Below are 102,140 nucleotides of genomic sequence, written 5' to 3' on the forward strand. Positions count from 1 at the left end.
CCAAACCGAAACACCCTCCAAAAAAACAAAAAAAACCCCACCCCACGCCACGCTGGTGTGGTTGAAATCTGGAGGTGATTTTTTGCCGGTTGCCTATTTGCCAGCCAGCTAACGGGCTACTGCAGCGGCCGGGTGCATCCCGGCTCTCGCACATGGCGCCGCGCTCACTGCTCCGGGGGGCAGGCGTGGGGAGGAGGAAATAACCCCGGTGCAAACCACCCCTGCAGCGGAGGGGCCCGGACTGCGGGCGCTCGGTGATTTCCAGCCCCCGCGAGCGGCACGGGGAGCCCTGTGCCTTTAAAGCGAGTCCCCGCCCAGCAGGCTTTGGCGTCGTGCTCGCGGGCGATGGCAGGGAGACGCCCCAAAGGCGGCGGCGGCGGCATGGAGGGGGAGCGCCCCGAGGAGCACCAGGCGTTCGTGGCCCTGCACGGAGCGGCGCTGGGCGCCTCGGGGGTGCCCCCGCTCTACTGGGAGCGCCTGCGGCACAAGCTGGAGAACGAGGTGGGCGGGTGGGCGCCGTGCATGGCCGGGGCCGGGGCCGGGGCCGGGGCCGGGGCGTGGAGGGGGGGTCCCCCGGGAACATCCCTGGCAGGCGCCGGAGCCGCCTGCACGGTGTCCCCGAGGGTGGTACTTTCCTGCCGGTGTTCGGTTAAAGGATCTCCTGGCTGGAAGGGCTTTTCTCCCCGCTTTGTTTCCCAGGGAGCCCGCTGAACCGCTCCGCTCTCTTCTTCAGGCTGGCTTGGAAACGAAACTCGGCTCGCTTGGGCGCTCTGAAGTCGTGCGCGGTTGGCCTTACATCCTAGGGGAGGAACGGGAAGTGTGTGGAGAGCTTTTCTCTGGATCTTTCTACAAGTGTCTGAAGCTAATGATGATATTTGGCATCATCACAGTCTGTAGGTCTGGGTATCTTTAAAATGCTGCACAAATACTAATTAAACCTCTCTAGCACGTGACATGCAGCTGAAGTTATTCTTCCTTCCTCAGTATAGTTTGGCTTTCGGTGGGGGAGGGCCGTGACAAAGGGAAAAACTCCAAAAATATTAAACCACGCGGCAAATGCTCCTAGAACCCATAACAAAATAATAGTATTTTCTCTATATTCGCAAAAAGAAAAGGAGGACTTGTGGCACCTTAGAGACTAAGCAATTTATTTGAGCACAAGCTTTCGTGAGCTACAGCTCACTTCATCGGATGCATACTGTAGAAAATGTAGAAGATCTCTTTATACACAAAGCATGAAAAAATATCTCCCCCCACCCCACTCTCCTGCTGGTAATAGCTTATCTAAAGTGACCACTCTCCTTACAAAGTGTATGATACTCAAGTTGGGCCATTTCCAGCAGGTGAGAGAACCTGGATTTGTGCTGTGGTGGGGGGAGGTATTTTTTCATGCTTTGTGTGTATGGAAAGTGTAGAAGATCTTTTTACAGTATGCATCTGATGAAGTGAGCTGTAGCTCACAAAAGCTTATGCTCAAATAAATTGGTTAGTCTCTAAGGTGCCACAAGTCCTCCTTTTCTTTTTGCGAATACAGACTAACACGGCTGTTACTCTAAAACCTTTCTCTATATTATTAGTTTATATTGCAGTTGTGTGTAGAGGCCCGAGTAAGGATCGTGGCCCCCAATGTGCTAGGTACTGTACGAACACCCAAAGACAATGTCCTTGGAAAGCTTAAAATATAGACCTGTGCAGAGGAGGTTTCCTGGCAGTTTTGAAAAAAGGTATGAATCGATTTATTGCTCCATAGCGCAGGAGAGAGTGAAATTTTTTGTCAGCTGTGTTTTGTGAATCTAAAATAGTAAGCTATAACTAGGAAATATATCCCTAACATCGTGTAATCATTGATAGAAGGCTTTAGGGGTTTTGGAAGCTGACGGGTGGTGCTATGCAATAAGTGAGATCTAAAGAACATTGGGGAGAGGGCCTTGCTATATCATGTAGCCCCCAGCACTTGGCACTAAAGGGGACATTAAAAAACCAAAAGGAGTACTTGTGGCACCTTAGAGACTAACCAATTTATTTGAGCATGAGCTTTCGTGAGCTACAGCTCACTTCATTGGATGCGGCTGTTACTCTGAAACCTGTCATTAAAAAACCAGTGAGCTGTTTTATCTAAATATTGGTGTTTTCAGTAACCTTAACGTATCATGGGTTGGTGTGGTTTTTTTTTTTAAAACAAACAAAAAAACTCTCTTTATCAACCCATTTGACTTCCAGATTTGCCCACTTGGCTTTCTGGTTAAGAACAGCTCCATCCAGCTCTCTTGAGAGCCTGTAAGTGCCATCCTTTGAATTGGCTCTAGCTCTGGAGATTAGAGTACTATACCGAACTCTATGGGAACATGTACTGCCACTGCACCAGTGGACTTTCCCCCTTCATGTTTTCTTACTACAGACTGGCAGTAGCCACTTCAAAGTTACAACAGGAAACTAGCTTAAACTTTTTATGCTTAACTTGACTTTTTAAAACAAACCGGGAGGGGTGGGAGATCCACCTCATCTTCATTTACACAATTTCCCCCAAAATAATTTAGTGCCTGATAGCTCATCTGCACATCTTATCCTTGGGTACTAAATTCCTATGAAGTTCAAAAAATACAAAGAAAAAAGAGGTTCTAAAATGATGCAATTTAAATAATTTCTTGTTGATGACTTTCTTAAAATGTCACTTTTTTTTTTTTGTTTTGTTTTTATCATATGTCCAAAATGGTTTGGCCTAAAAACTCAAAATTCTGTCCCAGTCCTGAAACGACTTTCACATGAGTGACTTCATACACAACACATATGCTTAGGAGTCCCATTTGCAAGTTTTGTTGGCTTTGCTGGGGAGAAATTTATTTACATGTTTTAGGGGGAATTAATGGGGGGGAAATTGTGATCATATTATAGGCAAGCCTGATAACACTGCTGCTGTTAAGGTTGCCACAGAGGTCTCATTATAAGACCCTGTTTCAAATTGCTTAAGACTTTGCCAAACTTTAAACATTTGGGCTGAAATCTTCCATGCTGGTATCTGCCTCATGCTAAATTTTGTGGAAAATTTTAGTCAAACTGTTCATCTGTTTCAAAGAACTATTATTATTATTTTATTTTGGCCCATGTTAAAAACAACAAAAAGGTGACTTTTCCGTGATTGGAGCATGATTTGGAGCAGGGATGTGAGGGATGGGCCTTCATGATGGGGATGTGCCTGTGGAAAATCTGCCCCAAAATGGCATTTCACCCACGCTCATCAGCCACTTGTAAGAATTTAACATCTAAATCCCTAAAGATTCTGTCTCTACTGGGCCCACTTGAGCATCTCATACCTCCTAGTGCAGACTTGCCTTTGCATGTGCCATCTGAGCATGCTCCCTCCAGCCCAGGGCTATAGGGCTGAAGCTGGAATTTCCTGGTAGTGGCTGCTATGGTCTGAGGTGGGGCTGGATACCAGAACTGAGATCAGGGAGTGAGTCTGTCCTGTGCTCTAGATGACGCCCTTACTGGGACCCAGACAGAATGGAGGAGGAAGCTGTCTGTCTGATTCTAATGCAGAGGGGACAAAAGCCACACCTGAGGAGTGAAAGGAGTAGATTGAGACAAGGAGTCTGAGTCTGGAAGTGGTGGGGGGAGGAGGGAGAAACTGCCTGGGGAGTTAGAGAGACAGACTAGCTTGGCAAGGAGGCTGGGAGCTGGGTGGAGAGGCTGGGAGTTGAGGTCGGGAGGGCAAGCGGAGGAGGGTAGGCTGTGAGTGGGAGTGCTTGAGGGAAAGAGCACTTGGGGCTGGGGGGCAGTTGTTGGCCTTATTGAATTCCGGGAGGCAACACGGAGACTGGACAAGGGAGACCAGGACTGACTGGATAAGCTAGGAACCAGTGGGTGGGACAGGTGAGGAGAGGTGACAAGGAGATGCAGTGGAAGGGGAGACTGGGATTGGCTGGACAAGGAGAGTGGGATGGGGAGGGTCGGGAGAGAGATAGATCGGATGCGGGACTGGGAGGAGGAACTAGGACTGCTGGGCTAGAAGATTGGGACTGAGACAAGGAGCCAGGGGTGGGAAAGAGAGAGAACTGGGACCGGGACAGAGCAAAAGGTCAAGCAGGAGTGTCAGCGCGGCCCCGACCCAGCACCCTAGCCGGAGCGCTGGAGCTGGGCTGAGCCGCGTGGTGTGGCTCACGGGCTGTAGTTTGCACACCCCTGCGTAGCCCCTGCACAGCTGCCCGCTTCAGGCGGTGTGGAAACTCAGATACCCATTTTGTCAACAACAAAAAAACTTCAAAACCAGACTCCAGCGAGAGACTGTTGAATTGGAATTCATTTGCAAATTGGATACAATTAACTTAGGCTTGAATAGAGACTGGGAGTGGCTAAGTCATTATGCAAGGTAGCCTATTTACCCTTGTTTTTTCCTCCCCCTCCCCCCCCTACGTTCTTGTTAAACCTTGGATTTGTGCTGGAAATGGCCCACCTTGATTATCATACACATTGTAAGGAGAGAGATCACTTTAGATAAGCTATTACAAGCAGGAGAGTGGGGTGGGGGGAGGTATTTTTTCATGCTTTGTGTGTATAAAAAGATCTTCTACATTTTCCACAGTATGCATCCGATGAAGTGAGCTGTAAGCTCACGAAAGCTTGTGCTCAAATAAATTGGTTAGTCTCTAAGGTGCCACAAGTACTCCTTTTCATTTTTGTCATGGATATTTTTAGTAAAACTCATGGACAAGTCATGGCTTCTGTGAATTTTAATTTTTTTGCCCCGAATTGTCCATAAGTTTTACTAAAAATATCAGTCACAAAATCTTAGCCTTAATTATGATTCAGTCTTTGTGATCACATTCTATCTCTCACCCCCACCACGCTCCCAGACCCCTGCCTCATTCAGTACAGAGTCTTGAGGGGGGAAATTTTATGTGCTCATGTGATTAAAGACTGTATCCTAATAAATGTGCACAATGGGACTGAATTAAGTTTGCAAAGGCAGCCTTAATTCTGGCATCTCCTAACTTTTGAGTGCTTGATTTTGCAGCCTTAATAATATTCTTTTATCATATTCACTCCTATCGCAAACTGTTCCTGTACAAAAATGCATATATGGATGTAAAAGAGTGTGGAAAGAATAATAAAAATAGCTTGGAATAGGACTTACCTACTCTCACACCAAGATAGGAAGGCCGAGGAATGAGTTAAGTAGGAGTTTATTAGAGGAAGGATGTAAACAGGAGGCAGTTAAAAAAACAAACAAAAAAAACTGGTGAAGAGGCTCTGAGTGCTAAATGGTTGCCTTGTCGGGAAGCTAAGAGGAACTCATAAACTGTCAGACTGGTCTGTTAAAATCAGACTGTGGCTTTTTGGTTTTGTTTTGCTAAAGAATGTCTGGTCCTGACTCCTTGTCTATTAGGGCAGGGCAGAGAAATGCTTTGTGCAGAGAGCTGCCATATGGTAGCAGGATGCTGTACTTGTTTCTCTGTTCCTTTTGCTCATGGTTGTAGTCCAAGTTACTCTGTTTGCTTGTACACCGAGCAATGTTCAACATTTTTAATAAATGTATATAGAGAAATTGGCCTGCTGCTGACACCAGGATCTACTGCTAAAGATGCTATTGCTCCCATAGAACTAGAGCGAAGGTCATCTGGGGGAGGGCTAGAAATTCAGAAGGAATTATGGTGAAGAGGCAGTGGACTGGGATAGACATGTAGGGAAAAGAGCGACACTGAGCTATGTTTCCTTACATAGAATGGGGAGCTCTCAGAGAGGCAGGAGTAGGAGGGGCAGGAGAAATGGCAGGCATGGGAAGGGTGGTTGAAAGGGATTGTGGGGTCTTCATGGAGTAGAAGTTAAAGAAAACCAGTGAGTCATGGAGTGGAAGAGGGGAAAGTCCCCTGTGTTTGGTTGGGTGGAAGGAATCTTTTCTCTATGTTAACTTAAGCAAGGCCTAAAATTTTCTAGCAATATAGAATTTTGAGTGTTTTAATGTAGATAAAAGTTCCCCTCTCCCCGTCAGTACCTCTACAATTCATACAAATAGAGCTCTTTCCCAACACAACCCTCAAACACATGTGCACATGCACACATTCCTATCTTTGTTGGATGTGCCGAAACATGCAGGAGGTCTGTTTTAATGGTCTTCATAAGATGTTTTTGGAGCAGGTTTCCTCTCCTGTGAGTCATCTATGTCGTTTGGACTTAAGTTGTTGGTTTTCTCATTTAAAAAAAAACTGAAATCTCCCAAACAAACAAAAGAACTTTAAAAAGAGTTTAGAAGTGTTCCTGTGGGCTCTGCCAACAGCTAAAAATCATGTCACGTTTAATTCCAAAAATTCTACACTTCAAAACATTGTTCCCTGAAAAGGTAAGAGTGTCTCTTGGAAATAAACCATTTTCCCATCCCCATGTGGGAGACTGCCAGTTCCCTCCTGCCATATAATACTTCATCCTTTCCCCTCCTAAAATTTGCATCTTATATACATCTGTAACAAATTACTAGGACATCATAAAATCCCATTTCTAGTATATTGTAATGCACAGTATTTTTGTACTGCAAAAAAGTTAAACGTGTAGTTGTTACACCGTATAGTTCAGTACAGACTTGCACGACTTACGTAAGCTTATGAACCCCAACAGAGCAATCCAATTGTATTTATAATCATTTCGCTGTTCTATCCACCCGCTACCCTGTGAAGAAGTCCTGTGTGTTCTATAGCAAGGTGAACTTCGGTTCTGTGATACGGCCTCTAGATTTTGGGGCATTCATTTGTGGCAAACAGAATCTTTGCAGTCGTTTCATTTCAGCTGGAAATTGAGGCTATGATGAAGCAGGAAAAAGAACAATACAGCCAGTACTAACAGGCTTCGTCACTGAGATATTATTGAATGTATTGTGCAGTGCTCCTGCACTTTCAGTATGCTGAAGATTTCTGCGTTGGTTGACAGCACAGCTACATTATGGAAATTGTCAGGGGTGCTGGAAGCTTTGGCAGCTGGATAAAGGACAGTTAGGGGGCATGCTTACGTGAGGAAGTAGGCTGGAATTGTGGGATAAGTATGTTAACTAGATGTTTCTGCCAAGGTAATATTCAATTAAATGCTTAAAAGTGTCACCTTTAGTTTTCTGAGGTTAAAAACCCAATTGTGATGAATGCAGATTACCTTGAAAATATGAACGAGGTCGAGTTTGGCTGTCCTCACTTGGGAGCAATTCACACATCTCAGAACCATGTTCAAGGCTATCTTCACAAATATGGAGACTTCAACGGGTCATACTGAAAGGTGAACAGTCAGGCTGGAGGGAAGTTACGAGTGGAGTTCCTCCAGGATCCATCTCGGGGCCAATCTTATTTAACATCTTTATTAATGGTGACGCAAAAAGTGGGATTGTGGTAATAAATTTACAGAGCACATAAAGTTGGAAGGTATTACGAAAATGGAGGAGGACTGGAATATCCTACAAAAGCATTTGGATGACCTTGAAAACTGGAGTAATAGAAACGGAATGAAATCTAATAGTGCAAAGTCATGTACTTGGGGACTAACAACAAGGATTTTTGCTATAAACTGCAGACTTCTTAGTTGGAAACAACAGTGAAGGGGAGAGACCTGGGCATATTGGTTGATCACAGCATGACTGGGCTGCCAATGTGATGCAGCCTTGGGGAAAAAAAACCTAATACAGTCCTAGGATGTTTCAGGCGAGGCACTTCCAGTAGAGACGGAGAAGTGTTAGCTCTGTTATATAAGGCACTGGTCAGACCTCATCTGGAATACTGTGTTCAGCTCTGGTCTCCCATGTTTAAGAAAGATGAATCCAGACTGAACAGGTGCAGAGAAGGGCTAATAAGATGATCAGAGGAATTGAGAACCTGCCTTATGAGAGGAGACTTAAGAAGCTAGGCTTGTTTAGCCTAACCAAACAAAGACTGAGGAGAGAGGCGATTATTCTGCATGAATACATCAGAGAGATAAATACTTGGGAGTGAGAGGAGTTATTTGAGTTGAGGGCCAATGCTGGCACAAGAACAAATAGATATAAACTGGCCATCAGCAAATTTAGGCTTGTAATTAGATGATGGTTTCCAACCATCCGAGGAGTGAAGTTCTGGAACAGCCTTCCAAGGAGAGTAGTCGAGGCTGTTATAAACATAAAGATAAGCGTAGCATAAAATCCTTTCCTGATTTTTTTGTGTAAATCACTTGGTGGTGGCAGCAGTACCGTCCAAGAACAAGGAAAGGAATTTGTGCCTTGGGGAAGTTTTTAACCTCAGCTGGTAGAATATAAGCTTAGAGGGTCTTTCATGCAGGTCCCCACATCTGTACCCCAGAGTTCAGAGTGGGGCAGGAACCCTGGAAATAAACTGGCCATCAACAAGTTTAGGCTTGAAATTAGATGATGGTTTCTAACTGTCCGATGAGTGAAGTTCTGGAACAGCCTTCCAAGGAGAACAGTTGTCATAAATATAAAGGGAAGGGTAAACCCCTTTGAAATCCCTCCTGGCCAGGGGAAAGCTCCTCTCACCTGTAAAGGGTTAAGAAGCTAAAGGTAACCTCGCTGGCACCTGACCAAAATGACCAATGAGGAGACAAGATACTTTCAAAAGCTGGGAGGAGGGAGAGAAACAAAGGGTCTGTGTCTCTCGGTATGCTGCTCTTGCCAGGGACAGAACAGGAATGGAGTCTTAGAACTTTTAGTAAGTAATCTAGCTAGGTATGTGTTAGATTATGATTTCTTTAAATGGCTGAGAAAAGAATTGTGCTGAATAGAATAACTATTTCTGTCTGTGTACTTTTTTTGTAACTTAAGGTTTTGCCTAGAGGGGTTCTCTATGTTTTGAATCTAATTACCCTGTAAGATATCTACCATCCTGATTTTACAGGGGGGATTTCTTTATTTCTATTTACTGCTATTTTTTATTAAAAGTCTTCTTGTAAGAAAACTGAATGCTTTTTCATTGTTCTCAGATCCAAGGGTTTGGGTCTGTGGTCACCTATGCAAATTGGTGAGGCTTTTTATCCAACATTTCCCAGGAAAGGGGGGGTGCAAGTGTTGGGAGGATTGTTCATTGTTCTTAAGATCCAAGGGTCTGGGTCTGTAGTCACCTAGGCAAATTGGTGAGGCTTTTTACCAAACCTTGTCCAGGAAGTGGGGTGCAGGGTTTTGGGAAGTATTTTGGGGGGAAGGACGCGTCCAAACAGCTCTTCCCCAGTAACCAGTATTAGTTTGGTGGTGGTAGCGGCCAGGCCAAGGACAACGGGGGGAATATTTTGTACCTTGGGGAAGTTTTGACCTAAGCTGGTAAAGATAAGCTTAGGAGGTTTTTCATGCAGGTCCCCACATCTGTACCCTAGAGTTCAGAGTGGGGGAGGAACCTTGACAACAGTCAAGGCAAAAAAACCTAACTGGTTTGAGAGCTGAGCTTGATAAGTTTATGGAGGGGAGGATGGTATGATAGGCCAAATGCTATTGTAGGCAATCTGCGACTGCTAGTAGCAAATATATCTGTTGGCCAAAGAGGGGACACTAGATGGAAGGGCTCTGAGTTACTGCAGTGAATTCTTTCCCAGGTGTTTGGGTGGTGGGATTTGCTGACATCCTCAATGTCCAACTGATCACCATATCTGGGATTGGGAAGGAATTTTCCCCCAGCTCATATTGGCAGAGACCCTGGGATATTTTTTTTTTTTTTTTGCCTTCCTGGCATTGGCCACTATTGGAAGACAGCATACTGAATTAGATGCACCATTGGTCTGACTCGTATTGCCATTCTTATGTTCTCTGCAGCATGGGGCACATGTCCTTTGCTGGTTTTAACTGAAGTAAGTGGTGGATTCTCTAACTTTAAATCATGATTAGAGGACTTCCATATCTCAGCCAGAGGTTATGCATCTGTAATACAGGATTAGGTGGGTCAAGTTCTGTGGCCTGTGATGTGCAGGAGGCCAGACTAGGTAATCAAGATGATCTCTGCTGGCCTTAAAGTCTGTGAGGGATAGGAACTTTTTTTCAATGCAAAAAGCTTAGATTTTTTTGTGGCAGACTTCAGTGGCCAAAGGTGTGCAAGGGTTGGCTTCCATGGCAACATCCATTGCCACAGAATCTCGGTTACATGGGGCCTCAACTATGTAAGAACCTAAATGTTTATATTGCTTAATGTACCATGGGGTTATTTTCCTTTTTGATATTTAAGAAACAAAGTAGAACATTAACAGCTTCTATTAATCGTAGAACAAAAAGCAGATGTAAAATTAACTGTGAGTGGGTTGGTGATAGCAAGTGATGAGGGATAATACTGCGGCGGGGAAATGGATGGATCCCTTAACTGTTCACTTCCAGGCATCTTAATATCTTGTAATTTTTAAAAAATATGTAAAGAAAGTTGTTTTGGGTGTTAGCTGGTTTCATTCTTAATTCACAATGAGTTTACAGTGTGTGAGTTTATTGAGCTGGGGAGTAAGCTAGTGAGCAGATCAGGAAAATGCTGGTCTAAGGAAAACTGCAGCAGGAGGAACAAAGCTTTAGTTAAGTGAAATGTAATCCCTTCTCAGTTACAAGTAACACAGTGAACTACAAAATATTGGCCTATACATACACACACAAAGTTGGTATGTTGGGGGTTTCTGTTATTTTATTAATACTGGTCAAACAAGGTTACAACCTTTTGCTAAACAACTGTATTTTCCATCGCTATCCAAACTCCAACAGTGATTATCTGCATTAAAGGGAAACTGAAATTACTAGCTCTCTGGTCCTGGTGTCCACTGGAATGTGTAACAGCAAATATATTCCTAATTAAAATATAACTTCAGTAATATTGCTTTAAAAACTCTAGTCGTCTTTATTCCAGCAGTATGTATGTAAATTCTAGCCAACACATCACTAACACCATATCCCTCAACCCTACCCCAAGCAGAGTTCTGACCCCATAAAGCGGAAGTGCTGGAGACTCCATGAAATCCATTAGGGACTTTGGTGTTCCTATTGATTTTTGCATGGATGGTGCTCAGATACTCCAGTGACGGGCTATACTATAAAACCCTTAGATATTTTTCCATCTTTCCTCCGTAGCAGCCCACCCACTATTCCTTCTGCTGTAAACTTGATGCTACAGTAGGTTACCCTAGAATGTAGAAGTATGGTTCCTGACTAGTTTTGCTTCACAGATGCTTAGTTGATTTTCCACAGTTCTCCTGCTAGGAGGATTAATAAAAATAATTATCTTGAAGCAACACTGGTTTGTGAGGTGCAGAGAAAAACTGATTACTTAAAGTGAATTCACTCAGGTAGGAAGCTGTTAGTGCTTAGAATTAGTGAGACTTTTAGGGGCTTGGTATTGTTTCCAGACTTGACATGTTAAACCAATAATTCTTCAGTATTTTTCCACATTTTTTTTTCTCAATCAGATTAGCTTTGTGCAAGTAATTCTAATGCCTTCTTAAACAATGTGGAGAGAACTAACGATCTGCCTGATCCTGTCTGGTCACATTGTGGACCTAAGTGGCTTAGAGAAGTAGCAGCTTTTGTACTAAGTTTCTGTCCGATTTGAAATCTCTTATGTTTTTTGTTTTTAAAAGTAGATGTTGGACTTGGAAACTATAAAAGCAGATATAGTTGAGACATTTCATGGTTGTGCAACAGACGTACAAGTTCACATCAGCTAGGATCTCAGAAAAGACTTCTCGTAACCTATGTAATTAGTCTAGACTCTAGATCATGATCCTGCAGCTGTGATAGGAAGGACTGAAAACAAACCCCAGAGAAACTCTGATGATAGTAATAGAGGTAAGTGCATAGAAATTAACTAGCAGCACTGCATGAAATCATTCTGAATGCCCAAGGGTGAGTAAACTTGTGCATTTCATCGTTAAACTACAATGTAAAATACATTTTTCTTTAATATAACTTGTAAAAAGAAACCAAGCTGAAAACTTTCTTACCACTTGAGAGCTGATTGTAAAGGCAGATTTCCTCTTGGACTAAATCAGGATCCCTAATATGCATCAACACAATCAAGAGCTAGGGAACAAATTGCATTGATTGGTCTTGTATCCTATACCCAAACAGTTTAAGGCTAGGTTCTTGCCAGATTTAAATCTGTTGAGTTTAGTGAAGTTAAAGCACAAGTGAATTTGGTCCTGTATTTTCAGCTTCTAAAAAGACTTTTTGTGACATAAGTAAACAAAGGGACAGAACTACTAATGACTGTGGAACAAAAACTTCCTGTCTCTGGCCATGTCCACACTAAAAACTTTGGTCAACGCAAGTTACTTTGGCTTTATGTAGTGCTTGAGTGTGCGTGCACTTGGCTCCTTTTGTCGGTGTTGTGCATAATCCTCAGGAGTGCCTGCATCAATGCACAGTGCAGTGCACCATGGGTAGATATCCCACTGTCCAACCTGCCATTGTACAATGCACTGTCTTTAGGGAAGTTTTGGCAATGCATGGTGGGACAAACGAGTAGCGCAGCCATGACTGGGAGCCAGGGGTCAACTTCTAAGCACGCAACTGCCTCCATCCCATACTGTCATTTATATTCCATAACTTTTGCACCTTTAAAAAAAATCCGATGAACGTATGCAGCCCTCCTCGTTGGCCACCATCTCTGACAGAGGCACGAAGCCTGCACGGCTTTGCACTCTTCTCATAAGCTTTTCAAGCACAGGATGCACAATCCTACTGTGTTTGCTGAGCCAAGAAGAACCAAATCAGTGCGGAACGCAGTAAGAACCAATTCAAGGTGGTTGGTGGTATTCATGGAGAAGTTGCAGATGGTGGAGTGCTGCTTCTGGGCCCAAAAAATGAGCACTGACTGGAGGGATCGCATCGTGCTGCAGGCTTGGGAGGACGAGCAGTAGCTGCAGAACTTTCAGATGTGCAAGGCACGTTCCTGGAGCTGTGTGCCGAGCTCACCCCGGCCTTCCGGTGCAGGGACATCAAAATGAGAGACGCACTCACAGTGGAGAAGTGTGACGATAGCACTGTGGAAACTTGCAATGCCAGATTGCTCCCAGTCAGTGGGAAATCATTTTGAAGTTGAAAAATTCACTGTGGGGGGGGCGTTGTCATGGAATTGTGCAGGGCTATTAATCGTCTCCCGCTGTCTAGAGATGTGATTCTCGCAATATGCAGGCCCGAGTGGATGGATTTGCAGAAGTGGGGTTCTGAACTGTGGTGGGGCAATAGATGGTACACATCTCTATTTTAGCCCCAGACGACCTTGCTACAAAGTACATCAACAGAAGGGGCTACTTTTCTGTGGTTATGGAGGCATTGATGGATTACTGGGCACACTTCACTGACATCAATGTGGGCTGGTAAGAGAAGGTGGGTGACGCTCGCCTCTTTAAGAAAACAGGACTGTTCAGAAAGCTACAAGCAGGGGCTTTCTTTCCCAAGCAGCAGATCACCATTGGTGGTGATCAAATGCCAGTAATGATCCTGGGAGACCTAGCCTTCCCGTGGCTCTTGAAGCCATATACTGGCCACCTCGACAGCGCCAAGGAAAGATTCAACTACCTGCTCAGCAGGTGCAGAATGACAGTTGAATGCGCTTTTGGTAGATCGATGGGATGCTGACGTTTATTTACTCACAAGATTAGATCTCAGTGGGGAAAAACTTTCCAATGGTTGTAGTCCCCTGCTGTGTCCTGCATAATATCTGAAGCAAAGGTGGAAAAATTGCTGCCGGTGTGGAGGGCGGAGGTGGAGCAGGTGTCTGCTGAGTTTGAACAGGTTGACGCAAAGGCTATTAGAAAAGCTCGACGCAGATCTACGTAGACCAGGGAGGCATTGAAAGAGAACTTTTAACAGTGAACCACAGTAATGCATTGTGGCATACTGTGCTCAACCTGGCCTGGCTGCTTGGGGGCCTGTTAAGAGTTGTGTGGTGCTTGGTGTATATCTGAGAATATAACACTGTCTATCCACCTATTTTGCGGTGTTTGTTGTACACTTATGATTATTTTACTGTCCCTGATTGTATGAGTTGTTACACTGTAACAAGTGTTCTTTCAGAACTGCTAGGCACTCCGCAGCATATATTGTAAACTAATAAAGAAGTATTTATTTTAAAAAATATAATTTTATTCGGTAACTGACATACCCAGGGTACAGTCTGGACTGTTGAACAGCTATGTCTCCTCAGCTCTCTAACCCGGGGTGCCTCTTACACTGCTTTGCTATGAGAGCTGCCACTTCTGGTCTGCACACACAGCCTCCAGCATGTAAGTTACTCCCAGTTATAGTGTGTGAGTGCTGTAGCCAGCTGCCCTTGAATTACACTGCAGAGCAAAGTCCCAGACTTTCCCCAGAAATGTACGTCTTGTACTGCACAGCTCTATCCTGGACAATACTAGCTCATATAAAGTCCATTATTTTATTAATAGAAAATGAGATGCACAAATCCTGTTATTCCAGATGGGGTTTCCCAAACACTTCAATTCAAACACATTGGTTTAGATCAAACAAGTTTATTAGGTACAAAAGGATAGATTTTTTTTTAAATGAATATAAGTAATGAGGCATAAAAGTCAGAATTGGTTACACGAAAAATAAAACTCAACTAATGCCTCACTTAAACTAGAATAAATTCAAAGCCAAGTCTCTCTCTCCATGTGTTTCAGCAGCTCTACTGGTTGAACTTCTTTCAGTCAGGATCCCTCCCCCAGTGCAATGCTGCTGCCTTTTGTTCTTCAGGTCTCATGGATGCTGTAGGTAGAGAGAAAGGAAGGAATGATTTGGGGCGTCTGCCCTCCCTTCTTACAGTTTTGTCCCTTGTTCGAGAAGCATCTCCAGCTGAGGTTCAAGAGATAAAATGTCCGTGTGGACGAGAACACCAAGCTCTTTTTTAATATATAGATTTTTTTTATCTATGTCCCTTTTCTTGCCATTGAATACCCACTTAAGCATGTATTGGTCCATTTGACTTGCTTATGGCTGGCTGAGGCATCAGCTTGTCTTGTCTCTGAAGAATTGGTTTGGCCACTCCCCAGACGCGGAATATGTCTTAGTAACACAATACAGTGGAATCTGATAACTTACAATGTTGCCCACACATTTTAACAGGACAGTATTGACCAGTGAGTTATGAGTTTTCAAATGATACCTCAAAGGCATACTTGTACAAAGATTATCATAATAGTATGCATGGGCTGAATACATGGATATAGACCATCACAGCAATAAAACCAGTACAAAGAAAAATCTGTGCAATTTAAAAGCAAAAAAAAAAAAAACTTAATGGAACAGACTTTAACAAGGGGAAAGAACTTTCATGTCCATTTTACCTACACATACACTGACCTGTGAGAGTCATGGTTGCTGTATGTGAAGCTGTGATGGTCCTTAATGCTCCCCGGGCGGGAGTGGTTGAGGTAGGGATATGACCCCTGATGCCAGGTGGAATATTGAGGGTAGGTGTAAGGAGGTGCCATAATGGAGTTCACCATTTACTGCAAAGGGAGGCAAGCCCATGATTGTTGAACCTGTAGGTCCAGAAGAGTTCGCAGCATCCATGTTTGCTGCTGCTGAAGCCCATTTGTGTCCTGGTGCATCTCCTTCTCTTTTCCTGCTGGGACCCCCAGGCCTTTCTCCTGTCTCCTTTCTTCCGGCTATCTGGAGGTTAGGTTCATCCTCCAGGTCCTCTGCTAACAGTCTGATGCAGCACTGTCTTGCAGTATCTCATTGAACATGTCATCCTGAAGCCTCTTCATTCTCCTCCTGATCTGGCTCAGGCATTCCATGGGTGTGAAGGGAAAGACCCTCAAGTCCGCAGTGGCAGCAGCTGCAGATAAAACATTGTCGTGGAATGCTATGGAAAGCAAAACTTAAGATTCAGAACTCCCTTCCTTAGCTCCCACAAAGTTTTAAACAAGACATGCTCATTGACATGTCTGCTTTGGAGTGCTTGTGTATGGCACCACTCACAGCTCCAGCCATGGTGAGTACAGCCCACCAAGGGTGAGGGAAATGAGGGAATTTCTCGGTTGCATGAAACTATAAGTCTAGGGCAATAGCACTGAATATTGGCACCCTTTTCCACAGTGGGGGTGATTTTAGCTGATGTCCCTCTCTAGAGGGAAACAAAGGCACAAGAGAGCACAGCTGCTGCTGATGTCCCAAAGTCACCTGGGCCCATGTGCTGCTAGCCTTCTTACTGCAATGGTGCCTGCTGAAGTTATCATATACAGAAAGTGTCCTGCTGTGGAGGAAGAAATAAGGCAGCCCTCCCTAGAAACCTTTGGGGGAAGTTTGCAGTGTGCATCCATGAAAATTGCATCAAGATATCTCAGGAGGATTCAAGGGATATAAACAAACTGCTCCCCGTGGTGTCCCCCCACCCTCCTGCCTATCTCTACAGAGAATGAAAAGCAGATAACTGTGCTCTCTCTTTTTGTTGTATCACTTCCTCTTCTGGTACGAGAAAATTAATGCAAGTCGATAGCTATGTCCTATTAAGTTGGGATTGCCATCACTTTAATGGGAAATAAATTTACACACTTATCCGAGGTTCCTTCCTCTGGAGTGGGCTCGCTGATGCTTGACTAGACTGCAGTGGAGTCTCAAACAGATCCTGGTTCATGACCTAGCTGGACCACCTAGTTGCATGTCCCGCATCCTCCTCCTTGTGCTCATTGTTCATACCAGGGGCCTGTGACCTGGGCTTCCTGGAGTGGTCTGTGGGATGGTAGTGGGGTCTCCACAAAATACGGCATACAGCTCTTTGTAAAAGCAGCTGGTCTGCAGCTCAGCATCAGATTGACTGTTGGCCTTCCTGACCTTCTGATACACCTGGTGCAATTCCTTTGCTTTCATGTGGCACTGCTGCTCGTGCCTGTCATACCCCTTTCTCCTGCATTCCCCTGTGCAATCTGCTCATAGATGTCCATGTTTCTATGGCTGGTCAGTAGCTGTTTGCACAGCCTCTTCTCCCCACAGACCCAGGAGATCCAATGTCTACTCCACGCTGGAGTGCATTGGGAACATGGAGCTGGCACAGTCAGTTGGGCAGTTGCACACAACAGTGGAGATCTGCTAGTTGTGGTCGTCAAGCTGGACAATCAAGGAAAAGGCAAGGGTCTTTAAAGGGGAGTGCAGTCTTCTGATTTCCATGACCCTTGGGCAGTGGAGTTCACAACCGTAACTGGAACACTCAGCTCCTGGCATTGTGGGACAGCTGCTAGAGGGCTGTTAAGGTTGACATAAATAATGAAGTGTCTATCCTGAGGTCAGTGCAGCACAAGTACATCGACCATGGCTCAATGCTGGTTGGAGAGATGGTGTTACTGTAATGGGGCAGTTACATCGGTGGGAGGCATGCACGGTTATGTTGACGCAAAGCTGCTTACGTTGACCTAACTTTGTAGTGTAGACCAGGCCAATGTAAACGAAGGAATCTTTTTAATAACCCCTTCCCCCCCCACCCAAAAATGGGAAAGAATAAGTTGTGCAATAGACTTTCCACCTCTTCTTTTCCAAACGCAAAATGTTTATTGAATCACAGGCCAAACTTGACTGGCCAGAACCTCTAAACGTTGGACTGTGTATGTCGGGTAACTTCAGGATAGATTGTAGTGCTACCACTTCAACTGAATGCTTCTAGTTATATGGTGCTTTCATTCTCAGGTGTTTGATGCTGGTGAGTTTTTTGGAATAATGCAAGTAGAGGAGGTGGAGGAAGAAGAAGATGATAATGAAGAAATTGAAGGCGAATTGAAAAAGAAACCAAATCCTGGAAACGAACTCTGTTACAAAGTTATCGTAACAAATGAGAATGGGCTACAAGCAGCAAATCCCAATAGGTAGGTTCTAGTCTTCGGATTTATGCCAAATCTCCTTATTTGAGAGAGTTTGAATAACCTTCACTCCTGAAGTGATTGAGTAAGTGTCACTTGTTCTGAAACTTGTTGGTTTAACTGCCTTCCCATAATTATTCTTTACTGAAGAATTTAATTCTCAGAAAGATGGACTGTCTGCATCTTGTAAAATGAGCCTCACAAATGGTATTTGATTGTGTGATCCTAGACACCCCTGTTTTCATACCTTACATACTACTTGAATGATATCTGGACAATATAAGCCTTGTGAGGTATCCTTTAATAACCCACGGGTCAGTAACATCACTGTGAAATGTATGTGCGAATGCTATATGTGGAATTACATATAGTCACGGATATTACCCTTTAAAGTCTGTGACCAAAAGATGTTTAAACCAGGAATGTCAGGAGGAGTTGATAAATAACCTCTTCCTTTTTTTTTTTTTTTTTGAGAAATCCTAACCTCTCATGCCAGGGTGTGGCCAAATTTGGTGTGCTATTCATCTGTATCAAAGATTGCAGAAAGAAACCATTGCATTGTAAAAATCATTGGTGGGGGATGGGGGAGACAGCATGAAGTCTACACCAGACCGCATGGTGCCCACACCCAGCAGGGACAAGCAACTTCATCTTGGGATGCATTTCAAAGGTTTACTGGACTATACGCAGAGGGGAACAAATCCTTAAGTTATCCTTCACCCGAGGAGACCAGGAAAGCCAGCATCTTGGACTGTGTGAGGATCCTGGCTAAGAGCTAGTCAGCTGTTTCTTCACAGTCTTCCTTTTCAAGCAACTACCTCGAATAAAGACTAACTTATTAATGTAGGTCTTAGCTATTGGAAAAAGCATTTTCACTTGTTTGTAACCCTTTCTGTCTTAACTCCCTATACTTGTGTGACAGGCGTCGGTCGGTCCTCCGAGCCCCTAGGGGCGATGGAGAGCAATGGTCTCCGTAGCAGGCCTCAGCCCCACCTCCCGGGCGTTGGGGAATTAGCGGGAAGGTGTGCCAGCCGGAGTCAGTAGCCGGCACTCCCCTGCCTGAGGGGAACGCAAGAGTCAGTAGCGTGCCCCTCAGGCAGGGGAGCGCCGGCAAGAGTCAGTAGTGCGCCCCTCAGGCAGGGGAGCGCCGGGGTAGGGGAACGCAGGCCCACCCAACTCCACTGCGTTCCAGCCCAGGGCCCTGACAGTGGCGGGAGGCGAAGGTCCCGCCGCTGGGTCAGTGGGGCAATCCGCACCCGCTGACCAAACACACCCACCCCCCAGTGTAGTTGGGCCCCTGGGCTACTTCCTACCCGGTCTCTCTCAGGCGGGCAGCTCCGGATCCTCCCTCTCCTCCGGGTAATCCACTGCGGGCAGCTCCGGTTCCTCCGGGTATTCGGCTGCGGGCCACCCCCGCTCCCCCTCGGTATTGGACTCACGCTGGCCCGGGCTGCAGTCAGGCCCCTCCAGGTCCTCTGGGTATTCAGCGGCCGGCAGCCCTGGTTGCCACAGGCCTTCCCCCCCGGTCAGGCTCCTCCTTGCCCAGGGCTTCGCCTGGTTCAGTAGCAGGATCGCGAGGGAGCAGCCTGTGTCTGTCTCCCTCCCTGGTGCTCTCCTCACTGGGCAGAGGGCCCCGCCCTTTGTACTTCCTGTCCCAACCTTCCCCTTCCGGCGATTGGCGGAAACTTGGCCTGGCCCCGCCCACTCAGGCTCAGAGGGTGGCTCTTTACCCTCTGATTCGGAGGGGAGCCACCCTGGTTCCCTACATACCCCACCCCTCAAATCCAGCTCCCGATCTTCGGAGCTGGCGTCCCCACCTTCTCCAAGGTGGGATAGGAAATCCGCATTGCCGTTGTCTCGTCCCGCCCGATGGTGGATCGTGAAGGCATAGGGTTGCAGAGTGAGATACCATCGCATCAGCCTGGCATTATTGTCCTTCATCTTATTGAGCCATTTCAGGGGTGCGTGGTCCATAACCAGTATAAAGGGGGCCCCAAGGAAGTAGTAGCGGAGAGCATCGACTGCCCACTTAACGGCTAGGGCCTCTTTCTCCACGATGGAGTAGTTCCGTTCTCTGGGGAACAGCTTCCGACTGAGGTAAACAATCGGGTGTTCCTCCCCGTCCACCTCCTGTGAGAGGACCGCCCCAAGCCCAACGCCTGAGGCATCTGTCTGGACAATAAAGTCACGATGAAAGTCGGGGCTGAAGAGTATTGGATCGCTACACAGCCATTCTTTGATGGTTCGAAAGGCCGTCTCGCATTCGTTGGACCAATGCACCCGGCGGGGACTGTCCTTGGTCAAGAGCTCCGTTTGCGGGGCTGTAATGCTTGCGAAGTGGGGCACAAACCGCCAGTAATAACCAGCTAAGCCCAAAAATTGACGTACTTGCCTCTTCGTGGTCGGCACCAGACATTCCTGAAGTGCTTGGACCTTCCCGATGAGGGGGCGGACCTGTCCCCGGCCCAAGGTGTACCCCAGGTAAGTGGTTTCCTCCCGCCCTGTCAAGGTTCCTCCCCCACTCTGAACTCTAGAGTACAGATGTGGGGACCTGCATGAAAAAAACCTCCTAAGCTTATCTTTACCAGCTTAGGTCAAAACTTCCCCAAGGTACAAAATATTCCCCCCCGTTGTCCTTGGCCTGGCCGCTACCACCACCAAACTAATACTGGTTACTGGGGAAGAGCTGTTTGGACGCGTCCTTCCCCCCAAAATACTTCCCAAAACCCTGCACCCCACTTCCTGGACAAGGTTTGGTAAAAAGCCTCACCAATTTGCCTAGGTGACTACAGACCCAGACCCTTGGATCTTAAGAACAATGAACAATCCTCCCAACACTTGCACCCCCCCTTTCCTGGGAAATGTTGGATAAAAAGCCTCACCAATTTGCATAGGTGACCACAGACCCAAACCCTTGGATCTGAGAACAATGAAAAAGCATTCAGTTTTCTTACAAGAAGACTTTTAATAAAAAATAGCAGTAAATAGAAATAAAGAAATCCCCCCTGTAAAATCAGGATGGTAGATATCTTACAGGGTAATTAGATTCAAAAACATAGAGAACCCCTCTAGGCAAAACCTTAAGTTACAAAAAAGATACACAGACAGAAATAGTTATTCTATTCAGCACAATTCTTTTCTCAGCCATTTAAAGAAATCATAATCTAACACATACCTAGCTAGATTACTTACTAAAAGTTCTAAGACTCCATTCCTGTTCTGTCCCTGGCAAAAGCAGCATACAGACAGACACAGACCCTTTGTTTCTCTCCCTCCTCCCAGCTTTTGAAAGTATCTTGTCTCCTCGTTGGTCATTTTGGTCAGGTGCCAGCGAGGTTACCTTTAGCTTCTTAACCCTTTACAGGTGAGAGGAGCTTTCCCCTGGCCAGGAGGGATTTCAAAGGGGTTTACCCTTCCCTTTATATTTATGACACGCCCAATTCGGCATTTTTTCGGGTTGGCTGTCAGCCCGGCTGCGCGGAGGTCCCAGAGGACTGCCGCTAGTTGGTTAAGATGCTCCTCCCAGTTATTGCCATAGGTGACCACATTGTCCAGGTAGGCCGCCGCGTATTTCGTGTGTGGTTGGAACACCCGGTCTATCAAACGCTGGAAGGTTGCCGGGGCCCCATGTAGGCCGAAAGGCATCTGGGTGAAATGGTATAACCCGGAAGGGGTGGCAAACGCGGTCTTCTCTTTGGACCTGGGATCCAAGGGTATCTGCCAGTACCCTTTGGTGAGGTCTAAAGTGGTGATAAACAGGCCTTCCCGAGCCGGTCGAGGAGCTCGTTGATGCGGGGCATCAGATAGACGTAAAATTTTGAGATGGCGTTGACCCTCTGGAAGTCAATGCAAAACGGCCGGCTCCCATCGGGCTTCGGTACGAGGACAACAGGGCTTTGGTACGAGGACGACGGGGCTCCGCCACTCGCTCTGGGAGGGCTCAATAACACCCAGCTCCAACATCGCCTGGACTTCCTCCTCTACGGCCTCCCACATTTGCCTCAGCAATGGCCGGGTTGTCTCTCGAACCACCACCCTGGGCTTCGTCTGGATCACATGGTAGGTGAGCGTAGTCCGCCCAGGTTTCGTGGTGAACGTCTTGGGGAACGCCCTCACTAAGCAGAGTGCCTGTTCTTGCTGCTCGACGGTGAGTGTCTGCTAGCTGGGGTTCACCATTATCCGACTCCTCAGGTGGTTGGGGCCCCAGTTCCGGTTCGGGGGGATATGGGGCCACTATGAGCCCTTCCCAGTCCTGCCAAGGTTTTAAGAGGTTCACATGATAAATCTGCTTTTCCTTACGGCGACCAGGTTGCCGAATCTCATAAGTTACCGGCCCTACCTGGCGGAGGACCTCATACAGACCCTGCCAGCGGGCAAAAAGCTTTGATTCCTCCGAGGGGAGCAGGAGGAGTACTCAGTCCCCTGGCCTGAATGATCGAGCCTGGGCGCTCCGATTGTAGTGTTGCTCCTGGGCTCTTTGGGCGGTGTTTAAGTTCTCCCTCGCAAGCTCACCCGCCCGCGCCAGCCGCCCCTGCAGTTGTAAGACATATTGCGAGAGACCCTGTGTTGCGGACGGGTTGTGTTCCCAAGTCTCCCTCAAGAGGTCCAACACCCCGCGGGGTCGCCGCCCATAGAGGAGCTCAAATGGGGAGAACTTCGTGGACGCCTGTGGGACTTCTCAAATAGCCAGTAGTAAAGGAGGGAGCAACTGGTCCCACTGGCAGAGATCCTGGGTGGGGAAACACTGCAACATCCCCTTCAGGGTCCGGTTGAACCGCTCAACCAATCCGTCAGTCTGGGGATGGTAGACCGAGGTCTGCAATTTCTTAATCCCCAATAGGGCACATACCTGGCGGAACAGCTTAGATGTGAAATTGGTCTCTTAATCAGTGAGTATCTCCCGTGGGAGGCCCACCCTTGCGAAGATCTTCACGAGCTCCGCAGCGATAGTGCGGGCAGTGATACTTCTTAAGGGGATGGCCTCCGGGAAGCGGGTGGCATAGTCCATCAGGACGAGGATGTATTGATGGCCTGCCATGCTTTTTGGGAAAGGCCCGACCAGGTCCATTGCTATCCGCTCAAATGGTACACCTACGACTGGTAACGGGACCAGGGGGGCCTTCCGTACCCCGGCCGGGGCTGCATGTTGGCAGTCCGGGCACGACGCACAATACTCCTTCACCTCACGGTGGACACTGGGCCAGAAGTACCTGGCCAGGACCCTGGCCACAGTTTTTTCCTGCCCTAAATGGCCGGCAGCCGGGATGTCATGTGCAAGCTTCAGGACACCCCGACGATGGATGCGGGGGACCACGAGTTGGGTCCGGACCTCTTGGGTCTGGGGGTCTCGGTCAAGGCGGTAGAGCCGATCGTGGTTGAGTTCAAACCTGGGCCACTGGGTGGTACGCTGCGTCTCCACGACCTCACCATCCACCCGGGCCAGCTGCTCGTAGGCAAACCGGAGTGTAGGATCCTCCCTTTGATCTTGGCTAAAGTCCACCAGGTCAGGAGGGGGACCCGCTATTTCCAGGCCCTCCTGCCCGGGGGTGGGGCCTGGTTCCGCTCCAGGGTCGGAGCTCGAGTCAGGTCCTGTCCTCTTCTCAGGCGGGGCTCCCTCGAACGCCTCTTTGGTGGGTAGGGATTGGAGCATCTCGACGAAGTCTGGCCAGTCCCGGCCCAGGATCACTGGATAGGCGAGAGATGATGCCACCGCCACATTCATTAACTGCGTTACTCCATGCACCGTAATGGGGACCCGCACCGTGGGGTACGATTTTACATCTCCGTGGATGCATTGAATCCGTACTTCCCCGACGGTCCGCTGGGGGTCCAAGAAGAGCGCCTGGCGGACAAGGGTCTGCCCACAGCCCGAATCGACTAGACCCACCACGGGGACCCCGGCGACTTCCATGGGAGCTGTCAGTTTGGCCACAGAGGGCAGACGGGCCCGTCGCTCCCCGGCGCACACCAGGCCAAAGTTGCAGTCCATTGCCGGACAGCCCCGTTGCAGATGCCCATACTCACCACATCGGAAACAAGTTCCTATTTCTGGGCACGCCGGCCGCGTGGGGGCACCAGTGGGGCCACAGAGTGGGCTGGGGCCTGGTGGTCGGGTTAAGCGTCCAGGGCCGGAGAGTGGTGTTGACTCGGGCCGTCGGGAAAACTCGGCCCTGCCGCCTTCTGGTCGTCGGGTATGGTGGGGTGCATTGGTTTGGGAGGTGGGCCCCCTCCGTTCAAGTTTCTGTGCATTGGGTCCAGGGTTTGGGGGGCGGGTGGCTGGTCCTATCGGGGCCTCAGCCTCGAGAAAGTCCTCCATATGCGCGACAGCTGAGCTCATACTTTGTGGCCGGTGCCTTAACACCCAAGCCCTCCCGTGGGGTGGGAGGATGTGCACGAATTGCTCGAGGATGACCTGTTCTGTCACCTCAGCTGCGGTTCGACGCTCAGGTTGGAGCCATCGGGTACCCGCGTCCTTCAGTTCCTGGGCCACCGCCCGGGGTCTGGCGCCCGATGGGTAGACCTTTTCCCGAAACAGTCGCCAAAAGGTTTCCGGAGTAATGTCAAAGGCATCCAAGATAGCCGCTTTCACACAAGCATAAATGCGGTCCTTATCATCTGGGAGCCCACGATAAGCCTTCTGGGCTAGCCCTGTCAGATATGGGGCGAGGAGTGTCGCCCATTGGTCAGGCGCCCAACCAGCCACTGAGGCCACCCGCTCGAAGATCACTAGGTAGGCTTCTGGGTCATCCTCAGGCCCCATCTTGGCCAGACGGCTCGGTGGGACGGGAGGGGTCGGGGTGGCTGCCCGCTCTGGTTGAGCGCCACCATGGCCCAACCACAGGGTTGCAAGCTGCTGGAAGCACTGGGTTTGTTGTTCCTGGTGCTGGGCCCCCAGGGTTTGGAGCAACTGCTGCTGGTGGGTGCCCAGCTGTTGCACGAGTTGGTGCTGTTGCTGGCTCTCAGCCAGGAACTTGATGATAAGCCTTTCCATCTCCATCTTTCCAATAGGGGAGCTTCAGAGGCGCCCTCGGACTCACCCCTTTCAGCAGGGGTTGGGATCTCCTGCCCGCATTCTCCACCACTTGTGACGGGCGTCGGTCGGTCCTCCGAGCCCCTGGGGCGGTGGAGAGCAGTGGTCTCCATGGCAGGCCTCAGCCCCACCTCCCGGGCGTTGGGGAATTAGCGGGAAGGTGTGCCGGCCGGAGTCAGTAGCGCACCCCTCAGGCAGGGGAGCGCTGGGTAGGGGAACGCAGGCCCACCCAACTCGACTGCGTTCCAGCCCAGGGCCCTGACAGTGGCGGGAGGCGAAGGTCCCGCCACTGGGTCAGTGGGGCAATCCGCACCCGCTGACCAAACACACCCACCCCCCAGTGTAGTTGGGCCCCTGGGCTACTTCCTACCCGGTCTCTCTCAGGCAGGTCGCTCCGGTCCCTCCATCTCCTCCGGGTAATCCACTGCGGGCAGCTCCGGCTCCTCCGGGTAATCCACTGCGGGCAGCTCCGGTTCCTCCGGGTATTCGGCTGCGGGCCACCCCCGCTCCCCCTCGGTATTGGACTCACGCTGGCCCGGGCTGCAGTCAGGCCCCTCCAGGTCCTCTGGGTATTCAGCGGCCGGCAGCCCTGGTTGCCACAGGCCTTCCCCCCCGGTCAGGCTCCTCCTTGCCTAGGGCTTCGCCTGGGTCAGCAGTAGGATCGCAAGGGAGCAGCCTGTGTCTGTCTCCCTCCCTAGTGCTCTCCTCACTGGGCAGAGGGCCTCGCCCTTTGTACTTCCTGTCCCACCCTTCCCCTTCCGGGGATTGGTGGAAGCTTGGCCTGGCCCCGCCCACTCAGGCTCAGAGGGTGGCTCTTTACCCTCTGGTTCGGAGGGGAGCCACCGCGGCTCCCTACAACTTGGTATCACTGAAACCTATGACTTCTTGTTTAATAAGCTTGTCTAACTTTTAATATACACTAATTCAGTACTGTGATTGAAATAAATGTTTGTCAACCCCCAATTAAATTAATGAGCTGAAGTATATTGAGTCTTTAAAGGAGCAACAAACTTCATATCTTCTGGGAATGTGCAGTGATGGGGCTATGCATAGCAGAGACACATCTCTATGGAGCTCAGGGGCTGGAATTCAGTGACTGTTACTGTGAACCTAGGAAAGGTTAAGACTGGTAGAGTCTGGAGGAATTTTCTAGTGAGGAAGACTGGTGTGGGAGGGAGGTGACACACAGCTCACTCTTGCTGAGGCAGCGAGGTAGCACTGTGTCCCAAAGCTCTGGGTGTTACAGGTTGCAAGGATCACTGTTGTCTCTTTAGAATGTAGGAGGGCATGATCAGAAATCAGTATTTACAAACTGGGGAGCAGAGACTACTGGATAGCTAGTTGGTAGTCTCTGTTCTGTTATGAATAGCAGACAGTTGTCCATGATTAGTTACAGTTGTCTTAACAGCAGTTTCATCATTAGAGCCCTGCAAATCCACGGATATCCATTTTATGTCTGTGGATAGCTGCAAATGTGGATATCTGTGGGCCATTTTTGCAGCTCGTGGATTGAATATGGATGCAAATTTTGTATGGCGCAGGTCTCTAAATATAGGATCTCAAAGGCTATATTTCCCCCATGCTGACTTACGCTGCAGAAGCAGCAGCCTTCCTCTCCAATGGACCTGATAGGGCAATGAAGTCTAGAGAGGTTTCCTAAATTGCTTGGCTGCTTAAAACGCCTAGATAGGAGCATGGGGGCTTTTGCTGCCTGTCTTGAGCTATCACCTCCCCTTTCCCTGGATAGGGAGGGGAAGAGGGAATGTAGGATCTCTAAGGTGGGGAAGCAGCCTAAACTTGCCAATGCAGCCCCCCAGCAAAGCATATATTTAATTCTGTTGCCTATTTATTTCTTTAAGCCCTGTTGCTTGTTTGGGGGCTTTGGAGGGGGGAAGCTTCTGCTTTAGCAAGCCTATATTGGCTTCTTTGTGTATGTAATTGCCCATTTATTTAAATGAAGTAGCCTGTAGCTTTGTCATTGAAGTGTGTGGCTTGTTTTTGTCTTGGTGATTGGCAGTGGGCAGTGCCTCCAAAATGAGATTGGCTTGGTTTGGGCTTGCTATGAAAAGGCAGTGCAGTAGTTGTAGACCTGGGAGCATATGTGCTTCACACAACTGCTTCCTGCCTTTTTAGATCTCTAGTTCCAGAAGAGGTGGAAGTACAGCCAGTGTGGCGTAATGAGAGGTTTGTTTCTCGACAAAGCACTGCAACTGGGAACATACAACCTAGAAACCCAAACTGGACAGTCTCTACGTAAAAGAATAAATGGACACAAATCAGACGTCAAGAATTATAACATTCAAAAACCATTCAATCTCTCTGGTCACTCAATTACAGACCTAAAAGTGGCAATTCTTCAACAAAAAAAACTTCAAAAACAGACTCCGAGAGACTGCTGAATTGGAATTAATTTGCAAACTGGACACCATTAACTTAAGCTTGAATAAAGTCTGGGAGTGGATGTGTCATTACACAAAGTAAAACTATTTCCCCATGTTTATTTTTCCCCTTACTGCTCCTCAGACGTTCTTGTCAATTGCTGGAAATGGTCCACCTTGATTATCACGACAAAAGGTTTTTTTGTTTTTGTTTTTTTTTCTCTCCTCCTGGTAATAGCTCACCTTACCTGATCACTCTCGTTACAGTGTGTATGGTAACACCCATTATTTCATGTTCTCTGTGTATATAAAATCTCCCCACTGGATTTTCCATTGCATGGATCCAGTGAAGTGAGCTGTAGCTCATGGAAGCTTATGCTCAAATAAATTTGTTAGTCTCGAAGGTGCCACAAGTACTCCTTGTCTTGTTGCGGATACAGACTTTCATGGCTGCTACTCTGAAACCTGTCCTTATGCAAGGCACTGAATTTAGCCTTATGGAGTGGAAATCCATCACCTTAATGGAAAAAACTCACAGATACAGACAGACATCATCTTCCTTTCCAAATGCAAACAGGTGGACATCATACCAAAAGGACTGAAGGTAAAAAATCCATTACAATCTACAAACCACACAGACTGTGCTGACAGATTGTGCCACACGCACTCAAAGAAACTGCGGAACCGCCTGATCAACATCCTATACAGCAAATGGGAAAAATTAAGAATGAGCTCTCAAAACTGGATATTCTCCTTTAAAAAAAAAAAAAAAACCAACCCTCCGCACAAACTTTCTCGTGGCTGGACTTTACAAAAACTAGACAAGCCATTTACAACACACGCTTTGCTTCCCTACAAAAGAAAAAGGACACTAAACTACAACATGCCACAAGGGGCCACAACAGTGGTTCCCTTAACCCACCCAGCAATATTGTTAATCTATCCAGCTATACTTTTAGGACAGACGCTTCTGCTGGGCTATCTCAGGGCCTCACCTTCTGCCCTTCCACCCCCACAAACATGATACAGTTCTGGGGTGACCTAGAATCCTATTTTCAACATCTCCGACTCAAGGAATATTTCCAACACACCTCTGAACAACATACTAATCCACAGAGATTCTCTATGTAGAAGTCCAGTCTGTTGTTTTGACCTTCAGGAGGAGTCCACCCAGAATCCTTCCTACCAACACTACAAAAAGAAGGATTCTGGGTGGACTCCTCCTGAAGGTCAAAACAACAGACTGGACTTCTACATAGAGTGCTTCTGCTGACATGTACGGGCTGAAATTGTGGAAAAGCAGCATCACTTGCCCCATAACCTCAGCCGTGCAGAACACAATGCCACCCGCAGCCTCAGAAACAACTCTGACGACATAATCAAAAAGGCTGACAAAGGAGGTGCTGTCGTCATCATGAATAGGTCGGAATATGAAGAAGAGCCCGCTAGGCAGCTCTCCAACACCACGTTCTACAAGCCATTACTCTCTGATCGCACTGAGGGTTACCAAAAGAAACTACACCATCTGCTCAAGCAACTCCCTGAAAAAGTACAAGAACAAATCTGCACAGACACACCCCTAGAACCCAAGCAGGGCTATTCTGCCTGCTAACCAAGATCCGTAAAGCTGGAAATCCTGGATGCCCCATCATCTCAGGTATTGGCATACTGACAGCAGGATTGTCTGGCTATGTAGACTCCCTCCTCAGGCCCTACGCTACCAGCACTCCTAGCTGTCTTCGAGACACCACTGACTTCCTGAGGAAACTACAATCCATCGGTGATCTTCCTGAAAACACCATCCTAGCCACTATGGATGTAGAAGCCCTCTACACCAACATTCCACATAAAGATGGACTACAAGCCATCAGGAACAGTATCCCCGATAATGTCACAGCAAACCTGATGGCTGACCTTTGTGACTTCGTCCTCACCCATAACTATTTCACATTTGGGGACAATGTATACCTTCAAATCAGCGGCACTGCTATGGGTACCCGCATGGCCCCACAGTATGCCAACAATTTTATGGCGGACTTAGAACAACGCTTCCTCAGCTCTCATCCCCTAATGCCCCTACTCTACTTGCGCTACACTGATGACATCTTCGTCATCTGGACCCATGGAAAAGAAGCCCTTGAGGAATTCCACCCTCATTTCAACAACTTCCATCCCACCATCAACCTCAGCCTGGACCAATCCACACAAGAGATCCACTTCCTGGACACTACAGTGCTAATAAGCAATGGTCACATAAACACCACCCTATACCGGAAACCTTCTGACCACTATGCCTACCTACATGCCTCCAGCTTTCATCCAGACCACACCACACAATCCATTGTTTACAGCCAAGCTCTACAATACAACCACATTTGCTCCAACCCCTCAGACAGAGACAAACACCTACAAGATCTCTATCAAGCATTCTTACAACTACAATACCCACCTGCTGAAGTGAAGAAACAGATTGACAGAGCCAGAGGAGTACCCAGAAGTTACCTGCTACAGGACAGACCCAACAAAGAAAACAACAGAACGCCACTAGCCATCACCTTCAGCCCCCAACTAAAACCTCTCCAACGCATCATCCAGGATCTACAACCTATCCTGAAGGATGACCCATTACTCTCACAGATCTTGGGAGACAGGCCAGTCCTTGCTTACAGACAGCTCCCCAACCTGAAGCAAATTCTCACCAGCAACCACACAACAGAACCACTAACCCAGGTACCTATTCTTGCAAGAATTAACTTTAAGCTTGAATAAAGACTGGGAGTGGATGGGTCATTACACAAAGTAAAATTACTTCCCCATGTTTATTCGCACCCCCTCCCACCCCACTGTTCCTCACATGTTCTTGTCAACTGCTGGAAATGGCCCATCTTGATTATCACTGCAAAAGGTTTTTTCTCTCCTGCTGGTAATAGCTCACCTTACCTGATCACTCTCATTACAGTGTGTATGGTAACACCCATTGTTTCATGTTCTCTGTGTATATAAAATCTCCCCACTGTATTTTCCACTGCATGCATCCAATGAAGTGAGCTGTAGATCACAAAAGCTTGTGCTCAAATTTGTTAGTCGCTAAGGTTCCACAAGTACTCCTTTTTTTCTTTTTGCAGATACAGACTAACACGACTGCTACTCTGAAACCATTTAATGCAGCATCTACTCCACCACTTCTGCCTAAGGGAAACGAAATCCACTGACGAGAGATCTCCGTAGTACAAGAGAGATTCAGGGCTAAGTTTTTAGTCCTCACACTTATGCAAATTGTCCTATGCATCGGTGAAGGCATAATTTGAGCAAGAGCTGACTCTTGAGTTGACAGGATAGGCTCCTTTAATGATGCTTACGGGGTGCACAGCAGAATAAATAGCAAGAGGCACAGAAAGCTTATATGACTGCATGAGGCACCTTTGTACAGTAACTCCTCACTTAAAGTCGTCCCAGTTAACGTTGTGTCATTGTTACATTGCTGATTGTCAAGGTTCCTTTCCCACTCTGAACTTTCGGGTACAGATGTGGGGACCTGAATGAAAGACCCCCTAGGCTTATTCTTACCAGCTTAGGTTAAAACCTTCCCCAGGGTATGAACTTTGCCTTGTCCTTGAACCGTATGCTGCTACCACCAAGCGTTTTAAACAAAGCATAAAGAAAGAGCCCACTTGGAGCCTTCTTCCCACAAAATATCCCCCCAAGCCCTATGCCCCCTTTCCTAGGGAAGGCTTGATGATAATCCTCACCAATTGGTACAGGTGAACAGAGACCCAAGCCCTTAGATCTTAAGAACAATGAAAAATCAATCAGGTTCTTTTAAAAGAAGAATTTTAATTAAAGAAAAGGTAAAAGAATCACTTCTGTAAAATCAGGATGGTAAATACCTTACAGGGTAATCAGATTCAAAACAGAGAGAATCCCTCTAGGCAAAACTTTAAGTTACAAAAACAGGAATATACATTCCAACCAGCACAGCTTATTTTACCAGCCATTAAACAAAAGGAAATCAAACGCATTTCTAGCTAGATTACTTACTAACTAAACAGGAGTTGTGAGGCTGCATTCCTGATCTGTTCCTGGCAAAAGCATCACAGGGACACAGACCCTTTGTTCCCCCCTCCAGATTTGCAAGTATCTTGTCCTCTTATTGGTCATTTTGGGTCAGGTGCCAGCGAGGTTATCTTAGCTTCTTAACCCTTTACAGGTGAAAGGGTTTTGCCTCTGGCCAGGAGGGATTTTATAGCACTGTATACAGAAAGGTGGTTACCCTGCCCTTTATATTTGACACTGATCAATGAGGGAACATGCTCATTTAAAGTTGTGCAATGCTCCCTTATAACGTCGTTTGGCAACCGCCTGCTTTGTCCACTGCTTGCAGGAAGAGCAGCCCATTGCAGCTAGTTGGTGAGGGCTTGGAACCAGGGTGGACCAGCAGCCCCCCTAGCAGTTCCCCGCTCCCCTAAGTTCCCTGTGCGGCAGCTGCCCAGCAGGCTACCAATTGCCGGCAGTTCAGCTGTCCCTCCCCGCACTGCCATGTGCTGCTCCTGCCTTCTGCCTTGGAGTTGCTCCCGGGAGCCTCTTGCTTGCTGTGTGTGGGGGGGGGGCTAATGTCAGGGTGTCTCCCTCCCCCTGCTCCTGCACCCCGCTTACCCCATCTTCCATCGAGCGGGGGGACACAAGACAGGGCTCGGACGGAGGGAGCTTCCTGTCAGCAGCTACCGTTTCAGCTTGCTAATTAACTTAAAAAGGTAATGTACTTAAGAGTGGCGTCAACGTACTTAAAGGAGCAATGCACATCTCTCTCTCTTTCTCTCACACACACAGGGTGTGTGTCTCTGTCTGCCATGCTGTCTCCCCTCCCTCCATTCGTGCTGCCTTTTAGAGTGTGAGGCTACATTAACAACAATGGGTTAACCCTTGAGGGTTCAGCCAATTGCTAGTTCATCATTTAGCAATAAGGCGTCCCCTACGATGTATCCCATCCTCTGACTTCACCACCTCAATCAAGCTTCACAATCATCATTGCTGTGTACCAGTATTAAATTGTTTGTTTAAAACTTATACTCTGTGTGTGTGTGTAATAAAATATAGTCTTTTGTCTGGTAAAAAAAATTTCCCTGGAACCTAACCCTCCCTATTTACATTAATTCTTATGGGGAAATTGGATTCGCTTAACTTTGTTTCACTTAAAGTTGCATTTTTCAGGAACATAACTACAACGTTAAGCGAGGAGTTACTGTACTATATATACTACCTTACCTCCACAGTATTCTGTATCTTATGCAATTCACCTTGTATGCTGCACTCTGTACCATGCACTCTATGGCTTGTAACATGCAATTTGCACCCTATGTACCCCATTTATTCAGATTCAGCTAATACTGGTGAAAATTCACTTTTCTTTTCTTGTTTCTTTTTTTTTTTTTAATCATGTTGTCGGTTCGTCAGCTCAAATTGAAATTGTCACTGTTGCATCACCCCTCTGCACTTCCTTGCCAGTTGCCATCAGAAAAGTTTCCACATTCTGAATTTGAAAAGCCAGTGGTCAATGGAGAAAGAAATTGGAAAGAAATAAATTAAGTGCTGGTGCATAGAGTTTGAAGGGAAATGAGAGGCAAATCATCAATTTGGCATACATTCAGATGCCATTTTAATGAAAAGGGAGATACTGTGTCTGTATGTGTTGCATGTGTCACGCAAAATAATTTGTACTTTTAGTAGCCATAAAACCAGTACTTCAAAATTATTTAAACATAACCTGATTCTGGTCTACATTATTTATTATTTAAACATAAATAATGTAGACCATTAAACATAAATGTAGACCAGCATCAGGATCCAGTTTGCTGAAGATATTTACCAAGCAATGTGTCATTATCACATGAGACATGAAGACAAGTGTGACTCAGGAATTATTGAAGTGTGTAGCAACAGATGTAAGACCTTTCGAGGTAGTCCGTGGCAAGGGCATATTCTCAGTGTTTGATTAACATGGCTGCCAGATATGGTCAGATGGATGCATGTGTACATACCATAACGTTAGCCCTGCATGCTGCACTTTGGCATAAGAAAAAAGAAAACAAATCTGAAGCTGGAGCTGAAAAACATGCTTGGCACAGTGAGTGGAGGGGGTTACCCTCGATCTGTGGATGATTACAGAAAGGTTGCATATTTGGGAGTAACTGTTTGTTACATACAGTCACAACATGGTGGAGCGGGTGCTTTGTGTGACTCGGTTTGAGAGCAGGAAACCAAAAACTGCAGAGAACATTCGATCTGCTGTTTCTTGGGCACTCAGAAGATTTATTTTTTATATATACACAGCAGTACCAACCCAATGGTTTTCGTTATGGCCCGGGGAGCGAACATGGTTGCAGGCGTCGAGTCCTATGTGCAAATTAGCTGCTCAGTGCACATTATAAATACCATACTTGAGCAACAGAAAGAGGAAGCAGTGACCAAACTGATCCACACATGCTGAAATCACGTTACTTCAGGAGATCTGCACTTCAAAGCAGACTGTAGAAGTCTCCAAAAGGAGATATAGCAACACAATGGAACAGCAAACTACTCCTGTTTAAGATAATTGCGGTGCAGTGGAACAGCATCTATGAAATTCTGACAGAAAAGGGGGATACTCAGCTCATTGATAGCATTGACCACAAGACCTTAAGCACCTTAATAGAGTTCCTTCAGCCCTTCAAGGAACCATCGGATATGCTAGAGCAGTCATCACAGCCCAGTCTCCACATGGTGCCCATTTGGTACAAAAGGCCAAAAACTCATCTCCATCTTTCCACCACTGATGTAGATAGTCTGTCAACCCAAACCCAGCCTTGCAATGTCTCATGGAAATGGAGCCCGTGCACAGAGTAGTGGTTTTTCTGCACCCACAAATGAAGGGGCTGAAAGTTTTCACTGAAGAGGAGAGACAGGAAGTTTATCAAGAGACCAAGAAGAATGTCTCATTGCAGCAGAGAAATATTCCTGCAATTAATCTTATTCTGCTTTCATCAGCTACACAGAGGCCATCACCAAAGGAAACAAAATCGTCACCTACAGAGTTTTGAGGATTTGGATAGCGATTTGTGGAAGTGACAATGAGCAAGTGTCAGTGTATCCCCCGAAGCTGACCAAGAATGGAGATGTACAACTGCTGGATTGGTGGAGACAACACAAGCACAACTTTCCCCTTCTCAGCCGAGTTGCACGGTTTTGTGTGTTCTATCCCAGCAGCCAGTGCACCCTCCCAGAGAGCCTTCTCAGTACCTGGGCACACAATTAATGAGAATCACACTTCACTTAAGCCAGAAACTCTGGATGATTTAATGTTTTTACACAGTAACGTTTCAAAGAAAATCAGCTGTCCCAAGGAAGACCTCTAAAATGAAGTCCCGCAATTCAGGGCAAGTAGATAATTAAGCACTGCAGGGCTTGTATTGAAAAAGGTGAGCCCTGCACAAATTAAGCATTGTCTGGGCAGCCGGAGAGCACCTTCACCGCAGTCCTGCACCCATATAGGGACACTGACCTGGAGTCAGGGAACACCTGCCATTGTTGTTCCTCTAAAGTTAGTATTTATAAATCCTATTTATAAATAGTATTTATAAATTCTAACACTGGCTCAAGTAGGCAGACGCATAGTGAAGGAAGGTACTAAAAGTCCATCACATTTATAAATTTACTCAGACATCTAAATTCTGATATTCAACCCCCCCAGCTATTATAGTCTTGTGCTTCTCTTGAGTGTAAACTACCAACTTGTTGAACTGTGTGTGACTGGATTGGGACCAGAACGTTCACACATTTGTGACCTAATCAGAGTTTTGAAACTAGGTTTCCAAGGGTGAGATATTAAAGTGCCGCCTCTAACCTCTCTCTTTTTCTTTTAATTTAAAAGCTAGGGCTTTTTGTTTTTCAGGGAATATGAGACATAGAAGCCAATAATGTGCATTATATGTGAGAGTTAAATGTTTGGTTTGGTTTTCCTCAAGAATCTCTTTACTTAGTAGAACTCTGAAAGGAATCAAACCAGATCAGTGTGAGAGAGAGTGTTCTAACCAAAGGCACGTAAATATTTCCCATTTTAAAACAAGTCATTCTACTAATCCTTTGTGATGAACTTCCTGCAATCCAAAAGAGGGCACTGATGGTCAGGTGATGCCACGTTGTTTCTGAGGTGTTAGAGCAAGACTTTGAAAGCAATCAATGAGATATGGACACCTAATTTACTTGAACACTAGTGGGAATTTGATGTTCATGACTCTTGAGCGGCTTATAAAAATAGACTGAGATTTCTAGTAAGTGGGATTGAGTTGTGCTCCTGTATTTCTCTCTTTTTGTAGTGTCTGAGGTTGTTTGAGCAACGTGCTCTTACCCAGTAGTTCCATAATCAGTCAATCAAATACGTTTATTAAATAATGTGTTCCAATTGTGGGCATAGGCTTGGGAGAATTCAATTTTTTTAAAATAATTTTGAATGATAATATCAGTGTTTATTTTTAAGCATTTTTGTTCTATTTTTAGTGATTGAAATTTTCACAGTTATGGGACATTGTGGTGTGTTCCGGACAGTACGGGGTAGGCCAATATTTAATAACATTAGACACTGGGACTCAAAGTTTATAGCCGTTAAAACACAGATTGTCAGTATCACATGTCAACATATACAAAATAAATATCCTTAAATCAAACTAAGTTCTTCAGCAACATTTTTCTTTCCTTGCTTATCTGTACATTTCAGTTATTCTAGATGAAAATTTTTTATGTTGGTTTGTGTGTATATGGTGAAATTGACATTTACCAATAAAAATCTAATCCTGTCAAACCTAATATGTAACACTTTCCTTTTTCAAACATGAATTACTCTTCACAGGCTCGTTGGAAGGTGAGCACTGCTCGCTCCATTTTATAGACTGGGGGAGAGCGGGCAGGCAGGTTGGTGTATCAGAGGCCTCAGAGGAAATCCAGGATTGTAAACTGAGTTTCTCTTTCTGTACTTGAACTTTCAACCATACTTTTTATGGAAATCATAGTTACTGTAAGTACACTTAGTGCAGCTGAGGGAATACTAGGAAGATAATCCTACTTCTAGTGATGCAAAAAAACTCATTTTGGTGAAGAAATAACTTGGCTGTTAGGCTGTGCTTTCTTGCAGAAGGCTCTTCTCAACAAATGCATCTTGTTTTGTATGTGTGTAGACAAGAAGCTTATTGTTGTAACATTACTAAAATTCTATCCTTAGCATTTTCCTTATCGACCATGCCTGGACATACCGTGTTGAACATGCCCGCCAGCAGCTGTTGCACGTTCCCGGTCTGCTTCACAGAATGGCAAACCTCATGGGAATAGACTTTCATGGAGAGGTCGCGGATGAGGGAGCTATTGAGCAGGTGTTGCAAGAAATGTGGAAATACAACCAGACATACCAGCTGTCTCAAGGGGTAAGTGACTCCTTTAATCAAGAATATTGAACTGCTCTGCTGGATCCTGAATTTAATCATACCCATACATGGATAACTAATACAGATGTCTCTCTCCAATATAAAAACACTCCTTTTTGAGCCATTTAAGAATGGACTGCTGCTCAGAAGAGGGATAGCAAGTGCCTTGCAATTGTAAAAAGCAGTGACAAGCTGCCAACATTTTAACAAAGGGGTACCCATAAAGGTTTCCCTCTTAAACTATGACAAGTTTCATGTAACAAGGAAGCGCATTCAGCAAAGAAGAGGAGTTAGAAGAATGAGAAATCTGTTGGCTGTTTTTCCTTTCTTAAACATTTTCCTTTAATTTACAAGAGAATAAACTCTCTATTATAACAAAATAAGGCAACATACAGTTAAGCGAGCAAACTTGCGTTAAGTGCGTTTGTTAGCAGTCAGTAATCATACATTGTTTGTAAACTACAATGTGTGTAGGTGTTCTGATAGATACTATGGTGAAGTATGCTGACAAACAAAGCTGTGAAAGGGAATATTAGGATAACTCACTTCTTTAAGTGTTGTGTTTTTTTGTTTTTTTTTTTAAACTTACTCTTCTGGGATGCAGGGTGGCCTAGAGGATAGAGCAGGGGACTGGAACTCGGGAGATCTGGGTTTTATTCTTGGTTGGGCCACTGGCCTGCTGGGTGACCTTGTGCAAGTCACTTGACCTCTCTGTGCCTCAGTTTCCCCATCTGTAAAATGGGGATCATGATACTGACCTCTTTTGTAAAGCACTTCAAGATCAACTGATGAAAGGCACTATATGAGAGCTAGGTATTATTATTACTATTCTACACTTTCTGCTAATCCAGAATTGTCTTAACTTTCATACTATCATCAGTTCTTTTTTCACTGGAAAATCGTTAAATCTTGGTCAGTTGAAACAGAGCACAGTAGTATGGCTTTAGCGTGAGCCCCTAACCCCTTCTTTCTTGCGGCATTCTTTTAATAGCATGATGTGTAAGGGGTGTCTTTCTTCCCCGCTCCCTCCCAGACTGCAGAAGAGAAGGTTCCTGTCTGGTATATTATGGATGAATTTGGATCCCGAATTCAGCATTCAGATGAGCCTACCTTTGCAACAGCACCTTTGTTTTACATTCCTCAGCAAATTGCTTACACTGTTCTCTGGCCGTTAAGGGATCTTGAAACTGGTGGTAAGTGTCTGTACATCAAGTAAGTTATCTGTTTTTATCCAAAGTTTGGAACTCAGCTGAATTTACATACCAAACCAATTCTAGCTTACCACAATTCTGGTATAAACTTAAACCACCCCCACCCTCCCAACACCCTGCGTGTCTTTTAAAACACTAATACCTCTACCTTTTCAATGGAAAACCATATGATAGATATAACTTCTCACTCGCATCGTGACTCGCATTAAAGAGGATGCGGAGGCCCTCCTCTGCCCAGGAATAATGTTGTTGTTGTTAGAAAGAATTGGAGAGTTTCTCTTCGTTGTCCATCTGAACTGCTTTCGTTAGACAGCAGTGGATACAAAAATTACACAAACTACATTACAGGGACATTCTGTGCTTTACTTCGCAGCTTAAATAAAGTAAGGAAATGACAGATTTAAAACTGCGCATGTAGCCTTAATTTGGTGCCCGTCATCTGTCCTGTGCACTGAATGAGGCAGAGCTCCTGGGGGGAGGAAAATTAAGATTTGAACATATAGCTAACACTATCAGAATGCATACACAGGGAGCAGCCTAAGTAACATTTTAAATTACACATTTTAACAAACTACATTTTTTTTTTTTTAATCATTGCAGTTGTCACATAATTTATGGTTTAATTATGTCATTTGCGTGAACGTGGTATGGGAAGATTGTTGTTGGAAAATGACTAGCAACCCTACAATTACTTTTATATCCCATTTCCCCCCCCCCCCCCCCCCCGGTAGAGGAAGTGACTCGTGACTATGCCTATGGGGAAACTGATCGCTTAATCCGGAAGTGTATGTTGTTGCCGTGGGCGCCTACTGAGGTATTGGATGTTAACTATTCTACCCCAGAGCCATCAGAAGATCACTACCAGGTATAATTGTAATGAATCTTTGCTTTTAGGGTCTCTTTTATTAGGATGATAGCTTAAAACCTGGAATTGCTTTGGTTTTGTTTCTCTTCCTGACTGCAATATGAAGTATTAAGATTTCATAATCTAAAATATTGCCTTATATAAATTTTAAATCCTATATAAGACAAAGGAGATGTAGTGAAGCCAGAAATAAAAATATATAGCAGTTCTAAAACTAAAACATTAGTGACTTGCCACATCTTGCAGTTCCCTTTGCTATCTCCCATCCAAACAGAGGCACAGAGTAGTCTAGTTCAAAGGCTTCTGACATGCCGTAAACCAAATTATGTGAAATTCATCATGCTAATTCAGCAGTTGGAGAAATTGCTAAATAGGTTCGTCCCGATTGGATTTATTGTTACAGAATATTTGGTCAATCCCGTAATATAGGAAGATTAATCTTTGTATGCAAGGAACAAAATCTTATTTCCAGCCTCATTATTCATTTTATGTTACAATTCTAAACCAATTAAATACTACAGCAGGGACAACATTTCCAAGATGATGACTCTGCTTTTCAATGATCTTTCCCACAAATACTTCCCTTTTGAGCTTGTGTGCTGTGACAAAGAACTTGGTTATATTGTAAGGGTGTGAAGTGAATGTTCTCTTTTGGCCAATAGGGCTGCAAAAAAATGTGCCAAGACTTTCCAAAACAGGAGCCTAACTTTTATGCATCTGTGGAAACTGTTGATTGGTCAGAGGGTGGATTGATTTTAATCATGGTTTAAATCAGCTGTTGGGAAACTTTTGATTGAAATAATTTATTTTAATCATGTTTTGCATTTATACTGCTTTTAAGAAAATAACTTATCCCATTTAAGAGAGGCTGAATCTTATTGGTGAATAACAATTTAAAAATGTTAATTTGCAACTAAACATAACCTTTACACTAAATCTGGTGCTATTTTTTGCTAACCAGGAAAATATGTTATATCTATGTGTGTTTATTTAAGCAATTGTATAGTTTATCTTTTTACTAGATTAATATTTTACTTTTTCATGTTCAGTTTGGATGGAAATACTAAATCGATTAAAAATGCACAGAACAGTGTGTGTGTGTTTTGGGTTTGTGGGGTTTTTTAATTATTAAATTAAATAAAGCTACCTTAAATATGGGGGATACATAATCTCTGTGATAAGGAAAAAGAAAAGTTTATCAAAGTATGTTTTGCATTTAAAACTAATTTATTAAACAAAGGAAGTAATATTGGTAACTAGTGACCAGTCAGAAACCAGATTAGTCTGTTTCCACCCAAACAAATGAAAATACCAAAAATATTCAGTCTCTTATTACATATGTCAGGCTTTTTTGAGGGGACAGTATTTGTTTTTGGAGGGCTGTATTTTCTTGGTTTAGAGACTAGGAGCAACATTTCACTTTTAATTTTGATAATGTTTGCTTTTTTGGGCAAAAGTGCCTTGAGCTCAGTATAAGGCATTTCTGTGCACAGTTTAATTCGGTTTTATAATGATCAGGTTAAGTTAGAGAAGTAGCATTTCTTGCAACTGGTTGTCATTTTATCTGTGACAACGCAGTACATCTTTACAAGAGAGATGACCTTTAGATCCCAGTTATTCTCTTTTCCGTCTCATTCTGGTACCCACAAGAGTTGTCATGGGAACAGTTGACCGAAGCACAGGCCGCGTGAGTGCATGTTGCATTTTCATACCAATCAGTTTGATGAAATACCAGTGCAAAGTAACTCTGGGTGCTTGATGACCATCCTGTACACCAAGATAGGACACCATCCATTTTATGCAGCCAAGCAAAATTTAGAGATGAGTGCAAAATATCTGAAAACCTCCCTGAGCACATTTGCAACTCATATTTTACATAACAAAATATTTTTACAAATAACTTCACTCACAGTTTCTCCAACTTGAAAATATTTTATTTATAATATGTAACTAACCACTTACAGTTCATTAAACTTTTATGGCATCTTACTTTACTGAGGTTTCCTTCAAATTCTGCTGCATAAATTTACAATAATAATCTGTCCTGTCTTGAATCAGAAGGCCAATTTCCCCTTACATTGATCTGAAAGGCTTTAATATTTTGTATAGGAGCGTCACAGACATGATGCTTCTAACACAGAAGCATGTGGCTGGTGGATCACTAATCATCTCACTGTTACCCACTACTAACAGTACAACAAAGTAAACAAAAAAGCTATAACTTAAACTGGAATATTATTAACACTGAGTAATTTGATTTCTGTAACAGTATTTTGAAGTATTTTAAAAGCAGAAGATTACAATTTAAAGTGCAGACTTCTTTCTCACTGGGCAGTGAAAACAAGAAGTAATTTATATTCCTGCAATCCAGTCTCTTTTGGAGATAGATAGGTAGGGTTCTTGTTTAGGCTTTTTGTTTGCATCTTTTAATTATAAGTAATTGAATCCCCAGCAACAATAATTTTAAGGAATAGAATCCTGTATCTGAACTAGATTTCCTGTCCCAGCAGTGTCCTATGTTGGAACAGCATCAGTGTATAATCTCCATTTTCAAGAGCTGCTGTAACTGTATCCAAAGGAACTAATTCATAGGTGCAACTGCTCCAGTTGCATGAGAGACCCTTTGCTTCTCATCCCAGATATCCCACACAGTTCCTTTGATGCAGGTTGCTGCAATGAATGGAGTGTGGCAATTTGTATTTTACAGTCAAATATGCCAATGACATCATGGATGGGGTTTTCCAAAGCACTCCGTGTTAGTCTACCACTAATGCCTTTGAAGTCAGTGATAAAATTCCCATTTATTTTAATAGGAGCAGAGTTAGGTCAACACAGCCTTCTGATATTCTGGCTGCCTCCCCAGTTTACAGTACATTAAACCATCATTTATGCAGTTAAGCTATACCTTGGCTGTCTTTTTAAAAAAAAAAAAAAATCAATTTTTCTCAAATTCCCTTAGGACTCAAATTTATCTTTTGCTAAAAGACAATGTAATTGGCCAAGTGTGCAAGGGAACTTCTATCTAACCTGATGCTAATTTTTTATTTTTTTAATTTATTTAAATATAGGAGTGGAGAAAGGAGGAAGGATGAACTCTGAAGTGTTTGTGCTTCAGGGAAACTTCTATATGCCAACACTAATAAAACATCCAAGCACTGTTTTCCGTCCCATTGAATTTTTTACCTCTTGCATTTTTGTTAATTTTAATTATTTCTTTTTCACAGCTTCTCTGTTTCCATGCACTTTTAAAAAAAAAAAATCAATTCAATTTTGGCCTAAATTACTGTAGATGTTCCTTTAACACGTTAAGATTGTGAGGTTTGATGGAAGTTTTCTCACTCTATTTAACACAAACTTGTTTGTTTTTTCTTTTGTTTTTTAGGCTATTTTAAACAAAAACAAGGAGAAACTGCCTGTGGCTATAAATCCACCAGTTTATGACAAGAATAAAATTTTCAAGTATGTATCTACAAACAAAATGCCTTTAAAATGCTTCCTGACCAGGACAGGTGCAATGTATACAACCTGAATAGGAGGCTTATCCTTTCCGGAAGGTTGGCATAGGTGCTGGGGGTGCTGCCACAACCCCTGGCTTGAAGTGGTTTCCATCACGTACAGGGTTTGCAGTTTGGTTCAGTGGCTCTCAGCACCCCCACTATACAGATTGTTCCAGCACCCCTGCACAGGTGACATTATATACAGCTACGTGCTTGATCCACGCTTGGGATTCTGACTGCAGGACTTTCTAGTTCCTTGGTTGGAATCTGTCTAGGAGCAATGGATATTGCCACCTTTATAATTTTTACTCTGAGTTTTAGATTCTTGAAGAGATGCCACCTTCAGGATGAAGGGAATTTAGCACAACATGTTGGTGCTGGGGATCTCTATATTTTATTTATTTTAACTAGTGAATTGAATGTCCATGGGGAAAATTTTAAGTCTTCAGTCTATTCACAGAGCAAGTACAGCAGCAGTGGTACAAGTTTCCCCGTGCTGTCTCATTGGATTAGACCATGCACATTCCATTTCTGATCTCTTCAGTTGCCCCTGTTACCAAAGTGTCACATTTAAAGCTGGTCAGTTTTTATATATATATATATATATATAATATATTTTTTTTTTATTTCAACAAAATTTTGGGGAGAATACAGGTATTTTTCCCCCACCTCCCTCCCGCTTTTCCAACTGTCTTTGGGATATATTCCTTTCAGTACAACAGCGGCAGAAATGGCCCTAATCCTTCAGAGGAGGGCTGGAGGAAGGACCTGGTTGTGAAAGGTGGTTTAATAGGGTTTTAGAACAGGGTCAAAAAGTATGGTGGCATTGGGTGCTCGAGGGAATAGCTCTTAGCCATAGCCCCCACTCCAGTATAACGTGTGCTTCTGCAACGGATTTGCCATTAAACTTCTTGTATGATTTCAGTATTTGAGACCAGCCACCCAACCTCAATAGAATGAAAGGATCTTTTCAGTAAGTTATATAAGCATATCTCTTAATTATGGGCCATACAGTGGGATGCACAAACCTAAAGGACAAACATGGGAATTGTCATCTCTTCAGTTAGAAGCCCAGCCCGTTATTTGGGGGGTTTTGCTATACAGATCCATAGGCTAGCTTTTTTTTTTTTTTGCTGAGGAGAGATGATTATAGAGCGTCTATTTTTCAAGTTGGGCTTCCCCCAGTTGTTCAGTTGTCCAGACACAGTTGAACTCTCATGTTGGAAAACCTGCAGAGGTAAGCAAGAGTTTTTCTCAGTGGGATTGCTGCTGCATGTAGGCAAGTGAAAATTAGAGGGGCAGAATATGAAGTATAGCAAGGATACGGACAACAATAACATTGCTTTGTATACCAGCTGTCTTTTCCGTACTAGAACTTCCATACACCGCCTCTCTTTCCCCAAGGTAAATGTTAGTTAAATGCCATTCACAGCAGGAATCCAAAGCCTTGCAACATTTGTGGTACTCCCCTTGGTACTTCTCATTCTTAAGGAATATCACCAGTGCTTGTATCTCTCCCCCCCTCCCCCCCCCCCCAGTCCTTGGTGTGGTCTCTTCTTGACATTAGATAACATCTAAAATAACTTATAACAATCCATCAAAGGCAGAAAGTCTCTGTTCTACATTTCAATCAATTGTAGGATGCAGCTTATTTCATGGGTGGGATAGGCCTGTTGGCATGACAGGCAGCTACATGGTGTGTATGTGAGAGAACTTCCTCCGCTCTGCGAACTGCTATGTGGGCGCTCTGCTTCATGTTGTTGTGGGCAAGGGAGCCTAAGAAGGAATCAGAATCCATATCTTGTTGAGCCATTGACATTTCCCCCCCACCTCAGTGGCTTTCATACACTGTGGAGTGGGTTTATCTCGGGGCTGGAGAGCCTGCAGGCAGTGGCAGCTCTGTATCCATGTAAGCCCTGATGATTGTTGCTGGGAGGAAAATTGGGTGGGCATGCAAAAGCAGAGGGACGTGCAGAGCCCAAATTTGGAGTTTTACATTCTGTGCCCCTTTTGTACAGGGAGGGGTAAAGTTCATATCCTGAAATCTGTTTCCAATCTGAATTTCTAAAAGGTGAATCATCGTCATCTTGCCTCAAAGTAGAGGTAGGACACAGAGCATGGGGAGGTGACAAATGTACAGAACAAATTCTAAAACCGTAGAACAAAGGAAACACTTAAAGAACAGGTTTCAGAGTAGCAGCCGTGTTGTTATGTATTCGCAAAAAGAAAAGGAGTACTTGTGACACCTTAGAGACTAACATTTATTTGAGCATAAGCTTTCGTGAGCTACCGCTTGCTTCATCGGATGCATTCAAATAAATTTGTTCGTCTCTAAGGTGCCACAAGTACTTAAAGAACAAATATTTGTAAAGGGGAGGTTAGTGATTACTGTTTTATGTAGCTTGAACTATTTCTACAGGGAAAATTTTATTCATTGGTGGTTGTCAATGGTTTTTTATTTGTCAAGACAGTTACAAATTTCAGAAACAATGCTGTTGCGTAAATTTCTGGCACATAAAACACCCTTGTGTTAGGTCTGTTCTTTTTCTCTTTGTCTTAAGATCTTTTTCCAGCATTTCTCTTCAGTGCTATCAATCCTCCTTAAAGCTTCCAAAAGTGCTGAAAGAGCTGTCATCAGAAGAAATATTTTTTGTCTTGATCATTCTCTTCAGATTTGAGGTGTAGCAATTTACCCTCAGCTCCAGACCCGTTCTTGGCATCACAGACCTTCATGGAGACTATTTAATTTGCTCAGCGTCAGTGTGTTGGTCCAACATTGTTTGCACAACAACATTATATGGACCAAAACACTGACACTGAGCAAATTAAATTGTCTCCATGAAGGTCTGTGATGTGATAATAAAATGCAATCAATCTTATTCCCTACCCCCTGATTTGTGTTGTGAATATGCAGGCTTTGATATGTTTTGGTGGTGGTAAGGAGGAAATCATTCAGAAAACTCAAATCTGTGCTGCTGCTTACTTTCCTTATTGGTTTTGAAGGATAATGATAAAGCTTCTAAATCAGTCAGATGTAACTTAGAATCATCGAAATGTAGGGCTGGTAGGGACCAGTTGCAGTTAGACATGTATCATAGGCTCCAAAATGAGATTGTGCATTTTTAGTAAGAGGTTTTGCAAATCCTAATACCTACCTTCGCATGCAATTTGAATTTGAAGAAAGGACTGTCATGGAGGTCTGCCTAGTCCAGTATCCTGTTTCTAACCCTGGCCAGTTCCAGATGCTTCAGAGGGAGGCGCTAGATACCCCCTAGTGGACCTTTGTAGAAAACCTGCTCGTTGGGAAGTGTCTTGCAAGTCGCAATAATTGGTTATGCCATTAATTGTGAGGCTGTAATACTTCCTGGTGTGAGAGAGCTAGAGAATATACCAGAGGTACTGGAAGTTTGTCTCTGATGTAATATGAACTGTTTATTAGACTAATTTTTTAAAATCCTGTTACATTCTTGTCCTCAATGGTACCTTGTAGCAGAGAGCTCTATAGTTCAATTATGTATTGTGCCTATAAAAGTTTCCTTTTCAATCTTCAATGTTTTGCCTTTCGATTTCTTTGCATGTCCTCAGACTTCTAGGGAGTGGGGTGGAGCTGCAGCATCTTAAAAACCTGATCTGTTCCACATTTGAAGTGAGTGAAAAGGTCCTGCTCTTTGTGCAGAATTGTCTCCTTTGCAACTAATAGAAACAGACTCATTTGAGTTTGCTGGCTCTAGTAGGCTCCCTGCAATCATTGTCGTCAAAAGGGAGAAGTCCCCTTGAACACACTGTGGACCATTCCTTTGTGTGGCTTTAGTAGTACAGGACTTGTGGTGCTGTATGCATCTTTTAAGAACAACTTGTAATTCCTGGGTTGGATAATATATTCATGAATCTTATGGTTTAGCTCATGCCATTGCCAGAATGATAGGTTAAAGCTGCAAGAGTGAATGTGGTGGTGTATCCAACAGTGGCCCTGACTTCCACCTGCTGTCCTTTCTGCATGGTTCTGGAAAACCATGTTGACTTACGTTTGGGAAAGGAGATACTGGAAAGCTATCCTCCCTACACAGGCTAAAGATGAGGTGGTTGTGTAGTCTGTCGTCTATGGTAGTTGTAAGGTGCATACGTCTGTGGGTAATGGAGTAGAGGGTATGAACTGTTAGATGCCTGACTTTCAACTCCCTTGGTAGTATGAATGTCCTTTGGCCCAGCCCAAACTGGGGACACACTGTATTGTGCTGGGGTATGAATGTCCCTGGTGTCTTCTTAATCTTAAAAGCCCTGGCAAAGCAGAGAGTTTTTTTCGTGAATAGAAGCATCTTTGTGAAGGCACCCAGCTGGCTCAGCAGCCCTGGTGCTCACTGAAAGATACAAGAATGACTTTAAAATAAACGTTAGGTTAGTGGTATCCCTTACAGCAATATCTTCCATGTGTCTGTAAATGTAGGTCAGTGTTATGAACTGTCTTGACAGTGTTCCTTGATAGCTGGACAGTTATTTTTATTTTTATTTTTTTTTTAAAGGATATAGTTTTTGTGCTTAGAGGATTTTTTTTTTTAATCCTCCTCTTAAATTGTGTATGTGGTGGAGGAGCTTACTCTTTAAACCAGAAGTATAGAATAGCCATATTTAGATCAGTACTTGCATTTCCCTGTGATGCAGTACAGTGCGGCGCTTATGCAGACCTATGTGAATTAATGCTCATGGGAAATGGATTTATTAATAGGATACCATGCTGGGAGAAGATGACCCACTTGTCAATTGAATTAATGATTAGCAAAAAGTACATCCAGCTCCTCTGCTGAGGAGAGCAGATGTCTGATGCACAGCTAGCAGCAGAAGTCTATTAAGATTTATTGGAAATACTTTTTTTTTTTTTTTTTTTTTAGTAATGTAGAGGAGACTAGCCAGCCTGACACAATGTTGTCTAGGAGTGACGTGGAATGAAGACTTACTGAATGCATCAGCTGTCACTTGGAAGGGCCAGGCACCTGTTCCCCCTTCCCTTTGAAGTCCAAATGCCTTGTCTTTTGGCCCAGTATTAGCCACCAAATGGAGGAGGAGGAGGATGATCCAAGATGGGTTTCCATTAGGGCTCTCAAGTGATTAAAAAAGATTAATCGCATGATTAATTGTGCAGCTGATAATAGAATACCATTTATTTAAATATTTTTGGGCGTTTTCTACATTTTAAAATATATTTATTCCAGTTACAAGAAAGAATACAAAGTATTCTGGTCACTTTGTATTTTTTATTACAAATATTTGCACTGTAATACAAAAGAAATAGTATTTTTCAATTCACCTAATACAAGTACTGTAGTGCAATCTCTTTATCATGAAAGTTGAATTTACAAATGTAGAATTACAAAAAAAAAACCTCAATCCAAAAACAAAACAATGTGAAACTTTAGAGCTTACAAGTCCACTCAGTCCTACATCTCTTGTTCAGCCAGTCTTTCGGACAAACAAGTTTGTTTACATTTGCAGAAGATAATGCTGCCCGTTTCTTGTTTACAGTGTGGGAATAGGTGTTTGCATGGCACTGTTGTAGTTGGCATTACAACGTATTTACGTGTCAGATATGCTAAACATTTGTATGCCCCTTCATGCTTCAGCCACCATTCCAGAGGGCAAGCTTCCATGCTGATGAGGCTCATTTAAAAAAATAATAATTATTAAATTTGTTGCTGAACTCCTTGGGGGAGAAATGTATGTCTCCTTCTCTGTTTTACCCGCATTCTGCCATATATTTCGTGTTATAGCAATGTCAGATGATGACCCAGCATATGCGGTTCATTTTAAGAACACTTTCACTGCAGATCTGACAAAAATGCAAAGAAGGTACCAATGTGAGATTTCTAAAGATAGCTACAGCACTCAAGCTAAAGTTTAAGAATCTGAAGTGCCTTCCAAAATCTGATCGGGATGGGGTGTGGAGCATGCTTTCAGAAGTCTTAGAAAAGCAACACTCCGATGCAGAAACTACAGAACCTGAACCACCAAAAAAGAAAAATCAACCTTTTGGTGGTAGCATCTGACTCAGATGATGATGAAAATGAACATGTGTCAGTCCTCCCTGCTTTGGATCGTTATCGAGCAGAACCCATCATCAGCATGGACTCGTCCTTTGGAATGGTGGTTCAAGCATGAAGGGGCATATGAATCTTTAGCGCATCTGGTAGTGAGTTAATCACATGAGTAAACTGCTATTAATCAACAGCCCTAGTTTCTTCTTCAAGTGTTTGCTTGTGTCAATTCCATTCTAGGTGTGTGCGCAGCCACATGCACAGTCGTCAAAGTTTTTTGCCTTAGCAGTATCTCTAGGGTCAGTTGTGGTGCCCCCTTGAGTGCCCGGCACCAGAGGGGAAGGGGGCTTCAGGCGAAGGACCTCTGTCAGAGGACATGCCCGCCCCAGAGCTTCACGGGAGTACCACTGTGGTCTGACCCCCTAGCCCAGCCTGGGATCCATCTCCGACTCCTAAGAGTGGCCAGGGACCCTGGCTTCTCTTAGGGCCCTTGTTGCCCGAAGCAGCCCCGATGGCAAAAGAGCAAGCAGGTCATCTGGCACTACAGATGCAGTGGGCAGAGCAGCAGGTTCCAACAGCTAAGGAGCCATCCCCGGATGGGCAAGGGGAACCCGCCCCTTCCCTGGTGGTGCAGTCGGTTTTGTCATCTCCAAATTGGCAGTCCCCCCGATGACTTCAAGGAGCACCAGGTTCTCCTTAAAAGGGTGGCTACCAAATTGAACTTGGAGATTGAAGAGTTGGTGAAAGAGTCCAACCTCTTTAATGTTATATCCTCCACCTCCCCAGCCCAGGTCGTGTTGCCCGTCTACCCAGGGGTCCTTAAGATTGCCAAATCGCTGTTGTAGACCCCCTCTTCCATTCTCCCTACTTCTAAAAAGGTGGAAAAGAAGTACTACGTCCCTGCAAAGGGATTTGAATATCTGTACACGCACCCTCCAGTGGAGTCATGGGTCATGTCCACTGTTAATGAAAGGGACAGGCAGAGCCAAGTCAGTGGCACACTGAAAAACAAAGACACCAAGAAACTGGACTTGTTTGGCAGAAAAATTTATTCAACAGCCAACCTGCAATTTCAGGTGTCTAACCACCAGGCCCAGTTAGGCAGATACAATTTTAATCTCTGGGACTCCCTTAGTAAATTCAAGGAGACCTTCCCACACGACCAAGCCCAGGAGTTTGCCGGATTAGAGGAGGAAGACACAGTGGTGCGAGAGGGGCCTTCCAGATGGCCTGGGGTGCCACGGACTCGGCAGCCAGGGTTGTCGCCTCTGCGGTGGTCATGAGGTGCAGCTCTTGATTACAGTCCTCTGGGTTATCCCAGGAGATGCATTCAGGACCTCCCGATTGAGGGAGTGGGGCTCTTCTCCGAGCTCGTGGCTGCAAGGCTCTACGGACTTAAAGACTCCCGTGCCACCCTCCACTCCTTGGGCCTTCCTAGCCTGCTGAGGAATATGAAGCTGTTTCATCATCCTCCGCTTCCCCAGTCTAGGTCCTGAGGGACTCCCGGCTAGGATAGAGAAAAGGGGTTTAAGTGGAGACACCCGTTGTCTTCCCATTCGCCTGCTCAGCCTGGCCCTCCCAGAAACCCAGGCATTTTTGAGGGTGCGCTTGAGGACGGCACCCCAGTACCCTCCCAGGATCCACCCTGCTACTCAACCACCTGCACCCCTTCCGGTTGGCCTGGTCACAGCTGACCTCAGATTGTTGGGTGCTCAACATAAGATCTTCAGATTACACCCTGCAGTTTGTGGCCAACCCTCCCTCCCACCCCCCTTCCCTGTCCCTCTTCAGGGACCCTTCTCACGAGCAACTTCTTGTTCAAGGGGTAGAAAACCTCCTGCACCTGGGGGCAGTGGAGGAGGTCCCTTAGGACATGAAAGGGAAACGGTTCTACTCGCGCTACTTCCTAATCCTGAAAGTAAAAAGGTGCTGGACCTGAGTCGCCTCAACAAGTTGAAGTTTTACATGATCTCCCTGGTCTCCATGATCCCCACCCTGGATCTGGGAAACTGATACGCCACCTTGGACTTGAAGGACGCATATTTCCATTTTCCTGGGACACAGACACTTCCTCCAGTTTGTGTTGGGCCAGCACCATTTCCAATTCACAGTGCTGCCCTTCAGTCTCCTGTCAGCCCCGAGAGTGGTCACAAAGTGCATAGCACCAGTGGCCACTTACTTGAGGTGTCGAGGTCTTCAAATTTACCCTTATCTCGACGACTAGCTAATAAAGGGCCAGTCCTGGGATCTGGTGCAACAGCATCTCGATCTGGTTTGCTCCATCTGTCACAACTTGGGGCTGTTAATAAATGAGAAAAAGTCAACCTTGGTTCTAGTGCAGCTCATAGAGTTCATCGGCATGGTCCTCGACTCTACTCAGGCCAGACCTTCCGCCCCGAGACCTGGTTCCGAGCCATGGCAGACCTGATCTTGTGCATGGAAGCCCACTCTCTTACCACCGCTCATGCGTGCCTGCAACTGGGCCACATGGTGGCTGGCACTTACATGGGCCGGCACATGCGGCTCAATCTCAGGCCCCTGCAGGTGTGGCTAGCGTTGGTCTACATCCCCAACAGACACAGAATTGACTGTGTAGTCAGGGTCCTGGACCTCATACTGTCATCACTCATATGGTGGCAGAATTCTGCACTGGTGTTGGAGGGAGTTCACTTTGTGGCTCCATCCCCATCAGTGACCCTCGTCTCTGATGCGTCGGGCCCGGAGTGGGGTGTCCACCTGGGCGATCTCAGCACACAAGGTCATTGGTTGAGTCACGATCGCTCCTTACACATCGTCAGGGAGTTCGGAGCGGTTCGCTTGATCTGCCAAGGCTTCCTACCTCACAGAGAAAGCACGGTGGTCCAGGTCAGGAGGGACAATACAGCTGCTATGTTCTATATCAACAAGCAAGGCGGGGCCAGATCATCTGCCCTTTGCCAAGAAGTCCTCAAGCTTTTGGACTGCTGTGTATAACATGATATCCATCTCATAGCTGCACGACACCACACCACGCCCTACCCCCACCCCAGGTCCAGAAACAGTTTGGCAGATAGCCTCAGTAGGGCCTTCTCGTCTTGCCACGAGGGGCCCCTTCGTCCAGAAGTGGTCAGCCTCATCTTCCAGAGGTGAGGGACTCCCTGGGTGGACCTGTTCGCATCCAGGCAGAACAGGAAATGCCACTTTTCTGTTCGGTTCTGGGGATTCACAGAGGCTCCCTGTAGGACGCTTTTCTGCTCCCGTGGTCGGGGCTCTGATGTACGCCTTCCCTCCTGTGCCGTTAATTCACAGGGTCCTCATGAAGATCAAGCAGGACAGGGCAAACGTGATCCTCGTACTGCCGGCGTGGCCACGCCAGCACTGGTTCAGCACGGTGCTGGGCCCTCTCTGGCTGCTCCGTTACAGCTACTGCTCCAGCCAGACCTGCTGTCCCAAAACCACGGCAGGCTTCTGCATGCAAACCTGGTGGTGCTGCACCTGACGGCTTGGCTACTGCATGGTTAAATGCAGGGGAGCAGTAGTGCTCGGCCAGTGTCTAACAGGTCCTGCTGGGCAACAGAAAGTCCTTCACCAGAGTGACCTACCTGGCCAAATGGAAATGGTTCGCTTGTTGGACCTCGGATAAAGGCATTCTGCCTGAGCAGGCCTCACTGCAGTTAATCCTGGACTACCTTCTACATATCAGGCTCCCCAGCCTGTCCCTTTCATCTATTAAGGTCCACTTGGCCACTATCTCAGCCTTCTATCTGCTGCTCAAGAGTAGGTCAGTTTTTGCCTAGGACGTGACTGCCAGGTTCCTCAAGGGCCTCGAGCACCTCTATCCGCCTATCAGGGACCCCGTCCCTCTGTCAGACCTGAAACTTGTTCTGTCACAGCTTCCGGGACCCCCCTGTTAGAGCCTCTGGCTTCCTGTTCTCTCCTTCTCCTTTCCTGGAAGGTCCCATTCTTGGTTGCAATAATATCTGCCCGCAGGGTCTCTGAGATTAGGGTGCTTACCTTGAAACCACCCTATACGGTCTTTTACAAAGCCAAGGTCCAGCTGCAGCTACACCCGGCTTTCCTGCCCAGGGTAGTCTCACAGTTTCATACGGGCCAGGACATTTCCTTACCTGTCTTTTTTTTTTTTTTCCTAAATCTGCACAAGTCAGAGAAGGAGCATAGGTTGCATTCTCTAGACGTCAGGAGGGCATTAGCCTTCTAAATTGAAAGGACCAAGCCATTCTGCAAGTAGACGCAACTGTTTGTCGCAGTGATCGACAGGGTGAAAGGTCATCCAGTATCTGCTCAAAGAATTTTTTCTTGGATCACTCCCTGTATTCGCTGCTGCTCCGATCAGGCAAAGGCGCCCCTTTGGGCGATCATTACCACCCATTCAACCAGGGCACAAGCCTCTTCAGCAACTTTCCTAGCCAAGTGCCTATCCAGGAGATCTGTAGGGCGGCCACCTAGTCATCTGTCCACACATTTGCGTCCCATTACACGCTTACCCAGCAGGCCCAGGATGATGTTGGCTTCAGTAGAGCAGTGCTGCAAGCCGCAAGACAGTGAACTCTGAGCCCACCTCTGAAATTACTGCTTGTGAGTCACCTAGAATAGAATAAGCAAGCATGTGAAGAATAAATGGTTACCTACCTTTTCGTAACTGTTGTTCTTAGAGATGTGTTGCTCATGTCCATTCCATCACCTTCCTTTCTCCCTCTCTGTCGGAGTTGCCTGCAAGAAAGAACTGGGAGGGCGTAGGGCTGGCGGCGCCTAATATACCGACGCATGAGCACAGCACTCAAGGGGACGCCACAGCTGACCCTCTGGATACCGCTAAGGCAAAAATCTGCAACGACTCTGCATGTGGACGCGCACACACCTAGAATGGAATGCATGTGAGCAACACATCTCGAAGAACAACAGTTACGAAAAGGTAGGTAACCGTTTTTTCCATTCATTGGTTCTCTTCTACAGCTGCAGGAGGGATTTTATTTTGAAGAAAAACCATATCTGATATACACCCAGCTTTTAGGGCCTGTTCCTCCTGCTGGTTAGGCTAGAATTTAGCCACATGCCCATGCTGAGGCTGTGGATGGTAGTGTCATGGGTACATGCTGTGATGCCCACCATTTTGTAAAGTAAGTAGATTTAAATTAAATCTGGCAAGTGCAAGCTGTAGGAGGGGCAAAGGAAGGCAATAGCTTCCCCTAGTGGCGTCAGAAAATACTTTAGCCAATGACTTCCACTTATGACATTGGGATCTTTGTTTGCCCCTTCCAATATGTGTACTACAGGGCTGGCTTCCTTCCTTCCTTTATAAAATATATAATGAAGTTCCTAGCCCCAGCTCTTCCAGCGTCTGATGTTAATATATCCGTGCCCTAATTATGAACGAGGGCCTCATATTCCTACCCCAAGGCAGGCAACCATCATTGACCTGTCTTACAGATAACCTTGTGCAACCTGTATTACCTTATTTCAGGCAGAGCTGTGACTAGACCACAGCTATGTAATACGACAGACCCAAGTCTCAACCATGCTGCCTTTCGGAATGAATGCACCAAATTATGTGCCTGGCTATGCTGCTTATATCCATTGATCTCATCACTAAAGCACACTCTTCTCACAGAACTGGCAATGGAACCCAGGAATCCTAATACCTAATGTTCCAGTACTGTTCCACAAATAATTGTGTAACAGACTGGCAAAATGTTTCCATACTGTGCTCTAGGGGCTTATTCACATAAAGGACAATGAGCTAGTACTGCTACCGTTTACTCCTGTAGTTCAAGGAAGGGACATCTTTGCTGTGGAACTGAAGGCCCTGTTCTTGTCATGGGTCCAAACCTTGCTCATGAGCCACGTGGGGGAAAAACAATGTGTGGTCATGTAATTAAAGACTCTGTAATGGATAGGCACACGGCAGCTGAACTGAGGTTGCCTGGGCAACCTCGGTTCTGGCACTTCCTAACTTACCAAAGCTTGATTTAGGTCAGGGGTGCCCAAACTGCCGCCCATAGGCCGCACGTGTCCCACCAGAGCATTTTACAAGGCCTGTGGCCTGCTTCAACACTAATGGCAGATTGATTAATGTTTTCATGTTCACATCATTTTAGTTTACATGAGTGTGTGTAAATAGACAATACTGTACATAAATGGTCTCTATCCAAATATATACAAAACAAGCTGAATTTAAAATATAAATCAATACAGGTGACTTTAAATCTGTTTGGCGCACACAAGGTTGTGCTTAGGTTTATGTGGCCCTTTTTGTAATAAGGTTGGGCACTGCTGACTTAGGTAAAAGACTGTAAATGTCACATCACTCTTTGTATACCATGTATATATAAAAGTAGCATTTGGATGCCTCATAGCATTGCTGAAGTACTACCAAGCCTTTCAACGTTAAGCCGTCAGTCTGAATCCAGCCCAGCTCTGTAGGGAAGCAGTTCCCATCTAATGCATATTTGGTGGCCGCAATGTGAGATGAGTGTGGTACCAGCTTCCACATCAAACTTGCCACTATGCTTTGCACTGATTGGCAGACTTAGAGGAAAGGCTAAGAACTGTAAGGACCATGGGGAGAGTATTATTACAGTTACCCCTAGCTGAAGCTGCCAGATTGGGGTTGAAGCTTCTGGAAGGGGGTGGGTGGATGCATGTTTGTAAAACTTCCTCTACTTCAGCCCTGTAGACAGAGGACTTAGTTCACCAGGGATGTCAAGCTGATACCTTTCCCCTGCAGTAAATTCACACAACTTTTTAAACTGAATATTAACATTATGTACAAATACCTTATAACAACATAATTTGTATAATATGTTACACTTGGAGTTGCACAAAACTTGGCCTCAATGTGTAAACATCTGACATTTTTCTCTTCTGAAGGATGTCGTTTTCTCCCCCTTAACAGTAATGGAATATATGAGGGGTCCAGTTGCAAAAACACATCCCTTGATGTGTCCTCTAATTAGATAGCAGTAGAAAAGGTGGAACAAAATCCTATATAGCCTGACTCTGCATCACAAACCAGTAGAAATGAGGAGGAGATGAAATGTGATGGTTCTCTGACGAAGTGATTAGCTGTTGTTGACACTATTTGTCTAAACGTTTGCAAAGGCAATTTTGGACTATTTTGTTTGTCTCCTCCTTCTCTTTAATATTTTTTTCTCTACATCTTGAACTGTTAGTCTCCCTTCCAAGCCACAAAGCCACCATAAAATTCTCTCCAGATTGCATTGCTGCTGAGTTATTTGAACTTGCTAAATAGCAAGGTCGCTTGTTAAACTATCAAATAATCTTAAACTGGGATTTTGTGTTGGAAACTCTTAAAGTATCAGACTCAAAACATATCATTTAGTTTTTGTTTGCTTTGTAACTGTTTTTTGCTACATTTTAAAATAGCTTTAAATGTGAATATCTTCATTGAGGATTTGTTGTGTCCCACCCTACTTGATGCTGTAGAGCTGCTTCTGAATCTGTAAGATCAAGTTCACTTCCTCGTTAGCAGGGCTGCAATGAGGCAAACACTGGAATATGACTTTTCTGCATGTGGAAAATAAAGACCTGATGCTCTGAATAAGAACTGAGGGTGCTCAGTTCTTTCTATTTACCATCAAGTATGTTTGCATAATTAAAAAAAAATTGACGTTTTAGAGTCGATTAACAAGTGTAGTTCTTTTGTGTTGCATGTTTTCTGTTAAGATAGCCATTAGTTTTGATTTCAAGAGGAGAAACTGCTCTCTCATTGACAAAACTTGTATGTATCTTTTCCTTTCTCCCAGGGTCTATACAGACCTTCCCCAAATCCTCAACAACTTGAAACACCCACGTTTTGAGTTTACCGAATATGAGGGAGAAGCAGACATCCTCTACAACTTTTCCCACTTCAAAGATTACAGGTGACAGCTATTTCCTTGCAAGTACAAATTATCTGGCTGCCATATAAAAAGCTCTGTTCCATGGAGTGGTCTTTTTAAGTGACCTCCATCTCTTGTAGGAAACTAAGTGAAGAGAGGCCCCATGTGATGTTGAATCAGTTTCCATGTGAGCATCTCCTGACAGTCAAGGATTGTCTAGCATCCATATCTAGACGAGTTGGAGGGACGGAGGGGCCAAAATGGCTGCCTCGTACTTTTAACCTTCACACAGAATTACCCCAGTTTATCAGCTGTTTTCAGCAACGTGAGAGGAGGTAGGCCATGTTGCTGTTGCTTGTCTTGCAATTTCCTAACCAACTTTCTCCAAGTACCAGCAAGTGCATGTTTTGGGTTAATTGGATTAAACAGCTCTTCTTCTGCCATTAATTTGTACTAACTGCATTTCACTTATGTTCTAGTGGATTTTATCTGAAAAGTGTGGGCTTTACTTATTTGTTTTAACTCCAAAATATGTATTGTGACATACTGTGAAATATATAGGGTGGAATCATTGACTCCATTGAAGTCAGTGGCAAAATTCCATTTTACAAATGTACGAAGATTTACAACTTTTGTGTGGGCAGATAGCTTTCTCTGTGAGCCAATGGCAATTTAAAGCAGAGCAGTGATTGTGCCCAGTTTTCTTGGTTAAAACACATTTCCAAGCGGAAGTCAAATTTAGAATTAACCTTGGACTCCCTTAGAGAGGCTGAAAGAAAACGGACTCTGATTCTCATTAGGCGTTCTGTGTTACCTTACTCATAAGCACTTCCTGTCACAGCAATCTCCTTCGGATCCAGGAGAACTGACCGTAACAAGGAATTTGTCTGGTAGGATACGTCTACACTTACAGCCGTGTGTACAGAACAGACCATGCCCAATTGGCATGGGTAAAAATAGCAGTGTAGATGGTGAGGCATGCCTTAGGCAAGCAGAGTAGATTAGAATGCCCTAGACACCTGAACCCCAGGTTTTATACTGTACACAGGGCTCTCTACACACCAATCAGCACTTCTTTCATCTGCAATGCTATTTTTAGCAGGCTAATGTCCTGCTGGCAGAGCCTTTCCCCACCACTGTGAAAGGCTCCAGCAGCAGGGAAAGGGTCTGGCTACTAGAACCTTTCACTGGGTCATGTAGCTACACACTGCAGTGACAAATGTGGACACTTGCCTTTCACTGCAGTGTGTAGCTACACATGTCCCTGTACTCAGCATGCTGCCATAAAGCGTAGACATAGCCTTAGTGAGGGACTGGGGGCAGTTGATGTCTTGCTCTTTCACCAAAATAACCCCTATCTTGTCTCCCAGTTAGCTCCCTGATTGTCCTGGGGGTTGTGATTGATCCTGGAACCATCTAGCTGCTTCCCTCTCTTCTCAAGATACTGTTTCTTTACCTCCTGAATGGACTTAACCATGAGGGGAAATTTTAAATGTATGTTCTTAGCCTGTAGTATTCTGATTGTTGGTTAACAACAAGTATGTGCAAGAGGTGATCATGAAGCCAGAGTGTGTGTGTATGTGTGTGTGTTGGGGAGGGAGTTTCAAAATCAACTCTTTCAGTGAAAACACAGATCCTTCACTAAAACTAGTACTGCACACTGGTATTAAAACTTAACCACAGGCAGGCTTCCAGATCACCTAGAGAAACTTCTCTGCATGCCTTCACAAATTCATTGGGGAAGACGGGACCTCCAGGGTCACCTTGCTGTTGCTCAGTAGCATGAACAGACTAAAGACCTGCATATCGCTCCTACTTTGTCCAAAGCTTTTTGAAGAGTCCAGCCTCTTCAGATATCTACGTAGTGGAAAGAGAGTGAGGAGAAGGTATGCTCTCTTGAGCTTGACAGGTGCGTTTGGGCAAGGGATTCACATTGCTATGTTCAGTGTTCAGTCCCCAAAAGAATAGCTGTCTGTTATGTAACTTGGTTGGCTCAGAGGTGGCCTTGAGGAACCTAATTTACAAGTTTTAAAGCACCCACCTAGAATGTTCTCAAACTTTGTGATCACCTGGTCAGAATGGGCTCTTGACCTACAAACAAGCACTTATGATGTAGTAATGTATGTATGAAGGAAAAAGGGATTTACCAGTGGAAGTATGGTAGGCCCTTGCTGAAAAAGAAAGTGAGAGCCCCCAAAATCCTAGCTCACGTCAGCTGTGATCCAGGAGCCCTTGGTTCTTGCACCCTCCCCTGCTGCATCGAAAAGAACATTCGGATTGGTAATGCATCCGTCAGTATCAGCATGTGGTTCAGAATGGAGGTTGGCCAGTAAAACATCTAAAGATAAATGAGGTGCGCACTGACATGCTGTGGCCTTGACTGAGGTTTTTTTTTATTATTATTTTTTTTATTGTAGGGGAGAAGACAATCATTGGATATGCAAACCATGGAACTTGGCCAGAAGCCTAGACACCCACATCACCAACAATCTTCACAACATCATCAGGCACAGGGAAAGTAGCCCGAAGGTTAGAGGAAAGTAGGCTTCCCACTTGGTTTGAAGCAAGGTTTTTTTTTTAAACTTGATGCTCTTTGTAAGAATAAACAAGAGGGAAAATAATTTCCTTCTTCAAGAGGTTGTAATAGCTGGTATATGTTTCTGAGCATTTGCACATTAAAAGGGTGAACTCTTGATGAATTCATATTGAAATCTTAGCGTTGTGCGGTGTTAGAATATTTTTCTATTTGCTCGTAGTAGACCATGTCTGTCTGTTTAGGACAGAAATAAAATTTTCCCTGACCGTAATGAATGCTTAAATGTGTTGCTCCTTTTATGCTACTCAGTAAGAAATCTAGAAGATGAATTCCCACTTTCATGTAGCTTCTGTTGGCTGTAAATATAAGAAAGTTATTGCTACTTCCCTCAGGTTGATCATTTCTCTCAGTCTGACTGTTCATATGCGCAAAATGCTTCTTCCACCAATGATGGATGCATCACATGGCTTTTTATAGGAAGCCAACAGTGTGTGGTCTTACATCAGACTGTCACACAAGCTTTATGTCCCGTGACTTAATAGAATATCTGTTTTGGACTATGTGCCTTTTTTGGAATTCCAACATCAAATTAAAAATGCATGAAAGGGTGGGGAGGGATAGCTCAGTGGTTTGAGCACTGGCCTGCTAAACCCAGGGTTGTGAGTTCAATCCTTGAGGGGGCCATTTAGGGATCAGGGCAAAAATTGGGGATTGGTCCTGCTTTGAGCGGGGGGTTGGACTAGATGACCTCCTGAGGTCCCTTCCAACCCTGATATTCTATGATTCTAAGAATTACAGCATCCCTTTAGTTCAGAGAAAGCTGATAATATATAAAGTGAGACTGTTTTGTTTGGTTGTTTTTAATAGAATACTTTTAAAAAAAATCTGTTTAGTTTTTCTGTAAACTAGCCATTATTTCAAAAGCAGTTTTAGAGCTGTGTTTCTATACCAGTTAACCAAAACTAAGCTGTGTGTAGTTAAGGAGACAAAACAAAATGTTTTGTATCTTATCAAGCACCTTGTAAACAAAGGGAAAATGTGTTTTTAACAACATAATCAAGGTCCTAGGTATTATGGATCCAGTCTAATGTGCTGCAAGACATTCTTAACTTTTATGGCATCCCTTGATGGCTGCCCTTGTTCCTCACCCCATACCCCGAAGTCTCACTATCTCTCCTCCGTCCATGCTTACTTTGTTCATTGGTAGCTGTCACACACCACCTCTTCCCCTAGATCAGTGGGTCTTAAAGCCGGCCCACCACTTGTTCAGGGAAAGCCCCTGACAGGCTGGGCCGGTTTGTTTACCTGCCGCGTCCACAGGTTCAGCCGATTGCGGCTCCCACTGGCCGCAGTTTGCCGTTCCAGGACAATGGGAGCCGCAGGAAACAGCGGCCAGCACATCCCTCTGCCTGTGCCACTTCCTGCAGCCCCCATTGGCCTGGAGCGGCAAACTGCGGCCAGTGGGAGCCACGATCAGCCAAACCTGTGGACACAGCAGGTAAACAAACCAGCCCGGCCTGCCAGAGGCTTTCCCTGAACAAGCGGTGGACCAGCTTTGAGAGCCATTGCCCTAGATAAATGAACACCAGCTCGTGGGGCTGAGGGAACTGAGAAGTTGGAGTAAAGGTGACTTCAGAGTAAAAGCAATTATGCTGCCATTTGTATGGCCATATAATTGCATTGCAAGTGAGGGCCTGAATTTTTTTGGTGGTGAAAAGTGTCCCTGGACAATTGGAAGATGTCCAGTCATCTGAGGAGGACCAAATGTTGGGTTGGATTGAATCTTATGAAAAGGTTTATAATGTAAGCAGAGAATTAAATAGAAGATTTCAATGGAATGAGGAGGGTAGTACTTTAATTCTGTACGCTGACCTGATAAGAGAGCGTGCATTCAGGCTATTTGGCTACAAACAAAGGCTAAGTTGCTTATATTGAGAAACTTTTTAAAAAGGAAAACTTGGCTTAATGTGTGTTGGTAGAATATCTTGGACTGTCCGAACCCACTGATACTTGTTTCTGTCATCACCTACTGTGCATCTTCATTCCTTAGGGTTTAATTGTGTTCAATCTCTGTGTTTTTGTTTTAGGTAGTGTCTAAGTATATTGAGAGTCCAGTATTGTTTCATCGGGAAGATGTGGGGATGGTTAAATTTGACATTCGTTACGTTGTGCTTCTGCGATCCGTAAAGCCACTCAAGCTGTATGCTTATGATGTTTTTTGGCTGCGGTTCTCAAATCGGTAATAACCTTTTTTTTTTTTTTTCTCCTTTCTAGGAGTGAAGGAGTTAGCAGTATTAAATTGTGATCCCTTGCCTTTCCAAGATCTTATGTAATTAACAGTGTCTCTTTCCTTTATTTGTTAGCGCATTTTCACTTGATGACTTGGACGACTATGAGAAGCATTTTACTGTCATGAACTATGCTTCTGGTGTAACCTTAAAACAGGTAAGTAAGTGATACACGAAAAGCAAATGTCTTCAGTCAATCAAGATGCTGGTCCTTTATCTGTGACTGTCACCAGATGCCCTGATGCATATCCACCCAAACAAACTTGACAGGTTATACCTGTTCTGATGCAGCTATTTTCCCAGATTGCAGATCCAGAGCAAATAGTCATAGATTATGGCACAAATTTTACCTCTCTAATCAAATCCATGTAAAAAGTATTAAAAGGACATCTTACCACTGCCAAACTGATGGTTTAAGTGTATGTTTTCACCACATAGTAAAAAGGACTGTCTGGTAGAAAAGCTTGGAACAAATAGTTCTCATTTTTGCACTTTCTAGACAGTGAAATTCCCCAGGACCTTATTTGGATTTGTACCATGTGTGTCGATAGATTCTGCAACTCATTACTCCTTCCTTTTCCACCCTTTTAAAAAAAAAAAAAAAAAAAAAAAAAAAAATCCTAGCTCCTGGTGGGAATAATCTAGCAAACCAATCTCTAATGCCATTAAATTATTTTAGGTTCACTATGATGAATTTATTCCTCTGTTTGAGAAGCAATATCCTGAATATTCCTGGAAAACTGTGCAAGTAAGTCACCAATCCCTCTTATCCATATAAGATGTTCACTACATTTTTCTTTTAGGCACAGGTGTTTTTCAAAAGTTCAGGTGTTTTTACCAGGGTAGTGAGTAAATGTCTCTTCAGTGCAGCAAAAGCCAGTAGTCCCAGAATTTTAAAGTCTACAAATACAAAATGCTCAATCATCTGTGTTACTATTATATTACGGTTTTAAGTTTTCCTCCATGAAAAGTTGTCATGGTATACTGTGCTTGGGAACAAAATTGGTGTACTGATGGACAGACAGTGGAAGCAGAAGGCTGTATGTTTCCAAAAAGTTGCAGAGCTTGGTGGAGAACTCACCCCTAGTTGCAGAATGGCGCATAGATTCTAAGCTTTCATTTAAAACACTATTTTGTCACAATCATGAAGGCTGGCAAAACCTGGATTGTAAACAGACAGTGGCTGCAATGATATATCCACATGAATCTGCACGAAGCCTGAAACGGTACTACTTAACATCTGGACCGGTCCTTCCATTTCAGTAGGTTAACGCTGCTATTGAAAGATGACCATTTCAGTAGCAACACGGTTAACTTTTTTTCGCTGCTGAACTTTTAAGCAAAGTTATTTAGAAACTTTGCTGACCTCAGCCCCAAACTGCTTCCCCAAGATATGGAAATAATATCAAAATAAGAAAGTCTCTACTGTACTGATTGAGGTTTTGGTATTTATTTTCATATTTAGTCTCTTAACTACATAAAGCTGCTGCTTAATTTGTAATCTGCAGCACTCTAACAAAACAGCTCCAAGGACCTTGTTATAGAATTTAGGTCCTTCTTGCAGTGTAGTACACAGCAGGCTGTTCTGAAGGGTGTGAATGCACACACTAGCCATTCTGGCATAGCAGATGGAAATGAGTACTTTACCAAGTACACCTTTCTGGTTCCTGCTCTTGAGGTGGTTACGCTATAAAGTTGGCTAGCACAGAGCCTACATTTCGATGCCTTTGGGATTTTTTACTACACGAGAACAAAGGGCAAATGAATAGTTTAAAAGTGTAATGTCTCTGTTCTTATAACTCAGACCCTTAGCCAAACATATTGAACTAAAATTTTTCCTTTTAGGCTGAACTTTCAGTTGCTGTCCAAGCTAACTCTTAATCTTCATACGTTTAGAATTCCATGTTATCTGAGCTTGATATAAAAGGCAGAGACCCCTAAATGTCCTGTCACCACAAAAGTGCTTTAACATGGCCAATTCCCTAGTGCCAAGATATGTTTGAACTACAGAGCTGTGTAGAAGCTCCAAATGTGATAAGTCTACAAATGAAAATGAATAGAGGGTGGATTGTGAAACAGTCACCTTGGGTTATTTTGTGGTGGTGGGTGGCTCTCAAAAGAAGAAATTGAATGCAAAGTCAATAGTTTGTTTTCCTATTTATCAAGAGCCAGGAAGTACAGAGGTGGTTGGTTAAGCATTTGATCCTGCAGACACTTACTCATGATTTTAGTTGATTTCACTAGAACTACTCACGGAAGTAAAGCTATTCAGGGTATATGAGTAGTTGTAGGATAAGCCTTAAAATTACACAAAGGAAAACCTTTTTTTAAACAGTGGCAAAGTATCCCTCAAGGAGTATTCTGGGCAAAGTGCCAAGAATTAGACTTTTTTTATGTTTACAGGAGGTATATTTTACTCTAATGTGGCTTGGATATTAAAAACTCCATGTACCATAACTCTTTGACATCCTTTTATTTGGTCTCCATATTATATCGAGAAATGTCATCACAGTGTGTTCAGACTGGAAATTGTTCAGTTTTTTTTAAAATTTGGAATCTTCTTTGTATGTTTGTAAAACGGTGAGAGAAAAGTGGATTGATTCAACGGGATGCCAAAACTTCTGAGCTGTAACTGTTGGTATTCACAGAACAACTTTCCTTTCCTTTTTAGGTTTCAGAGTAACAGCCGTGTTAGTCTGTATTCGCAAAAAGAAAAGGAGTACTTGTGGCACCTTAGAGACTAACCAATTTATTGGAGCATGAGCTTTCGTGAGCTATAGCTCACTTCGTCGGATGCATACCGTGGAAACTGCAGAAGACATTATATACACACAGAGACCATGAAACAATACCTCCTCCCACCCCACTCTCCTGCTGGTAATAGCTTATCTAAAGTGATCATCAAGTTGGGCCATTTCCAGCACAAATCCAGGTTTTCTCACCCTCCGCCCCCCCCCCCACACACACAAACTCACTCTCCTGCTGGTAATAGCCCATCCAAAGTGACCACTCTCTTCACAATGTGTATGATGATCAAGGTGGGCCATTTCCTGCACAAATCCCGGTTCTCTCACCCCCTCACCCCCCTCCAAAAACCACACACACAAACTCACTCTCCTGCTGGTAATAGCTTATCCAAAGTGACCACTCTCCCTACAATGTGTATGATAATCAAGGTGGGCCATTTCCAGCACAAATCCAGGCTTTCTCACCCCTCTTCCCCCCCCCCCCCGCCGGAAAAACACACACACACTCTCTCTCCCTCTCCCTCCTTCTCTCTCTCTCCCCCCCTCCCCCTGCTGGCAATAGCTCATCCACAAGTTTAAATCCAAGTTTAACCAGAATGTCGGGGGGGGGGGGGGGTGTAGGAAAAAACAAGGGGAAATAGGCTACCTTGCATAATGACTTAGCCACTCCCAGTCTCTATTTAAGCCTAAATTAATAGTATCCAATTTGCAAATGAATTCCAATTCAGCAGTTTCTCGCTGGAGTCTGGATTTGAAGTTTTTTTGTTGTAAGATAGCGACCTTCATGTCTGTGATTGCGTGACCAGAGAGATTGAAGTGTTCTCCGACTGGTTTATGAATGTTATAATTCTTGACATCTGATTTGTGTCCATTTATTCTTTTACGTAGAGACTGTCCAGTTTGACCAATGTACATGGCAGAGGGGCATTGCTGGCACATGATGGCATATATCACACTGGTGGATGTTCAGGTGAACTAGCCTCTGATAGTGTGGCTGATGTGATTAGGCCCTGTGATGGTGTCCCCTGAATAGATATGTGGGCACAGTTGGCAACGGGCTTTGTTGCAAGGAGAGGTTCCTGGGTTAGTGGTTCTGTTGTGTGGTATGTGGTTGTTGGTGAGTATTTGCTTCAGGTTGCGGGGCTGTCTGTAGGCAAGGACTGGCCTGTCTCCCAAGATTTGTGAGAGTGTTGGGTCATCCTTCAGGATTGGTTGTAGATCCTTAATAATGCTTTGGAGGGGTTTTAGTTGGGGGCTGAAGGTGACGGCTAGTGGCGTTCTGTTATTTTCTTTGTTAGGCCTGTCCTGTAGTAGGTGACTTCTGGGAACTCTTCTGGCTCTATCAATCTGTTAATTTACTATTAATTTAGGCTTAAATAGAGACTGGGAGTGGCTAAGTCATTATGCAAGGTAGCCTATTTCCCCTTGTTTTTTCCTACACCCCCCGCCCCCCGACGTTCTGGTTAAACTTGGATTTAAACTTGGAGAGTGGTCAGTTTGGATGAGCTATTGCCAGCAGGAGAGTGAGTTTGTGTGTGTGGTTTTTGGAGGGGGGTGAGGGGGTGAGAGAACTGGGATTTGTGCAGGAAATGGCCCACCTTGATTATCATACACATTGTGAAGAGAGTGGTCACTTTGGATGGGCTATTACCAGCAGGAGAGTGAGTTTGTGTGGGGGGGGCGGAGGGTGAGAAAACCTGAATTTGTGCTGGAAATGGCCCAACGTGATGATCACTTTAGATAAGCTATTACCAGCAGGACAGTGGGGTGGGAGGAGGTATTGTTTCATGGTCTCTGTGTGTATATAATGTCTTCTGCAGTTTCCATGGTATGCATCCGATGAAGTGAGCTGTAGCTCACGAAAGCTCATGCTCCAATAAATTGGTTAGTCTCTAAGGTGCCACAAGTACTCCTTTTCTTTCCTTTTTAATTTGCACTCCACCTGCTGAGGTAGCTTCAGAAGTATAGTGCTGTACAAAATGACATAGACATGGATTCCATTCCAGCATTATAATACTTTTATTTGTAGGGTTTTCTGTAGTATATAGTAATGAGATAAATTCTGGGTGCTCAGCACTTAAAAAAATCAGACCAGTTATTAGGTACATTAAAATATAAATCTAGAAGCTTAATTTCAGGCCCCTATTTTTGAAAATCATGGATGTGGGTGGGTGTGAGGGAACAAATATTAAATTATTCCTGAAGAAACTTGACCCCTTTTTTTGAAAGTCTGAAGGTTCTTGTTGTCTGCAGGCTTGTCATTTGTGATGACATTTACAGTTTGAGATGACTCATAAATGAAACTTTCACCTACAAAAATCACTTTTATGGGGTTCTCGCAACTATTTGCATTTTATTCAGAAACTGACTTCTCTTTGACAATAGGCAGAGATTTTTAAGGCATTTGCTGAATTATTCCAAGCTGCTTCAGCTAAACCTGCACCATTTGGCATCTGTGATTATCCATCATCGCGAGCAGTATATGCCATTGACCTGATGCTTAAGTGGGATACTACCAGAGATGGTAAGATTGAATTTATTCTCTCTCTGTTTTTTAAATTTGGTTTTTTTGCTCAAAGTTTTTGCTGTTTTAAAAAAAAAAAAAAAAAAAAAGGTAGGGCGGGCTCCATGATGTTTATACTGAAACAGACTGTTTTGATGTCTGTGGGGTTGTATATGTGCGAGGGTGGAATCCAGTCTCCTTGTTAGTAGTAATAATGTTGGAGATACTGCCGTGCATCTGTCTAATTCTTTTTATTGGCTCTCGTCTGCCGTTGTTTCTGCTATGCTGATGTAAACATTTGAAGATAGGTGGGCATAATGCTTTACAGCAATCGGTTAATTCTAACCGCAAGCACCCTTTCCTATTGTGGTGGTGGTGGTGGTACACCTATACAAGGAGAGCAGTCTCTACTAAAAGTAATTATTATAAACCCCATGATTTAATTCCACTATAATCATACAGGTAGGAAAGAGAATCTACGTTTTTTGTCTTACTCTTCAAACATTATTGCAATTCAAAAGGGAAACACAACCTCCTGACCTTATTTTAGGGGTGAGAGGAAGTAGAGGGCTAAGTGGGGAGGTTCTGGGGCCTGTGCTGTAGAGGAGGTCAGACTAGAATCTTGATCACAATGTTCCCTTCTGACTTCGGAATCCATAAGTGGGAGGGGAGAGATTTTGTGCTGCAGCTGAGGAACCCAGCTCTGTTTCTGTAGCAGGTGAACTAGAGAGAACAATAGAGCAATACAAAGAGCAAAGGAGGCTTGTTGCCTAAAAATAAAGGGGGAAGCAGTCTTTTTTGGAAGGTGCATCTCAACGTTGTGGTTAAATAAGAAAGACGCACTAATTCTGATCTAGTTAAACCAGTGCCCCTTTTTCTCATATGGACAAGGCCTCAGATTATGGCATTTGCCCCAGGAATGGGTTTGGTGTCTCACTACCTCATACTGTAGGCCTCAAAAAAACCCTCTCTGGGTATGTAGTAAGAGTTGACCATCTTCAGCCTCTTTCTATGGTCTCTACTACAGCAAAAGGAGGTGGCTCCCAGCGTCTCATGTGTACCTGGTAGTAAAATGGAATGTTTTGTTTTCTTTTCTTTTTCAGGGAAAAGAACTATGCAGCCTCAGGTCCTGGAGGTGAACTTCAACCCTGACTGTGACAGAGCCTGCAAATACCACCCTACCTTTTTTAATGATGTCTTCAGCACCCTATTTCTGGATGAAACAAATAATTGTCATGTGACCTACGTTGTTTAGGCCTAGAAGGCTCGACCTGGTTATTTGTTTCCTTTACAGATATGCTTAACAGCAATATTTATATCTCAGTTCTATGAGCTGCTCATGCGACTATTTTCCGAAAATGGTAATGAAGGAAAACTTTTATCAGTTGAATGGGCATATACTGCACTTGTAATCAGTAGTCTGTGTTTTCTTGTCTTGTTTAGTTCTAATCATCAACTTGTGTTGACTTAAATGTCTTATTAAAGCCCAGAAAAGTATAATAGTAACTGGAGCAATCAGCTGTTGTTTCTTAGGTAGCCTAGTATACCTAATTTGCATAGCAGGAAGTGTTGTACACGTTTTCTGTGTCTGCATTAGAAAAATAATTTCCTGTATCAAAATGTCTGAGGTCATACATCATCTCTTCCTCTCTGTGGAATACCATTATCTTCCAAGCACTAAAATGCTTTATTCCCCAAATTGATGTGAATTATCTTACTTTAGGGTTGCATCTGATAACTCCAGTGAGCGAACATTTATGAAGCCTGTTTGTAATAAAGTACTGCAGCAACATGAGAGTTAGTTTTTTTTCAATGAAAGGTCACTATACTTTCTCAAAAACTAGTCAGAGCTGCTGTCATCTTTTTAAAGTTGAATGAGGTCTATGAATATATCCCAATCTAGTAGTTTTGGGCTGTTTAGCATGCATGGTAATGCTGAAATTAGATGGAAACTGTAGCTTCTCTGTCACATATCAAACAATTCATTCCTTTGCCACAGCAATTAAGATTGAATATCATCTGGCAAAATTCTCATTGAGGTCAATGGGAGACTTGCCTATCTAAGGATTTGATCTCAGATACCAAAATGAATAATTAATGAAGAACTGCACTATAATGAGCTAATTGGGACTTCAGAGGGGTGGGTTAAGGGCCATTACAATTGCCAAAGGTCTGAAAAGACCTGGAACAGTATTTTATTTTAAGTAAACAATGCAAGAACACAGTATCCTTTTAATCTTTAGCAATGTCTGTATCAAGAGTTATGGCTCAGAATTTTGCCCCTTCCTAAGTAGTACTGGCCAAATTAAACTGTTTGTGTGTGCTGAGGAACAGTTAGTTCACATTAGTATTCTGCTTTAGCCAAACACAAGTTACACTTTTCTCAAACAAGCTATTGGGCTCACTATGGAGGTAACTGGGTGAAATTTAATGACCTTCAGCCTAGATGATATAAGTGTCTCCTAACAAACTCCAACATCTTATGCTAAACCTTGGGGATGTTTTGCATCACGGATCTCAAACTCGAATCACCACAAGGGCAACATGAGGACTAGTACGTTGGCCCGAGGGCAGCATCACTGACCCTGCCCCCGGCCCCGCCCCCACTTCACCCCTCCTGAAAAGTGCTAAGCGCTGCCAAACAGCTGTTTGGCAGCGGGAAGGGCCTGCAGGTAGGCAGAGGAGCGGGGACTCGGTGCACTGGGAGGAGGGGAGCCTGGCAGGCCACAGGAAATAACTCCGGGGGTGCGAAGAGCTTGGTGGGCCGCAGGAAATAACCCCGCGGGCCGTGTGTTTGAGACCCCTGTTTTACACTGTATACATGCATTATTTATTTCTTGAAGTATTATAGCATTAAAAAGTGATATTAGTTAAGCTTTATTTTTTTGATAAACATTGTAACAAAAACTAACCAATTGCAAATTTTAAGCAAAGTGTACAAAGATACCATTTTAAACCATCTTAATCTGCAGCAATCATAGATAGCTTCTAGCCTTGCACTGATATCAAGGAAGCAAGCAATATCACCAGTTATCTTTCAGTCTTCATGTAGAAAAGGGTTGATTATGCCATAGAACTTTTTTTTTTTAAAAGCAGATCTTCCTAATGTTCAATCTGAAGAACTGTCTGCCAAGCACTACCATATAATAGTTCCGATTTCTGAGAAGCTTAGTTTAAAGTTACTTGATATACCTAGGAAACATGGCAGTAAAGGAGAGAGGCAATTTCAGGGCAAGTGAAAATTAGTCACTGCTGGAAATTGCTGTGGATCTGGGGCAGGTTAAAAGAGGAAGGTTTAAATCCTAATAGTGTAAGTGGGAACTGGGAAGCATAGTCATAAAAGTAGTAGTAATGTGCTAGCAGTAGAGAAAAGGTAAAACTTCCTGTCCCAGGTACCTTGTACAAAAAGTTCCTGTTTCTAGTTCAGCCATTTACAACTCTGTGCCTTCTGGTCTAAGACTGCAACACTAATCTTGAAACAGCAGAAACATCTTGTACCTGTCTCCAAGCAGCTAAAGGGGCACCAGCAGCCAGACATCCCTCCAGGGGAGGCAGCTTGCTCTGCTAGTAGACGAGAATACTAGCAGTCTGCTAGTGAAGCATCCAGGTTCCAAGCAGAACAAGTTAAAGGCACTAATTCATCTTTCCGTGATTTTTTTTTCCCCCCCTTCAGGTGCTCGTTGGATATACTCTTTGGGCGCTGTCATCAGTTCCTGACTGTGTGCTTTGGATTTGCTGTTGTCTATTTTTTTAGCCAAGTAAATTACACTAGTTGCAGTGGCAAGGAAATGGGGAGGGGAGGCAGCTTTCTTCTAGTTGCAGAATCCTTTTGGCTTTAGCCCTTTTAAAAAAAAAAAACATGGTGTAAGACTAGTAAGTTCCTTATTGTTTAATATGTTTGAAACCTTCCCCTACCTCTCAACTATAATGGTCCAGGCTGCAAATTATACTATGCTCTCGAAGTTTATATGCACAAGTATGGGAATTCTTCCTCCATATAAGGCCTAATCGTAAACATTTCTAGGCACAGTGCTTTGAAGACAAGACACTGAAGTCAGTACAACAGCTGACAGGAATAAGCACTATGCCAAGTGGTATAAGGCTGAAGGATCAGGCACATACTGAGTAAATTAATGTGAGGAACAATAGTCTGAAAGTCATTAATGGACTTTCATTTCTGGACATAATCAGCCCCCAATTCACATTAATTGCCAGTAATAGTTAAAAATGCTATCCATTAAATTATTTTTTATATGTAATCAACAGCAGGGGCAATAGGAGAGGGTGCAGATTAAACCACTTCATTGACTGTGCTATTAAATTCACTCATGCACACATTCCATTCGGATTGTGTAGTAAGCCAGCATTTGAATGTTGACATGAACACCACTTTGACTGTATTTAGACGAGACCTATTTTTAACTGTCTAATACAGTAAGTACTTCAAGCAATAGTAAAACAGGATTGTAATTTTATTTGGGAAATGCATAAAAAAATCTTCCACCTTGACACCTTCTACTAGAAGATTCTGTATTAAGATTGCTTCTTGTTTTTATTGTCCTTCCAGATGCGGTAATTGAGCACAGAAGCCAAAGTTAACCAAGCTAAATAAGGGAACATCAAATATGCTGCTCTCTTGTTGACATGGTACCAGGTGACAGTTGTAGCTGTTGCTGCACCACTAGTGAGTAGGAGATTGACCAACCCCTGAAACAAAATAAGGTGGTTAGTGTTATTTTACATGCTGCATTTTTGTTAAGACAGTACGTAGATATTTGCACAAATTCAGACTAAACTTTTTTATAAAGAGTTCTGAAACACAGTGGAAAGTACATGCTTAAAAAAACTTAGAATGCTTCTTGCTGATACATGAATGTGTGCAGAGTGGGGTGATCAGTTTGGAAAAGGAATCATTTGCTCTTAACAGGACTGAACTGGCTTTGGAGACATTTTCATACAAATACAGAATAAATGCAAAAAGCTAAAATTAATGCAACATGCAGCCTGAAATGTCATGTTTTAAATTCATAGCATTCACATCAATAATGCTAAATTAATAACTCCAAAAATTCCAAAAATTAAGTTTTGTGTTTGAATTTCTTTACTTCAGTATTTCAGGGATGGTGGATAGGGTGGTCTCCTGCAATTTAGGAGACTGCTTCAAATCCCTGCTGTGCTGCAGATTTCTTGTGTGACCTTACACACGTTAGTGTTCCCATTTCCCCATCGTAAAATGGGGATAATAGTGCTTCCCGACCTCACAGGGGCACTGTGCAGATAAATACATTAAAGGCTCCAAGGCACTCCATTATTATGGTAATGGGGTCATGTAAGTATCTAAGAGAGCTGTGTAGTAAAAGGACCAGCCAAGTAGTTCATAGGGTGGTTTATGTCAGAGACTAGCTTCCCCTTCCACCCCCGGACAGCAGAGAATAATTAGTACTATCTAAAATTGACACTGAATTACGAGTCATCTCATAGTAAATGAATTTTCACAAGAACTTGTCTAAAGGACCCCTAGGAACTTTACCTTGGCATAGCTGTATTTACTTTAGTCACATGAATTATAACTTCTGTTAACAAAGGGTTGGAAAAACACACAATTGAGAGCTAATAATGTAATGACATTGTAGATAAATTATGCATAATCTCGTATGACCATATGAGTAACAAGAATTTAAAAAATCTGCTACTTAAGCCAATTGTTACTTTCTATATGTACCAAAGTTCATTTTCAGAATAAAAAATTCCAAAGTCGGTACCTTGTAACTGACTATGTAAGGATACGATGAGACTTTAAATGTCAATATTACTTTACACTTACCCATCCTATTTTGTGAGCTCCAAAGAATATGGGAGTCCATGCCCAGTTTAATGCCAGCTGCCCTGCATACAGCCCAAGTGGAACCATTGACTCTTCATTGAAACCTCCCAACTCCTTCCATACCAAGTAAGAACCATATCTAAATAAAATGAAGTACTCTGGCAAATTATACAATATAATACGTAGATAATTATAAACACATACTTTGGCAAACTAGGTGACTTTCATAGGTAAGGCAAGAAAATTTTTCAAAGAAGTCTGTGACTTAGGAGTCTCCATCTTATTTTCAAAAGTCACTTAAGAGTCTAAGTGCATTCACTTGCAAGAGACTTAGGCTGCCAAGTGACTTTTGAAAATAGGATGGAGTATCATAAGTCATAGTTTTGGGCTAGAATCCAAAATTGAAGTGCTGATTTATTGTGGAACCTTCAATATGTGGTTTTCACACCCCTATGCTATTCAGGCAAAATGAGAGAGTACATGGTACTGAACCATCCAATAAAAGCAGTAAATAAAAAATTTTGCAGTGGCTACTTTCATTCTTGGATATAGGGGAGCAGATGAACTACTGCATTTTGGACAAATAGAAGTTTGAGTTGAGACCTGAAGACTATAAAGGAAGCAATTGCATTAGTCTAGGTGAACTGAATACATTAATAAGAGTTTCGGTAACTAAGTGTTCATTGTGTGGAGTACAAAGATTGTTATTTCAGAAGTTATATCGGCAAATTTTCAAAACTGGGAGATAATCTGGGGTCAAGTTGAATGAGTAGGTTCCTAACTGGAGAGTGAAGTGTTGGATTTAAATGTCACTTCACCTCCCTCTATTTAATGAAGTGCTTGTCATTTTTAAGGTATTAATTTTTTTTAAACGAGTTAACAGAAGTTAAGGCTGAAACAGGCAAAAAGTGAGGAGAGAGAGCAGTGGTGAATTTGGGTAGTGTCTGCATAGAAGTGATATTTTCATAACCACATTAGTGATTGTTTTTGACACCTCCTTTCTGAAATCAAGAGTGAAGAGAATAGGAGAGAGTAGCTTTTCTCCTGTCAGTGAAATCCTCTTGGTACTGGTTACTGGAAGATCTTCCAGAATACAGTTTTGCAATTGCAAACATACCAGAATTCTCATTGCAATCCATGCCCTTTTAATGCCATGGAATGGTGCATTCTGGGATAACTTCTTAGTTCACTGAAGGTAAGACAGGATTACTCAAGGGTGAGGGATATGAAGCTCAAGCTTATTGTGTACTGAAAGCCTCCCACACAGGGTTGCCAGGCATCTGATTTTCAACCTGAATGCCCAGTTGAAAAGGGATGCTAGCGGCTCTGGTCAGCACTGGGGAACCATGACCAATGAGCGCTGCGGGGGCAGCGTGCTGAGCCTCCCATGTGCCTAGGGGCTGCAGGGACCTGGCGACTGCTTCCTGGGAGCCGTGGTAAGTGCTGCTGGGACCCCGCTTCCACTCCCACACCCAAAGTCCCTCCTGGAGCCCACACACGGCAACACCCTGCCCCAGCCCTGAGCCCCATCCTGTACCCCGAACTCCTCATCCCTGGCCCCACCCCAAAGTCTGTATCCCCACCCAGAGCCCTCACCCCGCTTCTGCACGTGACCCCCCCTGCCCCAGCCTGGTGAAGGTGAGTGAAGATAGGGGAGAGCGAGCGATGGAGGGAGGGGGGATGGAGCAAGTGGGGAAAGGGCCTCGGGGAAGGGGTGGGGTGGGGCAGGGGTGTTTGGTTTTGTGCCATTAGAAAGTTGGCAACCCTACTCCCACAACCTGGTTAGCTGGATCATTCAGCACAGAAGTCCACTCCTTTTTTACTTTTTGCTTTGTAGTTCACTTTAAAGTGTTAGTGGGTACTCGATTTCAGGGCCAGATGAGTATGTATTCCAAAAGACAGCCTGCTCCTTTGTGGTAGTAATTTGCCAGCTGTTTCAATGCAGTTTCATACTGAGATGAAGTCTACATTATGCAAATTGAGTTGTGCACCTAGCTGGGCAATGGGGAGCTCCCTATGCAGGCTTTGCTGCATAAATATTATTTTGCACATTTTTAAGCAAGATAGATTTTTAATTGTTTAGCTGCAGATGTGCATCTAAGACATCCACATGACTTTACCAGAGTTCAAATTCACTCACATGTAGCATGAATAAGTTTATTTTTTTATGTGGAAGTAAATAACCCAAGCTTGCATGCTGGCTGTTCCTTTTCTAAGGGCACAATTTGATATGCTGTCAATTTAATCACTATCCTCCCAAACAAATGCTTTTAAAAAAAACAAAAAGGTTTCACATTTCTCCATCACTAGGAAACACCTAGACACAATTCAGCTTCCAGATGATTTGTGAAACTGTTGTTTAATAAGCAATTGCACTTGTACACAGATGTAACTTTGGCTTCTGCTCTTGATCTAGATTTTCTGGCAAATTTGTAAAGTATAGTTCAGGGCCAGCCCCTGAGTTACACAACTCTTGGGGAGTGCTAGAGCTCTGCTAGATAATACCAGTATTCCATGACACAATCCCCAGACTTTTTTGTATGTGTTAAATGCAAATAGAGGAACTGGATTTGTTGGGCACTCTGAGGAATCTCTGTGATGTTATGTATACAGAACACAGTGATCTGGTTTTGAGCATGATTGAGGCTCTGAGAAGAAACACTTAACTCCCCCTAGGATTAGGATCATTGTGATTTGTCATCAAGAATAAGTATGATTAGGACATTAACCATGGGAGGGAACAGAATAACAAAAAGATATTTTCTGTTTGCTTGGGGAGGGGGAAAGGGAAGGACACTATGTACTGAGCTGTAAAAGACTAGAAGTTTTTCACAAAAGAAGAAAAGACCAAAAGGGAGAGAAAATGGAAGGAGTGAAGGTGAGTGGAAATTAAGTGATAAGGCAAAGGCAAGAAGAGACATGATTCAGCATTTGTTTTTATGCATATTGCTTCACTACAATATTTTGCAACAGCGAACACTAAAATTAAGGAAATCTGTAGCATCCCATCATAACGACTTACTCTTAATTTTCTAAAAAGTTTTCCTATTTGGGGCTGAACTTTCCAGACTTAATAGGCAAAAAGAGCGCAAATTTGAGGAAAATCCCTTCCATTGTATTTGAGTTATAGAAGAGTTGGGCACTGTAGTAGGTTTGTGGGGAAAGAGACAACTCTGCTTCAAAGAAAAATTACTTTCTGCAGGGATCTGCGATAATGCAACTATGGCTGAACAAAAATGCATTAAACATGGCGTAGGGCTAGTCCTCCATAAAGAAGATGTGAAACAAATTGCAGGGGCTGAGTGTCACTTTGGAGCGTGTTCATTGTGCAAGTTCTCATAGCCTAATGTGGCCTCCCCTCATGTGACATCAGTTAAGGAGGCTGGGAGAAAAGCACTTTCTCTTGCTGGGCTGTTCCTGGAACAGTTTTGTGAGGGAGATCATACCTGTCTAAAACACACAAAACAGTCCAGAAAAAAATCTACTTTACAAATAGTTTAGCTATTTTTAAAATGAGATGGAGTGATTAGAATATTTTTTGTATTACGCTTCAGCTTTTCTTTTAAAGTACCAATAGGTCTGATATTTGGCCCAACACACTTGCATCATTGCATCCCTTTTCATCATTGCCCATTTATTTGACAGTAATAGCCTAAGCTGTCATCAGTATTTTAGACTAATTCAGTTAGAGGGCAGCAGACTGTACCAGATAATGTGACCCAGATTAAAAGCACAGGTTTTTATTAGTGTTTTATAAGACAAGGGTTATAGATTCCAGTAAATTTAACTTACTCTTTACTGGAACAATCCAAATCTCAATCCCTCATTTATTTACTAATACAGTTAATTTTAGCTAGAAATGTCAGAGGACACATATACGGGCGGAAATGATTAAAAAACTTTCAATTAGTCAGCACATTACTTCACAGTTCTATTTCTCTTATTGGGGCGGTCAGAAGCAAATCAAAAATTCCTGCATTTAATACACCTCCCTTGTGCATACACATAAAGGGCAGTGTTTCCTAAGCAAGTGCTTACCTGTTGAACATTGCAGAAACAACATCGTCGCTCTTATAAATTAATGTAGCATATATATATGCAATAACATAGCTAACTAATGTTATGCAATATGATTCTTTTTAACAATCCAGCTTTGCTACTGTACATTAAGCAACCATCAGACTAGTTAAGTGTATATACACAACATAAAAGACATACCCCATTGCTGTATACAGAGTTCCCCAGACAGGGCCAAACATCCAGTTAGGTGGACGCCAGGATGGCTTCTCAAGAGATTCATACCATATAGGGATCTCTCTCTTTGTTATCATGCCTCCCAAAAACCCTCCTGTATGGGGCAAGAGTGTGAAACCAACAGCCGGGGCCCACTTCGGTACCATTTCCAAGACAGACGCTGAATCTGAAACAAATCCCAAACACCTGAATGTTTGTTTGCAAAGTGAATTTTTTAGAATAAAACTCTGGCCAAACACTTTCAGATTAAACAGATTTATTTAAGAGATAATTATTGTACTACTTAACTCCTCTTCCAGGGCCTGATCTAAAGCCCATTTAAGTTAATTTAAAGACTCCAGGCTCACAGGCAAGCTGGAACACCTCAAGGATTCTTTTCAGTTTTTCTTTTATAGGCAGTTTTAATCTGATGCATTGTTTATGATTCTACCAACAAAGATTTCTTGATCAATTATTCAGTCTATCACTGCACCCAATACACCGCTTCCTTACTCATTCATATCCCCTTCCTTGAGCTTGCTTAGCAGAGGTTACAGGTTTAAAAACAAACATCCATCTTAAATAGTCTCTTCAATTTTCTGGGGCTGATCCTCAGCTAGTGTAAATTGTTTTAGCTCCATTGACACCAGCTGAGGATCTGCCCCTATATGTTTATCTCTCCAGTCAAAAGGCTTCAGTCTTGTCAGGTGCTGAACATCCACAATTCCCTTTGAGCTCAATGGGAGTTGTTGGACATTAGTGCCTTGCCTGGTAAGCCTAAAAGAGAGACTCTCAAACCCATATTTGGATGAATGTCAGTCATTCACCTCTTACCCCAATTGCTTGACACTACTAGGTTTTCTTGGCATAGCATTTTACATAGATGGACGGTTTGGTGACAAGATGTAGAACCCTTAAAAAAATTTTAAAAGTACAATTTACATAGTGCCAAACTGCATTATCCCTCAGTTTATTTATTCATGGATGAAAATATGTGTATGTGAAATTCACCCAGGTGCAGAGGGTCAGCACAAGGCTTAGGACCAATATAAGCCCTCCAACCAACAGTGGGTATAAGCATTGGGGGTGAAGCTTGCCTGGTTGCCCTAGCTACATTAGCAAAGCAAAGGTAGCATTAAGAGTAAATAAATAAGCTGGAAAAGCTCTACCCCAAGTTTTGTGGCCAAAAACCACCTGCTATATACAATCCATATATAGGTTGCCAAAATAAGGGATTAAACACATACCAAAAAGGATAAAATAGAAAAGACAGATTTTGAAAGCAGAGTAGCCAAGTGCATGCAACCCTTTACTTTTATTATTTGCATAGGACTATAATCTTGCCCAGTGCTTTATGTGACGCAGGGTAAGATATAGTCCGTTGTTGTAGCTGTGTTGGTCCCAGGATATTAGAGAGAAAGATGGGCGAGGTAATATATTTTATTGGACCAACTTCTATTGGTAAGAGAGACAAGTTTTCGAGCTTAAATAGGGTATGTCTGCACTGTAATTAAACTCCTTTGGCTGGCCTGCGCCAGCTGCCTCAGGCTCACAGGGCTCTGGCTAAGGGGCTGTTTTAATTGCAGTATAGACATTCAAGCTCGGGCTGCAGCTAGGTTTGCCAGGCATCTGGTTTTCAACCGGAATGCCCAGTCAAAAAGGGACCCTGGCAGCTCCGGCCGTTAAAAGTCCAGTTGGCTGCCCCCAGAGGGGCAGGCAGAGTGCCTATCCGGCTCCACATGGCTCTTGGGAAGCTGCCAGCATCTCCCTCTGGCCCCTAGGCGTAGGGGTGAGCACGGGGCTCCGCATGCTGCCCCTGCCGCAAGTGCCAGCTCTACATCTCCCATTGGCCAGAAACCTTTCCTACAACATGTCTTTCGAGATCCATGAGTTGTGCACATGCCTATCACGTGTGGTGTACCTCATCCAGTGCACTAAATGCCCCAGAACAACTATAAGAGTGAAACCAGACAATCAACTACACTCTCACATGAACTCGCCCAGAAAAATAAGACAAAAACACCCTATCACCTGTGGGTGAACACTTTTCACGAAACGATCGCTCTATATCTGACGTGAGTCTCAGACCTCCTTCTCAAAGGAAATCTATACAACACCTTCAAAGGATGAGCCTGGGAGCTTAAATTTGCAACTTTGCTAGACACTAATAACCATGGACTGAATACAGACACTGGATTCATGGCTTTTTACAACAATGTGTAACCCACTAACAACCCCACTCCCAGCAGCTCCCCCCCCCCCTTCTTTTTCTCACTATGACTGGAGGGGTATTAACAGGACACTTCACTTTGAATGGTCCCTTGAAATTTTGTGTTTACTACTTATGCTAAATAACGTATTCCACCTTGTATTTAGCTGTGACATTGAGTATGTTTCCCAGACCTGAAGAGGAGTTCTGTGTAAGCTCATCTCTCTCACCACAGAAATTGGTCCAATAAAAGATACTAGCTCACCCACCTTATCTCACAAAATAAGAAACTAATCCTGAAGAACGGCTACAGAGAGTGGAAGAGGGGACACAGAGGAATAACCGATACTGAAGGTCAGTGAAGTAAGAGGAAAAAAGAAGAGCTGTGAAAGTGCTAAAAAGAGAGAAAATAAAGATGCAGGGGGTGATTAGTTGTTTCAGAGGCAAGTCAAAGAAATGTGTCTCTTTGATTTGTTAGGGACCTTGGTTAGCATGATATGAATGAGTGAGAGCAGAAGCCAGATTGGAGAGGATCAAGGAAAGCCCTGGCAATAGCTGTAGGCCATACAGACAAGGATTTTAAATGCAATGGGGAGGGGGACGGATAGACTGGAAAAGCAGCTGGGATTGAGAGAAGAATTTTTTCATGAGTGGGTAAACAAGAATGTGCCATTAGCCTGAGAAAGAAGCCAGAGGGGGGAAGATGTTTTGAAGATAAAAGAGAAGATGGAGAGAGCGTGCATGCCCAGGAATGGATAAGAGACAGAAGGGAGTGGAAGGGTTGGAGGTGGAAAGAAGGAAGAAATCGGAGCCAAAGTCTGTGCACAAGAGGAGGGGAGAAGAAAACATCCTGCTGAACAGTGTCAATTAAGTCTTTGATGGAGGAGGGAAAGCTGGGAAGAGAGTTAAAAACCTGTCCTGTGTAGTTTGTTGCTACAAGTATTGCTGTTGTGCCTCTTACCTAATATATTCCATATGCAGAGTTCAAAACTTATTTTTACCAGGTCGTGTTTTAAATGCAGCACAAGAATTGCAAGTTCGCATGTTCCTACATTATTTCTTCTTAAATACCCCTGTGGGAGAAGTATCTCTGTTGAAGCACATACTACTTCTCAGGAGTATTGGCGACATGAAAGTGACACAGTGCTACTCACTTTCACTATCTAATTCTACTGGGACCCAGGGGAGTGACTATCTGCAGGACCAACAAGCTCCGCTGGGAACAGGATTTCCTAGTAGTTGTAGAGGATCATACCTCTGCTGCTTTTACAGAGTAATTTGGAAGGAGTCCACTAAGAAGGTGAAAATGATTGTGATCCTATCGCTCTGCTGTTCTTATGGTCATTGCTGGGGAAACATGGGGCTCAGTTCTCCACTGCCCTGCAGTTTGTAGTTACTTGTACAGTGGATGTAAAATGATATCAGATCAGAGCTGTAACATTTTGCACCCTCGGTAAGTGAGTACACAAAGGACAAGTTAGTGGAGAATCTGGCCCAGTATGTATAGGAGCAGCAATACAGGGATCATTGTGGAATGGGGGAGAACAGGAAATGAGGGAAGACACAAGACCAGGAAATATCCACAAAACAGGAAGAGGAAAGATGTGCACAAACAGAGGGGGAGGAGGAGAGAGAAGGAAGGGAGCGCCGCAGTAGTGGCAGGACATAATTTGGATTGATTTGGGTGCCCTGCCCTTTGGGCTAGTAATACTAATTAGTAATTATATAGCACTTTTCAAACAGAACTCAAAGCTTTTTGCAAGGGTTAGTAAGCTTCTTTATCCCTATTTTCAGAGCTGTCCCTAGGGAACGGCCAATCGGGGCAACCACCCTGGGGCCCTGCGCTTTGGGAGGCCCCACGCTTCATGAGGAGGCGGGTGGGGGGATAAAGTGATGGGGGTGAGGAGCAGTCCCCATACCAACTTCCCCCCAGCACCTCCCCATCCCTCCCAGCGCTTACTGTTGTTCAGCAGTTTTGCAGCAGCTGGAGGAACTGGAGTGGGAGGGGAGAGGAGCAAGGGCACAGTGCGCTTGGGGGAGGGGCGGAACTGCGCAAGGAAGAGGTGGTGTGCAGGTGGGGCCTTGGGGGAAGGGGGAGAGTGGGGGCCGGGCCTGGGCAGAGCCAAGGGGAGCACCCTCTGGCAGATAGAAACTCGGCGCCTATGTCCCTGGGCCCCGCACCCCCCATAGGGACAGGCTTGCCTATTTTACAGAGGGGATACTGAAGTACTGTGACTTGCTCTAAGACACACACCAAGTCAGTTGCAGGATTAAGATTAGAATTTAAGTTTCTTAACTCCCAGCTCCAGGCCCTGTCAACTACACCACAACCATCCCTAGATGTGGGAGCACTATAATTCAGGTATTCAATCCCTGGGGATTAGCAACTGGTACCAATCTCCAATGAAAATCAATGGCTGAGTGAAAGAGCAGCACTGATTGATTTAGGAAGCCATGTGCAGCCCTCCATAAATGCTCCATGTGGGCCTTTAAAACGAGAACAAGTGAGTGAAAGGAGGGAAGTGGGAGGAGAGGGATTCCCAGAGACACTGTTCCTGCAAAAAAGAGTAGAGCTGGAAACAAAATGAAAGATTTGGAAACAAACCAAGGATGAAAGAGAGGAGCAATGTACAACCAGACAGAGGTGATAAGAAAAAGAAGTAATGCATAAAATTCAAACGTGGTGATCAGAGGAGAAAAATATTAAAAGGCCCGATTCCAGAAAACCTTATTCTTAGGTGTCTTCCTTACATGAGTTTTCCAGTTGTAGGAGTTTCTGTTACACAAGAGTATAAAGAAGTAGCTGATGCTTAGACCTGAGATGTGTAAGCACTGGAATAAATTGCCGAGAGAGGTTGTGGAATCTCTATCACTGGAGGCTTTTAAGAACAGGTTAGACAAACACCTGTCAGGAATTATCTAGTTATTATGTAGTCCTGACTTGAGTGGAGAGCACTGGACTAGATGACCTATTGAGGTCTCTTCCAGACCTACACTTCTAGGCTTCTATGTTCTCCTACCACACACCCCATCTTTGCTCTAGATTTCTTAACACCATGACAAATTAAGCAAATCACATATAAAGCAGAATCTGCATTAGTTCCAAGCTTTTCTGACTTTACTTTTAGAGGAATTAAATGGCTTTCAGTTGCATTACTTTAGTTTCCCTTTATTTTCAGAGAGGAAACCAGTTATAGAGCTTACAAAATGCATTTCATAATAGCTGCTTGATAAGGAGTGTTTTCCTTTTTAAAAAAAAAAAAAGTTCAAAGTGGATTCAGGCACTAAACTTGTGTTCCGTGTTCTGGTCCATGACTAGGGCTCCTAGGTGGCTTCACAATACAAATACTAGTAACTAATAATCCACCTGCTCTTAAGTCTGCTGACCTATTTTGTGGTTAAACAATCACATTTCCTATTTTGTATGATGTTTTTCTCATCCTTATTCCTGTGCGAAAGACCCACACAAACAGGGGGAAATGACTAACAGGGTGAGTATTCTCCAGTAAATCACGTTGTTGAAAAAATAAAAAGTTAAGGCTGGAAGTGTTTCAAGGGATTCCATCCATCACCTAGAAGGTTACATTTTTCTTTACAATTTTTTTTTTTTAGTTCAAAAGCCTGGAAGTAAACAGACAGGAATCCATCCAGTTCCCACACTGCCATATAAAACTTTTAATCCCTATAACACCAACCACTCTTAACTTTACCCCATTATTTGTTCTGTACTGGAAATATGCAGTTAGATGTATAATATTTATTAAATGTGTAGGAAATATTTAAAAAGTAATATACTTGTAGAGTATATAAAACTGTCAGATCTGACCTTCTCAGAGTAGGGTAAAGTATTTTTATTAATATAATTTGAATGACTGATATTTGCTGTTTGTAGCTTTGTATCTAAACCTGGAAAGTATATACCTTTTAACTATGGTGTAGCAACTAAGTTTGTCACCTTTTTGTACTGAATAATATTGTAGAATGGGTTAGTGATTTTATAACCTCCAAGTAAATTTGTTATTTTGATCTTTATATATCTTTGCAAATGTTAGATGATAAAGCTAAGGCTCAGTGGGTGGTGTAAGTTAATTGAGGTGATATTGACGGATGAAAGATTATATATGGTAGAGAGAAACTGGCTGGATCTTTTAACTATTCATTTTCTAGACTTAATGGTTGGGGATTATTTTGTAGTTGTAGGACTTTGTAAACGATATGTGGGTGTTAAGTGAATTCTCTTGAAACACTTTAAACTTGAACAATACTCATTTTTTTGTTTGATTAGTTGTTTTTTTTGTTTGGGACTTACCCTGTTTTGAATAAGTGCCAAAAGCTTAACCTGGGATGGTATTATGTTAATAGAAGGAGAGGCCTGCTATAATGGACCCGATGAGAATCACTAAAACAGGGGTCCCTTCCTTAGACTTTAGCCAGTCTAAAGCAGATATGGGGAGCTTGGTGGGAGGAAAGGTACACCTTGGAATAGAGGACATTAGAGGGAAATACCTCTCATGGTTGCCTGTATCTCCCCTTGCATGCCTACCCTTGGTCCCCTATAGCTCTTATCCCTCATCTTCTATTCCCTACTATTATCCAGCCTCTCCCAAAGCTTCCCCATTCTGAGACCAGGAGCATGGCTCTATGTTGCCCTTTCATATCCCCTATCCCAGCCCAAAAAGGAATCCTACAAAAAGTGAAAACATGGAAAAATTGCTAAGGAGGAGTACAAAAGAATAGCACAAGCAGGTACGGACAAAATCAGAAAGGCTAAGACACAAAATGAGTTGCACCTAGCAAGGGACAGAAAAGGCAATAAGAAAAGGTTCTTTAAATACATTAGGAGCAAGAGAAAGACAAGTATAGGTTGGCTACTTAGTGAGGAAAGAGGGCTAATAACTGATGACATCAAAAAAGCTAAGGTTTTTGAATGCCTATTTTGCTTCAGGTCTTCACTAAAATGATTAATGGTGATTAGATTCTAAACACAATTGATATTAACAACAAGGGGGAAGGAATACAAGCCAAAATAGGGAAAGAGCAGATTAAAGAATATTTAGAAAAATTAGATGTATTCAAGTCACCAGGGCCTGACGAAATTAATTCTAGGGTACTTAAGGAACTAGCTGAAGCAAGCTCGGAATCATTAGCAGGTATCTTCGAGAAGTCAATGGGTGGGTCCCAAAGGACTGGAAAAGGGCAAGGATAGTACCTATCTTTACAAGGGGGAACAAAGAGGACCTGAGCAACTACTATCGGTTTGTAAGCTCCTAAAGGATAATAGGGTTATAAGGAATAGCCAGCATGGATTTGTCAAGAACAAATTATGCCAAACCAACCTAATTTCCTTCTTTGATGGGGGTATTGTCTTTGTAGATGGGGAGAAGCAGCAGAGGTGAGATATCTTGATTTTTGTAAGGCTTTTAACACAATCCCACATGACAACTTATAAGCAAAGTAGGGAAATGTAGTCTAGATGAAATTACTATAAGGCATGTGCACAACTGGTTAAAAGACTGTACTCAAAGAGTAGTTATCAGTTGTTCACTGTCAAACTGGGAGGACATATCTAGTGGGGTCCCACTATGGTCAGTCCTGGATCTGGTTCTAATCAATATTTTCTTTAATGACTTAGAGGGGAGAGCCATTATAAAATTTGTGGATGACACCAAGCTGGCAGGGGTTGCAAGCATTTTGGAGAACAGGATTAGAATTCAAAATGACCTTGGAGAATTGGTCTGGAATCAATAAGATGAAATTCAATAAAGACAAGTGCAAAATACTTCACTTAGGAGGGGAAATTCAAATGTACAACTACAAAGTAGGGAATAACTGGCTCGGGGGTAGTACTGCTGAAAAGAATCTGGGAGTTATAGGAGGTCACAAATGGAATATGAATCAATAATGTGATGCAGTTCTGAAAAAGGCTAGTATCGTTTGTAATATATAGGAGGTATGTGTCCTGCTCTACTCAGCACTGGTGAGGCCTCGGCTGGTGTAGTGTCCCATTCTGAATGCCACACTTTAGGAAAGATATGGACAAATCAGAGAGAGGCCTAAGGAGAGCAACAAAAATGATAGAAAGTTTAGAAAACCTGACTTGAGAGGAAAGGTTAAAAAACCCTGCATATTTAGTCTTAAGAAAAGAAGACTGAGCGGGGACCTGATAACAATCCTGAAATATGTTAAGGGCTGTTATAAAGAGGACTGTGATCAATTGTTCTCCATGTCCACTGAAGGTAGAACAAAAAGCAGTGGGCTAATCTGCAGCAAGGGAGATTTGGATTAGATATAAGGAAAAACTTACTAAATATAAGAGGAATAAGGTTCTGGAACAGGCTTCTGAAGAAGGTTGTGGAATCCCCATTACTGGAGGTTTTTAAGAACACAGTGGATGCGATGGTCAGGGATGGTCTAGGTTTACTTGGTCCTGCCTCAGCACAGGGGGCTGGACTTGATGACTTCTCAAGGTCTCTTTCCACCCTACATTTTTATGATTCTATGTCCCTCCCCATGTTTTCCCATCCAGCACTTCTGCTCCTCGGCATTTCTCCCAGTATCCTACTCACTCACTCATCCCCCCACCTCTGCCAGGTGCAGCAGCGCACCCTTAGGCTGCAGCAGGTCAGTTTATACTTTAAAAAACATGTTAAAATAATTAAATTTATTTTGTGTACTCATGGTAACTGCACTAGAGTGACCCCAGCCATCGCAACAGGAACCAGAAGAAATAAGGAAAAAGAAACAAAATACAACATTCTGCCACTTAAGGCAGGGTGTTTCTCCACTATGGCCCAATACATGGGAAGCTATACTCAAGATTTTCTTCAGCCTTTCCCCCTTCTCTCTGAGTAAGGGCTGCGGGGAGGACAGCAGAAAGGGAGCAAACCACAAAGGAAGGGATGGTTTGCTTCAGCCCAGAGGAAAAGTAAATAGTTCTTAACCTAGGCGCCAACTCTGCGGGTGCTCAAGGGCTGGAGCACCCATGGAAAAAAATTAGGGGGTGCTTAGCACCCACTGGCAGCCAAGCTCCTCTACTTCCTCCCCACTCCTGCCCACCTGTGGCCCCTCCCTCCCAGTGTCTCTTGCATGTCCTGGAACAGCTGTTCAGCAGCATGCAAGAGGGGCTGGAAGGAAGGAAGAGGGAAGAGGTGGGGCGGAAAGAAGTGGGGTGGGGCCTGGGGCTGAGCAGGGTTTGAGCACCCCCGGGGAAAATTAGAAGCTGGTGCCTGTGGTTCTTAACTTTAAAGTCTTTTGTAAATTGTTTAGCCTTTCTGTGAATGCAAAAGAGCCAGCTTCCCACTTCCTCTTTCTTCCTAGCTTGGGTGTTTCCTGACCCAGTTACCTTCCAGCTCAGGGAGATGAGGAAAAGAGAGAACGACTTTTGTTGCCTCCTCTTTAAATCCCTGTTTTAGAGCACTATTTACTAACCCCTTCTTTATCTGTCTTTGTGCTGGGCATGTATACCTTCTCACATCATCTTTAGATTATACATCTTTATAATTTTGCCACTGACATTACCCTCATCTAAAATTAAAAACACTAAAGTGCACTTCTTGCAGCATGGCCAACAAAACAAATGGTTTTGGTGTTTGTAGGCCTCACCATTTTGGGGATGTGAGGAGTTGGAGGGAGGAAAAAAAGGCATTAGGAATAGTTTCAGAACATCAACAGCAGGGCATATTTTGCAACAGCACAATTTCATAACTGCTTTTCTTGTTCACTCCCTCTCCAAAAAACAAGCATCCAAAAACAGAACCAGAAATTCTACCATGGAATGAGATGTGGCATGCAAAATCTCAGGGGTGAGGAGGGAGTGTTTTTTTTCTGGGGTGTTTGCTGGAAGAGTGGATGGTTAGTACTGAGAATCCCGTTTGTTTTAATTATGGAGTGGCTATTACAGCGCCATACCTCAGAAGAAACCATGACACTGACTAAACAAAGAGAAAAGGAGTACTTGTGGCACCTCAGAGACTAACCAATTTATCTGAGCATAAGCTTTCGTGAGCTACAGCTCACTTCATCGGATGCATACTGTGGAAAATACAGAAGATGTTTTTATACACACAAATCATGAAAAAATGGTGTTTATCACTACAAAAGGTTTTCTCTCCCCCCACCCCACTCTCCTGCTGGTAATAGCTTATGTAAAGTGATCACTCTCCTTACAATGTGTATGATAATTGAGGTGGGCCATTTCCAGCACAAATCCAGGTTTTCTCCCCCCCAAACACCCCCCCAAACAAACCCACTCTCCTGCTGGTAATAGCTTATGTAAAGTGATCACTCTCCTTACAAAGCTATTACCAACAGGAGAGTGGGTTGTTGGGGGCGGGTGAGGGGGGGAGAAAACCTGGATTTGTGCTGGAAATGGCCCACCTCAATTATCATACAGATTGTAAGGAGGGTGATCACTTTACATAAGCTATTACCAGCAGGACAGTGGGGTGGGGGGAGAGAAAACCTTTTGTAGTGATAAACACCATTTTTTCATGATTTGTGTGTATAAAAACATCATCTTCTGTATTTTCCACAGTATGCATCCGATGAAGTGAGCTGTAGCTCACGAAAGCTTATGCTCAAATAAATTGGTTAGTCTCTGAGGTGCCACAAGTACTCCTTTTCTTTTTGTGAATACAGACTAACAAGGCTGTTACTCTGAAACATAAACAAAGAGAGTTGTCAAAATGCACAAAGTAAAAAACAAATCTAGATAAATGTTTTTTCTCACTTATAATAACCTTAGATGTTATCTGTAACAATAGAAGGAAACAGCACTGTAAATTTAAGTTGGTGGTATTTATCTAAGGACAAAATGTGTGCAATATGATATGTAGGTTTGGAAGGATTAGATTTTTATTGGTAGTATACTAAACATCGATTTCACTGTGCACATACACACCAACAACAAAAAAATCTATCAAAATGTATAGATAAAATAAGAAAAATACTGTCTGAGAACTTTAGAGTTTGATTTAATGATATTTACTTTGTATATTTGGACATGTGATATTGACAATGTGTTAACTGTTATAATGCTTTAACTTTTTGAATCTGTCATTTCCATAGTTATCATCTGAACCCTCCCCATAATTTTCTGCAACTCTGAACATTTCAATCAATAAAAACAAAAATTCTGAAAACCCATAATTTTGCACAACAAAATGTAAATCAATAAAAATTGAAAAAAGCTTAAACATCAATATTATCAATAAATTTAAATTCTGTCAAGCCTAGACTCTCAACCTTTCCAGACGCCAGTACCCCTTTCAGGAGTCTGATTTGTCTTGAGTACCTCCAAATTTCCCCTCACTATAAATCTACAAAATCAGACATAAAAATACAAGAGAGTCACATCACACTTACTGAAAACTTGCTGACTTTCTCATTTTTACCATCTAATTATAAAATAAATCAACTGGAAGATAAATATTGTACTTAAATTTCAGTGTATAGTAGATAGAGCATTATAAACAAGTCATTGTCCGTATGAAATTGTAGTTCATACTGACTTTGCTAGTGCTTTTTATGTAGCCTGTTGTAAAACTAGGCAAATATCTAGATGAGTTGATAGACCGCTGTGTACCCCCAGGCTACACCCTGGTTGAGAACCACTGGTTTAGTAGATGTACTTCTGTGACATTTTGTACTAACCGTACACTTTCAGGACATACTTCATTCCTAGATTTGAGCTGTACTATTCATGCCTGGTAGTCATTAATATGTGAATCCCCATCACCAGAGCTGTGTCTAATTGGATGAATTATAATCTTTTGGGCAGCCACAAGCAGAAATAGGTAGCTTTTGCTGCTGTGGATATTTGGGTATTTGACAGCAGTGAGGAGTCCAAAAGGAACCCTAGGCTGCAGATTGACTTAACAACCTGAGAGCAGATGCCCTTGATAATGGGGGATGTTATAGGAGAAGCAAGTTATTCAAAGCATTTGTCTTTTCCCACCAGCATTGCTTCAGTAGGGCTTGGGTTCAGCTTTAGCCAGTTGCTCTTCATCCAATTTATCTCAACTCAGCATTGAGAAAAAGGGGAGAAGATGCTGTTTATATTTCATAAAAAAAACAAGCGTAGGGCTGGGTGGTGTCCCTATACCAGAAGTGTGCAAACTATGGCCTGCAGGCCACATTCAGCCCATGGGACTGTCCTTCCTGGCCAGGGAGGCTAGCTTCCACCCCCTCCCCCACAGCCACGCCAGGGATAGTCAGGGGACAGGGAGCGGTTGGATGGGGCAGAGGTTCTGGGGGGGGGGGGGAATGGGGAACGGGCAGGGGTAGATGGGGGGGTGCCGGGGGTGCTGGGAATGGGTGGTCAGGGGACAAGGAGCTGGGGGGGGGGGTTGGATGGGTCAGGGTTCTGAGGGGGGCAGTTAGGGGGCAGGAAGAGGGAGGGGGTATATAGGGGGCGGGGGCCAGGCTGTTTGGGGAGGCACAGCCTTCCCTACCCAGCCCTCCATACAGTTTCGCACCCTGATGTGGCCCTCGGGCCAAAAAGTTTGCCCACCCCTACCCTATACTATTGTCATTTCAGCCCATGTTGTCTCACTGACTCCTCCAATGACTTCACTTAGATGTTGAATAAGATGGAGGGGAAGACTGAGATTCCACATTATGGGATTCCATAGAGGAGGGTTCTGGGGGAAGAGTAATATTTTCCCATAATGATGACCCTTTGGTCTGAGAAGATGATCTGGCAGTATTACTTGCTATTCCGATTCATTTTCACTCCACTGAGTTAAATGACCCCATTCCTTTTATTAAACTGCTCTACGAAATGACTCACTGTTTGATGTTTCATAACACCAAACCAACGCCAAATGATTACACAAGCGCAAATGCAGGTTTGCATACTTTCACTTCTTTTTCTTGTAATATCTCCATTTGGTGCTCACTTTACTAAAGTGTGTTTCACTTTAGCCTTTCATGAATTCACTCCATTTCATGACATATAATCAGTCAAGAGAACACAAACAAGCATCCTCTTTTTTCCCCTTTAGGTAACAGGCAGAATAAGCTTGAAGTACATATACCAATTTAAGTAATGCATTTCCTCTCTAATAAAGCTCCACTAGTTTAAAATCATACTCAACCTATCTCGACCTACCTGGAAAAGCAAATATTGACAATATGAAATTCTGGATTTGAGAGGCTGGAATTCAAGGCCCCCATGAAGCCAAATGAGATAGGAACTGGGACAGGGAAGAGGAGTAACACATGCAATAGTCCACTAGCTAGGGCTTGATTCATTGCTGCTGGCACAGGAGCCAAACTGCCCCAGAGGTTTTACTGTGGTAGGGCAGCTTAAAACTACTGGTTTCAGAGTAACAGCCGTGTTAGTCTGTATTCGCAAAAAGAAAAGGAGGACTTGTGGCACCTTAGAGACTAACCAATTTATTTGAGCATGAGCTTTTGTGAGCTACAGCTCACTTCACTTCATCACTGTAGCTCACGAAAGCTCATGCTCAAATAAATTGGTTAGTCTCTAAGGTGCCACAAGTCCTCCTTTTCTTTTTTCTTAAAACTACTGTGGGTTTTAGCACCAAAGGCTGTATCCGTGCATATTCTGGCTCCCTTGGTCCCATCCTCTCCCTATTTGACACCACCCGCTTTCTGTGCTTTGCTGGCCAGCTCCAGGTGCCACAGTAGTGGGCATTTGCACTGCTATAAACCCCCTTCTGGAGGTATTCTGCCACCATGGTGCTACAATCCAAGTTCCACTAGTGGAAACCTGTATTACATAAGGGAAGGTTACTAAGCAGTATTTCCCATCCACTGGCTAGAACCAGTGATCCTTCCCAACTGTTTTCTTGTTGTGTTCATATAAAAATAAAGAAGAGAGAAAGAAAAGGAAACTTTCCTGAACATTTTAACTGTAACACTTCAAATGACAGCAAGCCCCTAAAAATTAATTGTTGATCCAACAAGAACATTATTAGCATACATTTTATAGCATTTGTATTAATAATTATCAACATGTCCCTCAAACTATACTATGTATCTATCCGGAATCATTTAACCCAGCACTGAAATGAAGCCACCTCCAGTCTGTAACTCAGTAACCAGGAAAATGAAATGTACATAACAGGCAGGGCAACACTGTAGGATGGATAAAGAACAGGCGAGAGAATCCCCCTACGAAGAGGGCTGTGGGAGTAAGAGCATGCACACACACCCTTCCCCTCCCTGAAAGGGGCATTGCTCCCAGCATTTAAGCAGTGTGGCCTGCACCTGCCAATGGAGTGAGTGCAGGGCAAGACACGTTGTAAGGATCTTTCCCCAATTCCCATAAGATGATCAGAAAACACACAGTAAATGTTAAATTTGGCATAGAATCACAACAGCTCTCCCTCCTTCACCCTGTATAATCAAGCTATGCTAACATGGAGCAAATAAAGTAGCGCTAGTAATAATTAAACTCCCCCCATCTAGGCATCCGAGGAAGTGGGTATTTACCCAGGAAAGCTTATGCTCCCATACGTCTGTTAGTCTATAAGGTGCCACAGGACTCTTTGCCATCTATGGTGTATCTCACCTGAGAATCTCCAAGTACTTTACACACCGTTAAAGAGGCCTCCCAGCACTGCTGTGAAGCAGTCACGAGGACTGTGTTTTACAGATGAACTAACCACAGGTTGAGTGACTGGGCCCAGGCGAGGAATCCCACGCCTTGGCTGTATCGCTACTAGGCAATGCACATAAGCAGGTGCTGCTGTTCCTGCCGACCCGATGCTGGCTGCAATATGTGACACTAGAAGACGGCCTCCGTGTTGCCAAACCCAGCACTGTGTGGCACCCTGGGGCTAAGCCCTCTTGCTGTTACCAGTGTCTCATCGGCCACGAGGTGTGGTATAAGGTGCCATTTCCCTCCACCCCTGCTGCTACAGCCGGGCCGATCGACTTGCACGGGTGACACCCTCCCCTTGCTCCTGCGGCAACTGTGCTTACTGAGAGCTGCTTCCCTTCGAAATTAGCCGTTTCCGCCTCCCCGCGCCTTAATCCGGAGCCACTGACGGAAGAGTCTCCGCCACAAACTCATGCCCGGGGAGAGACTCACCCGCTGCAGCGGCCCGCAGCTCGGCGACACAGAGGAGAGCTCTAGGGACCCGGCAGGGGTGCGGCGTCCCTCCTACGCGCAGGGGAACCGCAGGAGCGGCGGCGGCATGGCAATCGGGGGCGGAGCTGGATGCTTTGGTGGCGGCCCGGCCCGGGCCAGCTCCAGCACGCACGGGGGGAGGAAGGGGGTGGGTGGTTTGGGGAAGTCATTATGTGAGGCTTTTGTTGTCGTTGTTTGTCTCAAGCCTCTCCCGCTGCGGCAGGAGGCGGAGGAGTTTGCAGAGCCGTTTACTGTATTTGAAATTTCAGCGCACTCATAGGAGTGGCCTACCCGAAAGGATCGCACAGCTCCAAGGTTAAATGGTCTAAGTTACTGAGCCCCTTTGGTTCTGAAATAGTTTAAGGTGCCCACGCTATCCAGGGTAAAAGGGTCCAGCTTGTCCACACCCAGCACTCCCTCCAGCGACTGCTGTGGCTGAAGATTGCAGCAGTAGCTCTTCTACTATTCCAGACCTAGTTCTCTCCTCTCTTCATTTCGTATTTCAGAAGGAGACCTGGTGGTTTAAAAAAATGGGGAGAAAATTTATTTTAAAACCAAGTTTTTAAAAAAGTCGAAATAATAAAAATATACAAGTTTTACTTTTAATAGGATATGCTGGGTCTTTATTGATGTAAGGGAAGGGTGCCAGTCTGAGCCAAGACCAGCCAAGTACAACCTGGACTTCTGCTGGGTCTGTGTGGAAATGGTATGGGAGGTGTGCACTGAGCTGTCACTAAGGGATGGGCAGTAGTATCATGCACCTGCACATGAAGGATCACTTCAGTCTAGAGTAGCACAAAAATGGTTCTAACTGAACCAGTGCAGTCTACAGTGGGTAGAAAACTTTTTTGGATCTACTGTACTTGTAATGGTACTTATAGCACGTTACAAGTGCTTTTGTATGTGCAACCCCCCCCCCCCGTAAATCTCAACTTAACTCCTTGTGTAGAACTCATCAATTAAATTGTTTTTAATTGTTCACTTTATTAATATAACTTCATAAGCAAAGCTTTATGAATGAAACAACATTCATTCATAAAACTGATTACCCCAATAACTGGCTAATTGAGTTTCACTTTCAATCCAATTGCTGCTTAAATCACTGAAACTTACACTGTTTCAACATTGTAACTTCTGCTCATTGTTTGTCATTCCTTACACTTATCCATATTGTAACTCAAACTCCATTTTAACTTGTCCCAAATTCCATTTTAAAATGCTCACTTCATTTTGTAAAAGCTTGCTGCAACCTTCATTTTTGCAAAACCCTGCTGTAATCTTATTAGTTTAGTTTAGATGTGTGAATGAGGATGTATGGATGATGGAATCAACCTCCAGCCCCAGCCTGTCCTGATGAAATAAAGTGTAAACACCCAACGGCTGAAGATGCAGACAACAGCCCTGACAAAGTAAGAGAAGTCCACCCTCAAAAGAAAAGAACAAAAGTACAATTGAAGAAACATCAAAGCCAGGTCCTAGGCTGAAAGTCATGCCTGCAATTGAAGGGTGATCAATCACACCGGTCCCAGAGGCAGTGTAACCTATAGACTCTGGATTCAAACGAAAGCCTACAAAAAGGAGGGTCAGATGGAAGACTTTGAAGAGTAACATTCTGCTGCTAACATGGAAAGGCATCGGTGCATGCCCAACAGAGACCCCGCTCTTCCTTGTGCCCCGCTTTCCTGGCCAGTTAGCTGCCACAAGCTACAAACCCAAGCCACGAACTCAAGCTACATTCCGGACTGGTAACTATACAGCAGCTGCAGAACCTATGTGTGTGTATGAACGAATGTGTGAATGAATGTGAAGCTGAATGAAATGTTATAGCTATAACTGACTGCCTACTATGATTCTTTTTGTATTCACAAAAGATCCTGATGTTTTTTATTTTACTGGTATAACACTTGTGGTGTTCCAGCACCTAGTGGATGATACCTGCTCCCTCAGGATCCAGTACCTTCCCCACAGTCCCATTTATCAATTAAGGGAAGAGGGAGTTGAGGGAGACTAGCTGGCCCACCTGAAAGGGATCCTGCCTGCTTCTATCTCTGTATCCTAGGAGACATAAAAAAAGAAAACCATTAGTTCACCAATAAAAAACTAATCCAATCCCTCCAATATTAAGGGCACAACACCTAAGGGTTATGTAATAAATACCTGGGAAAGAAAAAGAAACTACCTCGCATTTCCTATCAACAATAGGAATATCCCAGAGGATTATGAAGATCAAAACAGTAGCTCTCTTCAGCTTTCATTTTCAGTAATGACTATCAATTATTTGAATATAATTCCAGCTACATTTTCTTCTCAGGAAAAAAAATATCAAATATATTAGAACAGCCCCCCATTGAAAGTAACATATTCCATCTGATCTCTTTGCTGTTTAGTTTGTCTGCTTACTTGAACCCTTAGGTTATGGAGTATGCAACCATGGACCTCTTTGTAGGCCTGTTTGAATTTGTAAATGTCTTTGGTACAGAACCCAACTAAAAGATTTGCCTAAACTGTTACATTAAGCTGAGTTAAGGGTTACAGTTACAATCCATTTTTCTGTCCATCTGAGAGGAAGAAGTGGATCCAGACAAAGTGCAGCCCCATTTACTCCTTAGACATCTTAATAGCACGCTATTGGCACTTGGTGGTCAATAGTACTGAGAGCCACTCAGTGACCTCAAGCCCTATAAGTGTGGTGTGGTGGTTTCTGTCCAAAACAAGACTGTGCAACCTCTCCAACAGGGCTCTCTCTGTGTTGCACCCTGGCCTGAAGCCTGAGTGTGAATTTTAATAAATCATGTCGTAAAGGTTCTGCAGTTACTTGGTAAACAGGTTGCTCCAATAAATAATTTACAGGAACAGTTTAAGAGCAAGAAGCTCAAGGCCAGCCCTCAGTGTAGGAAGTGGGTAGCCCCTGTGGTGTTACAGACAGTGCTTAAAAGTGGCCTGAAAAAAGTGACAGGGCTGTTATAATTTGGGAGCACGACTTTGGTGAGGCAGAGCTCACAGTGCACCCCTCAGCTCCATTGCTATGTTATTTTATTGCCTGATCCAGGAGTTGTGACTCCTCCCCCCGCAAAGCACTGGTTGTTAGGAGCTAAAAGTCGGGCGGAAGGGACTAATGAGGAGGTGGGACTGAGCGTAAGGCAGGCCCTGGTGTGGTTATGGAGAGGTGCGGGTGGGGTGGCCTTTGACAGGGGGAGGGGCTGCTCCCGGTGTGTGCGGTGGGGCTCTCCGGTGGGTAGAGAGTACGGGGGGGGGAGGGGGCTTTTTAGTTGGGCGGAACCTTTCTCTCGCCTCCTCTTTCCCGGCGCGGGGAAGCCTTTTCCCCCCGGCCTCAGGCGCGCGCCCGGAGCTCCATGTGGGGCCGCCAAAGCCGCGCAGGGCTGAGTCCGGTTGCCGTAGTAACGCGGGCTTCGGTGTGGGCCGGACGGGGCTTCGCCTCCCTCGCGGGACCGGCGATGGGCAGCTGGGCCGCGGCGGGGCGGCGGCTGAGCGGCTGCCGAGCGCGCGCCGGAGCCCCCGGGCGCGGGGGCAGCTCGTGGCCCGGCGGGGGCCGAGCCGGGAAGCTGAGCGAGCTGCTGCAGAGCTCGGTGGCGGGCGAGGAGGAGCAGGAGCCGGCGCGGCGGCGGCGGCCCCCCCCCCAGGAGGGCACGGTGCTGCTCTTCCCCGGCCAGGGCAGCCAGTTCGTGGGGATGGGCCGGGGGCTCCTGCGCTACCCCAACGTCAGGGACATGTTCCGGGTGGCCGAGAAGGTGCTGGGCTACGACCTGCTCTCGCTCTGCCTGCGGGGGCCGCCGGCCGAGCTGGACCGCACCGTGCACTGCCAGCCTGCCCTCTTCGTGGCCTCCCTGGCCGCCGTCGAGAAGCTCAACCACCAGCAGCCCAGTGTGAGTGGCCGGGGTGGGGGCGGGGCGCCCAGCCCCGGGCTGCCCTCCTCGACTGGGGCGTGCCCCGGCCCGCGGTCCGGTGCGGGCTTGACGCCCTGGCGTCCCGCACCGCGCTCTCTGGGCGGAGGTATCCGCCGCCAGGGTGGGCACCCCTGTGGGGTGGACCAGGGCCAGCTTTCTAGTTAGGCACATCATGCCTAGGGCAGGGTGACCAGATGTCCTGATTTTTACAGGGACGGTCCCGATACTGGGGGCTCTTTCTTATATAGGTGCCAATTAACCCCCACCCCCGTCCAGATTTCTCACACTTATTGCCTGGGGTCACCCGAGTAGGGGCCGCGATGCTTAGGGTTGCCAAGGGTCTCTAATCCCACAAACCCAAACACCCTGGCCTCGCCCCTGCTCACTCCATCTCCCCTCCCTCTGTCACTCGCCCTTCCTTTCATCAGGCTGCGGGAGGAGGTACAGGCTGCTCTGGGAGGGAGTTTGGGTGCAGGAGGGGGCTCAGGGCTGGGGTGCAGGAGGGGATGAGGGGTTCAGGCTCCAGCCGGGCAGGGCTTACCTCAGGTGGCTCCCGGAAGCGATCGGCATGTCCAGCTCCTAGGTTCAGGGTTGGCATATGGCTCTGCGCACTGCCCTTGCCTGCAGGCACCGCCCTCGCAGCTCCCATTGGCTGTGGTTCCCGGCCAATGGGAGCTACGGAGTCGGAGCTCGGTACACCAACTTTCTAATCACACAAAACCAAACACCATAGGCCTGCCCCTTCCCCAAGGCCCTACTCCTTTGCCCCTTCCCCAAGATCCTGCCGCCGGCTCACTACGTTTCTCCTCCCTCTGTGGCTCGCTGTCCCCCACCCTCACTCACTTTCACTGGGTTGGGGTGTGGGATGGGGTGAGGGCTCTAACGGGGATGCAGGCTCTGGGTTGGGGCCAGAAATGAGCAGTTCAGGGTGCGGGAGGGGGCTCCTGGCTGGGGCAGGGAGTTGAGGTGCGGGAGAGGGTGAGGGCTCTGGCTGGGAGTGTGGTCTCTGGGGTGGAGCTGGGGATGAGGGGTTTGGGGTACAGGTGGGGGCTCCAGGCTGGGGGGGTCAGGGATTTGGAATGTGGGAGGGGACTGTGGGTTGAGCTAGGGGGTTTGGGTGCAGGAGAGGGCTCTGGGTTGGAGGGGGGCTCAGAGTTGGGGTGCAGGCTTACCTCGGGTGGCTCCCAGACAGCAGGGCTAAGGCAGGCTCCCTGCCTCTCCTGGCTCCATGCTGCGCCCTGGAAGCAGCCAGCTAGGCCAGGGGGCTAGGAGACTCTCTTGTCTGTAGGCACTGCCTCCCCCAGCTCCCCCTGGCCACAGTTCCCGGCCAATGGGAGTGCAGAGCCATTGCTCGGGGCGGGGGCAGCACACAGAGCTTCCTGGTTCCCCTTCCTAGGAGCTGGACCTGCTGGCCACTTCCGGGACGCAGCGCAGTGCCAGGACAGGTAGCCTGCCTTAGCCCTGCAGTGCTACCGATTGGACTTTTAACGGCCCAGTTGGCGGTGCTGACAGGAGCCACCAGGGTCACTTTTTGACTGGGCATTCCCATTGAAAACCGGACACCTGGCAGCCCTAGGCAGCGCACAGAGACCTCCTGGCCGCCCCTGCACCTAGGAGCCAGAGCAACGTGCCTATCGCTTCCGGGAGCCATGTGGAGTCAGGGTAGGTAGGGAGCCTGCCTTAGCCCCACTGCACTGCCAGACTTTTAGTGGCCTATTTAAATCTCCCGGATTGGTTTCAGTAGCCTCTTGGAGATGGAGGCTGATTGTGGGAGACTCTTGGCCTGCCGGTGTTCTAGTGGCACCTTACTTCTCTAAGGTTTCAGAGTAGCAGCCATGTTAGTCTGTATCCGCAAAAAGAAAAGGAGTACTTGTGGCACCTTAGAGACTAACAAATATATTTGAGCATAAGCTTTCGTCAGCTACAGCTCACTTCATCGGATGCATGCAGTAGTACTCCTTTTCTTTTTACTTCTCTCAAACTGTGTGCAACACAAAGGTCAGCTGTAGCGGGGAAGTGGGGGGGAGGAGCTGAAGATGCTGTGCCTAGGGGCGCCTAAGATGTAAATCCGGCACTGACGAGGACCCCTCTGTGATACATTCATTCAGGTCCATCGTGTCACCATGAGCTCGCCCTGCATGTGTAAGCCTAAATGTTCCGAAGTGACACCTCATTTTAGGTGTCTCTCTTTTTGAGTGTCCAACTCAAAACATGATGTGCCTGTTACTAATGCTGAGTGACCTCCACTCCAGTTGAAGTCCATGGGAACTGTATGTGCTTAGTACCTTGGAAAACCAGCGCAAGGTGTTCAAAGTTGGGCATCCAAAAATGACATGGTTGCTTCTGAAATTTTGGGCTTTGGTTTTTCTCAGGATATCTTGATATGGTCTAATTTTGTTTTGTTTTATTATTTCAGGTCATTGAGAGCTGTGTTGCAGCCGCTGGGTTCAGTGTTGGAGAGTTTGCAGCCCTAGTGTTTGCTGGAGCCTTAGATTATACAGAAGGTACTTAAAGGAATATTTCTAATATATTAGGAATCATATTTCAAAGTGGTTTCCCCTCCACTCACATACAACTCTTCCAAAACACCCCTCTATGACAACTTTTCCTTGCTGCTTCACCTCCTTTCCTTCCGAATATACATTTCTAAATTCAGTTTCTGCTTAAGCCACTTAATACAGTATTTCACATTTAAATAAAAACCATTACATATTATATACGCATAGTCATAAAAGAAACATATTTTAAGCCTGATCCTGCAGTTTATTGCATGTGGAGGAAACATTTTTCTCAGTTGGAATGAAGTTGTGAGAACAGAATCAGTCCCTACTTTAAAGCTAGCTTAAATAGCTAGTTTAGATACTTGGGTTGTAGCATACAGAAATTGTTTCACTGTGTGACAGACTGTTAAGACGTTAACACTAAAAAAAAGTTTCCTAGATTTATTATTGATGAGGATTATAATTGGTTATAAATAAACTAAATTTACTATAAGCCTAGGAAACTTGTAATTTAATACATTACAAGAGGATTATATTAATATTTTTTATAAAATTTTTAATATCTTGTGAAAATTAAAATTTTGTAAGTACAATGTTAAATGTTTTAGTTTTTGCCTTAAACTTGCTTTCAGCAAATTTAGAAATGCTAAGCTACACATTTTTAGGAGAACATGTGATTACTGACTCTAAACACTGAGAAATGTAAATTATATGTAACTATTTTGAATTAAATATTGTGAAGCATTCACTGTTGGACTTCTGTAAAGGAAAGAGGTGTATATGAGAGGGATAAACACAATTTATATTAATGTTCTTTTTTGAAAGGTTGCTAATTGTCTACAGTATAATATTTTAATGAACTTAACCATTTTTTTCTGAAGTTTATGCTTATTTAGAATTTTTGTTCTCTCTCTAGCCTTGTACGCAGTGAAAGTGCGTGCTGAAGCTATGCAAAAGGCCTCAGAAGCTGTCCCAAGTGGGATGCTATCAGTTATTGGTCAACGTGAGTCAAATTACAACTTTGCCTGCTTCGAAGCTCGTGAACACTGTAAATCATTGGGTATAGAAAATCCTGTGTGTGATGTTTCAAATTACCTGTTTCCAGATAGCAGAGTCATTGCAGGCCATTTGCAGGTATTACTTCAAAATAAACATCTAAACACATTTTAATAATAGTTTACCATTCTATAGCTCTGTAGGAAGGTGAACAATATTGGCACAACTTTGGCCAATGTGAACATGTCAACAAAGTATATGGTTTGGGTTTCTGCAGTCCATGTCCAATCGTATGTTGTGGTCAAGTAGTACTTTTCTCTGAACTGCATGATTTAGGTCCCTGGGGGAGGATAAATTTAGTATGTGTTTTTGAAAGACAGACAAATCAGATTATTTACTTTACAGAATTCAGGGCAAAGTGATATTAATCAGGGCTTTTTCTTTTTCTTATAGGCTTTGGAATTCTTGCAGGAGAATTCCCGAAAATATTATTTTAAGCGAACAAAAATGCTTCCAGTCAGTGGTGCTTTTCACACAAGACTCATGGAACCAGCAACAGAGCCTTTGGCTGAAGTTCTAAAATCAATTGAGATTCAGAAACCATTCATCTGTGTCTATTCGAACGTTGATAGCAAAAAATATATGCATTCAAAACACATTCAGCGTTTGTTAGTAAAGCAGCTTGTTTCACCTGTTAAGTGGGAACAGACTATGCATGCTATATATGAAAGAAAACAAGGAGTAGAGTTTCCTTATACATATGAAGTGGGGCCTGGGAAGCAGCTAGGAGCAATCCTCAGAAACTGCAATTTAAAGGCTTGGAAGCTGTATAAACATATTGATGTTTCAGAAGATGAAGAAGCAGAGGAAATGTAGTTCTGAAGGAAAATCCACATGATTCCTTCCTCTCTCCCCCCCCCCCCCGCTTAATTTTAAATGATTTTATCACTCCTGAAAGGCAGATACGACAACCCCTGAAGACTGAAGTCCTCTCTTTATCTTATCCCCAGAAGAGCTCGGCACACACAATTGCAATGCAAGGTTTCCTTCCCCATATTACAGCTCCAGCATGCATCAGACTTTACGTGGAAGGATCACTTCTAAGGTTCGGCCATTCAACCTGTCATTTCTGAGACAGCCAACAAAGATGCCAGTTCACTATTAGATTTGGGCCCGGTCCTGCAAGCAAATCCACATATGCAGGCCCTTTTACCCATGTGGAGTTAAGTTGAAGTCAGTAGGGTTGTGTCCATGTGCAAAGGTCTTTTTGCTTGGATCTAGTTGCAGAATCAGGCCCTTTTTAATATTATTTTCTTTTTTGGACTTCTGTTTATTAGGATCAAGAATTAATTTAGATAAACTATTGGAGTATAACAACTTTCAGTCACTACCATGTTTTGTTTTATAAGGTATCTAATCAGTGGGACAAATAACTGAAATGCTCTTTTTTTCTTTTTTTTTTTTTTTTAAATTTTGTTTCTACAGGAAAAGTTTATTTTTTTCCATGAGTCAGATAAATTAGAAAATTATTATTAGAAATACAGTTTTTTCTTAAGGTTGCATTAATAATACATTATTTCTAAAGCTCTTCCTCCGTGAATTAATGCTATCCGTGTAGTAATTACACAAAGTCCATCTGTGGGAGGAAGTGTTTTCCTTCCTCTGTGCTCACTGTGTTTCAAGATCATTGTAGAGGGTTTCCTTTCCTAAGTTACCAGAGGCAGATGTGACCTTTTTCACCTTCTAGCCAGTGCCACCCCTCTCAGAAGCTTTACCAGAATGCTCTACCACCAGATAGGTATAAATAGTAGGCTTGAGTTCCCTGTCTGTGGCACTTTTTTAGATAATACAACTCAGCCAGTTAGTTAGTTATTGGGCCAAGCTGATCCTTTGAACCTCTTTTAAGGAAGCAGAAAAATGGCTATACTAAATCTTTGCAGCTTCTCCTTACCCCTGTGCTTAGAATAGGGGCCGCAAGGAGTGTTCGAAGGTTAGTGCTAGAAAATACTCTATGTACTTCATCCTGCTACAGCCCTGAATAGAGGATCTTGAGTTTTTTGCCACAGCAATAGGAGAGGAATTCAGGTGCAGGAGGAGAGCTAGATCCTTCTACAGCAACAGTAAAATTATCTTCCCTTTCTACTTATGGGTTGGAGTGTGCTAAGTTGATGAGCAGATCGTATTGGTCCTCTATGCCATACTAGGTGCAGTTCCTTCCCTTCAGGTTAAACAACTGAAGCAGCCCCACTGAAGCCTCTGCGCCCATCAGTACGACTACAAGCTTACATTGTATATGGGTTAGGCTCTCTCTGAACAGTGGGTGAAATAATGGTGCCTTGGGCCCCCTTTCCACCTACTCAGCCAACTAGTGGAGGTGCCCATGGAAGTTATGGGGTGGCTGTTTGCCTCCATAACTAAGGAGGCAGGCTCTACTTTCCGTCTAGCCTTGCATGGCATTCCACTATATGGGATGATTGTTGTACTTAAGGCATATTGGATTATGCAGTGCCACTCACTGATCCTATCAAGGTTCTCTAGGAAGCATTCCTAGCCAATGGTTGATGAATTAGGCCCTTAAATGAAACAGGTTCTTTTCTTGTTGCTCAATGTATTAATGAATCTCCAGCTTCAAACAAGCATTCATTTAAAATAAAGCGTATTGTGTCTAAGAATTAATCTTCCCCTGTAGAATCCAGTCCTCAAACAACAAATCTGTTAGCAGTTTTAAATGTAATCCAAAAACAGAAGAGATTATTATTTTGAGTTTAGATGCTGCATCTCATTCAGTCTAGCCTCACAGCCATAGGGAAATACGACTCTGAAGCTTATTATTAAAGACAAGATGTTTGTGTCTATCTTCCTCAGACGGTACCAGACTGCCCATAGGAAAAAACATAGGTTTAAAAAAAATCGGAGAAGAAAGAACAAATTCTCATCTGGTAATTATCCCTGAGGCTCTTATGACACAGCCTTGAGTCAGAACTAGGGGGAAGAAGAGAAGGGTGAAGCCAAGCTATTTCCATGGCACCTATTTGAGACTGTTGAAACAATCATCATCCTGGATATTCAGCCCAAACATCTAGAGGCGCTTTATTTAAAAAAATGCAAAGCTCCATACAAGTGAGTATTTCTATCAATTAAAAAAGCTGTGCAAGCCTTTGTAATTAAAGGCAGAATAGAAATTCTCCACTGAAGTCAAACAAATGGAGTGACTAAAAAGTTCTGTTTGTTATTGAAGGACA

General features: G+C 44.2%; 3 protein-coding genes across 6 annotated transcripts; 2 read left to right on the forward strand and 1 right to left on the reverse strand.

The window, feature by feature from the left end:
• The first annotated feature begins 311 nt into the window (after nucleotides 1-311).
• Nucleotides 312-67,921, forward strand: TTLL12 (tubulin tyrosine ligase like 12). Its single transcript, XM_048825441.2, has 14 exons — nucleotides 312-501; nucleotides 17,597-17,772; nucleotides 36,422-36,620; nucleotides 37,654-37,813; nucleotides 38,563-38,696; nucleotides 42,079-42,155; nucleotides 55,983-56,099; nucleotides 56,198-56,392; nucleotides 58,475-58,586; nucleotides 60,681-60,832; nucleotides 60,957-61,038; nucleotides 61,561-61,629; nucleotides 66,014-66,152; nucleotides 67,235-67,921. The coding sequence occupies exons 1-14, from the start codon at nucleotides 346-348 to the stop codon at nucleotides 67,384-67,386; spliced, it is 1,920 nt and encodes a 639-aa protein (XP_048681398.1). The 5' UTR covers nucleotides 312-345; the 3' UTR covers nucleotides 67,387-67,921.
• A 1,071-nt stretch (nucleotides 67,922-68,992) lies between these two features.
• Nucleotides 68,993-91,618, reverse strand: TSPO (translocator protein). 4 transcript variants are annotated; one of them, XM_075121411.1, is made up of 5 exons: nucleotides 91,458-91,587; nucleotides 76,174-76,375; nucleotides 71,956-72,094; nucleotides 70,636-70,838; nucleotides 68,993-69,972 (listed from the first exon to the last, which is right to left on the reverse strand). In XM_075121411.1, exons 2-4 carry the CDS (start codon nucleotides 76,353-76,355, stop codon nucleotides 70,665-70,667), a joined length of 495 nt encoding a protein of 164 aa, XP_074977512.1. In that variant the 5' UTR covers nucleotides 76,356-76,375; nucleotides 91,458-91,587; the 3' UTR covers nucleotides 68,993-69,972; nucleotides 70,636-70,664. The 4 variants fall into 4 exon arrangements, with proteins under 4 accessions (XP_074977512.1, XP_048681453.1, XP_048681445.1 ...); XM_048825496.2 differs by lacking the exon at nucleotides 68,993-69,972 and having other exon boundaries at nucleotides 70,586-70,838; nucleotides 91,458-91,618; XM_048825488.2 differs by lacking the exon at nucleotides 68,993-69,972 and having other exon boundaries at nucleotides 70,586-70,838; nucleotides 91,349-91,487.
• Nucleotides 91,619-94,770: 3,152 nt separating this feature from the next.
• On the forward strand, nucleotides 94,771-101,570 carry MCAT (malonyl-CoA-acyl carrier protein transacylase). The gene is made up of 4 exons (XM_048825469.2): nucleotides 94,771-95,380; nucleotides 97,818-97,905; nucleotides 98,819-99,036; nucleotides 99,352-101,570. The coding sequence occupies exons 1-4, from the start codon at nucleotides 94,850-94,852 to the stop codon at nucleotides 99,772-99,774; spliced, it is 1,260 nt and encodes a 419-aa protein (XP_048681426.2). The 5' UTR covers nucleotides 94,771-94,849; the 3' UTR covers nucleotides 99,775-101,570.
• The last annotated feature ends 570 nt before the right edge of the window (nucleotides 101,571-102,140 follow it).

The sequence above is a fragment of the Caretta caretta genome, chromosome 1, assembly GCF_965140235.1.
Source record: "Caretta caretta isolate rCarCar2 chromosome 1, rCarCar1.hap1, whole genome shotgun sequence".
NCBI lineage: Eukaryota > Metazoa > Chordata > Testudines > Cheloniidae > Caretta > Caretta caretta.

Excerpts from the sequence above, each read along its gene's own strand:
- TSPO (XM_075121411.1), bottom strand. The coding sequence starts at position 76,355 with ATGGTACCGAAGTGGGCCCCGGCTGTTGGTTTCACACTCTTGCCCCAT. Across the intron at positions 72,095-76,173 it reads ACTCTGTATACAGCAATGGG|ATATGGTTCTTACTTGGTAT; the intron begins GTATGTCTTTTA and ends CATTTTATTTAG. Across the intron at positions 70,839-71,955 it reads GAGCTCACAAAATAGGATGG|GGGTTGGTCAATCTCCTACT; the intron begins GTAAGTGTAAAG and ends ATTTTGTTTCAG.
- MCAT (XM_048825469.2), top strand. The coding sequence starts at position 94,850 with ATGTGGGGCCGCCAAAGCCGCGCAGGGCTGAGTCCGGTTGCCGTAGTA. Across the intron at positions 95,381-97,817 it reads TCAACCACCAGCAGCCCAGT|GTCATTGAGAGCTGTGTTGC; the intron begins GTGAGTGGCCGG and ends TTATTATTTCAG. Across the intron at positions 97,906-98,818 it reads AGCCTTAGATTATACAGAAG|CCTTGTACGCAGTGAAAGTG; the intron begins GTACTTAAAGGA and ends TTCTCTCTCTAG.
- TTLL12 (XM_048825441.2), top strand. The coding sequence starts at position 346 with ATGGCAGGGAGACGCCCCAAAGGCGGCGGCGGCGGCATGGAGGGGGAG. Across the intron at positions 17,773-36,421 it reads CAAGCAGCAAATCCCAATAG|CATTTTCCTTATCGACCATG; the intron begins GTAGGTTCTAGT and ends TTCTATCCTTAG. Across the intron at positions 56,393-58,474 it reads TTTCAGCAACGTGAGAGGAG|GGGAGAAGACAATCATTGGA; the intron begins GTAGGCCATGTT and ends TTTTTATTGTAG.